The following is a 144,179-nucleotide window of genomic DNA, read 5'->3' on the forward strand; positions in this document are numbered from 1 at the left end:
GCCCTTTCGAGCACGAGTGTGAGGGCGGGGTGGGGCACATAGCGGAGATCCTCTCCCTCCGCCAGAAATGGCGTACTGGCTCCTGTCCGTTGCAACATATTCATCCACTAGATGATACTGGACGAAGGTTTGTCCATGTTTGGTTGCATGTAGCGCAACTAGCGCTACAAGAGAATCTTGTCTGCATTGAGTACTAAATGAAGTTTATTTGCAAAACTTTTCCACGGATGGGTGTAATTTTTCACGACGAATCTAATGACTGTAATTAAATGATGATTGACTACAGTAATGCTACAGTACCAATCTCTAATCATGCGGTCAAAGGCCTCATTAGATTCGTCTCGCGAAGTAGCGCAGGGGTTATGGAGTTAGTTTTATAAACTGTCTTTATAGTACTCTTAATTAATTGTCAAAGTTTGCTACAGTAGCTTACGCTACTACAACCAACCATCCCCCAATGCAGACAACCTAGTTGCATCCAACACAACCAACCATCCCCCAATGCAGACAACCTAGTTGCATCCAACACGTACTTCTAGTGCTCTTGTTCCACTTCTTTGGGAACAAATGTGTACCACTCTACCATAAAGAATCCAAGTGTGTAAATACCATTCTCCTATTATTATCACCATTTTTGAAAGGATCACATCATTCTTTTTTTATCCTTTCTTTTAAACGATACCATTCTTTTTTCCTACCACTTCAATAATTTCTCCTTGAGAGAGAGTTTGGAACCAGGTATACATAGGAAAATCTGGATAACCTCCTAATCTATTTCTTAGTTCACTTTACCCCTTAAATTATGTCAACTAGTCCAATTTACCCCTTAATAATATTTATCTTTGTTTATTTATCTACGCACAAGCAAAGTCTTGAGTAAAATTTCGCTGGATAATAGCACACATAATATGTTAAGAATTTTTCATCACTATTTTAATATGGTATGATATTTAATAATAAATTAACCTTTATGATACAAAACTATACAAAATATTGACAGAAAATTCATAATCTATTTTTTTGACATATATTGTGATCCACCACAACCCTGCAAAATCATAAATTAAGATTTCACTTACACATGGAGAAATAAAAAAGATAAATTATATTAGGGGATAAATTGAACTAAATGACATACTACAGGAGTGAAATTGAACAAGAGATAGTTAAGGGGGTTATCCGGACTTTGATCATACTTGAGGGAAGTAATTTGAACCTTTTTCGGTACATATACAATATTCTTATTTGTTCATGTTACCTGTCATATACTTTGCTCTATTTCATAGAGATAATGCTTCTCGTGTTTCTTTTCTATTATTTCAATCAAATAAATTTGTTTGGATTGGGAATTGTCCAATACAATTAATAAATTAATTGTTTTTAATAAAAAAATTATTGATTAATCAAATACAACTTGCAATATTACAGAAAAACAAGGTGCAACAAAGCTATAGCTGCCCAAAACAAGGAATAGTTACAAAGATGATACGTGCCGTACGCATACAGTATGTGTCATCTGTCTGGCATTGGCAATGTACACGCTACATGAGCGACAGGTACATTGCTTGCTTCATCACAAATATACCATTAATTACCTGAACTTACCTTACGTACTTACACGAGGTGACTATCACTATTCTTATCAACGGCGGCTGATGAGCCGGCGGCCTGCTTGCGCTCCTCCTCCTCCATGGTATCGGACAAGGTCCTCCCTCTCGTCTCCGGCAGGCAAGCAGCGAAGAGCCCGGAGCACCCTATGGCGAGGCCGAACACGCCGAACGACCAGAAGCTCCTCTCGCAGCCGAGCGCGACGAGCACGGGCGCCACCACGCCGCCCAGCACCATCGCCTGCCGCACCAGCCCCAGCGCGGAGTTGCGCAGGGACGTCGGGAACAGCTCGATGGCGTAGATCAGGATGACGTTGTACGCCGTGCTCGTCGCGGAGAAGGACAGCAGCTCGGTGGCCATCCCCGCCGTGCCCCGCGGGATGGCGACGCACGCGAGGCTGCACGCCCCCGCCGCCGCGGCGAGCGCCGCGACCGAGCCGCGCCGGTTCGCCCTGGCGATCACGAACCACGAGAGGACGGCCGACGGCAGCTCGGACACCGCGTTGTACGTGACGCTCAGGTACAGGTCGGGCCCCAGGCTGCCGACGCTGAGCGGCATGCCGAAGTAGACGATGCCCACGCCGAAGCCGGCCGCCATGACCGCGGCCAGCCGCCGGATCGCCCACCGGCGCCCCACCATCGCCTGCAGCGTGGCGAACACGCCGCCAGCTCTGGTCCCGGAGTCCTCGTACATGGCGGATGCGCATGCGTTCTGCAGCATGGACAAGCTGCTGCTGGCGGTCGCGCCGCCGCCGCCGTTGCGCGAGGCGATCTGCCGCAGCGTCTCGACGGCCTCCTGCGTCCGGCCGCGCACCAGCAGCCACCGCGGCGACTCCTGGGCGAGGAAGTAGAGCAGGACGGCGTAGACGAGACAGGGCAGGGACGTCCACAAGTACATGCTCCGCCACGAGGCCTCGCGAAGCGCGTAGGCCACCGCAGGGAGGGACAGGAAGCCGAGGGTGAAGCAGGAGAAGGCCGCAAAGCTCACCGCGTTGCGCCACCGCTTCCCGACGAGCTCCGTGGAGAGGACCAGCGCGCACGTGCCCACCATCGACCTGGCGAACCCGGAGGCGAACCGCAGCGCGGCGTACGCCCAGACGTTGGACGCGAAGGCGGTGAGCGCGCCGGCGATGGACATGGACGCCAGGGCCGCGACGAGCATCTTCTTGCGCCCGAGGAGCGAGTCCGCGAGCATCGTGAGCAGGAAGCCGCCGGCCAGGCAGCCGGCGAAGAACGACGACGCCGGCAGGGAGACGAACGCCGGGCCGGCGCAGTTGAGCGCCCACTCGGAGACCACCGACGCCTCGGCCGGCCGGTCCCACGCCCACGTGCCGGGCGGGAGCGGGCACGGCGGCGAGGCGGCAGCAGGGCGCGTGCAGGACGAGTCGCCGGCGACGCAGTGCCACCGCGGCTCGGCCTCCGTGAACACGGAGATGAAGAGCAGATGGCCGTCGAAGGCCCTGGCGAACACCACCAGGAAAGCCTTGAGCAGCTGCATGGCGCCGGTGCCGCCGGTGCACGTCTCGATGATGTCATCGATAGACGGCACCTCCGCCGCCGGCTTGGCCTTGTGGCCTGTCAGGAGGGGGGCGGCGGACGTGTCGTCGTTGGCCATGGACTGATGGACACACTGCTGCGTGTCGTGCTCTTATCTTTGATCTTGGCTCCTCTTCGGTTTTCAACTTGCAAGTCGAAGACCATGCCGGAAGCCGTATTTATGCTCTGCTACTGCGCTGAGTTCTGATGCTTTGCAGGTGTAAAACGCCTAGTATGAGCAGATTTCTACTATAAACAAAAAAACATATACCAACCCGCGATCCGGCCTCTTCTCTTAGTAAATTTTGTGAAAAAGCTTTCAACTTTTCTCAAAATCAACCCGCAGTCAAGTCCAACAGTCAAGTTTAGATAATTTGCAAAGAAAACCTTAAGTTTCTATAAAATCAACCCGCCATCATGATCCTCTCTTAGGATTTCTTTTAGAAATAACCCTCATATGTTAATTAAATCAAACCACACCCCCGTTCCATCAGTTACTTCTACACGAGCAACATTATACCTACAATCTGAACACCACATGTTGAAATGAAAATTTGCTCAACATAGAATTTGATCAAAAATTCAAAACTACAACTTTATTATAGAGTAAATACAAAATTCAAAATGCTTTCGCAATTAGTTTGCACAATCGCGTACATGCAACTCGTTGTACCTACAATTTGGACACCAAAACATCATCAAATCAAAATATGATCAACACAAAAGATGCCTGGAATGTCAAAATCTAAAAGTTTACTATATAACAAAGTTTTGTAAATTCAAATCATTTTTCGTAATTCGTTCAACACAACATCTTTATTTGCTAAAATATAATATCATACCACCGTTCTTCTATGACTTCTCGTGCTACCTCCACAATAACATGTCAAATTTTAATATAACCACTACTTCTTAAAAAAAATTAACACACCTATTAATTGCAACATGATTTCACGAAATACATTAAGTTTCCGATTAATTGTGCTTCACGCTCCCTAATAAATTATTTTATCCCTTTTTCCACCGCAATAAATACAGCAAAAATATCATAGCTCCATTTCGATACCTAAAATAATATACTACTTAAACAATAGCGTCACATAATAAAATGCCGAAAATATATACCAAGTACAATAGCAGACTGCAGACCATGACACCTATGCGAAAATAATGAAATGATGAATTAATCTTAACCACATTGCTTAAAAAAACTACTGCATGCATCAACTAAAGTTAGCGGGATACGGGCCCCACGCGGCAAAGCTGCGGGCTTTCTAGTTTATATCTAGATTTAATGGTTTACTTAAGGTAACAGTGAAGGTTTAACATAAGATGCAAATCGGGAGAGTTAATTAATTCAGATCTTTTTTATATATAATGGTATATATGGTGGGCAATAATCTCGACCAATATTAGGGGAGTCACCATATATTATATATTTAAATAATAGAAAAGATGGGTAATCTTGATATAGACTTGGGTTACTTTAGATTATCTTATAATGACAAAGGTAGGTAATTAAAATGGAATAGATTATTATTATCAGGGGCGGAGCTAGAGAAATGTGGAGGGGGGTGCGGCCATAAGCGTCGCCACACTTGGCCTCCGATCGCATTAGTATTTTTCTTCATGGTATGTTCACTGCTAGAAAAAAAAGTATAATAGTATGGGTTTGAAATGGGCTAGTCCCGGTTCTCCAACCGGTACTATACAACGTCGAGTGCACAACTCGGTACTAAAAGGATCCTTTGGTATGGGATAATGTTTCCACCTAGTACTAAAGGGTTCTATAAGCTTGGGTCCAGTCCAAACATACCATGGGCTGGACCAATAGCCCTTTTTCTACTAGTCGTTGCCACAAATGACTATACACATTTTTTTTCTAATGATGCATGATGTGAGTTTACTGAAAGCCTTTTTTTCTTTTCCATAGCAGTATGATAAAGGAGGTTCAAATATGCGGTCATGCCTGCTGTTTCTCTTCCATGTCCTGGGATGGTGCTCAAACTAATAGATGCATTACCTCTTACAGATTAAATCTACATCCTTTTCTAGCTCCATCAATTTCTCTACATTAAAATTGTGAAATGGATCTCTTGGATTGAAAGCAGCTGAGCAAACAAGCAATTGAAAGAAATCTATTTGCTTCATTACTTGCATATCAGTAATTAAATATCAGATGAAGAATTAAAAAGGCTAACCCTATCTAGACAAACTACCAAGAAGACAAGAACCACAAACTTGAAACCAATTTGGATGCTCGTATTGATGGAAATTGAAACAATAGAGAATCTTTTAAGTTGTTTACTTTGACTTTTGAAGGATGAACATAGAAGAGATGAGCACGGCCAGGCTATAATGTGCTCCTGTGCCCTTGGCCCTAAGACTGGCTGTTTGGCTAACGCAGATCAGTGCTATGCCTGGCTACGGTCGACAGCCAGCGGCCACCCTCCACCAAAATTCTCGTGTCGCCAAGGGGAGAGATCGCGTCAGGAGTTCGGCGTGAGTCAAAGTGACGGCTGACGATTCCGTGCGTAGGGGCGTGGCTGCTGTTGGGAAGTTGTGGGCTCTCTTTGTCGGCTCAGCTGGCGGTGTGGGTGCAGACGTTTGGATTTGGGAGGTGCAAATATGGTAAATACATACATGCTATAACGTATTTCGTATTTTGGTCTGGGTGCGGCCGCACCCGGTAGGTTCTATATGGATCCGCCCCTAATTATTATTATCAATGATGATTAGAGTCTACTGAATTAATGTCGGACATTTCTAATTTTGTATATCTATCTTTTTTTTTTGTTAGCACGACTCTATCGTAGAGACTAAAATATCTCCAATTAGTAATGGGGAGATGCTCTGCAAGTCTGCATTTGTTGCACATATTGGAGATCATGACTGCCCCCCATGCTCTACGGCCTGGAGATCCCAATCCCTCGTAACCTCATCATAATGACATCACCGCCGCCAGATTTCTCCTACACATCACCGCCGCTGCAGAGACTCCATCCCAGGCTCCAACTCCGATCCAGGCGTGCAAATTGACAGGCCAAAAGCTATGGAAATGAAACAAACGCACACATACCTTTCTTGCCTTTCCTCCATCTCCGCGCAGCGGTTGGAGCACGAGGTCGTACGCATGGCGTGATCGGTCGGTCGAGGACGCACGGATGATCCGATCGAGCGGGATGAGCAGGGCCGGGCCGGCCGCCGACAGTAGTGGGCGGCCCGATAGCGGCACGGCACGTTCCACGCGCGGTGGCCAAAGTTTCCAGGCGATGGGTGTGACGATCGACACTTTCTCATTCCGGACTAGGGTGGTCGGGGCCCACGATATATTTTTTTAGATTAAGGAAAATCCGGCCTCAGGTGTCCATGAGGTAGACCCTGTTCTGCTCCAGCAGCCTCCAGCTAGCCAGCAGTATTTTCCTCTCATACCACTCCAGCAGCAGCCTCCAGCCACCAGCCAGCCAATAGTATTTTCCTCTCACACCACTCCAGCAGCAGTCTCCAGCACCAGCACAGCGAACAGGGCCATAGGGTCTATTTATCGCTGTAACGAACATGGCCCCATTTAGACCATTTCGAGTGATTTTGGTGATCGTATGACAACGCAATTAATGGGACTAACGAGTTTGCAAAATCATATTTGTAGGATTCTTTAGGTCCCTTGGATAGAGTCCAATGCATCGTCGAGACGTGATGTCCAATGCACCGTCAAGACGAGGTGTCCAACCCACCGTAGAGATATCAAGTCGCACTGAAAACGGAGAGTTAGAATATATTTGAAGTGTCCAAATGACCGCTGCGACAAGTTGGACAAGTGCAACAAGGAAACATGAAGTTTTCAGTAGGGTCGGATAATACGAATACACTGGGTCGGATAAACACATCAAAGAACCCGGATTATCCGATGCAGTAAGTACAGGCTCGGATTTTGAGTACTAGTATTACTCAGAGAGCATGTTTTCAGGGGATAAAAATTTCCTATGGGGTCGGATTATCCGACGCTAGGAAAACTGAAGGTCGGACAAAGGCTCGGGTGATTCTACAGAGAGCCTATTTTCTCGAGATGGAAAATATCCTTCGGGATCGGATGATCCGACGTGGTAACTTTGGAGCGTCGAACTAATTGGCCGGGTCAATGATCGTTACCGTTGTTCTGGAATTCAAATTGACCGTTGCACCGGATGATCCGACGCCTCAGTCAAGAACGGGTCGGATGAACTGATCGGACAAATAACGTCAGCAGCAAGGTTTAAACTGTAACGGCTACAGGTCTGCTGGCAGTGGGATCGGATGATCCGACGCTTTGGTTTCAGTACCGTCGGATTATCCGACGCCTACGCAGAAAAAGGCATAACGGCTATCCAACGGCTAATCTGAGTTGGTGTCCTATATATATGGCTTTCCCGGATCATTTGAAGTTTGCTGGAGTTCAGAGAAGTTCCACACACATCCTCAACACCTCCAAGCCAACCAAAGTGCTTATTGATCACATCTTTATGTTTTGAACTAGTTTAGCTCTTGAGTGAGTGAGCAAGGTTGTGTGCCTTGTGCTTTGGTTCTAGGGGAGAGCCATCTCATGTACTCGGTGAGCCGGCCATTCTTGGAGTCTTGGTGACTCGCCGGCAACGTCAACGACCCTCCGGCTTGGTGTGGAGCGGCGTCAACAAGCTTTGTGCGGGGGACGTGGAGACTCCCTTCCGTGGTGGAGAAGCTCCTTAGTGGAACTGGGGCCAAGGTGACCGTGATTGTGTTCACGGAAGAGACTTGGTGGCCGAGAAGTAATACTCTTTGTGAGTGCTTCAACAATGTGGATGTAGGTGTGTCTTTGTGGCTAACCGAACCACGGGATAAATCCTCATGTCACAAGAGTTTGCTTTCTCTCATCCTTTTTTCAGCTTCCGCATTTACTTATTGCAATCTTATGTGCCTTTACTTTCATAGAGTAGAATCTTGATATGATTGGTCATAGGTTGCATAACTCTTTTGGGATGAGGATTTTCACACTAGAAGAACACTAGTTGCACATATAGATAGTATGGATTAGTTTATTTTATGTGCAAATAGTTGGAGCTTGAGATTAAGATTTTTAGTTTGCCTAATTCACCATCTCCCCCTCTTAGACTACGAGCACCGATTCCTTTCAATCGCTTTAAACAATTTTGCTCGATTCAATTGCACAAGCCAGCCTATCTATTGTTTACCTTCTCTGCTCCACTCCTCCCCGGCCCCTCATCCTCCACCCATGGTTTCAAATCCCGTTCGAAATCCGGCGGAAACCGGATTTTTTTCCCGTTACCGGAACTAGGCGAGATTGGAAACCGTCTGAAAATCCGACAGATTTCGTTAGGATTTTTGAAAATTCAAAAAAATTTATAAAAAATTGGGAGAAAATCTTATAAAAAACTAGAGTATGTACACACACCATTTCTGTAAGCCAAGTTCAAAAATAATGATGTTTGCGCATTCAAATTTTAATTTTCGTCAGAACACGCCAAACCATCCACCATGTACCTCTCTCTGTACTCATTTTCACCCTCAAGTAACTCTCTCTCTACTCATTTTCACCCTACACAGCTCTCGTGACTTACTTTCCCCACTCCTGCTCGCGTCCTGGGCTGAGGCCGACTGGGCAAGGGGCTCTGCCGGTGATGGAGAGGTGGGATCCAGCGTCCGCTCGCCGGTAGCCGTCCGGGAGTAGCGCATCCCGTCGGTGGACTGCCCGGCCGGCTGCTGTCCCGGCCAGGCGACGGGAGCCGCTGCAATCGCGCTGAGAAGCTCTGCTCCTGGTCGAGAACCGACGTTTTCCGGTGGTTTGTGCTGTGCAGTATATGAAAAGGTGATTTCCTGTCCGATCTCTTGTTTGATTGAAATCTTAATCCTGATCCAGCTACCAGCGGGCATCCTGCTGCTGCCACCTTCCGTTTCCTTGCAAATGCAAGGGTGGATTTGATTAGTAGTACCATCTACCATGTGCTAGTACTCAATTAGATTAGATTAATAGTACCATGAGTGCTTGAAATCCTAGAAGTGGGTGATGCTCGGACCAAGCTGAACTGAATATAATATTATCATTGTGCACGTCGATGTCTCAAAATCTCTAAGCCTTCTGTAGTTATTGCTTTACAATGCAGAGTTGCATATATATTGACTTTGTTTTTGTTTTGCACCCTTCTAGGTGAATGGCGGGGCGAGCGGACCCAGTGTGGGAGCATGGAGAGAAGATAGGCTCCGGCTGGAAGTGCAAGTATTGCCGTGAGCCAAAGGCTGGTGGAGGGGCAACAAGGCTAAAGGAGCATTTGGCCCACTGAGGTAACGATGTGAAGGACTGTCCTTCAGTCCCTAAAGAGGTGAAGGCTTTCTTTGCCCGTGAACTTGACAAGATAAAGGAGAGAAAGAGGGAAAGGGAGCGACAAAGGCATAGAAGCACAGCGGCAGCTAGAACTCAGTACGTTGACCTAGAAAATGAGGATGATGATCTTGAATTACAAGTTGCCATCCATCAATCAAGGGAGGAGTATGAGTTCAGAGAAAGAGCTGGTGCACGATACGAGAGGGGTGGTGGCTCTGGATCGGGCCAAGCGGGACCGCTCCCTAGGATGTTAAGAAGGAGTCAGACACAAGTGCCAGAGCGGGTAAAGGACTGCCATCTTGCTTCTAGCTCTGGACCGCGCCAACAAAGGATAGATATGGGTCCTTGGACCAGCAAGGGGAGGAATGCAAAGCAAATTCTTGGGAGGGCATGGGCGAAGGCATGCCATGCCATTGGTATACCTGGTAGGAAAGTAGATGACCCGTACTTTAGGGCGGCCATCATAGAGACGCAGAAACAAGGTATGTTGTGTGTGGATACGTGTGGATATACATGTCATATGATACAACAGTTGTGTTTCTATGGTACTTAGTTGTTGTCAATTTCTTGCTTTATAATAGGTACAGGGATCGCAATACCAATTGGAAGGGACATTGATGGAAAGTACTTGCAAGAAAATGTGAATGAGATTAAAAAAGAGATGGAGAAGTGGAGGCAATTTTGGCCTGAGTATGGTGTCACCATCATGTGCGATTCGTGGACGGGCCCTACTCGCAAGAGTGTCATCAACTTCTTGCTTTATTGCAATGGGACTATGTATTTTTGGAAGTCTATTGATGCAACTGGAGTATCACAGGACCATCAATTCATACTGAAGGTATGTGGTTGGTGTGGAGTATTCATTTTTCTTAGTTTTCTGAAGCCGCATGCTTATCGATTCTTTGAAAATGCAGGAGATCAAGAAAGTAGTGAGCCATGTGGGGCCAGAGAATATTGTTCAGATCATCACGGACAATGGCTCCAATTACATGAAGGCATGTAAGCTGCTGAGTAATGAGTTTCGGCATATCGCGTGGCAGCCATGCCTTGCACACACGATTAACCTCATGTTGAAGGACATTGGAAAGTGGCCTGAACATGAAGCAATGATTGAGAGTGCCCAAAAAATTTGCAGTTGGTTCTACAACTCAAACAGTTTGCACCACATGATGAAGACTGCCATTGGTGGCGAGTTAGTAAAATGGAATGCAACAAGATTCGGAACAAACTACATGTTTCTTGAGAGCTTTCTTAGGAAAAAGGATCAGTTTATGGCATGGATGGTCTCTGCAGAGTTTAGAGCAACACGCCATTTTGATTCTCCAGCCGGCAGGTATGCATTCAACAACTTAACAACACTTCAATGGTGGGACAGCATGCAGAGTGTTCTAGATGATGTCGAGCCTCTATATATGTTCTTGAGATTTGCTGATCAAGACAAGGTTCCAACTTTAGGTGAAGTGCTCATGGAGTACCAACACTGTAGGCAGACATATGCAAGCAAATTTTCAAATGATGGTGCCCGATTTGACAAGATCACGGATGTTATCACTTCAAGGCTAGCTACTGTAATGTTGGGCACATATGTGCAGACTGCTTGTGCCTTGCATCCATACGTCAATTATGCTGTCGGGACGACGGCAGATGTTTTGGAAGATCTTCGAAAGGGACTTGAAAGGATGTTTGACACTAGCACAGCGGCAGCTGCACTCCATGAGTATGAGTTATTTAGAAACAAGGCTGGTCAGTTCTCAGGGGACCTTGCTAGGAGAATGGCGGTTGATCGAAGCACATCACCATCTAGCTGGTGGTCCATGTTTGGCTCAGATACGCCAAACCTTCAAAGAGCGGCGACACGGCTTCTCTCCCAATGTGTATCATCCAGTGGTTGTGAACGAAATTGGAGTACGTTTGCATTCATCCACACAAAGCTTCGTAACAGACTCAGCTATAGCAAGCTACATGATTTAGTGTTTGTAAACTACAATCTCCGACTCCGTATCCAACGTGCATCAGCCACCGTAGAGCCAAGTGAATATGATCCTGCTAGCAGTTTCATGGACCTCTCATTGTATAGGCAACATAGCGCTATTCGGGAGTGGATGGAGAAAGGGAGATCCAATGGACCACCCACTCTGGATGAGGATTCTGATTATAGTGACTTTCCAATCCCTAGTCAGATGTTCACCTCCCTAGCACGTGATGGTGATGAATCACCATTGGATGTTACTGCTTGGGCAGAGAAGAATATAGGCGACACCCATCTTGGAAAGAGAAAGTCTAAAGTTGGCCCGGCTCAAAAACAAAGAAAAAAAGGTAGAAGAAATGACGAAGAGGAAGAGGAAGAAATTAGAAGTGAGGACACTACGCCTGAGCCTACGGGTGATGACTACAATGAAAATGACAACGATGACGACGATGACAACGACACCGATGATGGTGGCAGTGGTGGTGGTGAGACAGCCGGAGGGACTAGTGCGGTTGGAGGGAGCAGCGGTGGCCATTCAGGTGGAAGGCCTATTAGATTTACTGGAGAGAGCCATTTCACACATGCCACACAGGATGAAGACCATGGAGCACCCACTTCACAGAGACAGACTAGAAGCTACCGAAGACAATCCACACCCCATGAATATGATATCTCTAGCTCTCTTAGCTCCACCAGTAGCTACCCTGCCGTACCATCATACCCATATCCATACCCACAGCCATACCCATACCCACAGTTGTATCCATACCCTCCACCAGATCCATACGCACAACCATATGACCCTCGGCTGCAGTCATTGCATATCATGTATGACTATCTGTCTGGGGCACATCATGAGTACAAGGAGGCTGAATGAACTATTTCAATTTGTGTGATGTCATGGTATGAATCTTGTATGGACAAATAAATATTAGAACTTGTATGCCATATTTCTATCCATGGACTTGTATTGTAATATGTACTAAATATATTGTATGGAATGCACTTCGGACTTCTATTAATATGGTCGATTTGGTTTGACCAATTGCTTTAGGTACCATGCAATTTGGACTACGCATTTTATTGTTTTCTTAGGTGATATGCATGTGTTTTATATCTTTGATGCAATGATTTGCTTTTTATGTATGGAATATATTTATGTGTACATGTTACGTGGAGATACTGCCACAATTTATCGTCATCCACTGTGCAATCTAATTTTCCGGAGGTAAACACGGTTTCCCGTCCGGTTTTTCTCCGGTTTCCGACCGGGAAACTCTGGTAACCGTTTTTTGAATTTAAAGGAGCATCCCGTCCGGTATCCAGCGGTTTCCGACGGAAACCGGCTAATTTCCCGTTCCCGGATGCCTCCGGGATAGTGTCTCCCGGCGGTAAGTTAAACCCTGCCTCCACCTCAGTCGGCGGCTCTCGCCGCTCGCCCACCACCCACCACCGCGTTGCCTGCCCATCCACCACGCACCCCCCACGCCGACGCTCCTCACACCTCCACGGGCCACCATCCACCGGTTGTTCGGCCCCGTCCGGCCAGCGACGCTCCCACGCCGCCGCCGCTCCTGGCAATGTTTTAAAAAAATCTTTACATTGAATGGCAGCGGGTCCCACCACCATCGCATGTGTCTGGCCGCCAGCAGCAGGCGCAACTATTAGACCTGCTCGGAGAGCTAGGCTTATAGCCTCCGTCGGCTACCATAGTGCCAGATCACCATGCACAGTGGCAGATTCCACTAGCATTTATCGCGTAACAGTGAGAGCAGCGAGTGTTTCCACCGGCTTCGAGCGAGCGCTTCGCAAGCCACCCACTCCACTCTCTCTTCTGCTTTCTCTCTCCACGTAGGATCTTACCGCTTCTCACCGGCTTCTCACCCATCTACGATATACTTGCTCTGTGGCAGGCAGGGCCGGTCAGGTCTCACTCGAGGCGTCGCCATCCCGGGCCGGCCGGCCATGGACGTATCGAGCTGGCCGGGGAGACATGGCACACCCACCGTCGCGCGGTGAATGTGGATCTGATGAACGAAATTCTCCTGCATCGCATGATTGTACTATACTACTGCTACTAGCTACGAGTACAGTACACTATATGTATACATACAGTAATGCTATCTTAATTACTAGGACGTAGGATAGATCCATGCCGGCGAATAATGGATAGTGCACTGCAGACATTACTTGAAATTTCATGTCAAGTAACAGTATGAATGATATTGTGCTAATTGTATAGTACATTACTCCTCAGTGACAGTCAGCACGAATTGTCAAGCTGCTATATATACTGGGACAGTTATTCGCTTTGTTCGACTGCGAGCAGTGCTTTTCTCTCGCACCAAGCCATCCACCAGTAAATCAGCAATACTTTTCGCTCACAACGAATCAGTACCAGCCACCAGCCACAGTCAGTCAAAAGTAATAGACTTACTAATACTACGATATACTATCATATATATACTCCATCAGCTAGGCTGAGCCAAATTTTACTTAATTTTAAGCCAAATAATGCATTCACCTAACTCTGCCTTTTGCTTTATCTAATTCAGTCTGACGCAGCCTGCCTTTTTCCACTCAAGCTTCAATGGCCCTGTTTGGTTCATGCTTGGATCCATTCCACAGGACAAACCAAACGCATCTCGTGCTAAAATCCCAGTGGCTTGCAGACTGGGCCCGCCCGCAAGCCCTCGCGTACCCGAGCGGAGCACCCTAACTCGCGCCGCACCCCAACTTGCGTCTCCTACGGCTCCCCACCCCCACCCGCGCCCACCCCCGCACACGCGCCGCCAGCAGCCTGCTCGCTGCGCGCCGCCGGTAACTGCCTCCGCCAGCGCGCCCAGGCTCTAGCAAACTGCGTCGCGGCCGTCGATGTGGCCTCCATGAAAGCGCCGCGGGCGTACCAGCTGGTGGCGGCCCATTAGGGTTCCTTCCGCCCACCACCACCCCCACCAGAAGTCGCCGTCGGTGGCCTTCGTCTTCAAATCCCAGAGGTCCGCACTCAGAGCCGGCGAGGCAACGACCGGCTCGACCTTCCGCATCGACGAAATGGGCAGATCCGGCGACGCTCGGTTTGGGGATTTACTGTCCCTCGGCGACCCGACCCCCGGAGATGGCTCCTTCAACCTGTCGGCAACCCCCGGCGCCGGCGCAGAGCTCCTCACACCGGGTGCAGTGACCGACCCCGATGTGCATCGTCCGGCGGCCTAGGATCCGTTCGCCGGACTGCACCCGCCAGGCCCGGCGTCCGAACTGGCTGGGCCATCTGCGCAGTCGTTCGGCGGCCACCGGGGGGGGGGGGGTTCACGCCCTTCCCCCCACCCCCGTGGCAGCAGCCCTTTGTCGCCAACTCTCCTCATCCGGCGTCGTTCCCCGTCAACCATCCCCACATGGTGGGCTACGCAAGCTTCTATGCGCAGCCACCGGTGTTCGGCAGCAACTTTCCTCTGCCATCGCTGTACGCTGGGTTCCAAGGCCAAATGCCTGTGTTACCAGGACAGGATCCTCGGGCGGCTTTGTTCAGCGGCGCACCACCGCTAGACCCACGGTTCCTCCCCAACTACATGAACCCAGCTGCCTCGGCCGCAGCTCAGGATGCTCTAGGCCCTGCCGGACGTGGCCGTCGACGCCGCGTAGCCCGTGTCCCACCTTCACTAGGGGCGGGAACCTCATGCACCAGGTCAGCCGCTCGCGCCACCATCAACATTGACGAAGACACAAACTCCGCCCAAGCCGAGTTTGCCACAGACGATGACAACGCAGATGATGACAACGCCGACGACAGCGACGATGACAATGATTCCTCGGTGAGGCACTATTTTCTCTTCTGCTTCATATTATCACTTCTGTCCGTACAAGCTAAATATGCAATTTTCATTAGTTTCATTCAAACAATACACCAAATCTTCCACAATCTGCATGCCTACGAGTGTGTACCATCCATTGTTGTTTATTACCTTCATTCAAACAAACCACCACCTCTGATTAGTAGCCAACTTAACGCGGACGTTCCATTTGTGTTCCTTCATAGAGAGGAATCTCTACATCGGACACAAATTGGGACGATGAATACACAGACATATTCTGCGACTTGTGGATAAAACAATCAATGCTAGGCAATTGTCCTAGTGGTATAATGAACCAAGCAGGATACCGTAGTATTATTAGGGACTTCTATAAAAAGACTGGTCTGAAGCATACAGTCAGCTAGTTTCAGAACCGCACAAGTTATCTCAAAAAATTAGGTGATGCTTGTTCATACCTGGATAAGCATACAGAGGTTTCTGTCAGGGTAAACCATTACAACGCTCCCACATTTGTTTGGGACACGGTCAAACAGGTACAACATAGACTAAAGAGGCCTTACATTTACTGATTAAACCATTATGCACATTATTGTACCAGGATTACTCACCTACATGCGCATTTCTAATTGTACAGAAGTTTCCAGCTCAATTTGCCAAATTGAGGAGGCCCATTCCACCTTGGAAGGACAAACTGTTTGACATGTTCAAAGAGTGCATCATTGATTGGGCAAATTTGTTACCTAGATGATTCTGCACCCTCTTCTGGTGATCCATTAAGTCCCACTAACACTTCTGGCGGCCGCAAGAGGTCAAGCAGTGCGGCAACACAATCTACCGCTACTAGTCCTTCCAAAAAATCAAGAGCAACAAAGGCCACGGACTCAACAGCTACTAGTCCATCAAAGAAGGGGGTGTGGGTAAATCCTTCTGCATCAAGAAAGCAACAGTTAAAAGTAACCAACCTTTTGCAAAAGCTAGTTGTCACTTCGGAGAGCAAAGATGATGGAGCGCAAAAGATTGTGGACACAGCTGTGCAGATCAAGAAGGATGAGCAGGACGACATCAGGCATTGCTTGGATTTGGCAGTTGAATGTGGCATCCCCAGGAGCAGCCATGAATTTTTCTTCATTACCAATGTGTTCCAGCAAGAGAAGTGGAGAGTTGTATTCAAGTGGTTTGAAACTCCGGAGGAGCGTCTTGCATGGATCCATAATGCCTACTCCGATCCAAAATTTCTGGATAGATGAATTTTATCTCATTGTGTAATGTGCTGTAGTCCTTATATGTAGTTGAACCTTTGCATTTCCATTGTACTCGTGGAACTGAACTTCTCCATTTGCATTGTATTTGTGTCGTTGAATATTATGTCATTGTGTTATGTGATGTAGTCCTTGTTTGTAGTTGACCCTCTCATTTTACCATGAGCTTCACATAGTACATGCTGATGTATTCTTCTATGACTGCTGCATTCTTTGCATCCTAAATTGGACATATGACTGATTTTTTTTCTGTTGCACATTGTAGGCTTCAAGTACAGCAGACAATGCTGATTTTCCCGGTGTTGGTGGATCAGCAATAGCAGCACAAGGTGCTGCTCCCATGCCAAGTGATGCCGTTCAGCTAGATACAGCGGACTCAGGAGGGACAAATGCAGTGGAGAGAGCACTTGCTGAAGTATTCGGAAGGGATCATTGGGTCATTCCTGCTGTGAAGGCCGCACTTGAGCAAAGTAGGAGAAGAAGAGAACTGGTGAGGAAGGTTGTCCTACTTGGTCTCTATTACACAACATATCTATGCAAAAACCCACCTAGGCAACCCCCCGAAACAGGACATGAGTGGGTACTAAGGACTCTTCGCAATGAAAATTCTTGTTACAACATGTTTAGGATGAGCCCAACATGTTTTGAGATGCTGCATGAGGTTTTGATTAGGTCATATGGGTTGAAGTCAACAAGTAGGATGCCATCTAGAGAGGCTTTAGCCATGTTCTTGTGGATGGTTGGGTCCCCTAAACCTGTTTGGCAGGCTGAGGATAAGTTTACAAGGTCAATGGAGACAATAAGTAGAAAATTCAATCATGTCTTGCGCTGTGTGTGGAGCCTAGCCAATGACATAATAAGACCAAAGGACTCTGAGTTTGATTCAGTGCACCCAAAGTTAGGAAACCACAAGTACGCTCCATTGTTCAACAATGCAATTGGAGCCATTGATGGAACACATATCAGAGTCATTGTGCCTGGCGACAAGCAGGGGCCGTATTTCAATAGGCACAACAACAAAACTCAGAATGTGCTTGCCATCTGTGACTTCGACCGGAGGTTCACATTTGTTGCAGCTGGGATTCCAGGATCAGCACATGATTGGGCAGTCCTTAGGGAGGCGATGGATAGGTGTGGTGACAAGTTTCCACATCCTCCTCAAGGTATGTGGCGCTGTTGTAATAATTTTGTGACATTTGCTTTGCTACCTGGTTTGTAAAGTATGTGATTATTCATTATTGCAGGCAAGTATTACCTTGTGGATGCCGGGTACCCAAACCGACGTGGTTTTTTGGCACCGTACAAGGGGGTGAGGTATCATCAGGCATTATGGAAACGGGCGCCTCGGCCTAGAGGTATGAAACAAATCTTTAACCAAGCGCATTCATCCCTTAGGTCTGTGATAGAACAGTCATTTGGTATGGTGAAGATGAAGTGGCGCATTTTGTTGGGTCTCCCACATTACTCGGAGTGCAAACATGCTCAAATTATTTTGGCTTGTTGTGGACTGCATAACTTCATTTTGTAGAACGACAATGACGATTTACAATATCATATGGATGAGGACTATAATTCCTGGGACATAGATGATGTTGACGAGGACACAAGTCATGATGCCGTAGAGGGTGATGAGGATGACATGAATGCACTCCGTGATGACAAAGCAAGAGGGTGCTGGATGGCTGAACGTTCTAGAGCTGTGTGAGGTCTACATGTCATTTGTTTGTACCACTGTTTGAGTTGTTTTTTTTATCACAATAATGAACGTTTTATTTGTTTCGACCAATGTTGGAGTTGTATCTTGTTTGATGGAATAATGATCGCCGTCAGTTATGTGCAGTCACGCTTGACTGTTGGTAATTCAGATCAGTTTAAGTCTAGAGATGCAGCAGCTCAAGCAGAACATTGTGATTTCACTTGGGTACATGTAGCAAATATCTGAAGCTTGTGCTACAAGCTTTTCAATCAAACCTGCCCAGCGCGGCCAAAGAATTCACTAGCATGGCCTAGCATGCTAGGAATTTAGCACGTTCCAAACAAGGCCAATTCTTCCCTGCTCTTCTCAGCACTCGCACCATCAGGTGCTTGGCTGCTGCCCTGCCGTCACCTGCACGCTTGCACTTCCTCAGCGGCCACGGGCCAAACACGGAAACACCGTCCATTTCACCCAATTTTGCTAACCCCTAATCCCCTATTGCACCATGGATGAGGTGGTTGTTGCACAGCCCGTACGCTTGACCACTTGCTGTTGTCTTATGTTCCAAAAAAAAAGTTTAAAAACTCGGTAAGAACATTGCAGCTGACTGTCAAGCGTTTCTTATTTCAAATCTATATGCATTCAAACTGTAGCAGTCTAATTAAACAAAATTAGACTTCATTTGCAGCTATAGCCCTCGCTATCATCTTCCTGCCTTCTACTCTCAGGATCAATGCCACTAGCCCACTAGGCGATGAAATTGAACTCTTGATTCCAACGACAAAGTGGCCTATGTTAAGGTTAGAGTAAAATGCACGGCCTATGTTAAGGTTAGAGTAAAATGCACTGTAGGTACATGAATTTGTAGTGTTGTGTCAAATAGGTCTATAAACTTAGAAATAGGACATCTAGCCCCTCGAACTTGCGAACCCGTTCACTCCAGGTCCAGTCCGGTTTTGCATGGCTTGCATGGCACTGTGCACCCGCGATTTGCTACAGTAAACCCGGATTTGCTACAGTTACCGCGGTTTTGTTTTTTCTTTTCTAATTTATTTCGGCTGAATTTTTGAAAAATCATAACTCTTCGATACAACATCAGATGAAGATGATTTTTATATGAAAATTGTAGCCCTCGATGAGATCTACAACTTTCTAGTTTTGAGTTTTTTCATTTGATGAAGTTAAGTTGCCCAAAAAAATTATACAAAAATACAGCACCATAATAATCACGTACTTCTGCTTGTCGCACTAGAAAATTAATATATTTTTCTGTTTGTTGTCAAATGAAGACACTTTGTATACCAAAATTTTAACACTTTTAACGATCTAGATTCTTGTAGTTTTGAGTTTTTACATTTAAAGTTGTTAAGATGTTGATAAAATATATTAATTTTGATATACAAAGTGTCTTCATTTGACAACAAACAGAAAAATATATTAATTTTCTAGTGCGACAAGCAGAAGTACGTGATTATTATGGTGCTGTACTTTTGTATAATTTTTTTGGACAACTTAACTTCATCAAATGAAAAAACTCAAAACTAGAAAGTTGTAGATCTCGTCGAGGGCTACAATTTTCATATAAAAATCATCTTCATCTGATGTTGTATCGAAGAGTTATGATTTTTCAAAGATTCAGCCGAAATAAATTAGAAAAGAAAAAACAAAACTACGGTAACTGTAGCAAATCCGGGTTTATGTAGCAAATCGCGGGCGCACAGTGCCATGCAAGCCATGCAAAACCGGACTGGACCTAGGGTGAACGGGTTCGCAAGTTCGAGGGGTTAGATCTCCGGTTTCTAAATTTATGGACCTATTTGATACAGCACTACAAGTTCATGTACCCACAGTGCATTTTACTCTTAAGGTTATACAACAATACGACATCGCTGCAAGGAATTCAGCCATCAGTACACCACTGCAGCAACGAGATTTTTAAAAAGGAGTTTGCTCGTGTTATGCACAGAGCAAAGAAGGCATATCTCCATGGAATTGAATCATGACCAAATAACTTTTTGTAACGGTTATGATCTTTTTTTTTTGTTTCAATTTTCAAGTACTTGGTTACTCCTTTCTTTATATTATATATAAATATACAGAAGGGGGAGCCCGCTCCTGATTTCCTCAAAAAAAAACACTGCAGAAATGATTCTCTCCTGCCTTACTACTTTTTCCGAACACTCCCTACCTTACACATGCGACTCACCAGCAGGCTACCTGGTAGACTAGTGAATGCAACCACCCATCCCAGGCCTCTAGGCTAATGCATTTATAAGATATACTATATATTTAGCACCAAAGCGATGCAATGAAAAAAAGCCTGCAAAACAGATGAGAGGGGGTGTGAATTTGATAATTTGAATATCCAAAACACAGCTCATCTCGCTTTACAAACAACGCACACGGAATACAGCAACAGAATCAATCTCTAATATGACTTCGAGTAAACAGATTGTATTCCTATTCCTCATCCGAAGAGTCACCTAAGGGAATCTCTGCCTGTGTCTCCGCAGCAGAATCCTACTCATGATATAAAAAAGAAATCGGTTAGATCAACAAGGCAAGTCAGTGGACATACTTGAACTATTAGTGTTGCACTAATGCAAAATGAAAGAATGTGTGCAAACAAATCACGAGATGCATATAAATAATGAGGGCGTCACCTTCATTTTATCCCAGTCCTTTAATTTAGAACCAAGCATGTATGTGTCTCGCAGGGGTGCCCATGCCGGCTCATCTTCGTCTTTGCCAGTACGCTAGAAAAGGCAGATCAATTATGAGAAATTCCAAGCCACATTGAAGTCCAGGCATTAAGATTCACTTAAAACCAACCACTGCAATAGCTAGGTTTTATTCTGATGTTGACTAGACATCTATAAGGCTACGAGTAACTGAAGATCATGCGAGTCTTCAATTTGTGAAGGCAAAATTTTGCCTGATGTCTATAATTCTTGTTTAGATTAAGAAAAGCCTAGGGTGCTACTTTTCCAATTCTTGTCTTGCCATGTGGCATGTCAACAACAAATCTTTAGATTATGATTTTGAATAGCAAACCATTTAAAAAAAACTAACCTACCTATGGTTTCTTAGAACCATAATAATCTGCTCGCTGAAAGTTAGTGAAATATGAGGCTAAACAGTCATTAGTGAAATATGAGGTGGAACCATATGTGCTTGACCATCTGAGCTTTGGTAAAGTGCAGTCATCTGAAAAGCCCTAGACTGGCTGTGGCCACTGTCTGCCTACAGTGAACATTAGGCATATTAACTTTGTTAGATAGAGAGAGGGGATCACATAAAGGAGGTGCTTGTCATGGTGCTCATGGTTACTGCTGCTAAAGTGGTTCCTCCTACAATGTGATCATGGTTGATACATCTAGTCAGCCATACTATCCAGTTTGCCGGTTTAGGCAAAAGCACAACAGGTGAGCCACACCCAGCATAAGTCAAGCTTTTTCAAAAATTGATCAAGTGTGGTTACCCTTATTGCAATGAACTTGCCCAAACAATGGACTAGCAAGTTAGCTAGCTAGAAAAAAAAAATCCAGCTTAATAACTATGGGTTAAATGGCTCATATACCTTAAAGAGAGGTTGTAGTTGGTAGGTACAAATCATGCTACTCAAACTCTCCTGATCTCCATATGCCACATGGCTAAACCCCTCATCTTGACAACCCAATCTTCAACAGAAAAGGGAGTGTACAATGTGTTTGGGGCTTCACAATACCAAGGGCATTGAAACTCAAGTGAATAATGGATAGTGCACCACAGGCATTACTTGAAATTTCATGTCAAGTAACAGTATGAAATATTTTCCCACGCATCAACCCATATATGTAACTACAGAAAGCAGTGGTGGGTTCCCAGTAATAAACGCCATGTGAACTTTACTTCTGCAGTCATTCTGTTTGGTAAATTTCAGATAATGTATCAAATTGAGCATGTAATACTATGTAAACAAAAGTGCAGCAGATATCCCCACGAGTTGCACTAACTTGACTTTAAGATATGAGTTTATCATCAAAAACATTTAAAGTTTTAAACTAGGAAAGTGATTTTTTTAAGTAAAGAAAACTTCGCAAAATGCTCACTTTCAAGGGATAGATGCATGTCCAACAGTTACAATACTCGCTAAGGATGGCATGTGGGTCGTCCGACAAGGCATCAGAACATCAGTAGCATATTGTGAGAATAAAAGAAGCCACCCAAAAAATAATTAGCAGTTGGTACCCAGAAATTTGAAGGTGCCTGGCTCTTTTTATCTTGATGTGATGGCATCTTCAGTTCCGCGAGGAAGGTGTTTTTCCTTTCTTTTGCTAAAACTGCCAAGATTATCAGGATTTTTTTCAGAATATTTGGAAATCATAGTAGAGTGGCTGGTGTATCTCAAAATGAAATGTAGAGTGCCTGGTGTATCTCAAAATGAAGTGTATAAAGATAACCATAATACACACATTGTAAATTTAATATAATATGATTTTGCTCTGCAATGGAAGGCAAGCAAATGCTGATATTCCTTGTGCCTCTTAATTTGTACGTTCTTGGGCAAAATATCAAACAAGTGTGCATCTGCTTACAAAAATAAAATCATAAATCAAGAGGTCATATTCAGTGGACCCTCAATTGTTGTGATTTTTATATGCTTAGTTAACAGAATCCTACACTGCTCAAGATTGTGACCTCCACATGAGACCTAATCAGATAAGGGCTTACACAAATGTGCACCAGTTCACTCTTTAATAACTCAAAACCATGAAAGACGTGACCCATATGTAATTTGGGTACATAGAGCAAAATAACTTGACTAGTCTAGTGATTGCACCATCAATTAATATGGCTTGACATGCTCCTGGTTATCAGTTTGGTATGATGTCTAACCAGAATGTAGAGAGAGAGAAATGCAGCAGTCCAGGCACCATTATTCTACTAGTCATCAATGTTTTACAGTCGTCCGACTAATCGCGATTAGTCGCGATTAGTCAGGCTTATCGTTCCCTTGGCACCGATAAGGAGCAATGACTAGGTATGAGCGACTAGAATTCTAGTCGTCCGATTAGTCGTCGATTAGTCGCGATTAGTCGTTCGACTAGGTAGGAAAACGATCAGATTTGCAGTAATGGGCTGCGTCAACTGTGTGGTTGGGCTGCTGGGCTGGCATGAGGCCCATTAGGTTTTAGGTATATATGCACAAATGCATGTGCCTCAGACTCGCTGTCACCCAAATCTCACAAGTGAGTGACCAACTGACCATCATTGCGGTGTTCATGTTTGATATACACTATGTAATGTATAGTATACATATCATATCGGTCCTAGCATGATAGGACGACTATACAGACGAAAAGGCTCGACTAATCGGCCTGATCGACGACTAATCTCGACTAATCACCTTATCGGTGCCATGGCGACTAGGTCCGACTAGACGACTGTAAAACATTGCTAGTCATACATGATGATCAAGTAAACAAATTCACCCTCAAGTAAGTGTTTGAGCAGGAACTTTGCACATTGGACATTAGTATTAAATAATTAAAATCAAAACAAATAAATTAGAATATCCATAATATACCAAAATAACTAAAAACCTATAAGGTAAGAAATATGCTAGCTAATGCATAATTCTGTACATGGTCCACAAAAAAATAGTTTTAGCAGATGTAGAATACAAAAATGAACAAAATAATTCACGAACAGCAGAGGAAGAGCTGCAGCATGCTAGCCTGAAGGTGAAAATATACCTTTGGCATCTTTAGTTCTTGATGGGTTCAAATCTTTCCGAGGTTTCTGTGCCTTGCTCACCTGGAAAGAAAAGGCATGCCAACAACCCAATCAGTGCAGAAGAAATATTGTCATAAATATAAATTGTTTTCCACTATCATTTATAGTACTAAGTGAAGCCACTTTTGGACATTAGACAAAACAACTGTATCTGTTGAACAAACACGGAGTGGCCGTAAAACGTTGTGCTTCAGAAAGAAAGAGTGTTATCTGTCATAAGACTTAAAATATTACCTAAACCCCCAAATCAATTAAGGAAGCAAGAATGCAAATTGAGGTGGAGTAAATGGTTTAGAAAGAAATAGAGGATTCTCTGTCCTAAGACCTGGAATATTACCCACTTTCATATAATTGACTGATGAACACCCGAAACAATTGAGGAAGCAAAGAGTGGACTTGAGGTGGAGTAATTGGCAGCTCAACTCGTTTCAATTTAAAAAGTAACTTGCCAAGCTACATGTACTTTGAGATTGAGATAAGATTTGTGTGCTTAACATGTACTTTGAGATTGAGATAAGGTTGGTGTGCTTACCGCATTGAACAGCCTAACAACTGAGTCACCAGCAGCCGGAAAATTCATGGGGAGAAAGGACAAGTGAGCAACAGAGTGATTTTTGGTGAAATTTATAGCCATAGATAGGCAAAACAACATGGTATTGAAAACAGTGCATTACCCCCCTTTGTAGCAACCTTGATGAGTTCCTTCTCTTTGCTGTCCAAGTGGTCTTTAGGTATGACATGGCCCTTCTCTGCTGCCTTTTTTTCCCACCAAACCAGAGCAAATTAAATGGCTTAAAGTAAATACATTTCAATGAGAGTGCACAGCCAATGAGCAAGGGAGGTAAGAGCCATACCACTCGCTTCTCCTTTCTAGCCTCCCCTTTGGGCTTGTGCTCCCCTGCTTCTTCGGCCAACTTGGCCGCGACCAATTTCTTGTGCGCTGACAGAATTGGACCCTAGGCAGAGAGGGAGACGCGTCAGTCACTAAAGGAAGAAATGCAATAATATATGTTTAAGGAAGGAAGGAATGGTGGGAATTACCAGGGGGTCGTCAGGGAGCTTCTTGTTCATTATCTTGAGGAAGGCGACGCGGAACGCCCTGCAGCCTTGCTCGAACCTGGTGACGGCAGAGGTGGAGACCCCCTCTTCCTCATCGTCCTCCTCCTGGTCGGAGTGGGATAGGGCCTCCTCGTCGTCGTCGTCGTCACCGCCGTCGTCGTCGTCACGGCGGCGGCGGCGTGGACTCGGCGGGTGCTCCTGCTCCTCCTCTTCCTCGTCATCGTCGGAGTTGTAGTCGCGGGCGCGCTTCCGGAGCAGCTTGAGGAACTTGGCGCTGGGCTTGTTGCGGTGGCGGCGGACGGAGTCGTCCTGCTCGGAGCGCGCGAGCTTCTTCTTCTTCGCCTTGTTCTTGCTGCCCTTGCCCTTGGGCCGCGTCTTGCGCTTGCCGGGGTTCGGGGCGGCGGCGGAGGACGGGGGTGCCGACACGGCCTGTGGAGCGGCAGCCATGGATGGAGCCACTAGGGTTTTAGAGCTTGGGGTGCGCGGTAGCGGAGCGGCGGCGGCGGCGCTGCCTCCTTCCTCTCCGTGTTTTCTCCCCTCCAGCGGGTGATGGCCACCAGGCCCGTCGCGGCTGGGCCTGACGGGCATGCCAGAGCCCAGAGGGGAGGAGGGATAAGAGGCCCAGCCCAATAACTCGCAAACGGATGCATGTGACGGGCCAGGTGAACAGGGCATGCACAAAAGAGACGAATTTCCTTACGAGAAAGAAAAAAACAATTTTCTAGTAATAAAACAATTTTAATTAAAGGATAATAAAAAGAGTTATTCTTCAGCTAAGGTTTAACCTACGCTCACAGAATTAAAAAAACCACGTCACAATAAAAGCCCACCTACCATGCCGTGTATCCTTTTCTTTGTTCCAAGATGTAATTCTGACTGGAAATCCCATGTATCTTTTTTTCTCTATACCAACGTAACCAAGCATCAGGTCCGGTTTTGGCCCAGCGCAAGTGGACCGACCGCACCGGGCCTCTAAAATTTTGGGGCCCCATCTATATATTTCCTTTTAGAGCTTAAGCCAGCAACAGAGTTTAAGCCCAGCAACGCTACGCTCCAACTTCCGGCCGGCCGTCCGTCCGTCCGTCTACCGAATCTGCCGTGTGCCTTGACGCCCTAGCCCCCAGGACGGCAGGACCGTGAGTCCATCAGTTGAGAAGTTGAAGTGCCGAGACGCCGCCTGCCGCCGTAACGCGAGGCGCCGAGGCCGTCGCTCGTCGAGCGAACGAGGCATCGAGCGAGAGTGCGAGACGCTAACGCTTCGTCTCCTCTCCTGCACGATCTCGCCACGCCATCTGCCCCCAAAATCAACAGCCCAAGTGGTAAGTGCCCATCTCACATCTCAATTAGTCAGACAATCCAAGGCGAATGATTCTTTTTAATTGAAGTCAAGAAGATATGGGTAAAGCAAGTTCACCCTTTCCTTTAGCATTAATAATTATATTAGTTCTTAATAATACAAAATAAATGTTATTGTACCATGGAATCCAAATATATTTTGGTTATTTAGCTTTCGTTGAACCTAAATATATGGGGCCCAATTTTTTATTCTGCACCAGGGCCTCAAAAATATTGGAACGGCCCTGCCAAGCATGCCACGTTTGGGTGGGGAAGGCAACCAAACAAACATGCCACCTTTAAAAAAAACATATCACATTAGGCTTGAAGATCCGGTAAACTTGCTGCGCCGCGATCTCTTTGGCCAAAATATGTACTACATATAGTACCATGTTATTGTTATTACATTATAATAAAATAGAAAAAGCCACCTACGCACGTCACCATATCACGTTTCTTTTTTTTTATTCTAACTAATGTTACTCGACCAGGGCAAGCAAGCTGTCATGCTAGAAAATGGAATAAACAACCCATTTCTTTGTTCCAGTGGATCTGATTCCAGTTGGAGGATTCTAGCAAAATCCAGGCCATTGATTGCACCATGATCTCTTGCTAGTTTAATTTTAAGAATTGGTAGTGTTCTTTCCACTACTTTGAAGTACAATTGTGATAATCATCTCGTTTTCCCTATATTGATGGTTTTGCCCATTCTACTCACATATCACTAACTTAGGAATTGTAAAGGGTAAAATCACAAAGTTAAGAAAAATAAGGGTAAAATTACAAGTGCACTGTAAAGTAGGGGCAATAACACACATGCTCCTTTAATTTCCTAAGACCAGCTCCAGGTGTCGTGAGCATAAGCAATTTCACGGATTTGGCAAACTTATTACGATGAAGAAGAAGGAGAGACGAGTTTCATCCCTACGAAACCTAGTGGACTTGCACCAACGATGTTAATTATGATTCATTCACAATTTTGATCACAATAATACATAAAAATAAATGATGCAACTTGTCTATGAAATAATGTCATGTAATTGTGCACTGAGAAAGACTTTCATTTCGTTGCAAAGCTGACCTGGCAGCCTTGATAACAGTGTAACGAAAATCACGCGCCAAGATTGGCACGGTATATGGAAGAAAATAATTATAGATAAGTCACCTATTACGTTTCCTATTATTTTAGCCATTGAGATCAAATTAACGAAATGAAAATGGTTCACATTCATTTCAACATATACAGTAGAGGGTTTCTATTTTAAAATTCAAAATGGGCTTGGGAGAATACAGGACTAGTAGGTACCTAATTAATAGGGAAAACAAACGCAAACAGCGACGACACTCAACATGCAAATGGTGCTGTTAGGAGCGCTCCTGGACATGACCCGTCGCTCCTACTGTGCCAGAAAAGGTTCGTGGATTGAACCGCTCCTATGGCGGGGATTGCTAATTTACGGTTGACCGTACGGAAGGAGTTCGTACGGTCGATTTTTCGACAGTTATTTTTTTTATTTATAGTAAATTTTTTGTCGTTTTGTGATAAAAAAATTTCTGAAAAATTTTTCAAAGGGAAAAATGAGGATGCGAAACAAATTTGACGAGAAAAAGTTTGGAAAAAAATTTCAAAGAACAAACAAAAAAATTTAAGGAGAAAACTTTTACATTAAAAATGAAAAAAACTTTGAAATTTTTTTTGCATCCAAACGAAAAGAAAAAAGGCTCTGAAAAAAAATCATCCGAAATCAGAAAAAAAATTGCATAAAAAAAATTGAAAAAAAAACCTCGCGCGGGGCTTGCCGCTGACCTTGGCGCCGCCATGGTGGAGCTCCCGCGGCCGGATCTCGCGGCGCCGCCGCCCCAGAGATCCCGCGCCCGGGTCTCGCACGCTGCCTCCCCGAAGCTCCGCGGCAGCCTCGGTCACCGCCGTGGCGGAGCAAGCGCGACCGGGCCTCGCGCGCACTGATCCTCCGACCCTGCGCACGCGTGCTGCCGCTCCGCTGCGCCCTGCCTCCCCGTGAGCGCTCAGCCCGCGAGCCGCCGTGAAGGAAGCTGCGCACCGCCGCCAGGATAGGGGAGGCCCGTGCGTTGCCAGGGAACGCCGCCGTTGCGGAGCTCGCCTAGGAGAGGGTCGCCGCCGCTCCTCCGTGGGAGCGCGCCGCCACCGCTCCTCCCGGGGAGCGCGCCACCGCTGTAGGGGTTCTCCGCCCGTAGCATCTTGGCGCCCCAGCATGCTCTAGAAAAGAGGAAGCGAAGGAAAAGGACGATGGTTTTGGATCTGAGAAGACCGAGAACGAAAGGACTAGCAATAAAAAAAAGATGTGTAGTGGGCCCCGCTATGTGAGAGCGTTGGACGAATCGACCTGTGGGAAGAAAAGTTACGGGCGATTGTAAATTCAGCATCGGGTCCTATGGCGCCGCTGCCCGCCAGACCCGCAGGTATCCGAGGGCCAACCCTCTCACGCCGCTGTTGTGTGCCAGTGCTAGTGCCATACTTGCATAGTTGCCTCGCTGGTGATAGGCTATATATTGATCTGATATAAGAGTGTCTACTGCAAGTAGGGCTGTGTTTAGTTCCAAAATTTCTTTCTCCAAACTTTACTATTCACCTATCACATTAAATCTTTTGCCTCATGCATGAAGCATTAAATGTAGGTAAATAAAAAACTAATTGCATAATTTTGATGTACACGACGAGACGAATCTTTTGAGTCTAGTTAGGTCATGGTAGGACAACAATTATCATAAACAAACAAAAAATACTACAGTATACTATAGTGTCCAATATGACTCTTTTTACCACTAAGTTTGCAGGCTGCCTGCTGCCCACGACACACGTACCTGCAAAGTCAGCTGGGAGCTGAATCTGTTAGGCAGTGTCGAGTTGGATTTGCAGGTGGGCAGCGACGATGGGAAAAGAGGATCGGGTTGAACCTCAGGTCGATGGTGTCCTGATCCGTATCGCACCTATTTTATTCCGGGTTGGTCCGCTGCGATCCATCGCTCAAATTGAGGGGCGGGGCGAATTCACAAAGGGGGCGACTCGAACCCCTTGCAGGCCGAGACGACACATACGGGTTGTTGGACTTGGACGTCAGACGATCATGTCCATAGGCACCGAAACCCAAGCCAGCATCGTCTCCGACCTGCAGGCAGAGATCGATTCGCACGAGCCCACACAACCATGTCGATGGCCAACGCGTCCACTGCCCCACTCCTAACAGCGAGCCAGGAGGCCGCGCCGGCGAAGGAGGCATCCATCGACGACGTCATCGAGATGTACTTCGGCACCACCGGCGTCCTGCAGCTGCTCAAAGCCGTCTTCGTCGCATTCGACCTGGGCCTTCGACGCGCAGCTGGTGTTCATCTCCGCGTTCACCGACGCCGAGCCGCGGTGGCATTGCCTCACCGCCGCCTCTGCTGGCAACGCTTCGTGCTCCCCGGCCGCGGCCTCGCCGTGTGATCTCGCGCCGGGCTCATGGGCGTCGGGAAGGGGTGCCGCAACACGGTGAACGTGGCGGGGTTCTTCTGCTTCGCGGCCGGGTTCTTGTCCCTCCGGGCGCTCGCCTACGCGTTCCGCGACGCGTCCTGGCGGAACTTGTACGTCTGGACGTCCGTGCCTTGTCTCGGCTACGCCGTCCTGGTCTACTTCCTTGTCCAGGAATCGCCGCGGTGGCTCCTGGTGCGCGGCCGGAAGCTGGACGCCATGGAGGCGCTGCGGCAGATCATGTCGCTCAACGGGGGCTGCACGGCGGGCCTCAGCTTCTCCATGCTGGACGCGTGCGTGGTGCACGAGGACAACGCCGCGGTGAACGGCGGAGGCGTTTTCGCCACGCTGCAGGCCATGTCGGGGCGGCGGTGGGCGCTCCGGAGGCTGGCGGCGGTCATGGCCGCCAGTTTCGGCGTGGGGATGGTCTACCTAGGCATGCCGCTCAACGTCGGCAGCCTTGGCTCCAACCTCTACCTGAGCGTCACGTACAACGCGCTGGCCGAGCTGCCGTCGGCCGTCCTGGCGTGGCTCCTTATCCGCACGGCCAACAGGCGGGGCTCGGTGATCGCGCTCACCGCGGCGGCGGGGCGTGCAGCCTCGCGTGCGCCGCCATCCCGCGGGGCGCCGCGGCGGCGAGGATGGCCGCCGAGGTGCTGTCCTTCTTCGCGGCGTGCACGGCGTTCGACGTCATGCTGGTCTACTCCACCGAGCTGTTCCCGACGTCCGTGCGCAACTCAGCGGTGGGGTGGTGCGGCAGGCGCTGGTGTTGGGCGGCGTAGCGGCGCCCGTGCTCGCCGCGCTGGGCCGCCAGAGGAGCTTCTGGTCGTTCGGCGTGTTCGGGATCGCCATCGGGTGCTCCTGCCTGTTCGTCGCCTGCCTACCGGAGACGAGGGGGAAGAGCTGTTAGATTGATCATGTGAATGTACTAAGTGTGAAAGCTTTAAGAGAATTGTGTGCTTAAGATATCAAAGCCAATTTGGCATTGATCATGTGAACACTTAGGTGTGAAAACACCTTAAAGCATCTCTAGCAATTTGTCATATTTTACTTGGCATATCTTGTATTTTGCCAACTTCTAAAAAGATATGCCAAGTAAAAAAAGAGCTTATCTCCACAGTTTGGCATAATTCACTTGCCAAATCCATATCTAACTTACATCAAGAACCCTGAGAGAGAAACAAAATTTTATTTATGCATTTCCACCTTTTGAAAACTTAAATCAGGAACCCTTCTCTGTTATTTATTTCTTTTTTCACTCTCCCACCTGACTAGAAACCACGATGCCAACTGCGCGCCGCGCGCGTATATTTGCGCGCTGGAGGTTGGTTTTTCTCAAGTTGCCAAAAATTGCCAAATCTTTTGCCAAACTGTTGGAGGAGTATTTTTAACGTTTTTGCCAAAAATCAAAGATGACAACTCGATTTGCCAAACTGCTGGGATGCTCTTAGTGATTGTGGGCTTAAGTTGACAAAGCCAAGTTGTTTTTATGCCTTGATTGGAGGCACTAGAAGCACCTCAATTCATCCAAGGGTTGTCCCCCATATGTGCAATGCCATCTATATAAGGAGAGGCATTCTAAAGGACCTCTCATTCCATCCTAGAGAAAGCTACCAATCAGCTGGGCATTGAAGCACTAGGGAAGGGCATCTCCAACACCTAAAGCTACTACATCAAGCCTGCATCAAGCAGGCACGTGGACATCAGCGAGCCTAGATGGCTAACTCGTCTAATGACGGTATGTGTGCATGAATTTGTTTCAGTTCATGGTGTTCTAGCTAGAGTTAGTGATCCTGAGATTCCTAACAATGGCACCAGAGCCTTGCTACCTCTAGTTAGGACCCTCTGCTCCTAGGGTTTTCTTGTTGTTCTTGAAGTTCATGTAATATCTTGTGCTCCTCTCCAAGTTCATACCCTAGGTCATGTTCTATTGATGTTATTTCCAATGATCATGATGTTGTTCAAGTTCATGCCTCTGTTCTACGTTCTAGTGCACAAATATTTGCCTCTTTTTTCGTGCCTGGTATACGTAGTTCACCATGTTTATGCACTAGAATATGTCATGTTCTTCATGTTCATGCAAAATTGATGGAATCTAGGAGTTTTTAGTGGCGCTGAGCATCAAAATGGAGGGGAATTGCACTCAATCCCCAAACACGAAACCCTAAGTCATCGATTCCTCCAGAAAATCCCCAAAATTGGGCATACCCTAACCCTACAACGGAAGGCGGTGGATGTGTACCTGCAGCTCGCCGTCGTCGTCCTCGTGCGCCGGCGCTGGAGCTCGCCGGACCACCGCACCAGCACGGGCACGCCGCCTCCATGCGTGCGCCGGGCTGCCGTCGAGGCCGACCACCTCGCGGCGCCTTGGCTGCCGCCTTGGGGAGCCGCCGTGCAAAGGAGGTAGGTGCGCCGCCATCGCCACCGGTGGGACGCCGCTCGTGCGCGCGGGCGTGGCCACCATGCCTAGGGCACCGTCGAGGTGCCGCTCGACGGAGCCGCGCGCAAGCCAACGTCGCGCGCGTGCTCCGCCGAGGGAACCCTCGACGGCGCCACTGTTTTCCTCCGCGCGTGCGCGCGTGCAGCCGCCGCCGCCGCCGCCCCTCCGCCCCGCGCGCGTGTGCTCGGTCGCCGCCGCCGCTATCGGGTGAAAGGTGAGAACGGGAGAAGAAAGGAGCTAGGGTTTGAGGGGAGGGGGCCGGCCGCGCCTTTAGCAGGCCGGCACCACGCGCGGCCCAAGCCGTCCCTGGGCTTGCGGCCCAAGCGGGGGAGCGAGGAGGGAAAATGAACTGGGCCACAATTGGCCCAGCTAGGGAGGTTGCGGCCCAATTAAGGAAAGCAAAGTTTTTTTCTTTTATTTTAAGACAATGGGCTACACAGTGTTGGGCTATTGGGCCAAGATAAATGAAGTTTGGGCTTTAATAATTCTAGTGCATTTATTTATATCTTCCAAAATTGGGAGGCACTAGTACTTTGATAATTTTATGCCCAAATTAATGCATCTTTCCGCTGCAAATTAAGATGTAATTTTCTAATTGAGTTCAAACCAACTGGGAGATCTTGATTAGAAAATTACAATTTACTAAAAATTCTTTTGATTAAATCCGAACCAATGGAAGGATTTAATTATGAGAATTTTTGAAAGGAGAATTTTATGAAATGGAGTGTGGCTTATATTTATTAATCTAACCAACGCGTTTAATAAATATTTGTCGCAAAATTTTATTATTCTTATCCATTTTCTGACCAACGCGTTTATGGATTTGAATAATAAAATAAAGTTTATGTATATGAATAAATTCCACTAATGATATTTATTTCCTTATGCAGCTTCTAATGCCTCGAATATTGCTGGATTAATTAATGGCATTGAGCAGCTTAGCAGGAGCAATTATCTTTCATGGAAGGAAAAGCTCGAAATCATGCTGGCTTTACTGGACCTCGATTATGCTCTAAATAATGAGGCTCCCAAAGAACCTCAACAAGGTTGTGAAAATTATGATGTCCTCATGAGGGGCTATGAAATTGAGAAGGCAAAATGGGACATTTCAAATCGGAAGTGTCTCATGATAATTAAAAGCTCCATCATTGAGGGCATAAGGGGAGCAATGCCAGACTCTGAAGTGGCTAAGGATTACCTTAGCAAGATTGAGGATCAATTCAAGGGATCCTCAAAGGTCTATGCAAGCACTCTTATTAAGAGGCTTGTTAATGACAAATATGATGGGACTGGCAGTATAAGAGAGCATATTATGAAAATGAGCAACATGGCTGCCAAACTTAAGAAAATGGAGATGGAAATATCTGACGGATTCCTCGTCCATTTCATCATGACCTCTTTACCAGCAGAGTTTTCTCCATTTACGATCAATTACAATGCTATGAAGGTAAAGTGGTCGATTGATGAATTGATGGCCATGTGTGTTCAGGAGGAGGAAAGGCTTAAGGCATCAAGGATTGATCATGCCAATCAAGTTATGCAATCTGAAAAGAAGAGATATCAGAAATTTCAAAAGCAATATTTTAAGCCAAAATCTTTTCAATTTAAAAAGAAAGGCCAATCCTCTAAAGAGATCCGGCAAAACAAAGGTGAAAGCAGCTCTTGTGCTGAAGATAAGGCCAATGCAAATCAAGATGGGTGCCACTGGTGTGGAAAAGGTGGCCATTTTAAAAGGGATTGAATAAGAAAGGTACTGATATCGTAACCTTTGTAGATGAATCCTTATATGCTGATTATACCACCAATACATGGTGGGTTGACTCGGGTGCGACTATTCATGTTGCAAATATTGTGCAGGGATTCACTACGAGGAGGACCCTAAGAAGAGGGGAAAGAAGGATTAGAGTCGCCAATGGCGTCGAGGCAGAAGTTGAAGCAATTGGAGTATTGCACCTTACGCTCCACACTAGCTTTACATTTCGATTAAAGGATGTTCTTTATGTACCCTCTATGAGAAGAAACTTAGTTTCTGTCTCATGTTTAGATGACGATGGGCTTCACTGCCATTTTGGGGATAAGAGATGTATAATTAAATGTAATGATAATGATGTTGGTCTTGCCTTTCGACAAGACAAACTTTATCTTATTTCCCTATGTGATGCGGTGAATAATGTTGATCCCTCTTCATCTGTGAACATCGGTACCAAGCGAAAGAGAAATGAGACTTCATCGAAATTATGGCATTGTCGTTTGGGCCATATTTCGAGGGGGAGGATTGAACATCTCATTAAAGAACAAATACTCCATCCTCTACATTTCTCTGATGCTGATACATGTATTGATTGCATTAAAGGAAAATATGCTAAGCAAATTAAGAAAGGGGCCATAAGAAGCACAGGAGTCTTAGAACTTATACACACGGATATTTGTGGTCCGTTTTCGGTAAAATCAGTAGATGGTTTTGATTCATTCATTACATTTACTGATGATTACTCTCGTTATGGATATATTTATCCAATAAAAGAAAGGTCTGAGGCATTAGACAAATTCAAGGTTTTTAAGGCTGAAGTTGAGAATCAGCATAATCAAAAGATAAAGACAGTGGGATCAGATCGTGGTGGGGAGTATTATGGAAGACATACTCCTTATGGCCATGTTCCTGGACCCTTTGCAAGGTTCTTACAGGAAAATGGTATAGTAACCTAGTATTCTATGCCGGGTGACCCTCAGCAAAATGGAGTGGCTGAAAGGCGTAATCGTACACTGATGGACATGGTCCGTAGTATGTTAAATTACTCCACTTTGTCGGTTAATCTTTGGATGGAAGCACTTAAAACTGCCACACATATTCTCAATCGGGTTCCCAGTAAAGCAATAGCTAAAACACCATTTGAGCTATGGACTGGGAGAAGACCGAATTTGAATTATATGCATGTGTGGGGTTGTCCAGCTGAAACTAAGATTTTCAGTCCAAATGCTAGAAAATTAGATGCAAGGACTGTCAGCTGCCACTTCATTGGGTATCCTGACAAGTCAAAAGGCTTCCGATTTTATTACCCAAATCAGCTCACAAAATTTGTAGAAACAAGACATGCTGTGTTCTTGGAAGATGAGATGTTGAGGGGGAGCATGACACCTAGGGAAATAAATCTTGAAGAGAAGCGGGTTTATGTCCCGACTCCAATGATTCAAGAACCTGTCCTTCCGGTGCATGATAATGTTGTACCTCCAGTTGAAAATACTGCTGATACAACACCTGCTGATATCATACCTAATGAAATAAATGATGAGGATCTTCAGCAAGCTCCAGCTGAGAAAAATGAACATGATGGTGAACCTTTAAGAAGGTCACATCGAGTGAGAAAGTCAGCTATTTCTAGCGACTATGTCACTTACATGAGTGAAGATATGGATAAGTTGGTATTGGATGATGATCCTACCTCTTTTAAGGAAGCCATGAAAAGCGAGCATTCATCTGAATGCTATAATGCCATGAAAGATGAAATGAAATCTATGAGTACAAATGATGTATAAGACTTAGTAGAGATTCCCGACGGAGCCAAAACTGTGGGCTGTAAATGGGTCTACAAAACCAAACGTGACTCCAAAGGGAATGTTGAAAGGTTCAAAGCAAGACTCGTAGCTAAGGGCTTCACACAGAGAGAAGGCATTGATTATAATGAAACTTTCTCGCCTGTCTCTACTAAAGACTCATTCAGGATTATTATGGCGCTTGTTGCTCATTATGACATGGAATTACATCAGATGGATGTAAAAACAGCATTCCTAAATGGAGATTTGCATGAAACAGTTTACATGGCTCAACCGGAAGGTTTTGCTATGGAAGGAAAAGAGCACTTAGGATGTCGACTTAAGAAATCCATTTATGGATTGAAACAAGCGTCAAGGCAATGGTATCTCAAGTTTGATGAAATTATAAGAAAATTTGATTTCAAAGAGAATGAGAGAGACAATTGCATATATGTCAAGTTCAGGGGGAGTAAGTTTATATTCTTGGTCCTTTATGTCGATGATATTCTGCTAGCCAGTAGTGATATGAATTTACTACTGGAGACCAAAAGGTTTCTCTCCTCTAAATTTGACATGAAGGATCTCGGTGAAGCGGCCTATGTTTTAGGCATTGAGATACACTGAGATAGAGCCAAAGGCGCATTAGGGCTATCGCAAAAGGCATATATTGAAAAGGTACTGAAGAAGTACAATATGCATAAATGCTCTGCGTCGCCTGCTCCGATAGTGAAGGGCGATAAGTTTGGAAAGTGGCAATGCCCAAGAAATGAGTATGAAACTGTGCAGATGAAAGCAATTATGTATGCTTCAGCTGTCGGAAGCATTATGTATGCTCAAGTATGCACTCGCCCTGACCTGGCATTTGTGACCGGGATGCTTGGCAAATTTCAGTCAAATCCAGGTCCAGGACATTGGAAACTTGTTAAGAAGGTCTTGCGTTATATGCAAGGCAGTAAAGATTACATGATCACATATAGAAGATCCGATAACCTCGAGGTTGTAGGTTATTCAGATGCAGATTTTGCAGGGTGTAAAGATAGTATGAAATCAACTTCAGGATACATCTTCACTTTTGCTTGCGGAGCTATTTCATGGAAAAGTTCAAAACAAAGTGTTACTGCATCGTCGACAATGCAGGCAGAATTTGTGGCATGTTATGAGGCTACAGGGTAGGCAGTATGGCTCAAGAATTTTATCTCGGGCTTAAGAGTGGTCGACAGCATATCTAAGCCACTCACTTTATACTGAGATAATCAACCCGCAGTGATCTATGCGAGTAACAACAAGTCATGTGGAGCTGCCAAACATATTGAAATTAAGTATCATGTTGTGAAAGATAGAATCCAGGATCGGACAATTGATGTCAAGTACTTGAATACAAGGTTGATATTGGCGGATCCGCTCACTAAAAGCCTTCCACCCAGTGTATTTAAAGAGCATGTTGCCGGCATGGGTTTGGTAGAGAGCCTGTGATCCTGGAAGAAAAAGGGACCGATATGTATATATCTTCATGAATGTACAGTGAGCCTCATTTCGATATGAAATGATGTACTATAGTCACTAGGGTTCAATGGTATTTGTATAACCATTGTAATTCTGTGGTCTTGGTATATTGTTTTGTTGAGAGATGAGTTTTATGTAATAAGGCACATGATCAAGGGGGAGAATGTTAGATTGATCTTGTGAATGTACTAAGTGTGAAAGCTTTAAGAGAATTGTGTGTTTAAGATATCAAAGCCAATTTGGCATTGATCATGGGAACACTTAGGTGTGAAAACACCTTAGTGATTGTGGGCTTAAGTTGACAAAGCCAAGTTGTTTTTATGCCTTGATTGGAGGCACTAGAAGCACCTCAATTCATCCAAGGGTTGCCCCCCTATGTGCAATGCCATCTATATAAGGAGAGGCATTCTAAAGAACCTCTCATTCCATCCTAGAGAAAGCTACCAATAAGCTGGGCATTGAAGCACTAGGGAAGGGCATCTCCAACACCTAAAGCTACTACATCAAGCCTGCATCAAGCAGGCACGTGGACATCAGCGAGCCTAGATAGCTAACTTGTCTAACGACGGTATGTGTGCATGAATTTGTTTCAGTTCATGGTGTTCTAGCTAGAGTTAGTGATCTTGAGATTCCTAACAAGAGCATGTCAGACACCATGGCGGAGGAGGAGGAGCGCGACGTCGCGTCGTGCACCGGTGCGACCGCCGGTAGCACCGATGGCGATAGGTACACCGTGTAATTGCGCGAGTCCATGTTGGTTTCATGGTACAGTAGTTTCTACTTCAGGTCAACCACGTGGCTGTCAGCCTCTCACTCGTGTGATGTGTTAACATTTTAGTTTAAAAATGTTACGTTGTACTCCCTCTGTCCCTTTTTAACTATCGTCGTTGGGGTACGTGCCACAAGTTTGACTCGATTTGTAGAAAAAACGTACAATATTTGTATCTTCAAATAAATTTGTTAAAAAACTAGATTAAAAAATCTATCTAGTGATATTAATTATATATCATAAATATTAATATTATTTAATATAAAATTAATCAAAGTTATTTCTCGGAAAGCAAAAGCGACATTTATTTAGGGACGGAAGGAGTACGCGCTATGCAATTGTGTCAATCATAGTGTCAAGTAGACAAGCAGTAGATCCATACGAACGACAGCAAGAGCTTTGCTAAGAAAAACTAATTTAATTGATGTATTGATTCCATCATCATCTCAATTTTTTCAACACAGCAGAAGCAGGTACACTATGGGCATATTTGACAGAGCTCCACTCTAGCAACTCTACCAATGTATCATGCCAAACGTGTCCAGCTTCAGCAACTCCAACTCCAGAAAAAATCTGGAGTTAGAGGCAAACTCAAGGTTTTTGTTGGAACTCCTCAAGGGGTGCTCCAAAAACATCAGTTTCACACCTACTCATCGAGTTGAGGGTTATTTACCCACTATTACTATTGATTACACAACATACCCCTTCATTTCTATTTTTGCTAGCCCATCCCAACCTTCTTCCTCACTGCGCAAACCTCCTGCCACCGCCTCCGGCCACCACACGCCTCCAGTGCTCCTGCTTGCCGCCACCGCGCGTGCCTTCGACCGCCGCTGCGCACACCTCCGCCCGCTGCCTCCAGCTGCCCCTGCCTGCCATCACCGCGTGTGTCTTTGGCCGCCGCCTCTAGCCCGCACGCCTTCGGCCACTGCCGGGCGCGCCTTCGCTCGCCACCTCCGGCCGCCACGTGTCTCCGGCTGCCCTGCCTGCCACCGCCGCGCGTGCCTCCGACCGCCGCCTCTAGCCCGCCCGCGCCTTCGGCTACCACCGCGTGCGCCTCCTCCTACCGCCTCCGACCGTCGCGTGCCTCCGGCGGCCCCTGCCTGTCGCCGCCTCGTACCCCCGCTCGCTGCCTTTGGCCACCCCTGCCTGCCGCTGCCTATGGAGATAGGGTTGAGGAAGAAGAGGGGAGAATTAGAGAGTGACATGTGGGCCTATTCAAAAGGGCTAAAATAGACTATTCATTACAAGTCAGCTTATTTCTGAAGCTGGACTGCTGGAGAACTATAATAAACCGAATACGTACAATAGCTCTATATTTTTGTGGAGTGGAGTTGCAAAAACATGGAGTTACTACTCCAAACCTATTTTTCTTAAATTTGAGTGCTCTCAAACAGACCCTATATATATGACTAGGCGAATCTAAAGTTTTGAGGAAAAAAGACGACTCATTTTCTCCTTCTTCCTTCTTTTCTTTCTTCTTCTTTTCTTCGTCCTCTATTGGTGGCTAGAAGGTGTAGTCTATAGGGGCAGCTGCCCGAGTTCCTCCAGAGGAGTCCGTGTGAAAGGTGGCGCCCAGCTAGGTCAGGATCTGAGCCCTCGAGCCTGTTCCTTGAGAGATCAAGCTACGTTGAGGCGTGCTACATCAGTTGCTCCACTCCTGCTGGCGAACGGGGGCCGCGCGACCTCCGCTGCCGCGCGGGGAGCGCGGCCAGGCAGGGGACCTCCGTGCACTGCAGGGGGAGGGTTGCTGGCTCTGCGAGGGGGACCGCCGTTGGCCGCACTAGGGAGCTCCGCCACTGCACACAAGGGCCATCACCGGCTGCGACCAAGGAGTGGAGATGGAGGGCAGAGGCCGGCGGCAAGGTTGAATGGATGCATCACGCAGAAGAGGTGAGAGGAAAAAGAAAAACTAACCAAGGTGAGAGGATTTAGTCGCCGAAACATCAGACGCATAGCCAAACCTCAGATTTCTTATAGGGTGCGCGTGCGCCGCTACCTGTAGGGGCGCGCGGGTAGCGGCGCACGCGTGCGGCGCTCCCACCGCCGAGCTAGATCTAGGGTTTGGGGGGAGGGGGCGGCCATGGAGGGTGGGAGGTGGGCGGAGCGGCCACCGGCGAGGTCGCCGGCGGCCGGGGTGGCGGCGGGAGGCGGCGGCCTTCATGATTCGGGTTGCTGGGGTGGGGGCGGCTCCCCGGCTCCCATGGCCACCGCCCATAGAGGAAGGGGCCGGGGGTGGCGGCGGCCCGGCGGTGGAGGCGGGTTGTCCGGCGGAGGGCGCGGCGGCGCGGGAGCGGTGCCGGACAACCGGTGGGCGGTGGCCGGCGGCGGGGGTGACGGGACGGCGCGACGGCGGCGCGGTGGCGTGTTCGGTTAGTGCGGCGGCGGTGGAGGGCGGCCGCGGAGGCGGCGGAGGCCGCTGGAGCCGGGGGAGGTGGTCGCCAGCGGGGGCGACGGGAGGAACAGAGAAGGAAGAAGAAAGAAGAAGGGAGGAGGGAGGAGGAAGAAAAACCGTAGAAGGAGGAAGAAGACATACCCGTTCGCCGCGACGCGGTTGCGGCGCGCGAGTGCTGTCCAGCGCCCCCCTCCCCCCGCGCCAAACCTTGCTCCACTAGTACGTGGATTTTGCTCGTTCAGCCCGAGCCAGGTCAATGATCCAAATTGGCTTCTTGAGGCCTGGCTAAGGAGGCCAGCCACCCAACGAAACACGGCCTAGGTGGCTCATCTCCAAAAAAATTACTCGTCTCTCTTCAATACATAAAACTATTCTTTTAATATGTGTAACTGCAGATTATCAATTCCATCCTAATATCAAAATATTTTTCATGATTATCAAAGCACTTCCTCGTACTCAAATATATGAGATTTCTCCCTAAGAATTGAGTAATTTTCTATAACACTAACTATATAAAATATAAAATATTATTGGTAGTGAAGAGAAAAAAATAAAATATGAGTAATCTAATGGAGATATTGTAGTTGTTTATATGTACATCTTAAAAATAATGACTTTATTACAGCTAGATGTACATTTGTGCTACGTCACCCTATATTGACCCTCCAACCCATGAACTGTGGCATATGGAAGCAATTCCAAAACTTAAAAGTTGTAGTTTTTAAATCATCCATTAAATTTAAATTCCAATTGCACAGTTATATCTTTTTCGAAGAGACCTTCAAAATAAGATCTCACTGGAATATGTTTCCACAATATTTTTTAAAACACATAAACTGTTTTTGTACAATAGAAAAATACCAAAATAAATTAGTTAAAATGCTCAACCGATATGCTAAAGTTGCATATTATTAATCATGCAATCAACGTTCCCTATCTAACAAAATTGTTTACCCTTGTCCACTAATGACACCAAACAATCTACTTTCACAACATGAACACAAATATCTACTTAACTGTACTCAAGCACACGAAGCAATATTATTGAAATCCGTAAGCAATTTTTGCAAACATCATAAGTAAATTAGAATACACGAGTATGTCATTAAAACATAGTGGTATGAGATCTTGTTTTGAAGCTTTTATTGCAATAAACATAACTATGCAATCAGACTTTAATTTCGATGCTCAATTTTGAAATTGTAATATTTTTTATTTTGAAATTATGTACATGTATGTGTTTTTTTCCTTCTCTCTCAAGCCTCACATGCATGCACGACGAAACAACCGCACATACATCTAATTTATGGCTGGCCTTTAAGTTAGCTGTGTTATTAAAGGTCTTGTTGAGCAACGACCCTTAGCATATGGGTCAAAGTCAAAGAGCATCTCCAAAAGCTCTTGTATCTTGACTTGGCTAGCTAAAAAAATAGAAACTCGACCAAAAACTAGATCCAACAGTATAGGTATCATGCTCGCTATTGTATCCCGTCATGTAAACTATCGTCCACGCCGGGCAAATTTGCCTCGCCCCATCCGCCCGCTATCCTGTGACCCCACGCCCCGCGCTCCCTCCCTCCCGCTGTCCTCTCTCCCCACGTGCTCGCTCACCGACGACGGGAAGGCTGCGCCTCCGCCGGCCTTGTGCCCCCGCTGACACCGGCCCGCACCCCCGCCGGCCTCGCGCCCCTGCTCCGACGGCCTCACACCCCCGCGTTGTCCCCGGCCAAGGCCGAGAGGCGGCTCTGCCGCCCAAGCCCAAGCCGCGCCCGCCGTCAATGCCTCCGCCGTCGAGCGCCGCCCTCGTCCCTGCCTTCTCGAGCCGCCGGCGAGTGACGCCCCCACCCCCAAAGCCCCTGGCCGATGCTCTCCCCCTCCAGCGCAACCTCCCTCTCCAGCGGCTTCCTGCCGGTGCAATCCGCTAGCGCGGCCTCCCATCCGGCGCGGACTGCCACCGCAGCTCCTCCCATTCGGTGCGGCCTCCCACTCCCGCGGCTCCCCTGCCGGTGCAGTCCGCCACCGCGGCTTCTCTACTCTGGCACGGCCTCCCATCAGGCACGACCCGCCACCGCAGCTCCTCCCCTCCGATGTGGCCTCCCCTCGGCGCGGCCCGCCGCCGCAACTCCCTCCCCCCCTCCGGTGTGTTGGCGCGCCTCCTCCCCTGCCGGCGCGGCGCGGCCGGCGGCCCTTGCTCCTCCTTGCTAGCGCGGAATGGGTTCCCCTCATGCCAAGGATGCTCGCCGGCCTCTTCTCCCTTGCCGGAACATCGCCGCCGCGCGAGGAATTGGCCGGTCAAACTAGCGGTCGGCCAATTTTGACCTTGGCGGTGGGAAGCAGAGGAGGAAGAGAGTTGTGCTCGTGCTTAAGTTGTTGGATTTCATAACTTTTTTTACTAGTTATTTCGTTTTACATAATAACTAAATTAGAATTTTAGTTACTTATAGATACATGAGCTCTTAGAGATGCTCTAAGGAGCTCCACAATTCTTGAATGTTGCGGAGATTTGTTTGCTTGGCTTGTCAGTCAACCAGCCAGCAGTACTGTTCTCTCAAATTAAATTAGCACCAGCCACCAGCTACCAGCCAGTCAGCAGTACTGTTCTCTCATAACAAATCAGCACCAGCCATTAGCCACAGCCAAGTGAACACAGCGTCTATTAGCCACAAATCCAGCTAGAAACATTCGAAAATTATAGTCAATCATTTTTTGCCTGAGGCGATGGATTCTCAGTTAATCTCTCCCATTATGAACAGAGATTTCTTTTTATGTGACGGACCTAGCTGACCTGGATTGATTATCCGTCACTGTAGTATCGCACTACCAACGGTCTGGATACAGGAGGAAAGTGAAAAAAACGCGCTCCCCAAGAAATGGTGAGTAATTAATTCGAATAACTCTCGGCAATCCTCCCGCACCATAAAGTGCAGCCTCCCTCCTCCGCAGACCAAAAATTACTAGCAGCAGCCTCCGCTCTCTACCCAATTTTCCCCCAATCGCCATGAACTTCTCCGTCGGCGGCAGCGGCGGCGGCGGCGGCGGCGGGGAAGGCCCCAGCGGCGGCGGCGGAGGGGGAGGCCCCGCCGACGGCCGCGAGCAGGCGGAGCGCTGGCTGGAGATCGCGGAGAAGCTCCTCGCCGCGCGCGACCTCGTCGGCTGCAAGCGCTTCGCGGAGCGGGCCGTGGAGTCCGACCCGCTCCTCCCGGGCGCCGACGAGCTCCTCGCCGTCACCGACGTCCTCCTCGCCTCCCAGTCGGCCTTCCCCTCGGGCCAGCCCGACCCGCTCGCCGTCCTGCAGCTCCCGCCCGGGGCCGCCCCCGACCAGGCCTCCGTCTCCCGCGCCTTCCGCCGCCTCGCGCTCCTCCTCGGCCCGCGCAACCCGCACCCGGGCGCCGACGTAGCGCTCCGCCTCGTCAACGACGCCTACGCCGTCCTCTCCGACCCGTCCCGCCGCCCCCCGCCTTCCGCCAATCAAGCGATGGGTACCCCCTCCTCCCAGCCTGCCTCCGCGGCCGCTGCCGCCCCTCCGGCCTCGGAGTTCTGGACGGCGTGCCCGTTCTGCTGCTACGTGCACCAGTACCCGCGCGATCTGGTCGGGCGCGCCCTCAAGTGCCCCAACGAGGGGTGCCGCCGCGGGTTCGTGGCCGCTGAGATCCCGATCGCGCCGACTATCGTGCCGGGCACTGAAATGTACCACTGCGCCTGGGGGTTCTTCCCCCTCGGATTTCCCAATGCCACTGACCTGGGTGGCAACTGGAAGCCATTCTACAAGATGTTCCCGTGGAACACGGCTCCCAGTGGCCAAGGGCACCGCGGTGGGAGCAATATCAGGCAGTCTCATGTTGGCAGTGCTCGTGGTGGCTCCTCTAGAGGTAGGATAAAGAAGACAACCGCTCGCAAGAAGGTTGGAGCAGGGCTCAAGAGACGTTCTTTTGGTGGCGTGGAGAGTGGTATTGATTCGTCCATGCTTGGACAGGAAGGGTGGGCTGGGGATGAGGACGGTGGAGATGGACGGGCTGAGGAGGTGAGGGGAATTAACATAAATGAGGCGGCGCAGGCAACAGATGGCAGTGGTAGGGTGAATGTTAGTGGTGCTGGTGGGGTTGAAGACATGGGCAACTTCCATATTGATGTTGATGCAACGGAGGATATATTGGGGAATTTGCACAACTTGCCCTTCTTGAGGGTGGACAATCTTGGGCGAATGCTTTAACTGTTAAGATTTGCTAGCGCTGGAGGAGTATTGTATAATTAACCAGGTCGAAGCAGATGTTTCAGGGGCTGACCCTTGTTGTTCAAGTGATCATTTTGCTGTAATCATTCCACCCCTGTTATGTCATTTAGTAGCTGTAGACTTGTAGGCTATGTTGTACCTGTAGTTACTTAGCTGGAGGTTGTGTTGGACAGGGCATCTTTGTCGTATCTTCATTAGTTGGAGATACATGCCCTTTGCCTTTGAAAACAAACTTGCGGAGTTTTCCGCTGATGCGTGAGGGGAATAATGCTTCATAGAGGTGTGGCTGGACTGGTTATGGTTCTCATCCTACTTTTGGTTTCATCCTGGCAGTGATAGGAAAGGTTGCTGAGAGCAAGTAAGTGAATTATGTTCTTCTTCTGAGTACATAAAACTTTTTTGGCTACAAATGCATAGTTCTTTCTGAGTACAGAATTTTTTTTGGGCTACAAATGCATAAGTCTTAGTAGTTATGATAAGTTATTATTGATTTTGTAGTGATCATTACATGATTCCACTGTGTCAAGGTGATTCCTGATACTGTTATCATTTTGTTATAGATTGCTTGGGAGTTCATGTGTTAACTAATGAGCTCTATTCCATTTTTCATAGGTTTCTGTTAAACAACATTTGTAGTGCTGTTGTTAGGATTCATTCATTTAATTTCCATTTAGAGTTCATTTATGTCTACATGTAAAGTAAATGATCCATTATCTGTTAAATATGAGTTCTTGAACTATTGCTTGATATGTCACACTTTAAGTGTGCACCTACATAAGATGCATGGGTTCTTAGGCGACAGGGGATAAAAGACAAGTCGTGGTTGAGTCTATTAGTTAGATGAAAAATTGTATTGAAGCAAAAAGGGCCTCGAGAACAATTCAACCAGCTGCACTTTATCTTAGTACCATTTTACCAGTATTCAACCATGAGAAATGGGTTAATCTTATAGCAGCCTGGGTGCTAAATTCAAATGCTGAGCTTTCCTGGATCACCCAAAATTGGAAACACACATGATGAACTTATTCTAGAGAATCTTAGTGGTAGCGGGGCAGAGAATGGACTAGGGAGGGGTTAGCATAGCAAGAGCTTGAAGATTTCTGCTGTACCCATGTTCTCATGGTAGTGTATCTTATTAATGCAGAAGGCCATAGCTCATTTCCTTGTTACTATATCTCATAGTTCATTTCCTTATCACTATTTTCCACTGAGAAGAGAAGAACAAACAATGACTTCCTTGGGTGGTAGACTTATTTACCAATGTGAGCATCCTGTTATGTAGTTTAAATTGCCATGAACCTGTTCTTGAAAAGTGTGTTGCAGAATTGAACTAGAGGCTGTTTTTCATGTGCTTGTTCTTTTCCTGCATTTTGATTATTGCTCCCAAATAAGTTCTGTGGAATTACACTAAGTCATATGTGGTTTCTTTCAGGTAGAGAAATTGTTTTCTTTCGCAACCAGCGGCAAGTTGTCCATGCCATGCCTTGAAGGAAGCAAAGCGTCTTTGGCCCAGCTTAGGGGTAACCTGAAGACAAATTCCTTTTGCTGTTTTTATCTGTTAGGCTTGTTAGCCCCATGTCTAGGAGAGAAACCCATGCAAAACTCCGCCATAAGTTTGCCCAGAAATGTAAACTGTAGTTGTTGTCTAGTCAGCGATTTCAGACCCGTGACGTGTTTGATTGCTCTTTGCTTATGTTAAATGTTCAGGTCGAAAGAAACTCGCAGGGTAGCATCGCGGACCCATATCAGTGACTCTTTAGTTCACTCTCACTCACGTGCTGAATGGCAGCCATTGGATTGCATGATCTGAGAATGTGAGATCCCCTCGTTACGGAATGTGATGTAAGCTTCAGAGTGTGGTTTCCAAAAAACTAGGAGCTTCTCGACTGGAAGTAGAAGCCCATTTTTTGTGTGAGCATTTGTAAATTGTTGACATCAAGCATAAACCATCAATTTTTTTGTTGTTAAGCCTTGCATTTGGAAACAATAGCCCATTTTATATCATCCATCAAAGTTTCTGCAATTACCTGTTACAATCTCTGGGCATGAAGTCCGATATCCAACTCCACAGTTCATGAGGCAGTAATTCAAAATCTTAGCACAAAGGAAACTGAATTTACTGTAAATCCGAACTTCAAAGCTATGCACTGAAATTATTTCCACAAGCATGACATGGAATTCCTTCGTTGCTCTTTCCAGTTTTCTCATTTACAATGAACATGAAGTTCATGGCTCATTTGATCCTCTATACTGATGCTAGCCTAATACGAAAAGCATCACAGAAACATGTATGCTCACGATCTTTAGGTACAGAAGAATGTGAAGAATGCCAACTCATTAAAGACCAAACGAAATCACCCTCGCCATCAACATCATAAGGAGTTGAGCACCAAATATTTCTTTCAGCACTCTTGGGCAGCTTCGAACGATGATCCTTGTAATTCAAACAGCTGCTTATGCGGTACAATAGAAGCCTTCACCTGAAATGCTTTGTTCTTTAACAAAACATGACAGCTGCATACGAATATTCTAAATTTGTCCAGCTACACCAGCACGAGCCCGTAGTGTCTCTGTACGTTTACATTTTTCCATTTGTTCCACCAGCCAGTCTATTCCAGATTTGATCCCCCTCCTGAAAAAAAAAACATTACTATCACATTGTAACGATATAACAGACCTTTAAAAACATTATGCACCCAGTAATCAATGGGTCATGTCAAGGCTTCTCAGTTCAAGACTTTGAGTTGTAATTAGCAATTACTTTCAACCCTAAGTATGAGAATACAGGCCTGTTTAGGAGGGCTTATTCCAGCTTCGGGTTCACTTTTTTTTGTGCAAATCGAGGTACTTGTTTTGTAAGCTCAGGCTAGAATAAGCTTGAAGCTGGGTGAAGCTAGTTTTTTTTTTCTTCCACCAGCTTTGACTTCATAAGTGAAGCCATTTTGAAGCCCTCCAAAACGGCCCCTAAGCTTGAGCATTAGCATCAAAGTAGTTATTCCATGAGAGAAATGTGTAAATTTTCTAATATTCATGAACAAATATAACAGTTCTTTAAATTTCAAGTATTGAGTTGAACTTCCACAGGAATCAATGTGGTTTCTGTGCTCACCCATCATAGGCGGATACAGCCTGAAACATATATGGCCTCTCATCCAACTCTTTAAGATTCAGAAACAGAGCCAATTCTTCATCATTGATGACCCCGGGTAAATCCTGAACAAAAAAAATCCAGAAGCACCTCAAAACATAAGAACAAAGGCATATAATAAGTAAACAATTTGATTGAAATATGTGGATCCAGATTTACAAAAGGTGACCATATAATTACTGATTGCCATGTGATGTTTTCGGGCATTTTTTAATTGAATAGTATTCATTGTTATATTTGTTTGATTCTAGAAACTCCAGCATGCTTTGAGAATCCTTAACATTACCTTCACCCCAGAGTAAAGGAATACATATATTCATTTAACATGGTTGCTAAAAAAATGTCACAGATTTCTTTATGAAACTCCAAACCTCGCATGCATTTTTTCAGGACATGTTTATGAAATAAGTGGTCAAAGTTATAAATTGGACCATGGAAAAACAAGAGGGAGTAAAGTTTCTTTCTTCTTGTTTTGATGAATATGGAAATTTATAGACTGCTCTACAACGTAATCAGTCTCATCGTTGACGTGTAGTCTCTTTGCAATATAAAAATTTACACTCGTGTATCTCACAGAATGTATACTTGACAGTGATGATACTTTGACTGCAGTGCCAACTTTATTGTAAGCACTGCATATTTTAATCTTAACAATACATGTCTTGTTGCACAAAATATAGCATAAAGAAAGTTATGCTTCAGGACATTACAGGAAAATGGAAGTAAACACATCACCTGTTTGTTTGCAACAATCAAGAGCGGTGCTCCTCTCAGATGCTCATGGCGAATAACCTTATCTGGAGTAAGAAATTTAGGTTAGGTTAGGTTTTTTACAATGGGTTCTCTTCACCCTTACAAGAATAGGTACTGCATCAGAAATAAACCAGCAGTTCATAAGTAAAAGAAAAAAGAATTAACTTACCCAGAGCAGATTTGGCATCTTCAAATGACGATGCAGTAGCAGCATCAATAACATACATAATGGCATGAGCCTCTTCATAGTATTTCTCCCAGATTGCACGTAGGCCAACCTGCCAAGCAGGTAAGTGTGTCAGAAATCTGATCTTGTATAATCTTATAGTACAGCATCAAATTTAACTAATTTTCTATTTTGCCGAGAATAACAAACATGCTAGGTTACTTATTAAAGTTAACACATCCTAGTTTATTAATAAAAATACATTCCCCAGATATTAAAAAACTTGAGATAAAATGTAAAATGTATATTTGTGATGCCACCTTGATTAGCTTGACAACATTCAACCATCAACAATAATAGAGGGCAGTGTGGCAACAGAGATCTTAATAAGAAATAGAATCCGTGTGATGCCCCGGTAACCTTACCTGACCACCCAGATCCCAGAAAACAAGTTTTGCATTTGCATCTTCCATGCGGCCAATGTTAAGTCCAACAGTGGGAACGACCCGATCAGGTGGAAGTCCTTCCCCCTTGAGATATATTGATTTCAGCTTCTCCAGCAAAGTCTAGATCACCAGTTCTAGAAACATGTCAATATAGGTAAAGGAATCTAGCAATCGCATTTTCAATCAAAGGTAAAGTGTTTGCAATGCAATGTGGCCACATAGAGCACCAATATAAGCAGAATAGGAGCTGAAAGCATGGTCATGGTATGGAGTGACCAATAACTTTTTCATGACTCAATTGTATATATTTTTTTTAGTAAAATTGACATCGGGAACCATGTTTGCATAAAGAAGTGTCAACTTTTTGTTATAGGAAATGAAAGATACGGAGCAATTACCGTCTTGCCAGCCTTATCGACACCAAGAATAAGAACACGGAACTCGTCCTTGGTAAACACATACTTCCATAGGCCATAGAACAGGGAGAACATCCCTCTAGCCTGGTGTTCCTCTCACGATGAACTGCCCGCTTATACGGTGGTACCCAACCAACAAGCCACGTCCTGAAAAACAATCGCACCGTTAACAAATATTATCTTCAAACAGTATAAGCAAGAACGCCCAAATTACCAGACATAAAACTAAGCCATCCAAATAGTACAGGGCCGAAGCATCATCCACATTCGCACTACGCTCAGAATAATGCATCGTGGACACTTCCTTCCCCGATTCTGAAGTCCCAAATCCCCACGAACCCTCGAATTCCCACATCGCGACACCATTCTAGCCCGAAGAGGAACAAGCAATTCATCCTACGGAGGATGGAACGCGTCGGAGTCCGATCAGAATAGCGGAACCCAATCCTCAACCCACCAATCGATAAAGAGAAAAAGCATTCGAGGTAGTTTCTCTAAAAAAAACATTCGAGGTAGCTGAACGTCTGAACCATTGGGGGGGGGGACCAGAGAGGAGGAGCACGGTGGAGATCTGGACCGCTCACCGGAGAGGAGTCCCCGCGTCGTCTCGACTGGAGTGGCAGGAGGCGGAGGCGGGCGGGTTTTGAGCCGCCGCCGCGGTGGGAGCGCGCCCACCGGAGTTAGGAGTCGCGGCACTCGCTGGCCTAGGTCCGTCAGGAAGGCTGGTCGTTCCGCGTCACAGACAGGTGGGCCCCGGTGGGAAAGTGCTTGTTCGCCTGCACAGCCAGTGGCCGTGGGCCCGGGCGGGCGTGGTCGCCCACGTACCGACTACCGAGAGGTGCCGCTCGGACTTTGGAGGCGTCGCGGCGGGCGAGCGGCACCCACGGCTGGGGACCCGCAGGACATGATCGGTGGCCCCAGAAGAGCGGCGAGACAGAGAGGGCCCGCCGGTCGGGGAAGGGGTCGTGTCGGTCCGTTGCGGCGGCTCCCGCGTTACGGTCTTACGGACCTTACGGACCGTGGAGGAAGAACGGGGCCACCGTTTGAGTACTCTGTTCGTAGTATGGTTGACCCGCTAGCGCCGGGAAGGCAAAGACTTTGCCTGCGCGCACGCGCACCGAAATACGATTCCATGTAATGGAATCTATACATGCGCTGGTCAAAGGCAAAAACGAAGCGTGGTGGACATGGGTAGAGTGGAGAAGATGCTGTGCTAAAGAAAAGTCAACCTGATCGAGATAGACAGAGATTAGATGGGTTGGACTTTGGAAGCGAGCATATTTTGCTACTGCCCCTCCACAAGGAACAAAAGTAAAGGAGGAATGCTATGACACGGTAGTGTGCGGAAACGGGATGCCTAACAACATGTGTTTTAGTTGTAAGAAAAATAACCCTTGAACCATTGTTTTGTGATTTTGATGATTGAATAACAATATAACTATTGAGAATTAACATTTTGTCAAGCTTTATCTTTGAAGGAGTTTTGTTAGATTCCAATGATGAAATACAAAGCTCTAGCTAAACAAGAAATGAAGAACTCAATGAAATGTTGAATTGGATGAGTTCATCAGTAGGAAGTAGGGCGTCGGTTAAACCAACGTCATGAAAATTGCATACGTCGGTGCATCAGACAATGCAATGCTGAGGCAAGAGAAGAGATGGCCCAGTGCGACCGGTTAAACCGATGATGGGAATCAGAGCTATCCCTGCAATAGTCAGAAGACCAAGCAGAAATCTTAAAAGGACTGGTTGAACCGATGCTATGATTAGAAGCATCAATGCAATGGTAGTTGCATTGTCCAGAGAGCATGTCGAGCAGCAAGGAATCAAGTCTTCACGACCGGTTCAACCAACAGGACGTCGGTAGAGCACGTCAGTGCAATAATGTACAGAAGGAAAGCCAACAATGTAGCTGAGGACCGGTTGAACCGACACGCCTAAGGCAAAGTGTCGGTTATTCTGTTTTTGCTAGCTGTTGGAGGAATGGCTATGTTCTTGACTGTGACTCCGTCAGGTGTGGTCTAAGATGTGTAAACTCAAAGTTTGCGGAATATATTGATAAATGATAGGAATTCCGTCAAACGGAGCTCAAATGCTCAATGGCCCCCGTTAGTACCCAATGGAAAAGTCATGAAAAGCCCAAGTGAAGCGCCCTGATTATTTGGGGAGAAAAATACTCGAGGGATTTCTCTACACATGGGAAAAATAAATGGTGGACGTGCCAGTATAAATAAATATACAAAATAAATAGACAAAGGATAGAGCTGGGAACACATATTTCATTCGTTCAATATATATATGTGCACACTCCATTGCCTGCCGTGGGGCAGATCAAACATGGGCAATATGGTCTTTTGGTTCTCAGGCTTTGGAAGGCTCCTAGTTAAATACATCTACGAGACTAGCTCACAGAATGTCTCTGTTTAAGTAAGTTGCAATGGTCGTCTTTCTCGGTCTTCACTTTGCATTCTCCATGTATGATGATGATTATACAAGAATACGTGAATCAACATTATCATGGCCTTATTGGTCCATGGACCGATGATAACGCAGTCGAAATGTCGACGACGTCCGCTTGTGTCGTTCGACCTCTCGTCAGTCACGAACAGCAGGTGTTGTAGTTGAGTTATTGATGTAGTGCATGGCGGCGCTTAGTTCGATCAATTAGACGTCGCAATCACATATATAATCAAGTAGAGGTGTGTTGAGTAGCCATCTTAGAGATGCTGAATGGCGCAAATCCGACAGGAGTACGTCCCACGACGCAAACGCGAGATGGTCTTGGCGGTTGTGGCCCGGTGAGGATAGAACACATCGATCAACGTCAATCCTCCCTCCGTGAACGTCGAGGACAAGGAGGCAGCCGTGTTCGTGTTGTGGCTTCTAGGCTAGTACAAGCAGGGGCGGATCTAGGGGGAGGGGTTGGTTGGGGGGGGGGGATCATGGGAGGGCCCCTCCCACCTTCCCAAAATCTATGGATACCTCTCTAAATCTCATAAAAAATTTTTGATGAAAGAATGAAGAGAAAGAGGAGAGGAAGAAGAAGAGAAGGGGAGGAAGAAGAATAGAGTGGACATGAGTCCCCTCTATATTTATGGGCTAGATTTGCCACTGTATGTATAGGGACCGTAGCACTTCAGTTGACTTACTGCAAGGTACACCGGCCTTCTCAAACATATGCATCTTTGGCAGCACGGGTTGTTCATCAGCAATGTTATCCTAAACGTTAAACGGTAATCAGTCGGTCATCCTTTTGTTTAGTGTTTAGGCTGTTTAAACGGTGTTCAAACGGAGTTAAACGGTCTAAACGGTTTGTCATATAGTAACATTAAATATACATATTTATGTATGTAAATGTCAGATATGCTAGAAAGTCTACATATTTGCACATGTAAAATGTAACTATTCTGCCAAATAATCTTTTTGGAAGAAATCTAAATCCCACAATATTTCATAAACTTACGATGCTACTTGGTTCGGTATCATTGTGGTAGTTGTAATCCTCCTACTGACAAAATTATGAATTAAATGATCATTTAGCTTATTTAATCATGTTTAACTCGACTCTATTTAGACAATTTAGATGGATTTTAACGATTTAAATGGGTTTAAACGGTCCAACCATTTAATTTACCATTTAATATCTAAACGACATGGGTGAGCTCTGTTTACCATTTAACACTACTAGAAAACATGCCAAAGGTCCACCCCAAAAGTACTAGTAGCATAGGTATCAGTTCATCTTCATACCGGTATTTTTGGTGTGGATGGAACCTATGGATGAGCCTTAGGTACCGGTTGGTAGGCTCTTCATAGGTACCGGGTGGTAACTTTTACATTAGTACCGGGTGATACCACCAACCGGTGTTTAAGGACCAACGGGTACCTAAGGCTCATTCACGGGTTACCTCAAAAGAAAAATATCTATTTTTCAATCAGAAGTGATGTGTAGGTGAGATGGTAAGAAAGATACACGTGAGGTAAGAGATCCTGAGTTCGAATCCCAGCCAGCTATTTTTATCAAAAATATAGCCTTAGGCACCGGTACCTAAAGCCCCTACTAACCGGTGCCTATGGGCTTTTTTCTAGTAGTATAAACACTGTTTAAATGAACTAAACGACCGTTTAGGCGAACAAAATTCAGACGAGCTCCGATGGCCAACCGCATGCCGGCGAGCTGTATGGCAGTGAGACGCGGCGACGATGCGGCGATGGTCCTGGCGGCTGGCGACACGGCGAAGGAGTTCAGTGCAGCTGGCGACTATCTTTTCCATGACGTGCGGATTGGAACTCCATGCATGCGTGTCGAAAGAAAAAACCATGCAATGCAAAGAAACTATCTTCTTAACCTGTGTTACCGGCGGGAAGAATGGGAGCCATGGAGTCGACCCGAAGTGCTTGACGGCGACGATGTTTAGCTCTGCCCTCTGCGATGCCGCGGGGGCTGAGACCGGTCGTCGGCGGCCGTGAACTTGCTCGCCGGCGCCGTACGTGTGAGTGATGGAGCTGGCCGTGCGGCGGACACGTTCGTCGCTGGCCACGAGCTCCGGTGGACTGGTGCGCGGTGAGTACGGCGTGGTGATTTGAGGACGGCGATAGGGTGTGTACGCGGTGGATCGTGGATGCCTCCGGGAGAGATTGAGAGGTCTTTTTTTTTGGAACATATTTGGTGGAAACCGCAATTTTCGTAAAAACTCATGCAAATCATAATAAAAAAGTCATCTAAATTCACAAAAAAAATCACACATGTAGATGATATGATGATACACAACCTTGTAAAATATCTTATCCAAACTCGAATTCGTTTGTGAGATATAAAAATAATTTATATCTAACAAATGAAGTCGAGTTTGAACAAGATAATTTACAAGGTTGTGTATCATCATATTGTCTACATGTGTGATTTTTTTGGTCAATTTAGATGACTTTTTTTACCATAGTTTGCACGGCTTTTCACGAAGATTGTGGTTTCCACCAGATATGTTCTCTTTTTTTATAGGCAAGAGTCAGGTGAGGTGCCAACTGGCAAGAGAGGAGCGTGGAGACGTGCGCAACCTCTGATCCTTTGGCGAGCAAGCCGACGCCCGAGGGAAGCGCCGGAAAGCCCATATTTTTTCTCTCTTTTTTTTGTATTTTGGGTACCCGTTGGGCACCCGCGGGTAAAAACTTTTACTCACGCTCTACCTACGGGTGAAATTCTATATCCATACCTATATCTGCCGGTAAAATTTCATGTCCATAACTTCACCCGTCGGGTCGGGTACCTGTGGGTACCCGCACCTGCGGGTAAAATTGTCATCACTAACTGCAACCAGCTGCCGCCGGAGCTTGCCGTAAAATCAGCATGCACTTCTCTTTGTTGGTTGTTTATCAACAGAAAATATTTGTTAAGATCTTGTGGACCTGTAGCTCTATAAATACCTGCCATGTCGGTAGACGAGTTCACCACCCAACGCCAACTCCGTTCATTCCGTCTCTGCTTGCGGCCTCTAGGAGATCTTTAATTAGCTCCCAGGTAACCAGCATTCTTTTTGCTCCCAGGTAACCAGCATTCGCTTGCAGTTTCCTGCACTTACGAACTTACTTCTTGTACTGTACGTGATATAACATGTGTCGATCTTGTTGCAGCTTCCATGGCACCAGTCAATTCTAGATCTTCACACCGCGAAAGCAAGGACGCCCCGGAGTACCGCGACAACAAGGATGTTTTCGAGTGCCACGAGAAGAAATGCAGTGCCCGCCAAGATGACCATGAGGACAGCCGAGGCCGCTTAAATTGGTGATCTCCACGTCTCGTACAAGTGTAGCAGGGCAATCTGTTCTGATCGCTTGGGATGGGCACTAGGCCAAGCGTGCCAAGCACCATGAAGGTATGTCGAAGGGAGAAATTAAGAATGGTGGTTCATCTAATGGTGCTTTGCGCTCCTCTCGGAATTCTGTGCCTAGTGCCTAACAACTGTCCAGCCAGCCTGCACGTCCCCGCCATGACTTGGGATGAGGCGTATCCTTCACCCTGTCTCCGAGCCCTCCGAGAGTTACGGGCGATGCTCATCGTACTCCATCAGCTGTGGAAGCACCTGAGGCATGATGCGCTGCCGAAAAAGATTGGATTTGGTTACATCCATAGACGTGATGTAACCCGTGTTGATCTTGGGCAGTTTCCATGGCACCTGTCAAGTCTGGATCTTCATGCCGCGAAAGCAAGGACGGCCCGGAGTACTGCGACAACAAGGATGTTTTTTAGCACCATTAGAAGAAATGCAGTGCCCGTCAAGACAACCATGAGGACAGCCGAGGCCGCTTAGATTGGTGATCTCCATGTCTCGTACAAGTGTAGCAAGGCAATCTGTTCTGATCACTTGGGATGGGCACTAGGCCAAGCGAGCCAAGCATCATGAAGGTATGTCCAAGGGAGAAATTAATAAAGATGGTTCATCTGACGGTGCTTTGCGTTCCTCTCGGAATTCACTGCCTAGAGCCTTACGGCTGTCCCGTCAGCCTGCATGTCCCCGCGATGACTTGGGACGAGGGATTTCCTTCACCCTGTCTCTGAACCCTCCGGGAGTTACGGGCAATGCCCGTCGCACTCCATCGGCTGCAGTAGCACCTGAGGCATGACGCGCTGCGAAATACACTGAGAGAAAGATTGGATTCTGTTACATCCAGAGATGTGATTTAACCTATGTCAATCTTGTTGGAATTGATCTCTTTGCCCGATCCCCGATCCAACGATCGGGCCAGACCCTTGACGCGCCCTGATCAGGGGCGCCTAGCCCGATTGGCTGGTGGACCCCGTCACCTGCGCTATATAGAAGAGGAGGGGGGCCGGGGCACACAGTACGGGATTCACCGCCACTCACCCCTCCTACAACCCTACTGATCGAGAGAAGCGCGAGGCCGACGGGAAGTCCGCCACCACGTCACTCCCCTTTCTCCACTCCCGTCACCGGCAAGTGCAGGTGGCGACCCGAGGGTGACCGCTACCCTCGCCGACCGTCTCCGCCGCCGGACCTGCTCCTCTCCGACCCCGAGTTCCTCAACGCCATCAGCGCCATGGTCAACCCGAGCTCCAGCACCTCCGCTCCGCCTCCGGCCCATGGTCTGTGTCTACTACTCACTCCCTCTCTCTCTCAACGTATCCTAGATGAACCACTTGTAAATCTACTCTGAACTTGTACCCCTACCCGATTTGTATGCCTAGATGTGATCTTGTTCAGAAATCAAGAACCTCTATGTTTATCAATGATATCAGATGCCGATCTAGTGCATAGATCAGGTGTTTGGGTAGAAGAGAAAGCATTTTAGAAGGAGGGGAAAACCCGACTCGAAATCTCAGATCGAGAAATCCCAGAACACTAACCCTAGCAAAGAGGAAAGAGACGGCGGGGCATACCAGGGCCTCACCGCCGTTGCGTACACCGGCCATCGCAGCGTGCAAAGCTCAACAGAGAGCCCGGTTCGCCAGCGCACAAAGACAGACCGGACCGCCGCTCGCCGGGATCCGGCGCGCGGGCTCGGGCACCGCTGTCAGGTCGCTAGATGGCGGCGCGCTCTCACTCGGGTGAGAGCGCGCGCCGGCCGAGGGGGCCGGCGGCGGATTCGCCGCTCTTCCTCCGGCCAGCCATGGCCGCCACCGCTCTGTGATATGTGGGAAAGAGACAGAAAGGGAGGGAGAGAAATGGCCCTAGGGTTCTGGGGTAACCGGTCGGAGGCCGGTTTTGCCCCGCTGGATGCGACGCCCAGCCGTCGGATCTGATCCGATGGACAGGGGAGGCTGGCCACCGAGCAGGCTGCAATCGGCCCAGGAGGGAGCCGCAGGGCGGCTGAATTCCCAGCCCAGGCCCAGGTTGCGGCCTGGGCGCGGGGGAGCGCCTGTGCGGCGGTGGGCCGCGGGCCGAAAGTGGCCACGGGCAGCAAGAAAGCTTGAGATTTTCTCTGTTTTTCTTTTATATTTAGAAGCTTTTTAAATCTAATTTTGATCAATTTTTGCATAGAATTTGAATTTGCACCAACGTGTAAATTATTTTAGAAACAAGAACACATAAATATGCTTCTAAATATTTAGAATATTTACTTTTTTCCGGTGCGAAGAATTATACTTGTCCCTCTATGTTAATTTGAACCAACGAGATAATTAATATAGATGCATATAGAATTTGTTTGAGTTCAGAATTTTTTGTGTACTATGATATTGTAATTTCTGACCAAAGTTCGATATTGCAATATTATAATCTTGTCCAGAAATTTTTTATACATTATTTCTTTAACTGCCCGACGGTGATTTAGATTTAATGTACAAGTTGTTGCTTGTTTTAATTTTGACCAACGTTAAATTGACACATGCAATTATTGTTGTCCCGAATATGTCCTCACAATTCTAAATTTTAATTTCAGGCTCTAATGCTATGTCCTATGTCAATACCATCCCAGACTTGGATGGAAACAATTATGGGAAATGGTACCAGAAACTTGAGATTGCTCTGGCGATAGCCATATAGATTTGGCCGTCATAGCGCCATCACCGAAAGAACCAGAAAAGCCCGTGAGGGCTCAAAATGAAGCAGCCGATGCATGGGCTATTCGTGAGAAAGACAATGATACTGCTTGAACCAAATTTGACATTGAGAGGGCACAGTGGAATTCATCAAATCGTAAGTGCCTCATGATCATCAAAAGTTCAATTACAGGTGCTATTAGAACGGCAATCCCAGATTGCTCCACCGCTGCAGAATACTTAGCCAAAGTGAAGAGTCAGTTTACTGGTTCTTCCAAGGTTTATGCTGCCACCCTTCCTGAGCAGCTTATGAGTAAGAAATACACTGGCGGTGGCATCAGAGAACACATCTTAGAAATAAGCCAAATGGCAAACAAGCTCAAAACAATGGACATGCGTTTGCCAGATCCGTTCATTGTTCAGCTGGCCTTCAAGTCCCTACCAAAGGAGTTTGCGACTTTTCATGTCAATTATAACACCTTTCCAAAAAAAATTGGGACATCGAGAAGCTGATTGCCATGTGCGTTCAAGAAGAAGATCGACTTAGGGTCGCCAATGGTGGTGAGCTTGTCTTTCAAGTACAACAAAAGAAAAAGAACTACCAGAACAACAAGAGACCTTTCCCACCAAGCAAGAATCAGAAGGAGAGTGGCCCTTCCAAACCACCTCAGCAAAACTTCCAGAGAAATTGGGACAATTTCTCAGTTGAAAAAGACCAATGCCTTGAGTGCAAAGGAAGAGGACACTACAAGAGGGACTGCCCCAAGTTTCTGAAGGACCTATTAATAAAGGGTGAGGACACCATTATTTTTGTAGATGAATTCCTGTATTTAAGTTATGACAAATTCTCTTGGTGGATTGACTATGGTGCAACTATTCATATTGCTAATTCTTTACAGGGATCAAGTATGAGGAGGACCCTACCAAGAGGCGCAAGAAGAATTAAACTTGCAAATGGAGTAGAAGCCCAAGTCGGAGCCATTGCAGAATTTAATTTAGAATTACATAGTGGCTTTGTACTTTATCTTAGAGATGTTCTCTATGGCCTTGTTTAGATCCAAACTTCAAAGTTTCAATTTTTTTTGTAAATCGCATGCATGATGTATTAAATGTAGTCGAAAAAAGTTACATTACACAAATGGACAGTAAATCGCAAGACGAATCTAATGAATCTAATTAGATCGTGATTAGACACTAACTTACTACAGTAAACATATGCTAATGATAGATTAATTAGGCTTATTAGATTCATCTCGTAGTTTACAAACAAGTTCTGTAATTAGTTTTATGATTAGTATGTGTTTAATACTTCAAATGTAAAAAGATTCCCTTTCAAAATTCCAGAACGGGAGAACTAAACACACCCTATGTACCGTCTTTGCAAAGAAACTTAATAAGTGTATCGAGATTAGATGATGACTCTATTGATTGTCATTTTAGTGATGGCAAGTGTGAGATACAAATTAATGAAGAATGTGTTGGTCTTTTCTTCCGACAAGACAGGTTATACTTGCTTTCATTGCCTGAGAATGTGAATGTTGTATGTTCTGAGAATAAGAATGCCTCCTCATCTGAGAATGTTACAAAGAAACAAAACGAATTGATGCAATCTAGTCGAAATTGTGGCACTATCATTTAGCCCATATTTCGAGGGAGAGAATAGAGCGCTTAGAAAGCATCAATTCTTCCACCATTAGAGTTTTAAGATTTAGAACAATGTATCAATTGTATTAAAGAAAAACATGTTAAGAAAATAAAGAAATGTGTCAAACGAAGTGCGGGAATTCTAGAAATAATTCACATAGATATATATGGATCATTCCCTGTCACTACTGTAGATGGTTATAATTCATTCATAACATTTACAGATCCGACTGTTGGGGGGGGAGTACTACGGTGGACACACCCTGTATGGCCAAATTCCTGGACATTTTGCGAGGTTCTTACATGAAAATGACATAGTTGTCCAGTATTCTAAACCGGGCGAGCCTCAGCAGAATGGAGTGGCTGAAAGAAGGACCGTACCCTGATGGATATGGTAAGAAGTATGATGAGCTACTCCACGCTACCGATTAATTTGTGGATGGAAGCGTTAAAAACTGCCATTCATATTCTTAATCGCGTGCCAAGTAAGTCAGTGCCGAAAACACCGTATTAATTATGGACAGGAAGAGAACCCTTGCTTAATCATTTTCGTGTATGGGGCTATCCGGCTGAGGCCAAAGTGTTTAATCCAAACATTGGGATGCTAGATCCCAAAATAGTCAGTTGCCATTTTATTGGCTATACAGAAAGATCGAAAGGATATCGTTTCTACTACCCAGACAAATATACAAAAATTTTAGAAACCAGACACGCTCCCTTGTTAGAAGACCAGATGATCAAGGGGAGCATGGGAACCAGAAAAATTGATCTTGAAGAGAAGCGGGTATTCGTCCCCTCTCCGATGACTCGAGAGCCTTACTTCTCGTTGCCTATGGTTGCGGTACCAACAGAGCAGGAAACTGCAGTGCCGATACCTGTTATTAGTTCTCCTGATGTGGCAAGAAATGCAAATGAGGGACCTATCCCTCAGAATCCAATAGAACCCGTTGCCACAAATGAGGGGGAGCAACAGCAGCCTCCTGAAGAAGAAGTACCAATTGAAGTGGCCCAAAGTAGACCACAAAGAATCAGAAAGCCAGCTATTTCTAATGACTACATAGTCTATAATAGCGAAAAAATACAAATTGAGGATGATCCCACCTCCTTTGAAGAAGCCATGAAAAGCGCCAATTCATCCAAATGGCTTGCAGCCATGGAAGATGAAATGAGATCTATGAGTACCAATAAGGTTTGGGACTTAGAAGAAATTCCTAAATGAGCCAAAACAGTAGGCTGCAAGTGGGTCTACAAGACGAAATGTGACTTCAAAGGGAACATAGAAAGATATAAAGCACGACTTGTGGCAAAAGGCTTCACGCAAAGAGAAGGAATAGATTACAATGAGACCTTTTCTCCGGTTTCATGTAAAGATTCTTTTATAATAATAATGGCCCTGGTGGCACATCATGATTTAGAATTGCGCCAGATGGATATAAAGACAACATTCCTAAATGGGAATCTATAAAAAGATGTCTACATGGCACAACCGAAAGGTTTTGTCGAGGAAGGCAAAGAAAATTTAGGGTGCCGCTTGAAGAAATCCATTTATGGCTTAAAGCAAGCCTCAAAGAAGTGGTATTTGAAATTTGATGAAACAATTAGAAAGTTTGGATTTAAAGAAAATAAAGAGGACAATTGCATTTATGCAAAGTTTAAGAATAGAAAAAATATTTTCCTCATCCTATATGTAGATGACATTCTGCTAGCTATCAGTGATGTTAATCTACTACTGGAGACGAAGAAATTCTTGTTCTCAAATTTTGACATAAAGGATTTTGGTGAATCTTTGTTCGTTTTAGGAATTGAGATTCACTGAGATAGAAGAATTATCGCAGAAGGCATACTTGGAAAATGTATTAAAGAAATACGGTGTGCATGCGAGCAAGCCCACACCTGCTCCAATAGTCAAGGGTGACAGTTTCGGGAAACATCAGTGTCCCAAGAACCAGTATGAGTTCAAACAAATGAAGACAGTGCATTGTGTTTCAGCTGTCGGAAGCTTACAGTATGCATAAGTATGCACACACCCTGACTTAAGTTTTGTTACCGGGGTACTTGACAGATACCAGAATAATCCAGGCATAGAGCACTGGAAAATGTTAAAGAAAGCTTTGCACTATGTGAGGGGCACAACTGGCCTCATGCTAACATATAGAAAATCAGACACTTTAGATATAGAAGGTTATTCAGATTCAGATTTTGCAGGAGATGCAGATGATAGAAAATCCACATCTAGATATATCTTCACTCTTGCAAAAGGAGCAATATCGTGGAAAAGCTCCAAGCACTCAGTTACAACATCCTCCATGATGTATGCTAAATTTGTGGCATGTTATGAGACCTCTAGGTTGGTCACATGACTAAAGAAATTTGTACCCAAATTGAAGTGGTCGACAGCATAGAAAGACCACTGAAACTATACTGCGACAACGAGCCAGCAATTTTTTTATGCTCATAACAACAAGTCGAGTGGTGCTGCCAAACACATCGATATTAAGTTTTATGTTGTTAACAAGCAAGTCCAGGATCAAACAGTTTGTCTAGAATACATTAGTACTAAGAAGATGTTAGCAGATCCGCTTACAAAAGGCCTACCACCCAATGTGTTCAGAGAACACTTAGCCGGCATGGGTTTAAGGGAAACCTATGATTCCTGGAGAAAGAGGGCCCAAGAATAAGACTCCATTTCAGACCGAAAAGGTGATCTTGGCTATTATCTAACGGTAGTAACTGTCATGACAAGGCACGCCCTATACACTGATCTACGATGGGATGGACCAAGCTTAGATAAAGAAGAAGAGTAAGAAACAATAAGAGATCAAGGGGGAGAATGTTGGCATTGATCTCTTGGCCTGATCCAACGATCAGGCCAGACCATTGACGCGCACTAATCGATGGCGCCTAGCCCGTTTGGTTGGTGGGCCCCAGTCGCCTGCACTATATAGAAGAGGAGGGGGGCCGGGGCACATGGTACAAAATTCACAACCGCCGCCACTCACCCCTCCAACAACCCTACCGATCGAGGGAAGTGTGAGGCCGACGGGAAGTTTGCCACCACGTCGCTCCCCTTCACCACTCCCGTCACCGCAAGTGCAGGTGGTGACCTGAGGGTGACCGCTACCCTCGCCGACCGTCTCCGCCGCCGGACCCGCTCCTCTCTGACCCCGAGTTCCTCAACGTCATCGGCGCCATGGTGAACCCGATCTCCGGCGCCTCCGCTCCACCTCCGGCTGATGGTCTGTATCTACTACTCACTCCCTGTCTCTCTCAATGGACCCTAGATGAACCACTTGTAAATCTACTCAGAACTTGTACCCCTACCTGATTTGTATGCCTAGATGTGATCTTGTTCAGAACCTCTAGGTTTATCAGATCTTGTTGCAGCTTTCATGGTACCTGTTAAGTCTGGATCTTAACACCGCGAAAGCAAGGAAGCCCCAAAGTACCGTGACAACAAGGATATTTTCGAGCACCACAAGAAAAAATGCGGTGCCGATCAAGACGACCATGAGGATAGCCGAGGCCGCTCAGATTGGGGACTCCAGGTCTCGTACAAGTGTAGCAGGGCAATCTATTCTGATCACTCGAGATGGTCACTTGGGCAAGCGTGCCAAGCACCAAGGTATGTCCAAGGAGAAATTAAGAATGGTGGTTCATCAAACGGTGCTTTGCGTTTCTCTCAGAATTTTCTGCCTAGTGCCTTACGGCATAGTTTTTAGGACCAGACCGATCATCGAACCGGTAAGCATGTCGGTTCAATGGTTCATTGGTTCAACCATTATGAACCGGTTGAACTGCCGGTTCAAAAATTTTGGACCGTAGAACTGAACCGGCCACAGACACTATGAACTGGTACCATGTACAAGTAATTAGTAAATACTACATAGTTGATCATAAGAAAATAAGCTCATAGATAACATATAATTATATAGCATCTATGTTCAACATATGGAGCACGAGTATAAATTGAATTCTTGCAGAAGCAAGCAACATGCTCAAGCCAATAGTAGAATCTATGATGAAAAATTCAGTAGCCTAATAAGCTCTGATGTAGCGGCTGTAAATCTGCTCTTTCCAACAACAACTTGAGCTGCAACCTGCAATCAAGTTTCTATATTCAAATCAGTCAAATATGAACACTATACACCTATACAGATCCAATCCTTTCAGTTTGTATTCTAAGTTACTAGAGCAACTCCAACCCACCTCCTACTTTTGGCCTCCTATTTCATCTATATGAGGGTCTCTCATCCTATTTATCTCTCCTATTTGGCAATGGTCTCCAACAGCACTCTTAAAGGATGAGAGACTCTCATTTCATTCCTAAATGTAGGAGGGGAGGCCAGCAGGTTTGAGAGACTCTCAAAGTTAGGAATGAGAAAGGAGTTTGGTTGGAGATGTTTTTTTTCTCTTCTCTCTCCTAAATACAGAGTAGGAGATCAAATAGGATGTGGGTTGGAGTTGCTCTAACCATTAGGCGTTAGCCATGTCTGCTCTCTGCATTCAAGACTCTTCCTATGTGGTGTGTGGCTGTGTGATCGTCTGCTCGATGTAGGAGACAGGCACGCACCAGGCAGGTTGCAGGGGTAGGCCGGGCGGCCACCAATCGCCACTCACCAGGGTCCAGGGGCGCACTTGCACAGCCGCAGGCCCGCAGCCGTGCACGCTAGCGGCACAGGTCGCTGCGGCGCCGCACGCAGGGGACGACCAGCCGACGAGGCGGAGAGACGGAGGGGCCGCTCAGTCGGGGAGCTGGTGAAGAGCAGTAGGGAGCCAGGGAGAGCCGACTAGGTGGAGCGGCAGGCCAGCTGCTCGGCCGCGCCGGGCAGCGTGCAGCAGCCGCCGTGGTTCGATGCGCCGCCGGCTCGCGCGCTCGATGCCCCAATGCGCCGCGCCGCCGCCCTCCCGCAGGCCGCCGCAGCCGCCCACCGGGCGCAGCAGCAGCAGCCCGCCCCGGCCCTGCAGATGGATGCGTCACCGGCCGCTGCGCCGAGCTCGATGCGCTGCCAAAGCGGGAAGCCCCGTCCGCCATCGCCATCACGCGCGCAGAATGAAAAGGTGAAAAATTCCCACACTCACGCGCCCATCAACCAGCACAGGGAGGTTATTTTTGGATAAGCTAAAAAACTGCCCCGGTTCGTATGGAACCGACCGGTTTACCAGTTCTGTTAAAAACTGGGCGGTTCAATTTCACAGACAATCTTTTAAGCGAACAGGACCGGTGGAGGCTCTAGTTCGGTGTTTTAGCAGTCCGCCGGTCCAGTCCGGTCCTAATAACTAGGCCTTACGGCCGTCTGGCCAGCCTGCACATCCCCGCAATGACTTGGGACGAGGGGTATCCTTCACCCTGTCTCCGAGCCCTTCGAGAGTTACGGGCAATGCTCGTCGCACTCCATCGGCTGTGGCAGCACCTGAGGCATGATGGTTTGCCGAATACACCGAGAGAAAGATTGGATCTGGTTACATCCGTAGACCTGATGTAACCTATGTTGATCTGGTTGCAGCTCTCGTGGTACCTGTCAAGTCTAGTCTGGATCTTCACACCTCGAAAGCAAGGAAGCCCCGGAGTACCGCGACAACAAGGGTGTTTTCAAGCTCCATGACAAGAAATGTAGTGCCCATCAAGACGACCATGAGGACAACTGAAGCCGCTCAGATTGGGGCTCCAGGGTCTCGTACAAGTGTAGCAGGGCAATATGGTCTGGTCGCTCGGGATGGGCACTAGGACAAGCGTGCCAAGCACCATGAAGGTATGTCCAAGGGAGAAATTAAGAATGGTGGTTCATCTAACGGTGCATTGTGTTCGCCTCGAAATTCTCTGGCTAGTGCCTTACGGCTGTCCGGCCAGTCTGCACGTCCCCGCCATGACTTGGGATGAAGGGTATCCTTCACCCTTTCTCCGAGCCCTCCATGCTGATCTTGCTCGTCTTTTACGTCTGCTGAAGAAGATGCCACTTGATGGTGCCAAGGTGATCCAGACACTCGTCCTCCTCATGTGCCAATGGGCCAGCATGATGATTACCTGCTTCCTGCTGATTTGGAGCTATTTACTACCCGCCTGGGGATACTAGCCCAACGCTTGGAGCATGGGGTCTCCCACTTGGAAAGCAAAGAAAGTTGTGCTCTCCCACTTGCAACATATTGAGGTAGCATGTTCTGAGGTGACGGCTGGGGTTGCGAGGTATCAGGATAGTGTTGACTGTAGGACATTAGCCTAGTTAGAACTGGTCGGAAATTAAAGTCTATATTAGAAGCCATGTTGTTACTCATTTCTTTTAAAAGGGGTTGTTCTTACTTTCTTAATTGAAAAATTATTTAATTACTTTTGGTGTGTTGTTTATTTGTTTCAATGCTTTTAAATAAGTTTTCAATCAATTGCAATACTCTGTTATTAAAATAAAATTTTCTGTTTCGATGTTGTTCTGTTGCGCTGCTACAGATGGCCAAAGTTCGCCAGACTGCCCGGAAGAGAACCAGTGGACCGCCCCGTCAGATCCAGCATCCTCAGGAGCCACAACAGGAGGAGGCACCCGTTACAGTGTCATTACATGACGATGCGATAGAATTCGGTACAAAAGGACCCGTAGGCCTAAAACAAAGTACAAATAAAGACATCCGCGACGCAGCACTTCAGGCGCTCGGTGTGGTCCGTGGACAGCACCAGGGCGTGCTTGGGCGTTCAGAGTACGAGTTCTACGCGCAGCAATTCGGCGGCAGTATGGTGCACACCTTCCCTACGACCAACAGGGTGGCCGACGCGAGACTGATTTATTACTGTTCTTTTCCTTAAAATTTATTACTGTTCTTTTTCTACCTTGTAGTTGTTCCTCCGTTTCTTTTTAAATAAATATGGTTGCTGACCTCTCCTTTTATTCAAATTTTTTTATTTAGATGGCCCGCACCAAGCTCACCGCCAGGAAGTCTGACACCGGCTATATCCCTCCACGTGCACGTGCACCTGCAGCTACCTGGGTGCATCAGCCAGAGACCAAGTCCTACTCTGACGGACTTCGCGCAGGAGGGCCCGCTCGTGAGCTCCAGACGCTACTTCAGGGGCTCGTGTATGAGAAGATGCCAGTCTACATGGGGAGGTATGCCCCAATGGAGGGCCATGGCTACAGCTGGTCGGTCAAGGTCACCATCTTCAAGAGGACTGCAGATGATGGGGATCACTAGGTGGAGAGAGTTCACGAGGCCATCGCACCGCATGACTCCTTCGATGCAGGTATCCGCGACGCAGTACTTCAGGCACTCGGTGTGCTCTGTGGCAGCACCAGGGCGTGCTTGGGCGTTCAGAGTACGAGTTCTACCCGCAGCGAGTCGGCGGCAGTCTGGTGCACACCTTCCCTGCGACCAACAGGGTGGCCTATGCGAGACTGATTTATTACTGTTCTTTTCCTTAAAATTTATTTCTGTTCTTCTTCTACCCTACAATTGTTCCTCCATTTCTTTTTAAATAAATATGGTTGCTGACCTCTCCTTTTATTCAAAATTTTTTTATTTACATGGTCCGCACCAAGCTCACCGCCAGGAAGTCTGACGCCGGCTACATCCCTCCACATGCACCTGCAACAGCTACCTGCGTGCATCAGCCAGAGACGAAGTCCTACTCTGACGGACCTCGCGTAGGAGGACCCGCCCGTGAGCTCCGAACGCTACTTCAGGGGCTCGGGTACGAGAAGATGCCAGTCTAGGTGGGGAGGTGCGCCCCAATGGAGGGCCATGGCTACAGCTGGTCGGTCAAGGTCACCATCTTCAAGAGGACTGCAGATGATGGGGATTACCAGGTGGAGAGAGTTCACGAGGCCATCGCACTGCATGACTCCTTCGACGCAGGCATCAGCGACGCAGCACTTCAGGCGCTCGGTGTGGTCCGTGGACAGCACCAGGGCGTGCATGGGCATTTGTAACACCCGTGTTTTCAATTTAGGAACCTAATTAAAATTAATTAGAATTTGTATAGGTTCGATAAGAGTTTGCTTAATTTATTTTGAATTTAGAGCATTTATTGCAAATTAAATAAATTATTTAGCCATAAAATAAATATAAGAAAAATAGGTGTGTGCATTTCATGCTGGTTTGCATCCTTATTTGCTTGTTGTTCAATTTAAATTCGAATCCTCGGGTTTGAATTTAAATTGAAGGTGTTTGGTCCGTTTCAGAAAAATAGAGAGCTTTTCCTTTTTCCCTGTCCCGTTTTCAGCCCGGCCCATCTCCTTTTTGTTTCCTTTTCTTCCTTTCTTCTCCCCTCGTGGCCCAGCCCGCTCCAGCCTTCCTTTCCTCTTCTCTCTCTGATGCGGGGGACCCGCCCGTCATACCCGAGCTCGGGACGGGCCGGGACTCTCCCCGAGTCCGAGCGCCGCTCCCCCCCCCCCCGCGGCTTCGTGGCCCGCACTCCAAGGCCCCGGCCCCGGCCTATAAAAGCAATGCCCCCGCGTCCCCTTGAACTCTAACCCGAAGCCACCGCCTCCTGCCTCGCAAAACCCTAGTTTCCACACCGCCGCCATTGTTCGAGCTCGGAGTTCTCCGCGACGCCGCCGTTCCGACACGTCCCCGTCGACTTCAAGCCCTCCAGGAGCTCCGCGCCGAGGTAGTGAAGCACGCGGGCTTGTTTTTCCCCTCTCCCTCGCTCTGTTTCGCCCGGGAGAGCTCTCCGTCGCCGCCGATCCGCCTTGCGCCGCAGCGAGCTCCGCTCGGTCCGTACTAGCCCGCGCCGCTGCCCTAGATGAGTTGCCCGCGCCGCGCGCTTGCTCCTAGTGCAAACGGCCAAGTTCGGTGAACCACCGCCGCGCACCGCCGCTTTGCTCGATGCCGGTCGCCCGGCGTCGCCGCCGGTCGCCCCAATCCACCTCAGCCGTCCGATCTAGATCGGGTGGCCCAGATCCAATCCAACCCCAAGTCAAACCTAGTCAAGATCGGTCAACCGAGGAATTTTTGCTAAAGAGCCCTCCAATTTTTCCAAAATAAACCCGCCATCCTCTGCTGTTGAAAGTATTTACGACAAAGCCCTTTTCTTTTATGTTTTAGCCCCTGAGTATAAGGTTTAATTAAGTTTTAGCCATTCGAACTTGTTTTAGCCATAACTTTCTCGTTTTAGATCCGTTTTTGATGAATCTTGCGCTCACGCGATCGTTGCAATGAGTAGAATAGTTTAGTAATCTTGTTTTGTTCTGTTTATATTGTTTGGTGTACTGTTTCTTATCTTTTTGCACTTGTTTGCTTGTATGTGCGTGTGCGATGCGATAGACGATCCGCAGTTCGAGGATCAGCAGCAAGATCAAGACTTCGGAGGACCGGACCAGCAGCAGTTTGAGGAAGTCAAGTGGACCCTTGATCATGTTTATGACCCATGAAATCACCAAGTCTATCACATTTACTTTTATGTACATGCATGTGTCTATAATATGATGGGAACCGAGTTAAGGACATGCCTAGTATTGTTTACCTTATTCCTTGATCAACTTGGGTTTATTTTCATGTTGGGTAGCTATGCTAGTTGCTTGTGACTCTAGCTTGTGACAGTCTTACCGAAAGGGCAAGAGGGGATGCATCGATGGGGTATAGCTCGGTCCTCTTGGGGCAATTGGTATTGTTTAATGATCCTTTGGTAAGGTACCACCTCATTAGGACAGTGTTATGATCACTTTGACTAGAAACCTTAGCGGATTGTTATGGGTTAGGGAATTTTTGTAAAGGCCTCGTAGCGTCCCTATGCAGTCATACCTAAGGAAGGAAGTGTGATACGGTGCTTGGACCGCACTTGCATGGTTGGGTTTAAAGTTCTTCGGAGCTTTTACGCGAATTGTGGTGAAAGTGTACAACCTCTGCAGAGTGTAAAACTGATATATCAGCCGTGCTCACGGTCACGAGCGGCTTGGACCCTCACATGATAATTGAACTTGAAGTTGATCTAAATCGACGCTTTTACTTATGTTTATGTTTCTTATCTTCATATATGCTTATCTTATGGGTTTAATGGTATATAATTATATCTAGTTAATGCTTGCTCCTAGTGCAAACCGCGCTCGAATCCGAGCCTCGGACGGCCGTCTACGGCCAAGTTCGGTGAACCGCCGCCGCGCACCGCCGCTTTGCTCGACGCCGGTCACCCAGCGTCGCCGCCGGTTCGCCCCAATCCACCTCAGCCGTCCCCGTCCGATCTAGATCGGGTGGCCCAGATCCAATCCAACCCCAAGTCAAACCTAGTCAAGATCGGTCAACCGAGGAATTTTTGCTAAAGAGCCCTCCAGATTTTCCAAAATAAACCCGCCGTCCTCTGCTGTTGAAAGTATTTACGACAAAGCCCTTTTCTTTTATGTTTTAGCCCCTGAGTATAAGGTTTAATTAAGTTTTAGCCCTTCGAACTTGTTTTAGCCATAACTTTCTCGTTTTAGATCCGTTTTTGATGAATCTTGCGCTCACGCGATCGTTGCAATGAGTAGAATAGTTTAGTAATCTTGTTTTGTTCTGTTTATATTGTTTGGTGTACTGTTTCTTATCTTTTTGCACTTGTTTGCTTGTATGTGCGTGTGTGATGCGATAGACGATCCGCAGTTCGAGGATTAGCAGCAAGATCAAGACTTCGGAGGACCGGACCAGCAGTAGTTTGAGGAAGTCAAGTGGACCCTTGATCATGTTTATGACCCATGAAATCACCAAGTCTATCACATTTACTTTTATGTACATGCATGTGTCTATAATATGATGGGAACCGAGTTAAGGACATGCCTAGTATTGTTTACCTTATTCCTTGATCAACTTGGGTTTATTTTCATGTTGGGTAGCTATGCTAGTTGCTTGTGACTCTAGCTTGTGACAGTCTTACCGAAAGGGCAAGAGGGGATGCATCGATGGGGTATAGCTCGGTCCTCTTGGGGCAATTGGTATTGTTTAATGGTCCTTTGGTAAGGTACCACCTCATTAGGACAGTGTTATGACCACTTTGACTGGAAACCTTAGCGGATTGTCATGGGTTAGGGAATCTTTGTAAAGGCCTCGTAGCGTCCCTATGCAGTCATACCTAAGGAAGTGTGATATGGTGCTTGGCCCGCACTTGCATGGTTGGGTTTAAAGTTCTTCGGAGCTTTTACGCGAATTGTGGTGAAAGTGTACAACCTCTGCAGAGTGTAAAACTGATATATCAGCCGTGCTCACGGTCACGAGCGGCCTGGACCCTCACATAATAATTGAACTTGAAGTTGATCTAAATCGACGCTTTTACTTATGGTTATGTTTCTTATCTTCATATATGCTTATCTTATGGGTTTAATGGTATATAATTATATCTAGTTAATGCTTGCTAATAAAATTTGATCAACTAAAAGTGCTGAGTGCAGTTAGCCGTGTCAGCTATTCCTTGAATTAGCCTTGTATGTATTATAGTTGTTTCCCTACCACTTGTTGAGTACCAACCATAAGTGTACTCACCCTTGCATACTTGCTCCTCGGACCATAATAACAACTATCTGGAGTATCCAGAAGGCTTCGAGGATTTCTAGGCGTATGTCTCCCAATCATCTGCCTGTGCTGAAGAAGATTCCGCTGCTACTCTATAGACGTTTACTTGTTCGCTTAAGACATTTGGTTTTGTAATAAAATCTTTAATACTCTCTTTACGTTTGCACTTGTTGTGATATTCACTTTATGATCAATCATATGTGTGTAAACTGATCCTGGCGCACATATGAGATGCATTCGGTTTGTCCTCATCAACCGGGTGTGACAGAAGTGGTATCAGAGCAGTGTTGACTGTAGGATGTTAGCCTAGATAGAAATGGTCGAAAATTAAGGTCTAACTTGCTTAGCAACCATGCTCTTTCATGCTTATTTGCTTAATCCTTATTGATAGCTTTTGTCTCATCCTTGACTACATACTTGTTTCTCCTTCAAGTATGTTCTAAAACCTTTCTTCCATGTTCTTCAGATGGCCAGAACCAAGCAGACTGCACGCAAGAGCACTGGAGGTCGTGTCTTCGCCCGTCGTACCGTTCCTGCACCCGCTGAGCCAGTGCCTGCTCCAGCTTCTATTCCAGTGCCAGCTCAGCCGGAGGAAGAGGTTGAGGAAGTGCCCGGGAGGGATTACTTCTTCGACGAAGACCAAGAAGGCAACATCCGGGAAGTCGATGCGGACGGAAACATACAGCCATCTCTACTGTCGCCGACGCCAGCACACGATCTAGGCCCACCACTGGCCTATTTCGAAGCTCAGGTTCCAGCGGCCACCGTCGCTAGAGGAGGACAACGGTGACATCCAGTATGAGGGCTACTATGGAGGAGGCATGTGGGAAGGCTCTGATGCAGAGGAGGAGCCCCTGGAGATGTTAGAGGATGAAGCCCCAGCACCATCACCTGCACCTCCTGCTCCAGCAGCTTCAGCACCTGCACCAGCTGGAGGAGACCCGGAAGACCCAGAGGATCCAGAGGACCCAGGCGACGAGGATGATGATGAAGATGATCAGGATGACGACCCGCCAGAAGAAAGGGCACCGTACTGCGTCTACACCTCATTCCACGAGGAGGGTTACTTCCCCCTGCTGCTTCGGGACGTGCTGAACGAGCTTCACAACCCTGTGGCTCCCATGTACGAGATGTGGCACTATGAAGACCCTGCGCTCGGTGACTACTACTTCACTCGGGTCCACATAAGGGTGGATAATGGGCCCCAAGGCATGATGACCGTCTCCGCACATGACTCCTCCACACCCATGGCGACCTATCGTGCCGCAGTCAGCCATGCCGCCAGGAGGGCTCTCTGGTCCCTCAACCACACCAACCGCCGAGACTTGGAGGACACAGACTATCAGCACCTTCCTCGCCGTGCTCGTGGGACGGAGGATACGGAGTTGACACTTGGAGGGGACGAGGAGACCCGCGTCAATGTCACAGTGCGGGCTCTCGCCGGAGTCGACTCGGACCTAAGGAGCACCGTCAACCAGCTGGACGACACCCAAGACCGACTGAGAGAAGCTCACCACAGGATTTGCCAGCTAGAGGCTCAGCTTGCAGGAGAGGCGCCTCCACCTGTTCCAGAGGAGCCTCCGCTTCCCGCCTTGTCACCCCGCGCAAGAGGCTTCGTTTCGGCGACCGTGGTTACCAAAACTATTTCTATTAGATGATAGGCTTAAGAGTTTAGATTGAGTCTTGTAAAGAGTCTTTTTGTAATCGCTAGTTCGTGAACATTGATTAAGTGTGTTAGTTAATCAGTGTATTTCAATGCTTGGTTTTGTGAACATTTGTGAGTTGGCTTTTTGTAATGATTGCAGTGTAATTATGGAGTGATGACCATGATTGCATCAAGTTTTTAATAATGTTAGCTAGTTAGTAAAGCTTGGGGTTATCTATTTTATTTTATATTGTCTCTATCTCATCCTTGCACCTATAATTTACCATGATTATTTCATGAGTCTTACTTGTCTAACCGGTCAGATGGTGAACACTAGGTCCGGATCAGGAGTAGATCAGCCACCAGTGCAGCGTCAGAGAAGAGGCAACAACCAGCAACCCAACAACATGAGTGGAGGCAACAACCAGAACAACGGGCCACCGCCACCACCACCAGCAGGGATGGAGCAGTTCCTTGCTGCGCAGACATAGCTGTTGACTCAAATGGCCAACGCCATGACCAATCTACAAGCTCAAGCGAACCAAGCTCCAGTACCACAGCCGCCACAGAGGGATCGCCACCATGACTTCATGAGTCACAGACCTCCTACTTTCTCTCACTCACCAGATCCTCTTCACGCCGATGACTGGCTCAAGACCATTGAGAAGATGCTGAACATAGTTCAGTGTACAGACAGGGAGAAAGTATTGTATGCCTTAGGTAGATTGTAAGGAACTGCAGCAGACTGGTGGGATGCTTATATCGCCGCCCATGCTGATCAAGACACCATCACCTGGGAAGAGTTCAGGACTCAATTCAGGGAGCACCACATACCTGAGGGTTTGATGAAGCTGAAGAGGCAGGAATTCCTAGCTCTGAAGCAAGGGGGAATGTCCGTAAGTGAGTATCGGGACAAGTTCATCCAGCTGTCCCGCTATGCCCCCGCAGACGTGGCCACAGATGGGCAGAAGCAGGACTACTTCAGGCTAGGGTTGGTTGCACCCATCAGATATCAGTTGTTGGTGCACAGGTTTGATAGCTTCCAGAAACTGGTGGACAATGCCATCGCCGTGGAGAATGCTCGCAAGGAGATGGGCGAGCAAAAGCGGAAGTTTGAGTCACAAGGCCAGTCTAGCAATTCGCGCCCGCGCTTTGGACCCCAGCAAGGAAACCAGTACCGCACAGGAGGACAGAATGTCAACTTTGGGCAGAATCAGTATCAGTACCAGCGCCCAGCTCAGCAGTACCAGCAGAATCAGCAGTCAGTTCAACGCGCCACTCCCCAGCAGAATCGACAGAACACTCCAGTCGGTACCCCTGCGAGAAACAACAACCCCGCATCTTTCGGAGGCAATGCTTGCTTCAAGTGTGGGGAACAAGGGCATTTTGCGCACGCTTGTCCCAAGAGGAATGTCCAGGGCACTCCGGGTCAGAACAATAATAGTGGGCAGAGACAGACCCCTCAACAGCCGCAGCAGCAGCAGCAGCCGAGGAACAACAACCAGACTCCCCAGGGCAACCGAGGACAGCAGAATTATGTTCAAGGGAGGGTGAACCATGTTGCTGCGGAGACCGCTCAGGAGGCCCAGGAAGTTGTATTCGATATGTTTTTAGTCAACTCCGCCCCTGCATCGGTTTTATTTGATTCAGGAGCATCACATTCTTTCATTTCTGCTCAGTTCGTAGCAAAATATGGTATTCCCGTGCATTCTATGTCAAAACAAATGCTAGTTAGTTCGCCCGGGGGAAACATGAAGGCCATGTACCAGTGTCTTGGTGTCGGATTCCAGATCATGGGTAGAGAATTCCGTGCCAACTTCGTAGTACTGGATTCTAGAGGAATCGATATCATTCTTGGAATGGGATGGTTGAGCAAGGTTGATGCAGTGATTCAGTGTGCCAAGAGATCAGTGCTCCTCACTAGCCCAGAAGGTGAGAGGTTTGAGTTTGTTACAACCCCTCCAACATCAGCAGACTGTACGGTGAACTGGATGAAGGCTGCTCTGATAGAGGACATCAGGGTGGTGTGCGAGTACTCATATGTGTTCCCCGATGACTTGCCAGGTATGCCAGCTGAACGTGACATTGAGTTCATCATAGACCTTTTACCTAGCACTGCACCTACTGCTAAGAGACCATATAGGATGTTCACTGGTGAACTAAAAGAACTTAAGAAACAATTAAAGGAATTGTTAGATAATAAATTTATTCGTGCTAGTTCATCACCATGGGGAGCACCAGTGATCTTTGTTGACAAGAAGGATGGTACACAGAGGATGTGTGTGGACTGCAGTTTGATCCTGGTAGAGATGATCCTCGAGATGTCCCACCCACTAATCGGGACACAACCGTGAGGGCACAAGCTGACTGGGCACCTGGACGATGCTCCGCTTGTCTTCAAGTACTTGTACAGGTCCTTGCTTTCCATGGTGGCACACATATATCTTATTCATGCATGGCACTTTAGCTTGCTATCTTCTCATGAGCAACATGTGTGCACTCGCACATATGGCAACGCATGCATGAGCTTGCATATGCCTGGTTGCAGACTCCCCAGCTCCCTGCGGCTCCAAACCTCCTCGGATCATCAGTGCAGCGACATCTTGCGATAGCCTGATGTCACAACATTGCCTGCCATTTCGTCGCTTCCTGTCTCGCGTCTTCGCGGTGGCACCATCATCTTCGGCATCATCACAACGGTGCTGTCATCATCGGTCGGATTGGACGTGCAGCACTAGCCTCGTCAGGCCGTGTTTCGACGTCTTCGCGGTGGCGCCATCACGTTTGGTTTGGTGTGGAGCTCGGACATGCGTCGCGGGTCTTGTCGCTGGCCATGCCTTCATCACCAGATTGGCCTCTCCATCATTAACGTTCTCCATGGCAACACGGACTGATAATGGAGGCTGTGGACAATGGCATGATGTCGGGCTATAGCGGTCAGCGTCGTCGCCTTGATGGCAATGGAGGCGTCGTCGTATTGATGGCAATGGAGGCTGTGGACACGTAGTTGATGATGGCCTTTCGCAATCGCTTTTGGCATTGGTGAGTAGGAAAGGGGGCGTATGAGGTCCTTGATTCTTGACGTGTTCCTCGGCTCCCGAGCGATATAGGGGCCTGGGACGTACTAAGAACCCGGGGCCCTTTTAATAATACTATGATTATAATATTGCTTAGGAGCACTTGATGAGTTAATGTAGATAAATGTTTATATCAAATAATTTTTTATTATGGATATGCTTTGTAAAAATAGATTTATCATCCATAACTGATGTTTTTTTGCAAGAGATAAATTAAATGGGTGCTCATGATGTTTTTTTGCAAGAGATAAATTAAATGGGTGCTCACGATCAGTTGATCACTCACATTGTTATTCTTACTTTTGGTTCTATAAACTCCTCTTCATGCTAAAAATTAAAGAAAAACATGATTGGACAATTACTAGTCGAGTATGCACTAGAGTCAAACCTCAATGAACAAATAATCCTGACCAGAAGATTGGTTCGCCGAAACAGACGCTCAGATCTCCTCTTCTCCTCGTTGTGTTCTATCGTGTTGAAAATAAGGTAATAAATAACATAAGAGGATAGCCAGTATTGAATCTATCACTTGATCAATAATAAATAAAGAGAGGGTTAGAGAAGGGTTATGGACACACACTAATCGTTGGTGATCGCTTGATCGGTGATCCAAAGAGCAAAGAAGCAAAGACGAAGAAACCAATGGAGTCAGTCTAATAGACTGAAGGAGGCACCTTGTGAATTGACTCGTGGACGTCCGACGGCCAGACGCCATCACACCGGCGGCCGCATGTCGCGAAGACGCAACTCGCGATGCATGCGCGGCGGCGGCAGGACCAACCAATGAAAATATTTTTTTAATAAAGGATTACCAATCCGGAACCAATGAAAAGATGGAAAGGGACACACCAACGAAGCAACGAGGCGTCTCTGGACGGGGGATTTAGTAAAACGTAAGCCAAGATTAATAACTTATGAACGGTGTATACCCGATACCTGTGCAGCTGTACCATCTAAACTACCCTGTACGTACCTGACCGGGCCTCCAATACAGCGGCGGCCCTCGGCAGCAACGATGAACAGCAGAGATTGTCGAGGATGACCGAGGAGGGCGCCCGGTGTGGAACCATGCAGCTCGTGCGGACGGGTGCCGCAGCTCTGGCTCTCCTTGGTGGTGACGGTGCTGGCGAGATCGACGGTGACAGAGGTGGAGGCGGGCGCCGGCAGCCTGAGCGACGACGAATGAGAACGTCTCCTGGCTTCTTCGCGCGTGAGCTCTGATGGAAGGAAGCCCCTCTCCGCTCGTCAAGGAGATGGAGATCGGCGTGGCCTTATATAGGCGAGGAGTAAGGCGAGCGGTGGGAGTCCAGGATCCACGGGATCTGTTAAGAGGATAATCTTGTTCTGTTGGATCGGAGAGTGCGGCGGCAACGAACGAACGTGTCTCCTAGCCGCACGTGTCGACCCTAAGCTCTCTGAGCGGTGGGCCTAATCATGCGCCGGCCCACCTCTTTGTTAACACATACCTACACAAGATAAGAGAACTCCAACAGTTTGATTTTTCTCTTTTTACTTTCTTATCATATAGGGAAATCCCCTTTTCTATTTTCAACTTATAGGGGAGAAGTGCTCCAGTAGCTAGATTTTTCCCTTTCCCCTTCCCTCCTCCTGTCACGTGGGGTCAACATGTCATTGTCACATCTTCTCTTTCTTTCCCCTCCCCTCCCGTCGTGTTCCTCCATCGTGCGCCCGAGCCTGGGGTTGGCCCTCCTCCCGCCCCATTGCCCGCCTGCGGGCGCCGCCGCCCGGCAGGAACTCCCCGGCCTCGGCGTCCGAGAACGATGAGGAGCCCCCTGGCGCGAGCCGCCGATGGGGCCGCCGCCTCCAGCGCCCGCAGCACTGCCTCGCGACACAGAGCACGGCCACAGGCCACGAGCAGGCACGCCGCACGGGCACGCATGGGCAGCACCGCCTCGCGACGCAGAGCACAGCCACTGGCAGGCATGCGCAGAGCACGCAGCACGCCGCCGCGCCGCTCCCGGTGGGGTCCGCGGACGGCGCCGCCGGGGACGCGCCTGGCCCGGGCCCGCGCACGCCGCCTCCTGGCCGCTTCTTCACGGCCTCGGCGGGCGCCTTCTTCCTCCGCGCCGCCGCCGGCGTGGCGTCCATGCTGCCCCCCTCCTCCGCCGCCACCTCATTTGCTCGCTTCTCCCTTCCCGACTCCCCGCGGCTTTGCTTTGGCTTCCGGCGCGGGCGATTCGGCGACGACGGGCGGCTGGTAGGGAGCGTGCTTGTCGGCGTCCATGGCGGGGGCGGCCGTCGGCGATGGCGAGAGGCAACGGCGGGACGAAGAAGCAACGAGGAAAGGTTGACGCGGCTGTCTCCCCTTTCTATTGGGGATTGGGGAGATGTTATTGGGGATTGAGAAAAAATAAAGGGGAAAAGGAGATGAAAAATCAATCTGTTGGAGGAGGTTTTTTCACCATCAATCCCATATATTGAGAAAAGATGGAAAGGGAAAAGGGGAAAATCAAACTGTTGGAGTTGCTCTAAGAAAGCTAACAACCGCTGGACTAGAATCTCCCATGTTTAACTCCGATAATATCTGGAATTTTGGTATGCGCAAGACGCCATGCACAATGGCTGTCTGGTGAGCTAACGTTCAAAATCTCTAATCCACCAGCTGTGTTTCTTCTTAAAAGATAGTATATACGGGCATGGATGTCCATGCATTTGGTAGCTTGCTCCTTTTTTTCTTTGCTTCAGCAGCAGTAGCGGAGTCAGGATTAAAATCTACCTATGGTGGAGGCAGCCGACGACACCTTCATACGTCAATTTTTGTCAATTTTTTATGGTTCAGCTTCAAGGAAATAAGCTGGTTGGGCTGACGGCTCAAAAGTCTAAAGTCTAAGAGCATCTGCAGCAGATTACTTATCTCTCATATCATATATATTTTTTCTCTCCACTACTAATAATATTATTTACATTTTCGGTAGCTAGTGTTGTAGTAGATTACTCAAAGAATAGGGTGGAGGAAGTAATCCCCCTATATTGAGCAAGAGAGAGGTGTGTTTTGGCGATCACCAAAAAATTTAGATATTAGTGATAGAATTGGTAATCTGCTGGAGCACCTTACATTACCAAAAGAATGTATTTTTATTATTGGGGAGACGGATGAGTAATTTGATGGAGATGTTCTAAACGTTTTATTTTCTTCTTCCTCAAGTTGCTAGCCGAACATATCTCTGTTTCCATGGTGGCTGAACCTCGTAGGAACTGGCGTTGGGTTGTTTGTCGATCACTAGGTACGGCGGCCGCCATAGCTCCCCATACTGGTCCACTGTGCTTGAACACAAAATCTCATCAAACAGAGACCCGAACCCCTGGTGTTTTCATTCATGTTTTCATGCACGAGATCACCCCTGTCCATCCGCCGGGGAGGCAGGACCGACGTGGCGAGAGTAGGCAGGCGGCATCAGTGGGGCGTACAAAGGGTGAATCTAATAAAGGTCGGGAAATCCTCCCTTGATCCATTCCCTTTCGTAATCTCGAATTTCTAACCTTCCATACAAGGGCGGAGCTTCATTGGGGCAAGGCCCCCTGGCCAATGAAAATCTCCACTGCGTGAATAGTAAAATGGCACTGTTCATTACTGTAGCAAAAGAGTGGCCCCCTCATTTGTCTAAAATTCAAGGTCAAGCTCCGCCATTGCTTCCATATAGTGTTTGGAACTCGTTGTTTTGCCCGGCTTGTTATTGCGGTTCGATCTCGCCCAACCCGATGGATTTCTTCACAATCTCTTGGTTGATTGCACCTGCGCTCCAAATCAGTAGAGTTAGCTTACGTACTATATATGGCTTGTGGGTTCAATTAAGCATGTGATTCGAGTGGCACTGTGCGTGAAGTTGCATGAACTGTACTATTTGAAGATGTGATGCCCCGATGAGTGATGCGTGCTCTATATTGGTAGAATTTTACATGGTAGTATGAAAAAAAATATATGTTGCAAGTACGGACCTAAACTTTAAAAATTGGGTGTACATGATCCGTTTGAAATATAAATTATTTCACAAACTAAATAATTATTTTTCTTGTGACCTTGCATTGATTCCATCTAAAAAGTTTGGTATGGTTCACTACATTACATCTCTCTTTAGGCAATAACTTCCCAATATCATATAACAAAGATATAACATGTCTCTGTGAACTTTGGCAATTCCCGGTTGAAGCACAATTCAGATACACAGGCCCTGACTGGGTGCTCCTTCTCCTTGACCAATGCACAGAGGACGAACGGGACCTCGTTAAACTGATTTTATGGAAAACCTGGTCAAGACACAACAATATCACGCATCAAGAGGGGCCAATCAGTATTTCAGAGGGCGTGCATGCCTTGTGCTCCATGCAGCCTACTCTGCTGGCGCTAGGCACGGAGGAAATTGATAGGAAAGGGAAAGCTTCCAGTTCACCATCCGGCAATGGGAAACAACACAGGTCGGTAACCCGAGGTCAGGAGAGGAACTCCAAATGCGAACCTCCTCCCGTGGGTCAAAATAAATGTCGATGGTTCCCGGATTCGGGTGATGCAGGCATTGGTGTCATCGCACGTCATAGCAGTGGGCAGGTAATTTTCACAGCTTGGCGTGTGCTTTTCAGGAGCCAGGACGCGGTGGAATCAAAAGCTCGAGCCTGCCTGGAGGGTCTCCATTTGGCGTCCCAATGGGTGCAAGCTCCAGTCATCATCGAGTCTGACTGTGCCAGGATTGTTCAAGCCTTGCGTGAGAGGGAGGAACGGTCGGCAATCAGCTTCATCCTGTCAGAAGCTAGAGATCATGCAACGATGCTAGAGGACTGGTCTGCAGTGAAGGTTAAAAGAGAGTGTAATCGTGTTGCTAATGAATTAGCTCATCTAGTGTTGACGACCAAAATTGGCAGTAACCTGAAGTTCAGACCGGTCTGACCGGTAGGGTCAACCGGTCTGACCGGTCCAAGTGGAATCCGAGTACAACTAGTGATTTTAATAGATTTAGATCTTGTAATAGGATTTCTTGCGGGATAAGTCCACCCCACCCTATAAATATAAAGGGTCACGGCCGATTAGGTATCCAATCGATCAAATCAATACAATTTTTATCTTTTTACTTTTCTCTTGCCCTAACTTTTCCAATCTACTATTTGATGTTCCTCCGTCGTCTCTACGTCGATTGAGCGCGTTCTAGGTGGCCTGCCGATCCTAGAACAATCCTACGTGCGCCTGCCCCGACGGGTCCTTCCCGGGCGACGTTCGTTGGTCTCACCGCCGGCCTGCTCGGCGACAACCGGTCTGACCGGTATACCCGACCGGTCTGACCGGTCTGAGCATCGGCGCTGCATTGTGCCGTCGCTCGCTGCGCGTTCAAGCGTTTTCGTGTGTTGGCCCTAGTTCTGCACCAACATATTTTGGCGGTCTGACCGGTCTAGGCGTTTGTAGACGGTCTGGCATGACCAACCGGTCTGACCGGTAGGTCCGACCGGTCTGACCGGTCTAAGAGGAGTCCGAGTACAATTAGAGTTTTTAATAGATTTAGATCTGTAAACAGGATTTCTTGCGGGGTAAGTCTTCCCCACCCTATAAATATAAAGGGTCACGGCCGATTGAAGGAACAACCCAATCGAATCTATCAAAAACACATCTTTTATCTTTTTATCTTTACCCTACTTTTCCAACCTCGACATGCTGTTCTTCTCTCGTCTCCATAGCGTTTGAGGACGCCCTAGCTGGCCTGCCGAGTCTAGGACAACCCTACACGCACTTGCCCCGACGGGGTCCCTTCCGGGCGAGCGTTCGTAGGATCGTCGCCGTTCTGCACGGCGACCGGTCTGACCGGTCCCTCTGACCGGTCTGACCGCTCCACGCAGGAGGTGCTGCAAGGAGCTCCTCCTCGTGTCGCGCGACCTAGCGCGATCGTGTGTTGGCCCGTAAAAGATGTCAACATCTAGCTAGAAGGTCTATGCACACCACGGTGTGGCTTGGCCGAGCGCCTGCGTGCGTCGAAGCCATAGTTGTAAGCGACTGCACCCCTTCTACCTAGTAATAAAGCACTCTTTGACCTGCAAAAAAAAAAAGATATAACATGTCTTATGTATGGTTGTAGCTTATGTTAGTTATTACATAGCTAGCACACAAAAATATCTATCAGTATGGAATACGATTTTTTGCTCCACTATATGATTTGAAAGGTAGTAGGGCATGTTTTCTAACACTAATAAGGTAGAATAAGATTTTTTAACTAGAATAATTTGTTATATTACTAGTAAATATGCCATACATTGTTACATGTGAATAGGTGATATTGTGAAGCATTTTATAACCTTATCTGTTTAAATATCTTCACGGCATAATTAAATTCCACATAATATCATCACGTTCAAAATCCTTTATTTAGTTTTGACACCTAGCACTTCTTAACACTTTCATACATGCCGCATGTAGGGTTTTAATTTGTTATATTACTAGCCAAAATATTTAATCGAAACCCAAAAAACCCGACCTAACCCAAAAATTATACATGAAAAATCGGATTTTACCTGACCTGATCCGACCACGTGTAGGGTTCGGATCGGGTCAAAAGAAATTATCAGGGCTATACTAGGAATCAAGATCGAGCTATTCAATAAAGCTCAAGTATTTCTATTCGAATATCATGTGCATGCACCCTGCTACCTCTATTAAATTTTCAACCATCTAAAGTTAAAATAATGTAGCTAGAAACTAGAGACTTCTGTTAGCTAACAAGTTCCTGTGTCACAGAAGATAAAAACATGTATAAAATAGAGTAAAATACACTGATAGTCTCTAAATTGGTGAGGGTCCATCACTTAGGGCCATCAAGTACGAAAGTGTATTTATGGGTTTACAATTTTTAAGTAGTTCATGTAGATCGATACAGATTCTCGTATGCAAGACATGGCAATGCTGATTAAACGAGGGAAGACCAAGCGTCGTGTTCGGCAATGGGCCCGTGGCGGGGCACCACAAGATGTGCGATGCAGCCGCGTAGCGGAGGAGGAGCAGGACGACGCGCCACGACGGAGCTTGGACCCCGTTGGCGGAGCTCGCGTCCGCCGGCGGTGACTTGCGTTTGCGTGCAGGGGCCACGGCGTCGGAGCTCGCACCGGCCAGTGATGGCTCGCGCACGGTGGATTGGTGGAGGACGAAAAAAGGAACAAGGGGTACGTTCATAGCATAGTTAATGGCAGGTGGGCACTTACGTATAAACGTTATCTCTCACATCTAAAAAAAGCAGGGGATCTGCTATGAAGATTGCATAAAAATCTGATTTTTAGGCAAAAACATCTATAGATTTTGGATTTTTTTGGTTGGCTTTTAACTTTTAAAGATGCAAAAGCAGATTGAAAAATCCAACAAAACACACGAATGTCTCAGGCTCAGATTGAGCTCGGCTCGGGATGGCTCGCTCGACCTCGGCTCCGCTCATCTCCTCCCTCTCAGGTCTCACAGTCACAGGCGGTTAGGAATCAGCCCCCTCAGGTTCATCTCCTCCCTCGTCTTGACCAAAAAAAAAAGTCTCCTCCCTCCTCTCGGACTCTCCTTGATCCTCCTTCCCTGGCGGCAGAAGACTGAGCGAGCGGCGGCGCCATTTGTCACGTCTTCACCCAGCCCATTGCCGGCGCCGTGCGTCCACCAGGTATGCGTTGCCCGCCCCTTCTCTTTCCTTCTGCTGTGCGAGACAGAGCACCCCCAAACCCTAACAAAACTATTTGTATTCGGATCTGAATCTAGTTACAATGTATTACCTACTAACTTCGATTTCGTTTGCAAAACTTATCGGGTGTGCATGTGTACACCCATGTCCTACGTTGGGTCCGCCCCTGCTCTGTTGGATACAGCAGGCGATAGATGGTAAACGATATCTATTCGTTGGCCCAGTTTATACAGTCCAGTTGGGGGATGATATGTGCTAATTTTGGGTTAAAACTGCGAATCTCATGCCCACCTGCACCTGAACTAAGCACTACCGAATAATGCCTAGGGTGTGTTTAGATGCCCCAACCCCCCCCCCCTCTCCAAAATCCAAACTTTCCATCACATCTCCATCACATCGAAACATTAAATATAGCAAATGACCCATGCATGGAGTACTAAATGTAGGTAAATAAAACGTTGCGAGACGAATCTTTTGAGCCTAGTTAGGTCATAGTAGGACAATATTTACCACAAACAAACGAAAAGTGCTACAGTGTGCTACAGTGTCCGATGTGACTTTCGCATCCCCTTTTCCCTCCATCTAAACACAGCCCTAGTGACTAAATTTGAGTATTTGACACTGGAGAACTTGGTAAGGGGCGAAGGGGAATGATTAGGACTATCTCTTTCTGGGTTCTGGGAAAACCATAGTATGAAACTAACGCTTGCCCCCCATGAAATTGTACTTATCATCTCTCGTATAGTCGTATGAGCTATATGTCTCATTTTGTGGTTTGCTGTGTGCGAAACGCCCAAGTTTTTCTTTCATAAATTGTTGTTCGCTCAATCTCCATTCACTTAACTCTTTCCCTTGAAACAACTTGGCTTTGTTTTATGGTAGTCCTGTTTCGTGATGCTAGTGCAATTTGCTACAACTAACATGGCATTGCTAATGAAACTAGATTAAACTGGAGCGCCAAGGCCTCAAGTAATTGCTTACTCATAATTGACATTCAATGCATGATGGGTGCCACTGCAGCATTTAAAATGCCCTACACTGTTTATAGAAATGTCAGGACATGTCTATTTTAAACAAACAAAACATCTTTTGCACACCTCATTATGTTTATATGACACATTTCTGCTATGAGGATTCAAGCCAGTCATGATACTCATGAATAGCTCATGAAACTCTAGTCTCTAGCTTGTGGCTGTTGAGTTTTTCCCTCATGTCCAATGCCTCTGTTGATCTCAAGGTAGAGTGACTCCCTCTTGAATTTCCCATACCCCTCCCACTATTCTTCATTCTTGCCCTTCTATCTTGCTCATTAGTCAATACTCACCTTCCCTCTCAGTTGACTTAACGCTTTCTGACAATATGCACATGTCATCTCCCTCTCCATTTAATACATTCTTTTACATTATCATGGAGGAACTGGTATTTCTATCATGTCTTGGCAACATGCTGTTAACTGTATTATCAACTGGAAAAGGGGCATAAATGATTTTTTGTCTTGCTTTTTTTTCCAATTGTGACTGAGATGATGAATCGTGATCACCCTGTACCATGCTGCCTTCAAATTGAGTCATGCTGGTTTCACAGCGCTTATGGCGCATTAATCTAGTGACAAGAAAGCATTGAAGCAAGATTCATTGCAGCAGGTCACTTGAATTTATGAATAAAGCAAACCATAAATTACTTGTTCTGAAATATGATTAATTGTGTACAACTTTGATGACGTAATTTTCATCATTTGTGTTACTTTGGTATTATTCGGCATTTACGGTAGAAAACATTGGACTTAACTCTGTCTTCCAAAGATTTCTTTTACTACTTCATATGTTTCAAGAAAAATATCAATGCCAGACTGATTTTCTATTTATTTTACTTCATGACAACAGTTAACAGCAGAGCAATCTTAAAATGGTTTTAGATTTGTATTATTCCTGTCACCTTCTCCAATGTATTACAACTTTGAGATGCTTGCAAGCATTATTACTTCTCGCCAAGGTGTTATCTTTTCATCATTGCTACCTTTTGTATTAAGGACCTTTTTTAGTTGGTTTCCTTTTATATACATCTTCATTCATGGCTAATGAAATCCCTCATCAACCAAGTGAATTTTTTGTGCTGAACATGTTAAAAGGTCATTGGAAAAAGTCTATGTTTGCTTTTATTTTTGAACAGAAACTGTTGTTAATGTTACCGTTGTAATATGATGTGTTTTGGTGTTTTATAATTTCCTATCCACCTAGTTGTTCGAATATTTTTGGTTTCAGTTGTTTGTCTTTTTGCTCTTCGTCACTAAAACTGGGGGCGTTTAGGTAGACTTGTGCACATCCATTCCCTTCACATATCAAAGATATGAGCTTTCGCGAGCAGAAACCATTTGGGTTTGCTTCATTCTTGCCTTTCTTTCTTTCTTCATAAGAAGTGCCTTAATGCAGTTCAATTTCACCTTTTCTGGTAAATTCCTTCACATTTTCTTTGTCTGCGTCCATCTGTGTTCCAAATCACTACTCTTGAGTCAGATACTCAGATCACATGTATGTTGTCTTTATGCAATACATTATGCAACTCGAGTAGCCTTGTGTGGGTGCTGTTCCTTATAGTGCTTTTTGTAGGGTATGATGGTCCTGCCTCTTGCAAATTACACTGAGGTGGTAAATTTGAAACCAGAAAACTTCCTAAGTATAATGGAAAACCATTAGGGCTATCTTGTGAACCATAGTTGAAAAATACTAGTGCTTACCGTAGGTATTTGTGCATATTATTGTTTCTTGTAAAAGTTATATCTTGTTTCGTGTTCCTCTGTGCAAAGCAAGTTTCTCGTTCATACTTTCTGTTTTGTAAAGTTTAGTTCCATTAATTCTTTCCCAGAAATATTGTGTCAACATCAGAGTTGTGAGACTTTAAGCCATAAAAACCTCAAATAGTTGATGAAAACCATGTATGCAGCTGCGGAGGTTTACGTTCTCATTCCTCGTCGTTATTAGTCTATAATTGCTCTCGTGTCTTACTCAGTTAATACCCGTCGCTGTCCCTGGGCAGTTACTTCCTTCAGTTAACTCGTTTATTTTAGAAAACCATGAAGCGCCATGGTGTTACTAGTATGTCTTAGCTGCATCTTATCAGGTGTCTTTTCATCAATTAGAAGAGGGCTTAAATTAGAAAAGGTTTCTACATGAAGGAAATGTGATAGTTTGAAGTTGTTGGATATGGTGTTCAACCAATCAGAATAAGTCATAAACCAAGATCTGGAATGTAAACTGGACAAAATGATTTTTTTTTACAACTTGTGGTATGAAAATGTAACCTTGCTGCCTTGGAATTAAACCTTACTGTGTGCTGCTACAATCCAGAATCAATGAAACAAACAGGGTCTTTTACTGTTAAGTTGCAAATGGCAAGAATTATGACATGAGCCTGTGAAAATAATTACAAGTGATTACTTAGACATATTTTTTTAATGCAGTCTTAAAGAGAAGAGACGAACTTATCCTAACTTGTCTTTTGTATATGATAGAATGGAACTTTTGGGAGCCTTTTGGTACCTGAAATCCACTCCAAAATCCATCATGGACTGATGTTTAGCTTGGATTAACAAGATTGACTTATAATCTCACAGGGATTCTTGGCAGCATTTTGCTGCAATTACCCATATCATATATTCTTCCCAGTTTTTGGGAGGCTGTTTGCTTTTATTCTTGTTTGCTCACTTTAGTCACTTTTAAGCCACTTTTCCCCTTCAGGCTATTTGTGAAGTAGTTTTATAACCTCTATTCTTACTGTAACTTGTTTTTATTTTACACTATTTCCAGCCAACTACGTCAGTTAATTTGCTGTGACAAAGGATTTATTTGGCCGACTCTCTTGAGATCTGAAACATAATCCGCCTGTTGTCTTTCCTGCAGATGTTTGACGATCAAGACTTGGGCTTCTTCACCAACTTCGTGGGAGTCTTCATATTTGTTTTGGTCACAGCATATCACTACGTGATGGCAGATCCAAAGTTCGAAGGGAACTAATGTGCTTGAGGAGAATAAGGCATGCCATAACTGTATCCTAGTAGCAGGCAGAAAACACATCAGATTATGCCGATCGGAAGTTGGAAGAAATCTGATCGGAAGTTGGAAGAAATCTGGGTAGATGATGATGTGAACTGGTTGTACTGCGAGTCCATGACGGACAATGCTACTTGCTTGTACCGTTTTTGACTGCCATAATATGTACTGTAGCTGAGGGTAAAATAATTCCATGACATTCAGAAGTGATTCTGGAATAATAGTCGTTTTGACGGATGCTCAATAGCGTCGTAGCTATGCGCAACTCAACTAGCACATGGAATTATGTCATCCTTAACTGTCATCTATGTGCAAGGTTAATAATATACTAGATGTCTGCTACAGTAGTTAACTCTTCAAATACATGGCCTATTTGTCTGGCTTATAAAAAATTTTTGTTCTTGTGTCAAAGCTGGTTGCAGCCCATTTTTCTTCTCTCTCCAACTTGGTATTCGGACGACTAATAATTTATTATAATACTTGCTCCAAAAAAGTTCAAGTTTTTTCTTTTTTTCAAAAAGTACCAAGAGCACTGCCGATTCATTCAAGAAGGGAAGGATTGCATGCTGGGAGTTCAAACTTATAATGCCGTTGTGAGCATGATTCATCTTCTCATAGCATAACGTAAAACGCGCAGCACTACGCGGTTTAACAGCCTGCCACTCATGGACTGCAGTGAGGCTGACGTGGTCCTTTGCAGCCGCGGCGCGGCCGGCCATGCACAGATCGGACAAGCTTTTGGGCATGGCCATTTTGGAGCCAAGGAAGTGAATGAGCCTAGTCAACGCGCAAGGAAACGTCCCTGGAGCCAACTTTCAAAAGTACGTAGGATAGGACAGGCTCGCTGCATGCGGATGCAAGAGTGCAAAAGAAATATATTTATAATAATATAAACAGCACGAGAATTTGTTAGTATTGTAAATGCAAAAAAAGTAGTAGGGTTGTCAAAGAGACCAGGAAAATCGTTGGATGGAACACAATAATTTCAAGAAGGATGGATTTGCCTTTGAGTTGGGTTTGATGTGGAACCCCTCTAAAATCCTAGAAATTTCCTTGGGGTTAGATGGACCAAAATGAGATTTTTTATTATTATAAGAGACAAAATGAGATTGAGGTGCTTAGATGTAAGTTGCTTTGAAATGAAAATAAATGAATCTGATATTTCATTTCAAGAAGATAGCTAGTAATAGCGATAAGTATGGCATGATCCAGCAGAAGAGAGAAATCCAGAGATACGAGTTTCTCACAAGCTGGAGCCAAAGATGGTGCGAAATTATTATGAGTTTAAACAGATTTAGCATGGCATTTTAGGTGAATGCAAGCTGCAAGGGTTGTAATCCAGCAAGGAAAAAATGGCTAGCGCCCAGCCATCTCGAAAAGAACTACTACACGTCAAGAAACAAAAAAAGAAACAAGTGGCTGGAGTAGGCTGTTAATCCGAGTCATATTTTATTGCAGCATTTCTTCAACTTTCTCACATAGTTCTTTCTTTCAACGAGATACTCTATCTCTTGACATTAATGCCGCTCTATCTCTTGTGTTTAGTAAGCTTGTAGTATAATGAGCTGGGACCACCATGAAGACGCGAGCCTTTTTTGGAAGGAAGTCCATGAGTGACGAGTCTGATAATTTTTCAACATGTTAATAAAGAAAAAAATCTTTAGGATATGGTTGGCAAGCACTCCGATGGTCAAATACAAGCACATGCCAGCAGGTACATGCATATAGTATGTATTGTAATACAGATACCCGGAGGATCGAAAACACAATAAACTATGAGCTAACCATACAAATAATGATCCAGAGGATAACAAGATCACCACAAAAACCATCCAAAAGATGCGCTACTTGGTGAAGAAAAAGATTATTGATCGAACAGGGATGCATTATACTTGTAGTACCACTTTGATGATCAATTGCTAAATTAATCTCATATCAAAGTACACATACAAAGCATAGACCTGCAAAACTAGCAGCAGCCGGTAGCCAAGAGCAATGGCAGCACATCAAGAAAGAATTCAATTCAATTCCAGGATATACATACAGGATTTTATGGGCTGCCTTATCTTCAACATTATTAATTTTCCGTCTCACGACTAACAAGCAGGCGAAGCAGCACATAAAAATTTCCCAAAAAAATCTCCTACAACCAGAAACCTTAATTGCCTTAAATGCTCAGCACCCTATAAAATGGCCAGAGGAGCCCCGGCCCCCTCTGTCTCATCCTCACACCTCCAAGCATCGAAACCATCTCCTCACCTGGCTAGAGAGAGAGACTTTTTTTTTTGAGAGAGAGAGAGAGAGAGAGAGAGAGAGAGAGAGAGAGAGAGAGAGAGAGAGAGAGACTTGAGGGAGGGGGAGAAGAGAAGAGAGAAGGAGAGATAGATTAGCGTCGCCATCACACTCATCTCATCGCAGTTGAGATTTGGTGATCACTCCATCTTCCCAACAATGCCATAGCCAACAAGTTGAAATCTTCGCCGGCCCCTAGCTAGCTACCTGTTCCCAGACCAAGAATTGCCAAGAAGCCACCATTTCCTTGGAGCAACCTCGCCATGGGGTTCCTCTCCGCCGGTGGTGCCTCCCCGTCGTCGTCCCTGCTGTGTGAAGAGACCTCCCTGCTGTGTAAAGAGACCATGGACGACGTTTTTGGGTGCATTGACGGCGAGGGGGAGCTGCCGGAGCTGGGGGCGGCGGGCCTTGATTTCCTGGCCTTCCCATTGGAGAGCGAGGAGGTTGTAGCGTCTCTGATGGAGAAGGAGAAGGAGCAGCTGGTTCATGTTACAGCGGGGAATTACCTGCAGAGGTTGAACAGCGGAGGAGTGGTGTCCTCTTGGAGGATTGCTTCCATTGATTGGATCAACAAGGTTAGGATTGATTAATCGGTTGAAGAGGTTACTTGTTTGACATTCTAAGATTTCTAAGATGCCTTCATGATTCATTTAACCTGTTCCGTCCCAGTACTTATGTTTTTGTTCTATTAGCTCTAAGTTTGTTTTCTTGCCCTTAACTTGACTATATTTTTTGTCTTGCATAGCAACTGATGATGAACTGCACTACTTGTCTTGTCTCTTCCATGTGTACTGCAGGCCCAGGCTCATCATAATTTTGGACCGCTATGCTTTTACCTTTCTGTTAATTATCTTGATAGGATCCTCTCCATAAAGGAACCCCGGGTAAGTTCTACAAATGTACGCTAGCCATTCCTTTGTCTATTAAGTTAATGGCCAATCAGCAGGCGATTTTCTGACATCCTTGTCTCTTCGACCCCCCGACCTTAGATTTTGACGCGACCCAAATCTTATGTAAAGTTTCTTGTTGGTGTAGCCTGAGAAGCCCTGGGTGCAGCAGCTACTCTCAGTTGGCTGCCTATCCATTGCAGCCAAGATGGAGGAGACTCTAGTTCCTCGGTGTCTAGACTTCCAGGTGGGCCAAACATGCATACGACTGTGTTACATACGTAAAATTGCTTCCATGTTTGAGGAATATAATGGAGTTTCTAAAAGTTCATTATTTATTGTTGTCTCAGTTTTGCAGTGAGAAGTACAAGTTCGGCACAGAATCTATTAAGAATATGGAGATTTTTGTTATGAGCTCTCTGAATTGGAGGATGCAAGCTGTGACCCCATTCTCATACATCAACTATTTCATGGACAAGTTCACCCAGGGGAAGCCATTGAGTTGTGGATTTGCTTCACGGTGCACTGAGCTCATCCTTGGCACTCTGGAAGGTAGATAATACTGCTTCATGAAAAAATTAATGAACTTTTGTCACTTTGTCGTAACTCCATAAATGAAGAATGCTAGTATATGATTACAACATCTGTGTGCGTTTGAAATTTTGCAGCAACTAAGTTCCTCCAATTCAGACCTTCTGAGATTGCAGCAGCCGCAGTTCTCTCAGCAGCTACTGAAAGTCACGCTGTTGACTTCAGCAGCGCTCTTATAGCTTCTAACATCCCTGTCAATAAGGTGTGCTAGCTGCCACTCTCTTTGAAGGTCTAGCTACTTTTGAATGTTCAATGGTGTATTGCTTTTACATTGTGTATTCTAAAATACACGAATTTACATCTGCAGCAAACTGTGAGGAGATGCTATGAAGCAATGCAAGAGGTCCGATTAGTGAAGAAGAGCGAAGAAGGCAATGCGAGTCCTTCAGTTCCAAAGAGCCCATATGGTGTGCTGGATGCCTCATGCTTCAACTTCAAGGCTGATGATAGCCAGACACCAGGGTCATCGCAAACGGACAGCGACAACAACAACCATGTTTACACTGCAGCTAACAAGAGGACAAAGCTAGACGCCTAGACCCAGAACAATAATAATGGGCATAAGATCATAGACATATAGAGACATACATACAAATAAAAGAGTTCAAGAAAGAACAGCTAGCAGACATGCATGGTAACAGCGTGTGGAGAAAAAACGAAAACATTATAGCAAGCCTAGCTATTTCGTCATCTATTCCCTGATTTCCATTTTTTATTTTTCCTTCCGTTTTATTTCTTCTTCTTCTTCTGATCCTGGACTGCACAGATACATATATCCGTATATGAGATCGGTGATGTGAAGACATGCATGAATGAGGACCAGAAAAAAGTGTATTAGTTTCTTTGATCTTAAGACAAGGAGAAACTTTCTTGTGGAAATATCTGTAGCTTGATTTATATGCGTTCCTCAATTTCGTGTTTGAGTACCCGTGATGCATATCACACCTTTTCGTTTTATTTAGTTGACCATATCAGGCTTTATACACTACTAGAAACGACGCCTTAGGCACCGGTTGAAGAGGTGCTTAGGCACCGGTTTTACAACCGGTACCCCAAACCGAGACTATTGGCCTCAGTCTACGACACCGGGTTTTTCACCCGGTGACTTAGATATCCATTGGTACCGGTTGGAATGACCAACCGGTACCATAGCATTTTTGGCAAACAAAAAAAATAAAAACAGGCATCTTGCTGCCGGCGCTCGGGCCCGGAGCTTCGCCTCGTCACCGTCGCCGCTCCTGCTGTCGCGCTCCGAGCCGCTCGTGGCCGCCGCTCCTGCTGCCGCGCTCGGGCCCAGAGCTCCGCCGCCGAGATCCGCCCTCCTCCCTTGGCCGCCGAGATCCGCCCTCCTCCCTTGGCCGTCGCCGCTCCTGCTGCCGCGCTCGGGTCCGCTCTTCCCTTGGCTGCCGCGGCGGCCACGCGCACGCTCCTCACGCCCCATGGCAGCAGTGGCGGCCTCGCGCCCCATGGTGGCGGCGGCGGACGGCTCCTGAGCGCCGCTCCCACGCCTCCCACGCCTTGAGGTGCAACACGACCCGGAGGAGGACCCGGTCGGGGAGGCCCTGCGCTTCTGCGCCGAACGGGCTACCTGCACCACGGCGGCGGGAGGATGCAGCCGTGCGCGAAGAGGTCGTCAGCCGTGCGCGGAGGGAGCAGGGGAGGCCCGCTGCTCCGCCATCGAGGGTAGGCCGCTCCTCGGCCCTGCCCCTCCGCCGCCGGCCCGTGCGCGGCGGCAAACTCCAGGAGGCGGCGCGGGTGCTCGCCGGTGAAGGGAGGAGGGGAGGGGGCAGAGCAGGGGAGGGGCCGGAGCAAGGAGGGGCGGCGTGCGTGGGGGTGAGAGGGAGGAAGGAGAGAGAGTGACCGGGGAGAGAGATGAGAGCTCATCAGGTGCCGACAGTGAGAGACTTTAAAATTTCGCGAGTTGGGAGCACAGGTACCTAATGCATGTATTGGCACCGGGTCATGGCTTTATCCGGTGCTAATGTCTGCTCTAAAGGCACCGGGTCGTGCCATTACCCGGTGCCATTCATGCATAGTCTAATCGGAACTGGCTCATGGTATTAACCGATACCTTTGATATTCAATTGGTATCGGTTTCTGACGCGGCGCAACTTTCCGACGCTTGGCGCAGGCCAAAAGTATTGGCTATTGTTACAACCGGTACCAATGTCTAGTATCAGTACCGGTTGCAACATGAGCTGGTACTTTTGGTCTGGACCTTTGGCTTGTTTTCCAGTAGTGATAGTGGGTATCATAAGTCATTATAGTAAAAGAGAAGAGTCAAATAGTTAATCATAGGTAAATTAGAGCCCTTAAAATTGGTCATATCATTCCTATCCTATTTACTAATGGCATCTCAACTTTGGTGTGGTGCTTGCTATACTAGCGAACATTCCACTCCTAAGCCATATCGTAAACTGTACCCTAACATGTTGTTCTCAGTACAAATGTCCTTTCTCCCAAAACATACATAGCAAATTAAAATTGATTCACAAGGGATATAGTTTTAGACCCACATATATTTTTCTTAAAAAGAAAACCCCCATAGTAGACGAATCTAGTCAGATTAGCACAACACTTGTACTAATTGTTAAACTGACTTTTTGGTCTATTATTGTTGCTTTTTGTAGGGATCCACATGTTAATGGTTCTTGGCTCTTCTATTTTTTTGCTCTAAGCCATTATTGTAGGTGATCATGTGGGATCCATCTGCCAAGAATATTTAGCAATAGTAGAAACAACTGTGTTATTAGTTGGTTCCGCGGGGCCTACTTCTTGTCAGCGCGTGGGTCTCCCGAATAGTTGAGCATGTGGGTCGTCCCATAGACAGTACTAGGACTCCGGCTTAGAATTGCTCCAAAACTTGATGCTTTAGTATATAGGTATTGATATAAATATAATTGATAAAAAGCTAATCGCAAAATTTTTTACCACGCAGTAGAAATATATATACGGAAGAAAACATCCAATCTTGTACTGAAATTTTATTGGGCTGTCAGTTACAAGCACACATGCAGTGCAGTGATAAGTTTGCTGGCTGCTTTGTGCCATTGACAATTTCCGTTGCCGTCGATATATTGCAAATCAAAGTCCATGCGGTCTTGAATCTGCATGCACTGCCAGATCTCTTGGGTGCAACCATGAGCGATATGACCAAATGCATCCGATTCTTGGGACAGGTTAAATAGTGCTGAACTGTGTGTGTATATATTAGCACACAAGTACAAAGATATATGACTCCTAGCTAATTTGTACTTGAGTATATATGTACCGTACCTGTGCCCTGGACGTGTGATTAGCTAGCTAGTAGTCTGCATCTATGAGCGAGTGTCCAAACAAATGCGATTCTCTTGATTTCCTTGGTGTACAGCTAGTGTTTAAAGAAGGACCCGCGTCCTTAGCTATGGAGGAGCACATATCTATGTCAGCATATTGTAGTACCTAAACTGCATGTTGATGTTGGCAGAAGCTGATATAACTATCATGATTCCTTTGATCATATTGATGTGCCGGCCTGGGCTTCGTTGACCATATATATTGTTTCTGAAATGGTCAAAAAAACGCAAGATTGGAAAAAATTTAAAAGGTGAGAGTTGGATTATGGAATCAGAGAATCTATTAATTTAGCTCTACTTCACATGTTGCTATACCGTATTTGCAAATTTTGATGTATGTTTCGTTCAATATTTTCAGTTCTAAGTATAAAGAGATTTTTTAGCCCTTTCTGTATAAATAAGCAGCAGTAGGTTTGCCATAGGCAGATTTTAATCCTAGCTCCGCCACTGATCACTGTATGGTGGTATATCTGCATTAAGGGCTGAAATATGGTGGTATATCTGCATTAAGGGCTGAAATAAATTAAAGCTATGTCATGAATGATCTACTCAGTCTTTGGATCGTCATAGCTAGTAATAATGCCCGGGTTGCCGTCATGCTGTCTCTTGGAAACATATGTAGATTCTTCACTTAGCAATCAATGTTACAAAAAGATCCTCTCCTAATTAGAAAAAAAGTACAGTTTTGGGACCTGTTTTATTTCTTCTCATACAAATATAAAATCTTCTGATACCCCTCTATCTCTCGGTCACTGATGATTGAGATCTACGAGCCTAGTATAACTATACTATTACTATTCAAACATACAAGTGAAGAAACCTACTAAACTATATATACTAGTACTATTAAAACATACAAGGGTTATAAACAAAAGCTTATTACAATTGAGGCTGTCTATACTACTATGAAGTGTAAGTGTTACAAAACAAAAGCTTACTACGATTGAGGCTGTTCTAACCAAGCATGAGAAATATAATTACCATGGAAAATGCTCTCTCAGTGAATAAACAATAAACAAATGAGAGTATATATGAATCACGCGGTGCATATATAGTCGACAAACGGAATCCCCATATTCCTATTATTAATAACTCAGATCGATTGACAACGTCCATAAACTAGCATAGGCGCGGCGTAGGCGAGATTCATGCCCACGGTTTACACGACGACCAAGCAAGTATATGCATAATCAGGCAAATCATTTCAGCGAGCATGCAGTATAGGAGTGTAAATGGGCACTACTACAGAATAGGCCTTTGTTCCAGGCCATTTGTTCCGGCAGTCTTTGGGCCCGGGACAATAGATGGCTTTTGTCCCGGGACAATAGGTGGCTTTTGTCCCGGGTACAACGGCTAGCCGGGTTAGCGGGGGGCCAAGGCCTTTTGTCCCGGTTGGAGACACCAACCGGGACAAAATGGGGGCCTTTTGTCCCGGTTGGTGGATCCAACCGGGACAAAAGGCCCGCGTACCCTTTTGTCCCGGTTGGAGACACCAACCGGGACAAAAGGCCCCCATTTTGTCCCGGTTGGTGTCTCCAACCGGGACAAAAGGCCTTGGCCCCCCTTATCCCCTTCCCTCTCCCCCCGCCCGAGCCATTCAGCTCACTTGTTTCTTGCTGTTCTCGGCTCGGGAGGGAGGAGTTCTTGCTCATTTCTTCACCACATTTGTGAAGATCTTTGATTCCCCATCCATCCATCGGCGCTAAAGGTTTGGGGCTTGTTTTTCTCTTCTTCCTTGGCTTGTATAGCTCATTTCATGCTTTAGAAATAGAGAAAATGTGTAGCTAGCTCATTTCTTGGACATTTAGCTAGATTGAATATGTAGGTGTGATTTTCTTTTAGATTTAGATGAGTATGTGGATAGTAGAAATTTTTAGAATGAGTGTAGACACTTCATGAATGAATTAATGAAATGAGTATATTAGAATTTTTTGTAATATGAATGGATTATTCTGATACTCTAGTGATGTATTTATTCAGGCTCACATTGAAACCATCTAGAAGCTAAAAAAATCTTTATTTCGAAACAAGTATACGTCGTTAATCTCCATCCAACGGTGATGGCACTACCTTTCGGGAATACATGATGCGCTATAAGCACGTCGCGAATCGGTTGGTCGCATCACCAGCACTTCCGATTGATAAGAAGACAGCATTTGACGCAGTCAGCATGACCGTTGTTGTACTGAGAGCATATCAACGAGCATGCTGCCTGTGCCAAGTGCTGTGCCTATTAATCGTAAATGTTGGTGCTGCGACTGGCCGATTGGTGACATCCTTGTACCGCACCGTGTCCCCCCGAAAGGCAGTGTCATCACCGCAGGGTTGAGGTTACTGACATATACATTTTCAGAAATAAAGGTTTATTTTTCTTCTAGAGGGTTTCTGGATATTGAAAAGAGTGTACTCCTGGAACTGAAGGGTGTCAAAGTAATTAGAAGTTATAGAGAATTCTTTCAATTAATTAGAGATTTCTTGAGGATTAATGATACATTTCATCTTTTTTATATGATTTCATTGTTATTTGCAAGAGTTATTAATCTGATCATTGTAATTGTAATAGTAAATAATTTTTGCATTGTAATGGTAAGAATTTATAATTTTGTGGAAAATGAAGCTATTTTTCAGTAAAATATGGCTTCAGCAGCTGGAGAGAGTGGCGCCGGTGGGGGTGATCGTTGTCCTTCTGGAGAGAAGGGCACAACTCGAGTAGGTCGTCGGTCCAAAAAACCTAGTGCTTTTCATAGGGCAGCGCTCCGTTATTTGGAAAAAGAATATAGAGAATGCATGGCAAGGGGCGAGGAACCTCCGTTTGATCTTGAGGATTTATTGCGGCGTTACGGTTCGTCACCACCAAACTCGGAGGTTTCAGCTCCGCCATCTTCTTCTGCGCCAGCAAGAAATCCGTTAGAGCATTATTATGCGTTCCAACGCAAGGACGGTTGAAAACCTATGTGTTGTTAACCGAATTTTTAAATTTCATGTATAGTACTCCTTTGTTAAGTTCTGTAATGGATTAAGTACTCCTTTTAATTAATCAAGATGTATGATGGATATTGCATATCTTTTAATTATTCATGTTATGTTACATTTAGTTTAATTTAGGTTTGATATATTTTATTTATTCGATACGTGTAAAGAATTCAAATCGATTTATTTAAAATGCAGATGGACCGGCAATGGATGTACAATGCTGACCGACGTTCGAAAGAATTCATTGATGGCCTGCATTATTTTTTGTCTGTGGCTGAGGCAAACAAGCAGAATGATTTTATGTGCTGCCCGTGTGTTCATTGCAACAATAACAAGGATTACTCATCTTCAAGAATCCTACACAGCCACATTTTCGCAAATGGTTTCATGAAGAAGTATGTTTGTTGGACGAAGCACGGAGAATAGGGGGTTACCATGGAAGACAATGAAGAAGAAGATTTTGACGACCACTTTCCCGGGAATGCTGGAATCGGTGCATTCGATGACGATATTCCCATGGAAGAGCCCGAAGTAGATGTAGCAGAAAATGATCCCAGCGACGATCTGGGGCAGGCATTGCACAATATGCAGGCAGACTGTGAGAGTGAAACGGAGAGGTTGAAGTTCCAGAAGTTGTTAGAGGACCACCATAAGTTGTTGTACCCAGATTGTCAAAATGGATTTAAGAAACTTGGCACCACCTTGGAGTTGCTGCAATGGAAGGCGACAAATGGTGTATCCGACAAGGGATTTGGTGAATTACTCAAACTTGTTAAAAAAATCCTTCCTAAGGACAATGAATTGCCTGCCACAACGTATGAAGCCAAACAACTTGTTTGCCCTTTAGGACTGGAAGTGCAAAAGATACATGCATGCCCCAATGACTGCATCCTCTATCGAGGCGAGTACGAGAATTTGGATGCATGTCCCATATGCAGTGCATTGCGTTACAAGATTAGAAAAGATGATTCTGGAGATGTCGAGGGGGAGCCTCCCCGGAAGAGAGTTCCTGCGAAGGTCATGTGGTATTCGCTATAATACCACGTTTGAAGCGTCTGTTTAGAAATAAAGATAATGCTAAGTTGATGCGATGGCACAAAGAGGAACGCAAGAAAGACTCGATGTTGAGACACCCCGCTGATGGGTCGCAGTGGAGAAAAATAGATAGAACGTACCCTGAATTTGATTTGGATGCGAGAAACATAAGGTTCGGTTTGAGTACGGATGGCATGAATCCATTTGGTGAGATGAGCAGTGGTCATAGCACTTGGCCTGTGACTCTTTGTCTGTACAATCTTCCACCATGGCTCTGCATCAAACGAAAGTTCATCATGATGCCAGTGCTTATCCCGGGTCCAAAGCAGCCCGGAAATGACATTGATGTGTACCTAAGACCATTGGTCGAAGAACTCTTATTGCTCTGGGGTGATGAAGGTGTACGGATGTGGGATGAATACAAACAGGAAAACTTCAACCTACGAGCATTGCTGTTCGTAACGATCAATGACTGGCCTACTCTTAGTAACTTGTCAGGACATTCGAACAAGGGATACAAAGCATGCACACACTGTTTAGATGATACCGATAATATATGGTTGACTCACTGTAAGAAGGTTGTATACATGGGTCATCGTCGGTTTCTTCCCATCAGGCATGCGGTATGAAAGAAGGGCAAGCATTTCAAAGGCCAAGCGGACCACCGAACAAAACCGATGCACCGTAGTGGTAAAGACGTCTTCAACATGGTAAAAGATCTAGAAGTTATTTTTGGAAAGAGATCTGGTAGCCAACCTGTTCCGAACGAAAACGGAATGGCGCCCATGTGGAAGAAGAAATCTATATTTTGGGAGCTACCATATTGGGAAGTCTTAGATGTTCGTCATGCAATTGATGTGATGCACCTCACGAAGAATTTTTGCGTCAACCTGATAGCATTCTTGGGAGTGTACGGAAAGACAAAAGATACAATAGAAGCACGTCAAGAATTGCAACGTATGGAAGAACGAGATGTCTTACATCCACAACAGCGAGATAATGGACGACAATACTTAAGTCCTGCCAGCTATACTCTTAGCAAGGAAGAGAAAGAAACCATGTTTGACTACTTGAGCAGTATAAAAGTTCCATCTGGATACTCATCCAATATAAAAGGAATCTTAAATTTGGCAGAGAAGAAATTTACAAATCTCAAGTCCCATGACTGCCATGTGCTTATGACCGAACTTCTTCCGGTTGTGCTGCGGGGGATTCTGCCTGATAACGTCCGGTTAACCATCGTGAAGATATGTGCCTTCCTCAACGCAGTTTCTCAGAAGATAATTGACCCGGAGAATTTGATAAAGCTGCAAAACGATGTGGTGCAATGTCTTGTTGGCTTTGAGCTGATATTTCCACTATCTTTCTTCAACATCATGACACATCTTCTAGTGCACCTTGTCAAAGAGATTGATATCCTCGGACCAGTATTTCTACACAACATGTTCCCATTCGAAAGGTTCATGGGGGTACTCAAGAAATGTGTTTGTAATAGAGCTCGTCCAGAAGGAAGCATCGCCAGTGCCTACGGAACTGAGGAGGTCATTGACTTTTGTGTTGACTTTATTGATGACCTTAAACCGATTGGAGTCCCTGAATCGCGATATGAGGGGAGACTAACTGGAAAGGGTACATTAGGAAAGAAATCTTATGTCTGCAAAGATGATTTCTCATTCAAGAAAGCGCATTATACGGTTCTTCAACAATCATCCTTGGTTGACCCATATATCGAGGAACACAAGAAAATTCTACTCTCCAATTTCCTGGAAAAGTCTGAGGCATGGATTACACGTGAGCACATGAACACTTTCTGCAGCTGGTTGCGGAAGCATCTAATGCATAACATGGATATAAGTGAACAACTGTTCTTATTGGCTAGGGGGGCATCTTGGAATATCTTAACATACCAAGGGTACGAGATAAATGGAAACACATTTTATATGATAGCCCAAGATAAAAAGAGTACAAACCAAAACAGCGGTGTTCGTATGGATGCCACAGACAATAATGGAAAAAAAGACACATATTACGGCTACATTGAAGAGATATGGGAGCTGGATTACGGTCCCAATTTCAAGGTGCCTCTATTTCGTTGCCAATGGGTTAAGCTATCTGGAGGAGGGGTAACAAAAGATGAGTATGGGATGACAATAGTTGATCTCAACAATCTTGGGTATAGAGACGAGCCATTTGTCCTAGCCCAGGATGTCGCTAAGGTTTTCTACATTAAGGACATGTCCAGCAAGCCAAAGAAGGGGATAAACAAGCAAAAGGATGAGCCTAAGCGACACATAGTTCTATCAGGAAAGAGAAACATCGTTGGAGTGGAGGACAAGACAGACTTGTAAGAAGAATATAATAATTTTGTTGCCATTCCACCTTTCGAAGTAAATGCTGATCCATGTATCCTGCTAGCCAATGATGATGCTCCATACTTGCGCCGTGATCATAATCAAGGGACATTTGTGAAGAGAAAGTCTGTTACCGCTAATCCTTCATGTACTTGAATCATTTTATATTATTGTATAAAAACATAATCGCAATTCGAATACTTTTATTATATATGTACTGTACAATTATACTTTATGTGTTATATATATTATTTTATATATTTTTCACTTAATTACCAGACTCAATTATAATTTTCATTCAATAATGGATTACTCAACTAATTTTATTTATTTCATGAAATTACATTCACATTAACACACTATACTCTCTCACTAACACATACTATCTCTCAAACTCACATGTACACTACTCATTAATATCATGAAATTGCTTAATTTTATCTAAAATTCACTTTTTAAACGTTAATATCATGATAGAATCCACTTTCTGTCGAAAAGCAACAGTTTGAAGAAAAAAAATCACCAAATATATTTTTTGCATTGGCAAAATAACAAATATGATTTCAAAAAAGTTAGATATTTCATTGACCCAATCACTTGAATGAAAATTAATTATTTTTGTTGCGTGTATCAAGTTTATATAGAGATAAGAAATTTTGTTCCAATAATTTTTGGAATCATAATTTTATTAACTGAATTAACAAATGAAAGCCGGTTTTAAAAGAGAAGTAAAAAGAAACAAAAACAAACATAAAATTAGGCGGGAACGAGGGAAAACGGGCCCCTTTTGTCCCGGGTGGTAGATCCACCCGGGACTAAAGGTGGGCCGCGGGCTGGGAATTTTCCCGGCCCGCCCAAAAACACCTTTTGTCCCAGGTGAAGCCACCACCCGGGACAAAAGGTCCTTTTGTCCCGGGTGGTGGATTCACCCGGGACAAAAGGGGGGTCCTTTTGTCCCGGGTGAAGCCACCACCCGGGACAAAAGGACCTTTTGTCCCGGGTGGTGGCTTCACCCGGGACAAAAGCCCCCCCTCATATATTTCCTTCCTCCCTTCCCCCAAACACTTGTTTCTTTTGGTGCCGCCGCCGTCCCCTGCTCCCCCCACCGCGCGAGCCCACGTCCCCGAGCACCGCCGCCGTCGACGTCGCCGCCCAGAGCCCCGCCGCGCGAGCCCAACGCCACCGAGCGCCGTCGTCCCTGCGAGCGCCGCCGCCGTTGACGTCCGCCATCCCGGCCCCGGCCCCGTGCCACCTCGGCTTCGCTGCCCCGGCCTCCACTCCGCGCGCACGCCCTCGTCTTCGCCGCCCCCGGCGGCCTCCACTGCACGCCGCCGTGCCGCCACCCTCTCCGCTGCGCGCCACCGCGCCGCCAGCTCACCGCATCGTCGTCCAGGGCCGTGCCGCGCCCCTAGGTTTCCCCGGCCCGCCGCCCTGTGTGAGTAGTGTGGCCGGCCGCATTTTCTTTTTTCTTTTCAAATTTTATGTTTATGTAGCATTCAATTATTAGAATTCAATTATCATGTATGAGTAGTGTTAATTTAATTTATTATATATTAAGTAGAATTCAATTATTAGAATTAGGTGAAAATTTTGTGCAAATGTTATTAGAATTCAATTTTGGATATATTATTAGAATTCAATTATAGATATATTAGTAGAATTCAATTATGGAAATATTATTAGAATTCAGTTTTGGAAATATTATTAGAATTTAATTAAGGAAATATTATTAGAATTCAATTTTGGATATATTATTAGAATTCAATTTTGGATATATTATTAGCAACAAATTATGGATATATTATTAGAGAGAATTTCGAGAGAAATAGAGAAGGAAATATAGAATTAGAGAGAATTTCTATTATGATGTATTCATTATTTAATTATGTCATTCAAAGACTTTAATTCATCATGTATTTATTATTTTTTATGTCATTCAAAGAGTTCAATTTATCATGTATTTATTCTTTAATTATGTCTCGAGCTCGCAAACTCGCGCTAACACACAAACATTTCCGATAGTTTCCAATAGTTTCCGATCGTTACCGATCCCGACCGAATCGTTTCCGATAGTTTCCGATCGTTACCGATACCGACCGAATCGTTTCCGATCGTTACCGATACCGATCGAATCGTTTCTGATAGTTTCCGATCGTTACCGATCTAAATATGTGGATTATTTAGATAATATTTTAAGGGTTTTATTTGTATTCATATTTTAGTTACGATGGACCCGCGACACACAGATGCGGAAGACGAACAGTTCCTGTTGAATATGATTGGCGAAGGTCAAGGAGATGTCGCTGAACAAACTGATGATGGCAGCAATACCGACATATATTTGAATATGTCCGGTGATGGAATTGAGGCACCATCTATTCAGGATGAAGCTACTGCTGAACAAAGTGCTAATGTACATATCACAACTATACTTATTTGTAGTGACAATCATATTTTCATCTGAATCTATATGAATACTATGAATGTTTTTTTATAGCCGTCTGGATCATCGTCGCAGCAGAAAAAGACGAAGTGAGGCCCAACAAAAAAACTGGAAGGGCGGTTCATTATAACGGAAGTTGGTCCAGATGGCGAACCAATCGCTCCAGAAGTTACCGCCAAAAAATTCATAAGACAATCCGGATGTATTGTCAGGGACCACATCCCGATCAGCTTCAGGCTCTGGAAAGCTTCCAATCCAAGCGAGGAACGGGATGCGGTACCCGAAAGAGAAAAAGAATGGTGCTGGCGGGAGCTTAAGAAAAACTTCACGGTTCCAGCTGAATCCGAAGAGATATGCAAGCGCTGGACCCTGAGTAAGATGGCCGAACAGCTGCGATCATTCAAGAAAATTTTGACGAAGAAATATATCAAGACCGGGACCACACCCGTATTTACCGGCGAGCTCGAAAAGCTCAGGGGTCACTGGGATGTATTTGTGGAATACAAGTCTTCAGAGCTTGGGCTTCAGAAGGTGCAGAAGGCCAAAGACAACGCCTCGAAGAAAGTGTACCATCACACTCTAGGCCAAGGGGGCTACAAGCTTGCAGTACCCAAATGGGAGAAGATGGAGCAGGATCTGCTTGACAGAGGCATCCAACCTGCGACCATGAACTGGCCTGAAAGGTCAAGGACCTGGTTTTATGGTCATGGGGGAAGCTTGGACCCATTGACTGGTGACTGCATCTATGGGCCAAACATCCAGCGAGCAGCACAGAGAGTACAGGAGGCCATACAAGCAGCGGCCGAGGGAACATTCCAGCCGGATAGAGAGAGGGACGAGCTGACTTACGCCCTTGGGAATCCAGAGCATCCGGGCCGCACAAGAGGCAAAGGCGTGGTTCCATGGAAGTATGGGTTCAGAGATTACATTGATTCATATAGAAGCCGGCAAAGAAGAAAGAATGATGAGCGGGAGCACTTGCGAAGGCTAGAGGAACGGCTCATGTCACACGATCAAAGACTGGAGGAAGAGGTTCAACGCCAAGTGGCCGTAGCAATGAGCCAACAACAGCAAGCGCAAAGGTGCCTCCAGAGCCTAGTGTCGCAGCCGATCACCTGTCTCAGCGGAAAAGCAGTTGCGCTTCCACAAACGTCGCCGTCACCGAGCCAACGGGGATCCAGGCCGCAGTTGAAGCGTTGGCCCCGCAGCAATTTCCAGTGGATGAGATCACCCACCGGACACCTTGTGACCTGCAGACTGCCGTTAAGAACTTAATGTTCACTGTTGCATACGGTACTGTTATCGCCATAAATTAACAGGGTTAATTAACAGGGTTAATTTATGGGCCGAAAGCAAGATGGGCTTAAAGCAGAAGATTGAGGAAGGCTTGTAAATCGGCTCCTGCGTGAGCGTATGGGCCACATTGGCCGTGTATCCTTAGATTTAGTTCAAGATTAGAGATAGAGTCCAATCGGGACAAGATTAGTTTAGATTGTTTCCCAAGTCTCCGGACTATAAATATGTATCCTTTGTTATTCGTAAAGGAGCGTCATCACGACTCGCAAACAACAACTCTCGGCGCATCGCCACCCCTAATCCTAGGGTTTCAACCAAGTAAGTGCCATGCTGCCCTGATCGCTTCTTGCGATCAGGGCAGTATTGTTCTTGCTTTTACCTTGGTATTACTCGTTCTGAAGCGTTTTTGATGGCGAGTAGTACTAGTTATCATGATGTTCGTAGCATGGCTTTTAGTAGATCTTTTATGCTTTGTTGCTTATCATCTGCGAACACCACATTGTCTCTGTGTAGTCACGTTTCGATCTCTCGCTAGTTCTTATCGCGTAGAACTAGTCGCACAGGGACAACACCCTGCTTCTTTCATGTTTAGTAGATCCGATCTGTTATGGTTTGCTCTTATCTTAAGAGTTGGCATAATATCTGCTGGGTTAGGCCTTGCAAACGGATTGGATGATCCGGTGGCGTAGTAGATGCTTTATCTTAGCCTTGATGGGGATTGTTCCGGGAATCGGCTCTTGCTAGTTCTTAGGCCTATGTTTTAGGTTGTGGTTTAGTTGTCTGTTACGTTCGCTAGGCCCAGTCACGTGTAGGATGTTCCGATCTAGCAGTGAGGCTATTACCATCGTGGGTTAAGATTAATTGGACTCGATTGAAGCAGTTTTATAGTGACTTGCTTTATTTATCATATCCGGATACAATCAGATCCCGTCTGACACCGGGACTCGATCGGCTCTTTAAAGCCGATGCAAGAGTCTTCCCGGGGAGCCGACCACGGCTCGGACTTACGTTTACACGTGTCTTTGTATGCAGGAAACTGTTTCGGAGCACGTCTACACCCTCTTGATCGGGTATAGGTCAGGTGGCACGCCCGGTTTTCACACATCTTCCGAGCGCGTGACGGAATTTGCGGGCCGTCGACGAGGGAGCAGTGCTTGCCAGCGCACCAGCAACCTCCCGGCTCTTCGTGTTGCCCGTCGTTGCTCGCCGGTGGGTTTCGATCGACAACACATTCTGGCACGCCTGGTGGGACGATCTCAGTATCGGATCCATTGAGGGTCCGGTTCTTTGGCCAATCCCTGACAGGCCCGGCTTTTGGATGGTATGCATCACTGGCTCCGGATTCGATCCGGACTTGGAGGCAGCTTGAAGATCAATTCCATACCCAGTACCACTCGGAAGCTGCAGAAGCCGGAATTGCCGACCTCGCCCAAGTCAGGCAGAAGCGAGGAGAGACCGTGTCAGAGTACATACAGTGCTTCAGGGAGGTCAAGAACCGATGCTACTCGTTACGCATCACAGAGAAGGAGGCAGTCGATCTGGCTGCCCTGGGACTCGCTAAGCCGATCAAGGATGCGGCTTTCCAGTTGGAGTTCACATCTTTGGCTCACCTGGTGCAGAAGCTTACAGCGTACGAGCATTACCATCCTGAGTTGTACCAGGACAAGTTCAAGCGCCATGTAAACATGGCACAAGCTGAGGAATCTGACGACTCTGGCGAAGAGCAGGAAGTAGCCGTGGCAGAGTGGACCCGGGGGGCAAATCCTGTCCCATGCAAGTGGATCAAGCAGCAGGGGCTTGTGAAGGGCTTCGACTTCGATGTAACCAACACAGAGCAGATATTTGACCTGCACCTAAAAGAAAAACAGCTAAAGCTCCCAGAGAACCACAAGCTAACGACGCCACAAGAGCTGCAGGGGAGGCTGTACTGCAAATGGCACCACTCGTTCACTCATGCCACGGGTGAATGCAAGGAGCTGCGTCGACAGATCCAATCGGCTATCGAACAAGGCCGATTGATCCTGGCTCAGCACACCATGAAGGTTGACACGAAGCCCTTCCCACCGGTTAACATTGTGGAGCTGTCAGACGTCAGATCCGAAGACCAGGATCTAGCATTTCAGATCAACATGGTGGGACCTGTGCGCCGCCATGACAAGCAGAGGAGAGAGGTCGCTTCTGGCAAGCGGCCGCAGAAGGAACACGAGTTGGAACAGCAGCATGTGACCGAAGAGCAAGTGCGTCACATCCGCAATCAGCTTCCAGCTTCTAATCGGCTTCTGGAGAAATACCAGTATCAGTACAACCTGCGCCGCCGACGCGAATCGGAAGAAGACGAGTATGAGCACTGCACGGGAAGGACGTTGGGAAAGCGCCAGGCTGTACGAGACCACTGGCACTGCCCGTTCTTCAGGTACTGTTGGAACTCCGGCATGAGCCGATTACCTACTATAGATGATTGCTTGGAGTGCAGGCCGCGAGGGCACCAACAGGACAAGACATCGGTGTTCCGGCGTTTGGGGCCCAGGACACGTCAGGACAATCATGTGAGGCGACCATCCAGAGGAGATCCGAGCCAGAGGAAGAAGACAGGTACCATCGCCCACGGTGGTGTCCTGACGGGCTCAATTGGTCGCAGAAGCACAGAATACAGCGCTTGCGCAACCTCGAAGACGCAGAAGCGAAGTACCTCGATGTGCTGAGGAAGGCGCGTCCGGATCTCGCGGAGCAAGTCAGGCGACCGCAGAGGGAAGAGAGGCGCCCAGAGGATGGAGTGGCGCCCCAAGCAGACAAAAGCCGATGAAAAGTCATCGGCTGACGTGAACATGGTGTTCGTGCTCCCGTCAGAGTTTCGAGCACCCCGACAGGAGGAATTGGCCGTCGCGCAGCTGGATCTCGGCCCACGGCCAATCGTTTTTTAGGAGCCCAAGGAGAAGAGCTACAAACATTTGAAGGGGTTATATCTCAAGGGTTTCATCAACGGCAAGCCTGTGAACAGGATGTTGGTCGACACTGGCGCTGCAGTCAACTTGATGCCGTACTCTGTGCTGCGCCCACTGGGTCGTTCTTCGGCTGATCTGATCAAGACCAACGTGATGCTCAATGACTTCAACGGACAACCATCAGAAGCAATGGGGGTTCTCAATGTGGAACTGACAGTGGGCCGCAAGACTGTACCGACATCGTTCTTCATCGTTAACAGCAAGAGTACATACACGGTGCTGCTTGGAAGGGACTGGATTCATGCCAACTGTTGTATCCCCTCCACAATGCATCATTACCTCGTCCAATGGGACGGCGACGAAGTAGAAGTGGTCCCTGCAGACGATTCCAGTGAAGTCTCCGTCGCGGATATGCATGCTTGGGATGCAGAAGGACAAGAGCCGATCTCAGGGATCGCCCTCGAAGACTGTGATCGGATCGAGGCGACAAAAAACGGATTGAGGCTGGTCTTATCCACTGGCCTCACAGAGTAAATGCATCCTGGCATGCCACGGGATGTAATAGAAATAGACAGGCCGATCCCGGCGATCGGCCCCAAAAAATAGGAAAATCCTGTTTGGGTTTGGAATTGTTACATCATGTACACACGATGGCCTGCTCTGGCAGTTGGCCACTCATTCACTATTTGATTTCGAATTATAATGGAAGTATAGAGGCGGCCAGCCCATGCGGTTGGCCAAATAATTTTTCTTGTCATTTCCCTGTGTTTGCCGCTGATCTTGCAGACAATGAAGACTCGCCTGCGTTCGCAGCTGGTTTCTCAGACGACGGCAAACTAGGATACGGGTTCACGTCAGCTGACGTTTTGGAAGAAGTTGACATCGGTTCTGGGGATAAGCCACGGCCGACATTTATCAGCAAAAAGTTGGATCCGGTTTTGCGTGAGGAGATGATTGCATTACTGAAAGAGTATCGGGACTGTTTTGCATGGGACTACACTAAAATGCCCGGTCTGGATAGAAGCATCGTCGAGCATCGGCTCCCGCTCAAGAAGGGGTTTCGGCCGTTTCAGCAACCAGCACGTCAGATGAAGGCCGAAGTCCTAGAAGAAGTTAAGAAAGAGGTGGAGAAAATGCTGGATGCTGGGTTCATCAGGCCGTGCCGGTATGCAGAATGGATCTCCAGTGTGATGCCGGTACAAAAGAAAGATGGCCGATGGCGCGTCTGCGTCGATTTTAGAGATCTCAACAGAGCAACTCCGAAGGATGAATACCCAATGCCTGTTGCAGAGACGTTGATCAATGCCGCTGCTGGCCACAAAATGATGAGTTTTATGGATGGCAACGCCGGTTACAACCAGATCTTCATGGCCCAAGAGGACGTGAACAAGACTGCGTTCAGAGTACCAGGTGCAGTTGGCTTGTTTGAGTACTTGGTTATGACCTTCGGACTGAAAAATGCCGGTGCAACGTACCAACGTGCTATGAATTACATTTTTCATGATCTCATCGGCAAGCTGGTAGAGATTTATATTGATGATGTTGTGGTCAAGTCCAAGTCAACTGCGGAGCATTTAGAAGATCTGCGTCAAGTTATGGAGCGGACTCGAAGGTTCGGGCTCAAAATGAACCCAAAGAAGTGTGCCTTCGGTGTATCGGCCGGTCAATTTCTGGGATTCCTGGTGCATGAACGGGGAATCGAGATCGGCCTAAAGAGTCAAGAAGCTGTGAAGACGATGAAGCCACCTACTACGAAGAAAGAATTGCAGAAGCTCATCGGTAAAATTAACTTTGTTAGACGGTTTATCTCTAATCTGTCTGGGCGCATTGAGCCGTTCATGGGTCTAGTGAAGATCAAATCTGATGATGAGTTTCGCTGGGGGGCAGAACAACAGCAAGCTTTCGATGAAATCAAAGAATATTTGTCAAAGCCTCCAGTGTTGGTTCCTCCTCAGCATGATAGGCCGTTCTATGTGTACCTATCCGTGGGTGACACTTCTATTGCTTCAGTGTTGGTTCAGAAGCATGACGGCCAGGAGAGGGTGGTTTTCTACCTCAGCAGACGCATGTTAGATGCCGAGACCAGGTACCCTGAAATCGAGAAGCTTTGCCTTTGCTTATACTTTACATGTACAAAGCTTCATCATATTTTGTTCTCGGCGGAAACAATTGTTATATGCAAATCAGATGTCATAAAGCACATGCTGTCGGCTCCTGTCCTGAAAGGCCGGCTTGGAAAATGGATGTTTGCATTGTCAGAGTTTGATATCCGATATCAGCCTGCAAAAGCAGTCAAGGGACAAGCACTGGCGGATCTTGTTGCGGACAGGATCAGCACTGATATTGTTGCAGTATTTGTTCGTGCTTGGGCTATGTTCTTTGATGGATCGGCTTGTGATGATGGGTGCGGTGTGGGAATTCTGTTGGTCTCGCCTCGTGGGGCAACATATTCGTTTTCCATCAGAATGACTGCCTCATGCACCAATAATTTGGTGGAATATGAAGCCGTTTGCAAAGGGATGGAACTACTCCTTGAAGCTGGAGCAGAGGCGGTGGAAATTTTTGGGGACTCAAAATTAGTGATTTCTCAGCTCACGGAGGAATATACATGTGAGAGTGAGGCTCTTTTCCCGATATGGATGCAGTGCCATGAGTTGATGTCACAATTTAGATACATCAATTTCCACTGGATACGCAGGACTCTGAACAATGAAGCCAATGATTTGGCACAGATGGCTTCCGGGTACAGGGAAGCAGCCGATGGAGTCGATGTGGAGGTTCAGTTTCTAGAACCCGGAGACTCGAGAGCCGACATCTTCAATTACTTGAAGGATTCGGCTCGGGGGGCACCCAGAAGGATAAGACTCAAGGCCATGAAGTATGTTCTGATAGGGGATGACATGTTCTACAGGACCTTGGAAGGACTACTAATCAAATGTCTGGGACCTTCAGAGTCGAATCGGCTCTTGCATGAGGTGCATGAAGGAGCCTGCGGTACTCACCAATCGGCTCATAAAATGAAATGGCTGATTAGGCGATCGGGTTATTACTGGCCCACTATGCTTGAGGATTGTTTCAAATATTACAAGGGATGTCAAGCATGTCAGAAGTTTGGCAAAATTCAGATAGGGCCAGCATCAGTGATGAATCCTATCATCAAACCTTGGCCATTCAGAGGATGGGGCATGGATATGATTGGACAGATCAACCCGTCGTCTAGCAAGGGTCACCAATGGGTCTTAGCTGCCACAGATTATTTCACAAAGTGGGTAGAGGCAGTGCCCATGAGGTCAGTAGCATCGAGAGATGTGATCAGCTTTGTCAAAGAACACATCATTCACAGGTTTGGGATCCCTCAGACCATTACGACCGATGGAGGATCGGTCTTTATATCAGAGGAGTTCAGAAAGTTTGCCGATGACATGGGGATTAAGCTGATCAGATCATCTCCGTATTATGCCCAAGCTAATGGACAAGCTGAGGCATCCAACCAGAGCCTTATCAAGCTCATAAAGAGAAAGATCGATGAATATCCTAGGCGCTGGTATGAGGTGTTATCAGAAGCTTTGTGGGCATATCGTATTTCATGTCATGGGTCTACCAAGACGTCGCCGTACCATCTAGTATACGGCCAGGACGCTGTGCTACCATGGGAAATCACGGCTGGATCAAGGCGTGTTGAGTTTCAGAATGATCTATCTGCTGAACAGTATGCAACCTTGATGAACGATAACGTGGAGGACCTGACAGAGCTAAGGCTTTGGTCGCTGGAAAAAATCAAAGAGAACAAAGCTAAAGTTGCCCGTGCATACAACAAGAAGGTCAAGCCTAAGGATTTCCAAGTTGGAGATTTGGTTTGGGAGGCGGTATTGCCATTGGGAACTAAAGACAAAAAGTTTGGTAAATGGTCTCCAACTTGGCATGGGCCGTACAAGGTTGATCAGGTTTTGCCTGGGAATGCATACATGCTCGAGGAATTGGACGGTGTCAAGTTTCCTGTTGCTGTCAATGGTCAGCATCTCAAGAGGTATTTCCCGAGCATGTGGGAAGGCGAGTAATCAAAGCCGATGACGTCCATCTGGCTATATCACGACGGGCCAACACGTTGAGTTGGCTAGTAAAAAAAAGAGAAGGAAAAAGAAAAATCATGACAGGCCAACACTTTGAGTTGGCTAGTGAAAAAATATGAAAAGCGAACAACCGATGTGTGACCATCGACTTAAGATGTTTTAAAAGAACAGTTACAAGTCTCAAATTAACAGGTGGTACTAATTCTCTCTTGAGCATATCTACTGGTTCAGGAACTCCACTATGGCATGGATGGCTTCAGTACGGACGGCGTCTGCTCGTGCTACAATCGCTTCGTCATCCTTGTCATCGCTTGTGACTATCTACCGACTCAAGGTGCTGATGTCTGCAAACTCTGCTTGTATCTGCTTGGCTATTTCCTGGGTTTTTTGCTTAGAGTTTGCGATGGAGATTTCTTCGGCCTGGATGAGTTCTTTGGTGGTGCGGACCTTTGCTTCGAGTTCCACCAGTTCTTTCTTCAGGAGGTCGAGTCGGTTCACGTTGGCAGACACGTCAGCTTTAATATCTAGAGTTGCCTTCTTCTGGTTGAGGGCCTTGCACTTTTGGGTAATGTCAGCTTTCAGAGAAGTTTGAGAGTGACGTGCTTCTATCCTTTGTTGTGCTTTACTGACTTCTATCCGAAAGAATGGGAGGTTGCTGGCCGACCAGAGTTTGATTTGCAATGGCTCTGGAAGTTGGGATTCTATTTGCTCGAAAATGTTCTTTATTTTGCTGGAATTGTCAACCAGAGCGGTGATTGGAGCGGATAGAAGATCCTTGATGAGTTGAAGTTGATGTGTCAAGTTAGCCGATTGCTGCAGAGATAATACTTTTGCTCCAGGGACAATTAGACCCATTGATGCCGGGTCGAAGGAAAGCAAACCTGAAATATCAAAACTCTATGGACATCTTTGGAGTTAGAACAAGGTGCATTTATGAAGTTATCGGCTGGTTCAGAATTGGTTTTGTGATGTTACCTGTTCTGGAGAAGAAGTGTTGGTCGGTTCAGGAGCAATCGTCCCATCAGAGCTAATATTAGCGTCAAGAGCATCGACTGTGTCAGCTTGTTCTTCGTTTGTATCCATCAGTGCATCAGGAGTCGCAGCCGTCTCATGTTGATTCAGGCCTTCTGCATTGAAGGTTTCTTCAGCTGCATCCTGAAAATAGAATTACAGTCAGCCAGAGTATATATGTCTGAAATAAAGAAGAAGTTCTTGAATGATGAGTTACCTGGTTGGTGTTGGACTCTGATGGGCTCGGAGAAGTTGGTACCGGTTTCTTGTTCACTCGCCTGGTGATCATCTTCCTTTTCTTGGTCAAGACTCGGGGGGCAACTACTGCAGAAGTTTGTCTTCATTTGAAAGCTGACTGAAGTAAGTCTGGCTGGACAGTCATTATCACTTTCTCCATTGGTGGTAATCCTTTGCAGAAAAGTACATCAGGAGCAGTTGGAAGAAGGTGAAACGGATCCCCAGTACTGGTTATGGGTTCTGGGCCATCTTGTTGCTGCTAACAGGATGAGCAGGATTAGCCAAGAAAAAAGGATAGGGGACTTAGGAGGAATTAAATGCACAAATTTAGTACCTCTTCCTCGAGGATTAAATATTCAGGATCGATTTGCTGCAGTCGAGGACCTAGAGCTTTTCTGAAAACATGAGTTCTCCACATGTTCCACCAAGTATCAAAACCGATTGATGAAGAGATAAAGAACAGATCGGCTGGTATTGGGATGAGGAGGTCATCAAACATGCTGTAGCATCTTGAACTGGTGATACCATCGGGCAGATCGGCTCTGCTCTCCACCAAGTGGTGAATATGGAAGTGGGGAGGGACCTGTCCTAGACCAAGTTGCCGAGCTGCTACGACTGGCTGGTAAGATTCATAGCCCGGCTTGATAATTCTATTAGAGGTGCTGATGCCAACAGGAAGGAAGCTAGGTCGAATCATCAAAGAATACAGATGACGAGTGCTGTCGTCATCGGCAAAGTTATCTAATCTAAAGGCAGTTGGGTTTTCGAATGATTCAGATTCAGTAAATGGGAAATATAGGGGATTATCTAGTCCTTTGTAGAAGACTCTGAACCAGTTTGCTGCATATGCTGAATTTAGTTTACTGCCAGGAAGACTGAATAAAGCTTGGCCATAGCTTGTGCATCTAATTGGTTTGCCACTCTCATCAGGGAAAGAGTTCTTGGTCAGGCCTTGGAAGTTGGGAATATGATGCTGGAAGTATAGTTGTGCCCATAACTGAATGAACCACCAAGGGCCTCCAGTTCTCAGTTTCTTGTGGTTGAGCAGATTGGATGTCATTAGGTGGAGATATCTATATGTTTCTCCAAGAAAAAGTTTGCCTAGGCCAGTGTGATTACCATGGGCCAGGTGATAGGCCAAGGGGAGATAGTTCTTAGTTGGAGCTAAAGAAGGGCCACAGAAGATGAAGTGCTCTAGCCAAAGATTTAAAAATGCTGTGTGTTCCTTCTCAGTCACTGGACCTTTTGTTTTCATGTGCTGACTAATGTAAGTACCCCAGTTTGTGCAGTTGACTTTGGAAGAAAGTTTAAAGGGGACTTCTGCCATTTTGTGAGCAGTAGGATTAGGAGAGCTAATGTCTAGTCCGGTGATCATGACAACATCTAGCAGAGTAGGGGTCATGGGTCCATGACCAAAAAGGAAACAATTCATAGCATCAGACCAGAAATAGCCGATGGTTTTCAGAAGATTTTCATCTTTGTCAAGGGGTGACAGTGATAAACTAAGTGCATCGGCTATGTTCAAATCTTGCCACAAGGGCATGTGGGCTTTTGCTACTCTGTTATACCATGTTATCCAGCTTTCAGGTGGATTAGGCCAGGCTCTTAAGCAGTCGGCCCAGAGGTTCAAATCAATGTTTTGACTCACGAAAGGGATCCTATTTGCTTCACAAGAGATCAAATCTGTGGGGGTTTCATGGGTTTGTGGGCCAAGACAGAAAGATTTTGGATTGGTGGGATGCGGCAGAAGGATGTCTGACACCTGAAGTTCAGAAGTTCAGAAATATGCATTTGGTGTCATGTTTCAGAGTTTCAGTTTCAGAAGCTTAGTAAGCTGAAGAAAACTAAAAGATTAGGCCGAATATTACCTTCAGGCCATGGATTGCCGCATCGTTAGAACTTGTTGTCTGAACTGCAGAATCCGCCATGGTCACAGATCTGTGGACTTAGGGTTTGGTTGTTGGAGATTCTGGTTCGAATTCCGGCTGCCTGGAGAGTTTTTTGCTCGGATTTGTAGAGTTTGGTTTTCGAATTACACTCGAATTTGAGAGTTCGTCGAGTTCAGTTCAAGCTGGAAGCGATTTTCTACTCTTGTGCGGGTTGCTCCTAGTTTGAATTTCGTCGGCTCTTGGATATTTATGGAAGCCTGATGCGTTGCCATCGGTTTTTTGGGAAATAAATGAAGACACACGAAATTGGGGAAACTCGATTTCATTGAAAAGGAAAGATCATTACAAGGAAAGCCGATTCTACAAAGGAATCAATCCTTCGGCTTTGAGGTCCTATTCTTATGATGCTACCTATATCTACCAGTCGTAGGTGTCTGAGCACCTGCGGCGCTTCGGGCTTCGCGACAGTGCGTCTCCACCATCGTCGTCGTCATCATCGCCGTCGTCGCCGCTGCTGCTGCCATCGTCCTCGGCGCTGCTGCTGCTGCTTCCTTCTTCGTTCCCCTCCAAGGGGGCCTTGAGGAATTGGTGGGGGTTTCCCCCTGCCACTGTGTCGTCACTGGTTGAAGAGACGATCTCTTCGGAGGAGTCGGCTCCTTCCCAGGAGAAGGTATCGTCCTCGCTGCTTTCCAGTTCCTCATGGAGCAGGAACTGGAGGTCTTCCTCCCCCCTCAGTTGTGGGTTCGTCCTCCTCGGAGGCGACCCCGAAGTCGAACTCCTCTGCATCCCAGTGCAGAGGAGCCAGCGCCTCGTAGGCCGCTGTTGGGTCCCACTCAGGGGTCGGCTCTCGGCTCTCTGGGATGGAGTCGATGGAGGAGGCCGAGAGGGAGGAAGAAGAAGAAGGGGAAGAGGAAGAAGAAGAAGAGTCTCCGAACGAGTTGGAGCCGGAGGAGGAAGAGATGGCCATGGCTGTTGGAGGATTGGGGTGGTTTCTGTGCTACTGGCTTGGGGAAGAAGATGGAGTTTTGCTGTGAAGAGGAGCCGATGCAGAGGGAGGTTAAATAGTAAAAGGATAGAAGATGGATCGGCAGTTTCACGTTCTACGAGGAGCCAGTTGCAGAGATGTTGCGTCTTCCTTGGTGGTTGCAGTATGATTAATGAGCATTAACGGGAAGGTGAAGCGACGGATTGGTTTTGGAACTATCGTTGCCAAAACCAGGGGGCATGTGTTATCGCCATAAATTAACAGGGTTAATTTATGGGCCGAAAGCAAGATGGGCTTAAAGCAGAAGATTGAGGAAGGCTTGTAAATCGGCTCCTGCGTGAGCGTATGGGCCACATTGGCCGTGTATCCTTAGATTTAGTTCAAGATTAGAGATAGAGTCCAATCGGGACAAGATTAGTTTAGATTGTTTCCCAAGTCTCCGGACTATAAATATGTATCCTTTGTTATTCGTAAAGGAGCGTCATCACGACTCGCAAACAACAACTCTCGGCGCATCGCCACCCCTAATCCTAGGGTTTCAACCAAGTAAGTGCCATGCTGCCCTGATCGCTTCTTGCGATCAGGGCAGTATTGTTCTTGCTTTTACCTTGGTATTACTCGTTCTGAAGCATTTTTTATGGCGAGTAGTACTAGTTATCATGATGTTCGTAGCACGGCTTTTAGTAGATCTTTTATGCTTTGTTGCTTATCATCTGCGAACACCACGTTGTCTCTGTGTAGTCACGTTTCGATCTCTCGCTAGTTCTTATCGCGTAGAACTAGTCGCACAGGGACAACACCCTGCTTCTTTCATGTTTAGTAGATCCGATCTGTTATGGTTTGCTCTTATCTTAAGAGTTGGCATAATATCTGCTGGGTTAGGCCTTGCAAACGGATTGGATGATCCGGTGGCGTAGTAGATGCTTTATCTTAGCCTTGATGGGGATTGTTCTGGGAATCGGCTCTTGCTAGTTCTTAGGCCTCTGTTTTAGGTTGTGGTTTAGTTGTCTGTTACGTTCGCTAGGCCCAGTCACGTGTAGGATGTTCCGATCTAGCAGTGAGGCTGTTACCATTGTGGGTTAAGATTAATTGGACTCGATTGAAGCAGTTTTATAGTGACTTGCTTTATTTATCATATCCGGATACAATCAGATCCCGTCTGACACCGGGACTCGATCGGCTCTTTAAAGCCGATGCAAGAGTCGTCCCGGGGAGCCGACCACGGCTCGGACTTACGTTTACACGTGTCTTTGTATGCAGGAAACTGTTTCGGAGCACGTCTACACCCTCCTGATCGGGTATAGGTCAGGTGGCACGCCCGGTTTTTGCACATCCTCCGGGCGCGTGACGGAATTTGCGGGCCGTCGACGAGGGAGCAGTGCTTGCCAGCGCTCCAGCAACCTCCCGGCTCTTCGTGTTGCCCGTCGTTGCTCGCCGGTGGGTTTCGACCGACAACAGGTACCGCCATGCCAACCGAACCAGGCGACGTGTACCACGGGCAGCAAATTCCGCCTAGATACACAAGAGTTGGCGTGGAGCAGGTGTGCCAGGGTTGGGAGACGCTCGAGCTTGATATATCTGGCGGCGATGGGGAGAGGACACTAGCAGAAGCCATTCATGGCTACATCCAATGGGATAAGCGCTACATTGTCCTAAAGTCGGATGATCAAACACCAAGACTGGCATCTCAGCATGCCTCTCCAAGACCGGCACCTCCGCAAAACTCCCCAAGGGCAGCACTGTCTCGGCAAGGTTCACCGGCACATTCTCCATCACCATCCTCTCTTGCGCCGATGAACACTCAAGCGTCACCGTCGCCTCCATGGTCACCCCCTCCGCCGCCGGCAAAGAAGCAGAAACGGCCGCCGGCAAAGAAGGTAGCTGCACCGGCTAAGGAGCCTCCAAAGAAGAAGGAAAAGGAGAAGAAAACCAAGGAGGCTCCTATTAAACCCTGGGACATGAGCCTTGAAGAATGCGATCGGATAACTCAAGAAAGAGTTAAAGAGCACTTCAAGCCGAAGCCGAAGCCAGTGCCCGAGAAAGTGATAAATCCGATAGATTTGAAATTTTTTAAGGGAATGTGCGAAGCAAATAAGAGAAAATTCATTCCGAGAGACCCCCCTTCAGACTACGAACGCACAATTATCAAAACTACTGAGAAAAAGAAGAGACAATCAAAGTCGTCGTCGTCCAACGTTCCACAGCTCGGAGCCCAAAAGAAACAATCAATAGGGCCTCTCGTAATGGGACAGACGACGCAAGAACAAGACTTTGTTACATTTTTGAAAGAATCAAACCTGACGGCCGCTCAGATTGCAGGGGGAGAAAATATTCCAAAGGCCGATGTGGTCGTCAAATGGACGTTTGAGATCGGCAAAACTCTTGTACCCCCCGAAGTAGTGTTTGTGCTTCCAACGCAAATGTATAAGCTTCACCAGCACTACATGCGTGCGATGGCCGATTGCATCTTCATGCAGGGCGCAAAGATTAAAGATGACAATTTCTTACGGGGGGAGGCCATTATATGGATAAACTGGGAAGAAATTTACCAACTATTCCATCAGGAGGCCCTCGACATCTCTATGGTTGGCTTGTGGGTTCTGTAAGTATTTTACTCTCCTTACGTATTGTTTTGCATGATCTCAACATACTGATCTCTTGATTTATTCGGTATCATGTAGAATGGAGATACATACTTGCAGAAGAAAGGGATACTCTCACCTCGGCTTCATCGACCCAATTACTTGTAATTGGAGGCTTCTACGTGACAATACCGATGAGATATTCCAAAACTTGTTCAAGTACATAAGCGTTCATCACAACAAGCAAATGATATTGTTTCCTTACAACTTTGCGTGAGTGATTCCTTCCGTCTAACTCTTTCTATTCTGTAATCGAATTGTTTAAACCTTAACTACCAAGAACTGTCTCCGTATAATCTTGTAGTGAACACTTTGTCCTAATTGTCATAATTCCCGAGAAGAGCCTACTCGTGGTTATGGACTCATTGAGGAGACCTCCAGAACAATACGAAAATCTTCTTAACATGATGAAAAAGTAATTCTACCACTACTCCGTCGATGACCGATAATTTGAATCACTTTGTTACTTGACTATAATTGTTCTAATCATGCACAGGGTTTGGAAAGAATTCGCTAAAAATCATCCAGGCAAATTTGACAAGGAATTGAAGATCAAGACAGATTTTCCAGTACGCACTTGGATGATTCGTTGCACGATTCATTAGTTTTATTATATATTCATGTAAATACCTGATAATTTCTTCTCTCTTAAAGTGTATGAGGCAGAAACCAGGCACTGTATTGTGCACATACTATGTATGCGAGAACATCCATGGTCTGGTAGGTCCTCCAAAGGGTTGGACAGATTGGGAGGAGGAAGTAAGTAAAAAACTTGTTAATATTTGAACTCGTATTTTAATTAGTCGAAATTAATTATCCCCTTTTTCCATAGGTCGGGGAGATGCGCGATAAACTCATACCGGAGGAAAAGATTATGGCGATTCAAGAACAATTCTCCGGATTTATTGTTGAGCAAGTCCTCGATCCAAAAGGCGAATTCTACTATGATGGAATATCTAATATTGACAATCACAGCAAATATGACAATATACGCGTATATATATAATTAAAAACAAATATACCTATGTAAATATATATGTGTGTCTATGTATTGAATTTATATTTATGAGTATGTATGTATTAAATTTTCAAAAGGCGAATTCTACTATGTAATTAAGAACGAATATACCTATGCAAATATGATGGAGTATGTATGTATTATATATATAAGCACTCCAATAATATATATATATATGTATATATATTTATATAATATTGGTCCTAGACATTTTCATATGTAAAGGAATTCACATGTATAGATATGTGTATACATATATATATATATAAGTGAATTAATTTATATATGAAAACTATCTAGGACAAATATTATATAAGTAACTATATATATATATGTATATATTAGTGGAGATCATACACACTGGATTCCAATACATAAGTTTAATTGAAATGCAAAAGTATAATTGAAATAGAAAAAGAATTGAGAAAAGAAAAACATGTAAAAAAAAGACCTTTTGTCCCGGTTGGTAACACCAACCGGGACAAAAGGGTGCGCCAGCCACGTGGGCGCTGGCTGCACCTTTTGTCCCGGTTGGTGTTACCAACCGGGACAAAAGCTCCTCTTTTGTCCCGGTTGCCAGACCCGCGACAAAAGGGCACCCCCTTTTGTCCCGGACTGGCGTTCCCGGTTCCCGGTTGGGAAATCGGGACAAATCAATATTTTTGTAGTAGTGGGGTGACCCTTAGGTGCACCTTCAACCCTCTTTAGTTTAAAATTTTGTACTAATTTTCCAAATTTTCTAAATTGAGATATTATTTTGGAAAATTAGTATAAAATTTTGAACCAAGGAGAGTCAGATGGGCACATAAATGTTACCAAATGGCACCCCTAATGCAGTACTTTTGCATGGAGCCAGCAGGCATGCGACAGTACATCTGCAGGCTGCGGTCGAGCTGTTATAACATGGGATCCGAGTGTGGAGGCTGCTGATCGAGATGAACTTTGCTGTGGTGCTAGAGGCCGAGACATTTTCTTTTCTTAAAAACAAATATTGTGTTAACTAGATTATTGTTAGAGAGAAACGTTATTTATAGCTGTCAAAACAGTGGTTTCAGACCGTGGGGCCAACAGGTAACTAGCTCGCATTATATATTCAGGCCGTGCGTGCAGTACGTGATCAACGTATATATATAATGCTTGGAAGAGAACTATATATTGACATTGCGGACCGTGATGCAAATAAAATAATGCATCAAACTACTGGTCGTCATTGGTTAATTATTACGGTGGGTGTGACGTAGTTGACGTGACGCAATCAACAGCCTGGTTACTATGGATGCGCGCCATGACTTGGGATTTGGGATCGAATCTTACTCTTAGACTTTAGTTGCAGGTTGTAAAATTTTTGAAAAGATATTTTTTTATATTTGAAATATTAAATATAAACTAATCACAAAATAAATTACAGAACTCGTCTGTAAATCGCGAGACGAATCTAATGAGCCTAATTAATCCGTCATTAGATGTTGTTACTGTAGCATTACTGTAGCAATTTAGCATCTAATTATGGCCTAATTAGGTTCACTAGATTCGTCTCGCGATTTACAGGCAAACTGTGCAATGTGTTTTTTATTTCATATAGATTTAAGTCTCCATGCAGGTGTCGGAATTTTTTTTTGAAATTTTGAATTTTGCAACTAAACAAGGAGTTAATCTCTTACACGGATTCAATTATTGGTACTCTGACCTGCACAGGCCTGTCTGTTCTATTTCACTTAACCTGGCATGGTTCATCATATTGTGGCAATTACGATAGAGTAAAGCTCATAAGCAGTATCAGGCTGGATTTTGTCTATAATCAAATAATGTATTGTTCTTGCCTGACTAGATTATGTATACTTCGCATGCGCACAAGCAGAAAATACTGTTGTTAGCTTCACTAAAGCAGCATTTCATCTCCCATTCCTTCCTTTATATATTTGTAGTTCTAAACTTAATGATACAGTTTCAAAATTATTATTGAATCACTGGTAGAAAATATTGTAATTTATCATATTTCAGTGTTGTTATATATATCGTTTGGTAAAGAATTTTTTACTAAATTTTTTAGTAGAAAAATGCAATAATCAAGTATGTTTATTGCAGACCGAACATGGAGCACTATAATGTCATAGGTCTATGCATTGTTAAGATTTCTCATCATTGCACAAAAACACAAAGGATGACAAAAAAGACTGGAAGGAGACCGCATGTCGATAATGAACTCGAGGTTCAGGAGAACTAATAAATGAACTAGTTTTCTTATAGGGTAAGCAATGAACTAATTGAACCAGCAAAAGATGTAATTAGCTAATTAACATTATATCTGTATAATGATTCTACTCTTGGGCAATATCAGCCTGTTTGTTATCTCATCAAATATCCCAAAAAAGGAAATTACAACCAGTATTATGATTTTGTCTACATAGGCCGCAGCTACATAAATCACCCAACACTAGAAACATGCATTACTAAGTTTTTAGCATTTTTATTTATTATTACTTCTACTCATTTTCATGGCAAAAGGCGACGGATGATTGACGACCCCTCGCATTTTGTAGCCTGCTCGGTCCTAGGGCGCCTGGATCGGAGTAGTTAGCAAAACCCAGACCATTGCATGCATGTTGCAGCGTGTCTTTTCTTAATTACCTTTGGGGACAAAGGGTGTATAAGGGATAGTTGCTGGGCTGGAGGGATTGCACTGATATTCATACAAAGGTAGTAGCAAATGGTAAATAGTAGTGCACCTCTAAATCCAAAGTTATAGCAAAGATCACAATGAGTTTCTTATGGTCTAATCACAGCACACAACAGTATTATTATCTTTCATAGTAAATGTAAACACACACAAAGATAAGTTGCTTGCAACTTCATCCTACTTTTATAGGCCCATATTGAAATGTTGCAGAATCAACCATGTAATTGCAGCAAAACAGTTACACAACACCATATTTTATCCCCAACATTTGAAAATTTGTACAAAAAGATTAGACAAAATTTTGAGTCTTGTATGAATGTTTTGGACCCGTAAATTCAAAAAATGTCTACACTGATCATCGAAATATTAGAATCATAAATTCAAATCTTGTGTGTTAAAAACTTTGTTCTGCCAGAATTTAAAAATATTCAACCAAGAAGTGCAAACTTCCTTTTCATATAACAAAAGCCATTATGTAAAACTTTAATGCACATGTCCAAACCTTTTGACACCGCTATTGAAAACTATATTAAAAAACTAGACACTTAAAAACCATGTCCAAAAAAATTTAAATTTAAATTTCAACTTATGATTAGGAAAAATTGACTTATATGGAAAATAAATTTGAACTCATCAATTGGAAAACTCTAAACTAGAAATTGAGAATGTGAAATTAGATCGTATATTTGTTGTCGAGGTGGGAGTAAAAAATAGTTGAGAATACAAGTTAATGTTGGTATTGTTATAAAAAAACGAATGGACAAACTAACACCACATGACGTGTTTACTTTTCTTGATGCCACGTTGTATGTTGGATCGACCGAAACAAAGCACAATTCCTCAAGGAAAAACCAAAACAAAGGGGTGCTGTTCTGGGCACGCGTGAATGGCAGCGCAATCATCGCAGAAAGAGTACTATGGGCCGCCCCGCGTGCACACTTCTTGAGAAGATGTACAAAAGAAAGATTTGAGGTAAATAAATTTGTAATTTCAATTGAAATATCCAAATCAAATTAGGATTGCCATTGAATTTCTTAAGATGAAATCTTCAAAATAAGATATCACTTGAGTATATTCAACTAAATTTTAAGGTGGCAAATTTTTTCTGAAGGGGAATAATTTTGTTATAACGCCGGAAGAAATTTATTGTGAAGTTTCACACACAATAAAATTGTTCCATCTTAAATTTCGTTGAAATGTAGTCAAGTGTAATCTTATTTGAAGATCTTATCATCAGAGACATAATAATGATGTAATCGGAATTTAATTTGGATATCTGATTCGAAAACTATAGATTTTTTCACTTGGATGTTGTTTTACACAGAACCTCATGGTCGAGGGATCATGAGAAGTAGGATAGAGATGCTTCTGCGATGTTTGGTATCGCGACCTCGATTATTTACGAAACAAAGCACGTAAACCACGAAATAGAACATGGGTCAAAATTGAGAGCTCAGCACAGCAGGAGCTTTGGGCCCAATAACATGAAATGGAGGAGGGGAACAAGCTGAATAACTAGAAGGAAGCTGGTTTTGGCCCAATGACACGGAACCGGGAACACTACCGAGTACTATACTAATACTAACTAAAGAAATGAAACTTTAATACTGGCAAAGCACGTCGTGAGGACATAAAGGAAAGAGTGAAGGCGCTAAAAAGGTTATTTTTTCGTCAGGAAGGTGACATTTACAATGCTTTTTCCCTCCTCCGAGAGGACGTGTGTGGTGTGGAGCTTCGAAAGTATAGCACTTGGCAGAAAACAGAAAGCGTGCAAGACCGTACTTGTAGTGATGGGCCGGCCGTGTGGAATCCAACCCATCAACCAACTTGTTCGATGGCATTTTGGCCTTGCACCTAACAGCCGCTCCGTGTCCGTGGCTAGAGTAGTAATTAGCATGCATGCGGTGTTATTAGACTAGACGTACGCGTAAACAAATCATGAGAGGCTACGCGCACGCACGAGGTCGTCGTGAGTGGATGGGCTACGGATCGAGGTAGGTAGCCACAATAATCGACGTCGTTCCTTCCAAGCTAGCTAGGCTTCTTTGCGAAAGGAGGCCCGGCCGGCGAGCACCGTCCGATCGATCCGCCGGCGAGCCCGCTCCCACCGGCCGGCCACCAGGCCAGGCCTGGTCGCCTAGAACGCGCACTGATCGACCGATCTACCAGGAATCCAGGGCAGCGCGCGACGAGCTGAGCGAGCCACGAGAGGTACGGTGATCGATGATGTGGTGGCTGGGATCGGAAGCAGACGCTGCGCTGCAGGCAATAATCGAGGGGCGGTTGACACGAGCGCGCGCGGGCGCTCGCCGGCGGCACGGGCTATCGATGGACATGGACGCGCACGTGTGCGGCCGCCTCCGCCGTGCTCCCATCCCATCATGGATCTTCTGCTCTCTCGCCTTAATCCTCTCGCTTGACACGCCACGGCAAAGGGAAGGCATGCACCCCGGTTAGCTATAGCTAAAGATGTAAATGATGAATATTTTCCGATCGTATTCGAATTCGATCTGATTTGGAAGAGTTTTTTTATCTGTCTGTATCTGATTCCAGATATTTAATATTCGTAACCGATTCATATCCAGATACTAAAAATTATATTTTTATGATGTTAATATCCATTACGATTTTATCCAGTAAAAACTAATACTATTTTTATTCGATCTGTATTTGAAAAAATATAGAAACAAATATGATATCAGTAATATCCGTTCGTATTCGAATCGTTTATATTCCTAGCTATAGCTATAGTTATCTGTCCGTATTTGAATCGTTTATATCCCTACTCGCGGCCCGGCCGGGCAGACGCGCACTGCCACATGGCCACGCGAACAAGCTAGCGGCGACTTGACAGCCGCCGCATCGCGCGCCCTCCTCGCCAAAAATCGCCATTGGCCAGCAGGCAAAGCGAGCGGCGGCCGGCAACAGGGCCGTATGATGGGAACCGGGCCGGCCGGCCGCCCGCAAAAGGTGCCCGCCGCGCGCGCATTTTTCATCCACCCATCCCGATGCTACGCTAATGATGACTAGCATCTACTAGCAAGCAAGCAAAGCTTAGCGCCTGCTTTGTTTGCTTTGGAGCTTGCTGCTGGTGGGGTTGCCGCACTGCGCAATACATTGCGCGTGCACGGGGGGAGCTAGCTAGCGACCACGGATTCCCCCCGGCCCGTCCCCGGCGGCCTCCGCCTTTTGTCACCTATCAAAATAATCCTCCGCGCCTTTTCTTCGCCCTTTTCCGGAGTGATGTTCGGGACGGATGGATGGATTGCTAAGCTAGCCATGGCCGCCGCACCGCATGCATGCACGCACGCAGATAAATCTCTAGCACATCCCCGTCCATTACTCACTACTAAAAAGCAGACCTTCAGCACCGACTGAGAAGGGCCAAAGGAACCGGTTTCTCAACCGGTGCCCCGCAACCGCGACCAATGGCCTCGTCTTAAGACACCGTGTTTTGGTACCGGTTGGAAAAGAGGCTGCCACGCTGACGCAAGTTGGCAACCCCTTTGATACCGGTTGGTCTTTCCAACCGGTACCAATGATCTTTTCCTTTTTTCCAAATTCAGTTTTGTTTGTTATATTTATTACTGTTTATTCTTTTATAATTGCTAAACGCACTCAAGCTCTACAGTACTATACGTTCATTGGTCGTTCATGTTCGTTTTCAGAGAATATTTGAAACTAACTAAAAATGAAATGCGAGCATATAATTAAGCTAATTAGATGAACTAATATATTTACAAATTTACAAACATCAAGACATAATGTTTAAAAATATTTACAAATGTACAAGTCATGTTTGTAGTCCAACTACTGGTCCCTCAGGAGGTCGATGGAAGTCCTCTATGGATGTGACCGTCGTGGTAGAACTCGCCTCTAGGATCCAAGATCTCGTTCAAAATGAATCCGGCGAGCTGCTCGCACACGGCGTTGATCCGATCAGTAGAGTAACATTCATCCCCCATTTGAGACATCTATCATTTAGAAAAAAAGGATTAACATCATGTGCGTTAGTACAATTATGAAAATATACTAGTGAACGGTTTGGACGTACTCTCGTGTCTTCATCAGTAGCCTTCCCGCATGGAGTCATGATGTGCAAGTAGTCGCATACGTAGTACCCGCACCAATCAGTTCCTTGTTGTTGTCTCGCACACTTAAGCAGAAACAAATAAATTACTCAATTTAGAATAATTTGGGATTATATACTTAACTAGACAAATCTTTATGAATCAACATACCGGATAATCCATGTTAACGTTCAGTTCGGGCCTCCATTGACCACGTCCTTTGTTATTTTTCACAATTTTTTTCCAAACCCTGCGCTCAAAGTTAAGTTTGATATTCAGAAATTGTTATTAACAGAAAAAAGATTTGATTGTGCAAACTGAACTTACCTGTTCAAGGGGTCTAGGATATGTTGGATTGCGGACTTTGAATTTCTCATTGAGTCAAAGACTATAAGATTGCCGGTCTCTACGGAAAGTATGAGTAAAATCCAATGATAACTGCGGATATAGATAGGATATATACATACATGCATTAGACGACTTAGTATTTATTTAGTAATATAACAGAGGATTGAGTCGACCAAGGCTTACCCAAAGTTGTATGGTATGAATATATAGGATTTGTAATTTTGCCTAGTCAACGAATCGTACATGTTTTAGCACGTTTCCTTTTAATTTTCGTTGAGCACTTTCTGGTTGACTAGCAAAGGAGACATGAAGCCGATCTGATGGTGCCATCCATGTTTTCGGCTTCTTTGGGCCTCCTGTCTAAACGATACAATAGAAATTTTATAATGCACACATATAATTATGTTCTTGTTATCAAAAACTATTAATGTACAGGTAAGTGATACTTACAAAACCCAAATGGTGATGATAGAGGCGTAGAGGGCTTGTCGATGGTAAATGTGATATAAATTTTCGAAGTACACCCAGAAGTCCTCCTCCCCGCGGAAGAAATCATGGTCACGATACTTGACTCCAAACATTTTCCCTTAGTCATTCGACATTCGCAGGTACCATCTATGCAAATTGAACATCTGCGTGCCTAGACTTTTCTCATCTTCCTCAGTGACAAAAGGTTTTCCATGCTGGAATGGAGTAAGAACGGGAGCGATAGGGATTTCCGCCTCCACTTGCCCCGTTGCCTCTTCTAGCGTTAATCCAGTTTGCTGCATTCACCTTGGCCTGTTCGGATTTTTCTTGGGCTTCCTCTGATAGTTTGTATTGTTTGAACTCCTCCCAGTATAGTTTAACCTGAGGAAGATCGTCCCAGTTCGGCTCCTTATCCTTCTTGATGTAATTGATGTACAACTTCTTCTTGAAAGTTGCAAAGGCAAGGGCCATCTTTTTTAAGGCACATTTCTTCACAAGTTCTTGGTCAACTCCTTCAGGAAGAGTGAACATATCCTTGAGTTCTGCCCATAGCATTTCCTTCTGATGTGTAGGCACGGCGTGTTGCTGTTCTTCGGGTTTGCTCGTTTTCCATAGTCTTGTGGTGATCGGAATTCTTGCCCGAACAATAACCCCACATTGGTTAACAAATTTTGTGCTAGAAGCCTCTGGAGCACTTGGACAGCCCTTTGCGTCCACTTCTGTGACGACCTGTTTTCCCTCCATTTTCTTGGTTGGCCGGCGTCTCCCTTTTGACTGGCTCAACGAAGTCGATGCGGAGGTCGACTAAATTACAGAAAAGATATGTTAATCGCAAAACTAATCTAACGAAGTCACCATGCATATAGTTTTAAGTTTCGTACTGGAATATGTTGCTGTTGATTGGGCGGTGGCACAAAGCCATCATCTTCTTCATCGGCATCTCCAGACATATTCAGGAACGAATCAGCTATCCGAGCATCTTCTTCAGCGATTGGCTGGGTGGTATTGGCCTTCGTATCTTCGTTTATTGCGTCCAACATGTATTGTTTGGCGACCTCGTCATCACCGAAGGGGTCCATCCTTAACAGAAACCGTAAAAAAGTGTTAGAGTATGTGTCCATTCTTAAATGAAGCAGGAGAATTCAATTCTTTGAACGAATATGCGTGTTTGAGAGAGAGAGAGTGTGTGTGTATGTTAGAGGGATAGAGAAAGAGAGAGAGAGAGTTAGTGAGTGTGTGTATCTGTGTGTGTGTTAGTGAGAGTGTGTGTTAGGGTGTGTTTGTGTGTGTGTTAGAGTGTGTGTGTGTGTGTGTTAGTGAGAGTGTGTGTTAGAGAGAGTGTGTGTGTGTCTGTGTGTGTGTTAGTGAGTGTGTGTGTGTGTGTTAGAGTGTATTAGACAGTGTGTGTGTGTGTGTGTGTCTGTGTGTGTTAGTGGGAGTGTGTGTGTGTCGTGGAACGGGGTCGAGGAACCGGGGTTGAGGGTCGAGGTCGAGGTCGAGAGTCGAGGGACGGGATTGAGAGTCGGGGTCAAGGGTCGAGGGACGGCGAATGCGTGAGTGAGTTAGAGAGCGAATACGAACGGGTTCGAGCTCGAGAATTAATTTAAATCAATCTAAATTACAAATGCAATACTTGTAAACAAAAATTGTACATAAAATAATTACTCGTCGTCGTTACTCGTCATTACTCATCGTCGTCATTACTCTTTATCGTCGTCATTACTCGTCGTCGTCATTACATTATACAGTGCAATACATGTAATACTCGTCGTCGTCATTACTCGTTGTCGTCGTCATTACTCGTCGTCTTCATTACATTATACAGTGTAATAAAATTCTATCTAATTATACAAACTAATTATACTATAATTATACAAACTAGTAATACATAAAATAATTATACTATATACATATATAATACAAACTAAAATCTATCTAATTATATAAACTAATTAAAAACTAAATTCTATCTAATTATACAAAGTAATTATACAGAATATATAAATAAATAAAATAATTAAGAAAAAAATTCCTTACGCAGGAGGGGGGCGGCGCGTGCTGCAGGTGAAGGAGCGCCGCGCGTGGCGTCGAGGTTGAGGAGTGCGCGGAGATGGAGGGCGGTGGCGGCCGGGGGCGCTGGCATCGGCGTGGGGCGGTGGCGTCGGCATGGGACGATGGCGTGGCGTGGCGACGGAGGCCGGAGTCGAGGACGACGACGGAGGCGCCGGCGCGGGCACAGAGGACGAGGCGCGGCCACGGAGGACGGCGCGGGCCGAGCCAATGGGAGGCGGCGGCGCGCAGAGAGGCTTGCTGGGGCGGCGGCGCGCAAGGAGGCGGGACGGGGCGGCGGCGGTGAGGCGGACGATCGGAGAGGGTGGCCGACGGCAATCGCGATGAGAGCAGGGGAGGAAGAAAAACAACCAGGGCGTCCCGCGATTATAGGGAGAGCCTAAGGTACCGGGTGAAAAGAACAACCGGTACCTAAGGAAGCCCTAAGGTACCGGTTGAAGATCCACCCGGTACCATTGGAAAGCCTAAGGTACCGGTTCTCCGTGTACCCGGTGCCTTAGGACTCCAACGAGCAGGAAATGAAAAGCTCTAAGGTAATTTGGGCTCCGCGGACACGGTTCGACTCCCGCGCGACGTCCCACTTTTTTTTTTACACAAATCCCAAATAGGACCCTAAGGTACCGGTTGGAATTTCCAACCGGTACCAAAGGTTCTTTTTTTTCCCATTTCTTTTTCTCTTGTAAATCTACTAATTGCCTCATAATTCATAATAAATCTGATATTTGCAAAATAAATAAGATAATTGACTAGAAAATCTGTTAATTATCTAATAATTTAAATAATTGTCTAATAAATTTGTTAATTGCTCAATAAATTTATTAACTACTTAATAAATTATTTAATTGCCTAATTAATTTGATATATGCCTAGTAAATCATTTAATTACCCAATAATTATATTAATTGTATAATTAATCATTTAATCGTCTAAAAAATTAGTTAATTGAATAATAAATCTGATATATGCCTAGTAAATCATTTAATTGCCTAATAAATTTGATAATGTTCACGAAAAATATTACAAGACATAATCATTCAAATAAGGGAATATTAACTATGGTTTTAGGTGCACAATAATAAATCATTTAAATGCACAATAATTTTAATTACTACATAATAAATCATTTAAATGCACAATAATTTTAATTACTACATAATAAATCATTTAGGGGCATAACTAATTATTTTAATTGCATAATAAATCAAATAATTGCATAATAAATCATTTAAATGCACAATATTTCTAATTACTACATGATAAATCATTTAGGTGCATAACTAATCATTTTAATTGCATAATAAATCATAATAAATCAAATAATTGCATAATAAATCATTTAATTATCCAATAAATCAATTCATTGCATAAGAAATCTAATAATGTTCACAGAAAATATTACAAGACATAATCATTCAACTAAGGGAATATTAATGACGGTTCGCTTTACAATCGTCCCTTCATTATGATTATGACGTGCGTACAGAGCCTCCTCTTCGGCTAAAAGAATACTTGTGTCAACCTCCACTGCGAACGGAGTCATATCTTCAACCTTATTGTATTCTTCTTCATTTGTGACATTGTCAACTCCCACAATTTTCCTTTTTCCTGCCAGAACAATATGGCGCTTTGGCTCATCTCCAGCACCTACAAATCTTGATTTATTCATGGACTTGTCCTTTCTTGATTTGCTAGACATGTCCTGCGCATAGAAAACTTGAGTGACATCTTTAGCTAGGACGAATGGTTCGTCTCGATAGCCAAGCTCTTTGAGGTCTACCGTTGTCATTCCGTACTCGTCGATATCGACACCTTTTCCTGTGAGTTTAACCCATTGACAACGAAATAGAGGTATTTTCAATGGCCCATAGTCGAGTTCCCAGATCTCTTCAATGTAACCAAAATATGAGTTCGTTTGGCCACTAGAGTCGGTGGCATCTATACGGACACCACTATTTTGATTGGTGCTCTTGTTATCTTGGGCTCTTGTATAAAATATGTAACCATTAATTTCATATCCTTGGTACATCAAGATTGAATTTGCCGGACGCCTGGCCAGCCAAGCTAGCTGCTCATGAATTTGATCGTTAGCCATGACTTCCTTCTGCAACCAGGTGGCGAATGTATCGTTATGATGTTTTGTAATCCATGTCTCAGACTTCAAAGGGTATATGTTTCGCACAATTTGCATGTGCTCCTCCATGTATGGAGCCACCAAGGCTGATTGTTGCAAAACTGTGAGATGTGCTTTGCTCAACGTGGTATGATCTGTGGCATTTACTGATTTTCTTCCAAGTGTGCCCTTTCCAATCAGCCGCCCCTCATGACGTGATACTGGAATCCCAATTGGGCAGAGTTCTTCCACATAGTCAACACAAAACTCAATGACCTCCTCTGTGATGTAACCCTTCGCAATGCTTCCTTCTAGACGAGCCCGATTACGAACGTATTTCTTTAGGACTGCAAAGTATCGTTCAAAAGGGAACATATTATGAAGGAAAACAGGACCGAGAATACCAATCTCTTTGACCAGGTGAACTAGAAGATGCGTCATAATATTGAAGAATGATGGAGGAAATATCATTTCAAGACTGACTAAACTTTGGACAACATCCTCTTGTAGCCTGCTTAAACTCGATGGATTGATTGCCTTCTGAGAAATTATGTTGAGAAAGGCGCATAGCTGGTAGAATACCTCTAAGTGCAACTGGAATCAATTGCGTCATCAACATGTGACAGTCATGGGACTTTATGTGTGCGAATTTCTTCTCTTTCAAGTTCAGTAGCCTCTTTATATTCGAAGAGTAGCTTGATGGGACCTTGATACTGTTCAAACAGTCGAACATACTTTGCTTCTTTTTCTTACTAAGAGTGTAGCACGCAGGACCTAGATAATGACATCCTTTATCTCTTTTTTCTGGATGTAGGGCGGCCCGTTGTTTCATATGTAGGGCTTGGTACGATGATCTGCCTTTCCATCGTAGTGAGCATGCCTCCTCCTTAATGGGTGCTTGATCGGAAGAAATCGACGATGACCCATATACACGATCTTCCTACAGTGCTTGAGGTACATGTTGTCAGTTTCTTCTAAACAATGGGTGCATGCCCTATAACCCTTATTGGATTGTCCAGAGAGGTTACTTAGTGCTGGCCAATCGTTGGTGGTTACGAAAAGCAATGCACGAAGGTTAAAATGATCCTCTGCGTGCGCATCCCACATACGAACACCCTCCTCTTTCCACAACAATAGAAGATCCTCAATCAGTGGTTTCAGATACACATCTATATCGTTACCGGGTTGCTTCGGGCCGGGGATAAGCACCGGCATCATAATGAATTTCCGCTTCATACACAACCAGGGAGGAAGGTTGTATATACAGAGTGTCACAGGATAGGTACTATGGCCACTGCTCTGCTCACCGAAAGGATTCATGCCATCCGTACTTTAGCCGAATCTTATATTCCTCGCATCATTTGCAAATGTTGGGAATGTTCTGTACACTTTTCTCCACTGCGACCCATCAGCGGGGTGTCTCAACATATTGTCTTCCTTACGTTCTTCTTTGTGCCATCGCATCAATTTAGCATTTGTTTTGTTCATGAACAAATGTTTCAGACATGGTATTAGAGGAAAATACCACATCACCTTGGCAGGCACCCTCTTCTTGACACGCATCCCCTCAACGTCGCCTGGATCATCTCGAGGGATCTTATACCGGCATGCGTTGCATATAGGGCATGAATCCAAATTTTCATACTCACCTCAGTATAGGATGCAGTCATTAGGACAAGCATGTATCTTCTGTGCCTCTAATCCTAAAGGACAAACAACTTTTTTTGCCTCGTATGTTGTCTCCGGCAAGGTGTTACCCTCAGGGAGTAAGTTTTTTATAAGTTTCAGCAACTCCTCGAATTCCTTGTCAGACAAACCATTTGATGCCTTCCATTGCAATAATTCCAATGTGGTACCCAACTTCTTTTGGTCTTGTTTGCAATCAGGGTACAACAATGTTCTGTAGTCCTTCAACATACGCTTCAGATCTTTCGATTCCTTTTCTGTTTCGCAACCTTCCTCAGCTTCGCGCAGCATCTAACCAAGATCATCTTCTACAACGTATCCTTCAGTATCTTCTTCAGGCTCACCCATTACAGTGTCATTGAAAAAGGAATTATAATTGGCTGCAAAGTCAGGAATCCTGTCATCTTCTTCTACATTATTATCCAGCACATTTCCTCTTTCGCCATACTTGGTCCAAACATAGTAGTTCGGCATGAAACCACTATTGAACAAGTGACTATGGATGGTTCTTGATGATGAGTAATCCTTCTCATTCTTACAGAATTTGCATGGATAACGAACGAAAGCGCCATACTTTTGTTTCTCGGTCGCTTCTATGAATTCATGCACGCCATCTATGAACTCCTTTGAACGCCGGTCGGCTATGTACATCCATTGCCGACTCATCTGGGTCCACAATACATTTATATACATCATTGTACTGTACAAATAGTTCATTCATACTACCAATTTATAACAATATATTTATATAATTGATAATGCATATAACTATAATAAATAGATATTATTCACTTATCAAATAAATTGATAAAACATATAAATACAATAATTTGATAGTATTCAAATATCAAATAAATTGATAATGCATATAACTACAATAAGATGCTACAAATAAAAATAATTATCACATGTATAAACTAAATCAAGTAATAACTGTTTCTAAAAATTAATTGCTAAGTTATAAAGAAAAATAACTAACCTTTTTTTCAAAAAAAGCAAAAATTCGCCTCCCCTCACCTCACTCAGCTGCCATTAACAGTGAGTTCACGGCAGCTTGAGGGGGGAGGGGCTGGGGTATTTATAGGCTCGGGCCAAAGGCACCGGTTGGTTTCAATGACCCGGTGCTAAATTTTGTTCAATAGCACCGGGTCAAGGCACCAACCGGTGCCTTAGGCCCGAGCTCCTGACAGCTGCCACGTTTCATCACCATAGGAACCGGTTATTACCATCAACCGGTGCCTATAGCGCCGCCTTCATTTGGTACCGGGTGGTGGTTCAAACCGGTTCCTATGCTGACGCATTGGAACCGGTTGGAACCACCATCCGGTGCCAATTGTCCTCCACTAGGTCGGTCGAAGGCTAAAGGTACCAGCTGTTGTTGCAGCCGGTACTGATGGTACCTATCGGTACCGGCTGCAACAGCAGGTTGTACCTTTGGCCTAGACTGATGGCCCGTTTTCTAGTAGTGACTGTCCCCCTCCTTTCTTTTTTCATCTTTTTTTCAGATGTTCACCTGTCGCGTCCGACCTTTTTTTTCTTATTGGATCGGATTAAGTTTGGTAGTAGCTAGGATGTTTTCTTTTATGATTTTTCAGAATGTGCCATGTGTGGGGTGAGCGATTGCTCCGGGGGCCAAAAACAACGCCTCAAAATTTTAATATAGAGGTTAGTAATATCCTTAATCTCTTTAACAATGATACTTGATATACTTCTAAATAGTGTGTGAAATGGGATATGATGAAGTAAGTATGTGAAATTATACCTTAATTTGTAAATATATAATTTCCAAAAATATTTTAGGGTCTCATTTTTGCATTTCGCATTGCTCTGAATTCCTGGAGACGGCCTTGTCAAAAAACAGTTGTGTACATGTTCATGGAGCGACTTACATTGGAACAGATTGTTTTATGGTTTTGATAAAGTAAGTTCCAAACCTGGATGAAATAATAATAACCAAAACATAAAATTTTCTTCTGTTGGCTACATTGAAATCTTGGTCTTCCTTACTAGCTTTAGTCGCGATTACATCAGGATCAGGACCATTTATCACCACTACGGTTTTATTAACATTTCGTGAAATTTTTTTGCTAGATGATTGAGGGTTGTTGTTGTTCTTTCATAAGTAGCTTAGGCTTTTTAGTTTATTTTTGGACAATCCCCGAACGCGAAAACAAATTAATAGCCAATAATTACCAGTCAACATTTTTCAACTAAAAACCCATCGTCCACTTACTAAACAACCCTGATAAAAGTAAAGAAAAATCTTGGCGCCACCCAAGTCTATATATAGATGCTACACTCTTCAACTAATAAGTTCATATGAAATTGATTTGAGATAGCGTTATAAATAATAGTTTTGAAAAGTAAATGTTTTGAAGGAGGAACCAAGTTCTCGATGATATTAACTAACAAAAATTAGCACACTAAAAGATTTCCATAATTATTCCAAAGTTCTTTTTGAATGACCGATGGTTATCATTTCTTTATAATTTCCTCAACTAGCCAAGGCTTTCTTTCATCATAATTGAGGCAAGCCCCAAGCTTTATAGGTTATTTCTCAATTAACCCTTAGTTTTTTTTTGGTTGAAAATTGTTGGATAGTCATTATTGATGGCTATTACTTTGATTGAAAATAAACATCAGATTTTCCCCAAGGAAACTGAAATGTGTACTAATTGATTTCCGTGTATGTGCAGAAAAACCTAAGGCGGCAGTTAAATAAGTATCTTTTGGACCGTACTTCAGTATACGTAAAAAAAAACATACTGGGTTGAACAGAAGTATTGCCCTGGTGGTTCTATGTATTGGCTGAACGGTCGGTGTGAAGGCAGGAGTACGTGTTAAGCCGCGTCAAAAGGCCTGTGACACAGTATGTATTTTGTGTCAAATGTCAAACAAAGATCACATCCATGACCCACCCATACACACTGGAAACCCGGCGTAAAGCATGCCATGCGTTTGCAGGTCGAGCTAGCCGTGTATCGTGTGAAAAAGTGGGAGGGTGGAATGGAACGTCGTGGGGCCGGGCACGAATCACGACGCGCCTTTTCCCAGCCCCGACAAGTGCAGCGGAGCAAGCGCCGTGTTTGGTATATGCAAAGAGAATCTTCTATGCATGATGTACGAAACGAAGTCTGTTTGCAAAATTTTTTCACAGATAGATGCAACTTTGCGCGTCGAATCTAATGAGCCTAATTAATCTATGATTAGATACAGTAATATTACAGTAACCAAAGTCAAATTTTTCTCTAATCGCACGGTCAAAGCCCTCATAAGGTACAACTTTGCTACAGTACCCAAGGTTTTGGAGATGATTTTATAATTAGACTTTATTTAATACTACTAATTAGTGATCAAAGGTGCAAAAAGATTCACCAAAATTTTTCCCCATCACAACCAAACACGCCCAAGTAGTGGTTCTTTATTTTCTTCTACCGCCCTAACTCGCGAGCGCCCAAGAAAGTGGTGAGCAGGTAGTCCTAGCTGAGTGCGATCCAACCACCCTCAGACTCGAGTGCCTCCAGCTTCTTCATCCAAAGTGTGTGGTAGCCCAAAATTATCAAAAAAAAAAAAGGTAAGGTTGCCCGGCCACGCTGAATCGTTGATCGTACGCGTGAATACGGTGCGCTGCTGCTGATTCTGATGCACTACTCCGAAGCACGATCAAACAAGACGGCTGATGAAATGATCAAGCTTAGGATGATTAATTAGCTCGTTTGGCTTAGTCACAACAATACTCCCTCCGATTCATTCCAAACTATTAGTCGTTTTAGTTTTGCTAAGTGCAAAATTTCTACTATACATCTAGATATATATCAGTTATAAAATATATAGTAAAATAGAAAAATTCAGATGACTAATAATTTGGAACAGGTACGTCTTTGAAGAAAAAAAAAAGAATACTATTGTCTTCGGAAGAATGAACCACGCCACTTTCATTTATATATTTTTTTTGTTTGGGGGTAGGGGGATTAAGGCATGCAATAAAATGGCCAGCGTGCACAATTATTAAGTCCGGGTAAAAAAGATGAGCTTTAGCTAGTTTGGTGGATTGGCCGAGCAAATTAAAAGCTACTCCCTCTATCCTGAAATTTAAAATATTTTGGTTTATTCTAAGTCAAACTGTTTCAAATTTGACCAAATTTATAGAAAAAAGTAATAACATTTTGAATGTCAAATGAGAATAATTAGATCCATTATGAAATATACTTTCTTAATTTACTTATTTGATGTGTTAGATGTTAGTATTCTTCTCTATAAATTTGATCAAATTTAGACTACTTTAATTGAGGATAAATGACTTACATTTCAGGATGGAAAGGAGTATTGCGAGTAGATACCAGCACCGCGCATAGGCGCGTACGTGGTTCGCGTCAACACTTAACAACTTAAGATTCATGAGTGCCCAACCCTGCATAGTTTGGTTTATTGGAATACACAGAAGCAGAAACGAACTGCGCCACATCCTTGTGTCCACAACCAAAAAAAGCCCAAAAGATCGGGGGCAAAGCTAAGGCTTGCTGGATCCTCCTCCGCACGCGCGCTTCGCGTGCGACACGTCGCGTCAACACCTAGTACATGCGCTAGCAAGCATTAGTCGGCTAAAGACAGAGGTTAGTAGCATTAATCCACAGGCCCCAGCTGCCTGGGCGAGGAGACTATACATAGCTTGAGGGCAGGGAAACCCCACGCACTCACAGGCGCTGGCTAGCTGCGGGTGCGTGCAATGCAATTGCAATCACAGCGCTCGCTGGCCGGCCGGCCGGGCTTTAATAAAGCTACTAGCTGCTGACCAGGCCCGGCCCGGCCCTTTCACGCGCTCATGCTTTGCGCTGCAGGTTAACAGCCTGTTTGGTTTCCATAAGTCTCTAACCCCTCTAAAACACCCTGGGTCTAAACAAAAGTCATATCCTGTTTGTTTTCAATGATTAAAGGGATTAAACCTCATTAAATGGTGTGTTCAAAAGACATTTTTAACCCTTCTCCCTACATGCATGCGGATAGGGTAGGGGACAGTAGGTGGAATTATAGCCCAAAAGTCCCTAAAAGCTCCTCATGAGGGTCTTCTTCAAAAAAGTCTCTACCCTGAAAAAAGTCCCTAAAAGTCCCATCTGTTTGGTTTAAAAGTCTCATAAGTCTTAGGGACTTCAACAAAAATCCCTCAAACCAAACAAGGCCTAAGCAAGCTAAGCTAAGCTAACCTCCACATGCTAGCTTCTGCAGAGTAATCAACGCGCGTTTAGTTCCAAAAAATTTTCGCCTCGAAATTTGTGACTTTCTCTTTGGACACATACATGGAGCACTAAATGTAATTAAATAACAAAACTAATTACACAATTCGGATGTACACGACGAGACGAATCTTTTGAGCCTAATTATTGTATGATTAGCCATAAGTGCTACAGTAACCCACATGTGCTAATGATGCGGTCAAAGGCCTCAAAAAATTCGTCTCGCGGTTTCCAAGTGAGTTCTGAAATTATTTTTTTAATTAGTGTCCAAAAAAACCTCCCGACATCTGGTCAAACCGTTGACGTGACACCTAAAAATTTTTTGTTTGGAAACTAAACGGCCTCTAAAGCAGATTAGCTGAGGAGGAGTAGACCAGAACCAAATTAAAGATAATGAAGTAGACCCCGCGCTGCGCCGCACGGCCGGATTGACTCGCTCGATCGCGCGCGGCTGCCTGCCTTTTAATTTGTTGCCATCCATGCATGGCATCCGTTTGTTTGTGATCAATCTGCCCATTACTTAAAGTGGCCAACCACACGCTCGCTTTAGCCTGCGGGTACCTTTAATCCTTCCTGCTAATCATCTCTCTCTCTCTCTCTCTAAAGTGGAAAAAGGTGCAAATAAAGGGGTCAGCAGGCAAGGAGGAGTGCCGATGTAATGACGGTACGGTGTGTGGGGGTGGGGGGGAGGGGGGGATGATAAACTATTAGGGCCCCAAATCTTCTGCTCTAGAGGTTCTTAAGATTTTGCCGGGCGGCCGGCGTGCGTGGCCGCCCTTTCGTGCGTGCGTATTTAAAATACTCGGAAACTATATATATATATGGCCTCTCCATAAATAAAATAAATTGATATGGGGCCACGCTTGTCTTTACTATATGTATGTGTGCCACACTCCAGATTTTGGATATATCTTTCTTCTCCATCAATTGAGTTTTTTTCCGATTAAATTTTTTTTGTTTTTTTATTGAATTGACGTATAGTACCGCGTTCATCAGAGATCTCCACTTGATTGTATCTTAACGCTGCATTTCATTTTGTCTTTCTATTGACTTAAAACTTCCATCAAATTCGTGTTTGGATAAGATGATCTATCAAAAGTGACACAGAAAACAGATTTAGTGTGGTACTCAGGGTGTGTTTAGTTGGTGAAAAGTTTTGAATTTTGGTACTGTAGCACATTTTGTTGTTACTTGACAAATAATATCTAATCATTACTAATTAGTCTTAAAAGATTCATCTCGTGCTAACCAGTTAAACTGTGTAATTAGTTATTTTTTTAACTGCATTTAGTGCTTCATGCATGTGTCCGAAGATTTGATGTGACGGGTACTGTAGGATTTTTTTTTTGAAAACTAAACATGACCTCATTCACATTACTAAGCCCCCGTTTAGTTTCCAAAATAGTTTGCACGGTACCTGTCACATCAAATTTTCGGACACATGCATGAAACATTAAATGCAGTTGAAAAAATAACTAATTACATAGTCTAACTGATTAGCACGAGATGAATCTTTTAAGCATAATTAGTTCATGATTGGATATTATTTGTCAAATAACAATGAAATGTGCTACCGTGCCAAAACCCAAACTTTTTCACCAACTAAACACACCCTAATGGGGTGTGTGTGTGAACGTAGTGTTTTGGAGGAAGCATCATAGACGCACATGGACTCGGTCCATGGTGAGTAGGCTGGACGACAGGCAAGGCTTGATTGGAGAGGAATTGAAACGGCCCCACTGACACTATACGCTTGGGATACGCGTGCAAGTACCGCGCGAATCACGATGCATGGGGGAGCGTGGCGGCAACGCCGTAGCAGGTAAAGCTAGCAAGCGGCTGGCCGGACGACGACGTACGGTGGCGCGCGTGCCGTGGCGTGGCGCACTAGTCCTCGTACTACCGCCTGGGAAAAACTTTCCGACAGTATACCGCTGGAAAACGGGAAAAAATTCTGTTTCCCCTAGTAGCCGGGAAATAGAATTTTGGAAATTTTCAGTATTTTTCGTTTTGAATTTGGAAAATTCAAAAAAAATTGTAAAAAATTGGGGGAAAATATGATAAAAAACTAGGTGTTTTTCTAAGCAAATAGGACTAGAACACACTCAAATCTAAGATCATTTGCTAGGCTAAAATTGAATTTTAGTTGAAAACAAGGTTATTTGTAGTCTAATGAGGTAGGATTTATAGCTTTTTAATATCCGTACTATCAATGGGTTAAAAGAATATATGTTTTGAATGGAATGAGAGGTCTCCTTTATTTATCCTTGCACTTTCATCATATCTTCATTACTTATTAAGTACTACGTGATATACATAAACATTGTTTATTGGATTGAACTTGGTTTTTATATGGACTATGCAATTTATGTATTGTAAACTTATATTATGGTCTATGGATTGTAACTATGTACTTAAGTTATTGTGATAAATTTAGTTTTCATGCATTTTATTTGTGATTTCATGTGACAATATGTTTTTGTTATGAATAATTTGTGTGTAATATATTTAATATGCATTGTACATTGAATATACAATAGATACAAAAAATATTCTATCAAATTATTTAATTATTCATATGTTTGGAGCATTTGTAGTAAAAAAATGACATTTTCCAGCAGAAAGTCCGGAATTCTGCCGGAAAGTAGCGGAATTCCGCCCGGAATTTCCGGAATTTCGTTTTTTAAATTTGAATTCACCTTCCGTTCGAAAAATGCGGTTTTCGGTGGAATTTCGTCCGGACTTCCGTTTCTGGTGATCGTCGGGATTTATAAAAAAAATGAAAAGGTGAACCCTGTTGCGTGCCTGCCATCTCCCCATCCGGCATCCGCCACAGGAACAACTACTACATGCCATGCCACCCGGGTGGTAGCGCAGCGAAGGATGCAACGCAAGCGCGCACACCCAGTCCACACTCCACAGTACCACCCCACAGTACGCGCCGGCGCCGCACACCCCACAGTCCCCCCCAGTCGTAAAGTTGGCGGAGCCCCACGCGCTGGGTGGCGCACAGTGACGGCGACGGACGGGGGTCTGCTGCTCTGCAGGATAATTGATGCCACCACACCAGCCATCCATTGGGCAGGAGAAAGAGAAAGTGAGGACCTGCAAAAGGCAGCTACTGCTAGAGGAGGGGCGCGGCCACACGCTGACACGCATTACGCATACATCGGGGCCTACCATACAAAATGCGCGTGGCTTTACGGCCCGCCAGCGATGGCTACGCCCGCCCTACGGCTTGCTTCTTGCCATGGATAAAGCCCTTGTTTAGTTGCATGTGTAATTTTTTTGAAATGAAATATTTACACATTTCAAGTATTAAATATAAACTAATTACAAAACTCATCTACAGACAAGTTCTGTAATGTAAGATTTCCTTTTGTCTCGTAGTTTACAGAACTTGTTTACAGACGAGTTCTGTAATTATTTTTGTAATTAGTCTATATTTAATACTTAAAATGTGCAAATATTCCATTTTAAAAAAATTACGCACGCAACTAAGCGAGGCCTTGGTTGCTAAAAATCTCTAGACTAATTTTAGTTTATGGACTAAAAATTTTAGTCTCTACTTGTGTGGTTTCAAAGACTAAAAAAGACTAGAGATCATTATATGAGTGTACAAAGTACCATATTACCCCTAACATTCATGCATCCAAGAGGTGGGGAACAGAAATAGGAGTGGAATAATAGGCCTCCTGTAGTCTAAAAGTTCAAAAAACTTCTCAAGAGGGATTTCTCATCCTTTAGCCCCAAACAACAGCTTAGCCCCAGAAGTCCCTACTGTTTGTTTCTTTAGCTCCTAAAGTTCCAAGGACTTATACAAAAGTTGTAACATCCCGAAAATTGACTAAAATAAATCATGCGCTAATGTTGTGTTTCGTCGCTGAGCTCGAGATCCTTCCAAAACCCTAAACCCAAATCCCGAGATAATTTCTCCTTCCCGAACACCCGTTGTCCCATCCTCCTCTGCGCGCGACACGCGCGTGGCCGACCAGCCGTAGACCACGCCGCGAATCCCGCCTGCTCTCGTCGCACGCGACCGCCGCGCGTGGCCGGCCGGGGCCGCATCGCGTCAGCGCGATTCCCGCCCCTCCCTCTCTCCATTTTCCTTCCTTTCTTCTTTTCTCTTTATCTCCTTTTTCCCATTTTTTCTTTTTCTTTTTTTTCTTTTCCCTCTCCCTCTCTCTCCTTCCTCCCTTCTCCTCCCTCCTTCCCGATCGCGGCAGAGCACCGGCCCGGCCCCCCCTTCCCCTGCTCCGCGCGGCACGGACGCGCCACCACCCCTATGCGCTGGCCGCTCGCCGCACCGAGCCCCCCCCCTTCGCAGCTGCAGCAGCTCACCGCCGCCCGTGCACACGCATCACACCTCCCCACGCGTGCGTGGACGCGCTAGCCGCGCCGCGGCGCGTCGGGCCGTGCACGCCGCGACGCCAGCCGCGCGACCGTGCCACGCCGCCGCACGCAACGCGCGCCTTCCCCCGGGCACGCCACCCCTACCCCGCTCGGCCTGCCACCGGGCGCCCCGCGCGCGCGCCTTCCCCAAACCCCCAGCGCACGCGCCGCCCTGCAGCGGCTCGGCGCGCACCAGCCCGCGCCCCGGCCGTGCCCAGCCCGCGCCCGCCGCGCCGCGCACACCGCCGCCCGGACCCGCTCGCCTGCGCCCTACTGCACCCGAGCCACTCCCCGGCCGCGTGCCCGCGCCCGGGCCGGACGTGCGCGCGCGCGCGTGCACGCGCTCGCCGAGTCGCGACGCGTCGGGCCACGGCACCGGCCCGCCTGCCGCGCGCACACCGCCGCCGTTGACGCCGTACAGGCGGCGGCGACCTCGGCACAGTGACGCCTGCAGTGGTCGCCGCCTGCCTGAGGCGTCACGTCGCCTCGCCGAGCCCCGACCACCGTTGACGCCGGCCCCCACCGCCATTACTCCGGCCGCCGGCCTCCGCCGCATCCCGCCAAGCCGCCACCGCCTCTCCACGGCTATAAAAGCCTCCCCACCGGCGCCACACCCTCACACTCAAACCCCCCCTGGCCACCACTGCCTCCCCCTCCCAGCGCTAGCGCCGCCGCCCCGCTTCAGTAGCGCCGCCGCCGCCAGCCCGCGTCGCCCCGCCTCTGAGCGCCGCCCCGGCCCAAGGTGAGGCCGGGAATCGACCCCGCAGGGCCCCCACCTCCTTTCCCCTCTACCCCGGGCCGCCGTCGAGGCCCAGGACGGCCGAATCGGCCGCCGCCGGCGCCGCTCGGCCCTTCCCCTGTTCTGCCGCGAGGAGGGGGAAGAAGAAGGGCGTTTTTGCCCATACCCCCCTCCACTTTCCTTTAATCAGTAAAGAGACCCCGCCCTTTTAAACCCTTTTGCAATTAAACCCTTACCCTTGTTATGTTTCCAAAATAAACCCCCACCATATAAAGTTATTTACAACTAAGCCCCTGACTCTTTCAGATTAACCCAAGAAACTTCTAAAGTATAAACCAAGCCCCTGCCTGCTTAATCTTAATTACAATTAGGTCCCTGGACCCCTGTTTAGGGCCTAAACGCTCCCCTGACCTATCATTTTATGTGCCTAACGACCCCAGCTTAACCTAAAATTTTACCTCGCCTCTCCTAACTCAGTTCTGGCCATACTATTCAGAAACCGCCCAAAAATAATACTCTATGCTCTATATTTCATGTGTTCCCGTTTCAAGCTCGACGACAAATCCTTGTTCTGATTGTGTGTTTGTTTGTGTGCGCTGTAGACCACGGAGTGAACGAAGGAGAACCCGTTGACGAGCAGTACGGTGAGCAGGTGAACGAGGACCCGATCCGCGACCCCGAGCCCGAAGGACAGGAC

The 144,179-nt window shown here is 45.7% G+C and overlaps 7 protein-coding genes, 1 long non-coding RNA gene and 1 pseudogene across 10 annotated transcripts; 4 read left to right on the forward strand and 5 right to left on the reverse strand.

Moving 5' to 3' along the window:
- Positions 1-1,471: 1,471 nt before the first annotated feature.
- LOC120687902 (organic cation/carnitine transporter 2-like) lies at positions 1,472-3,328 on the reverse strand. Its single transcript, XM_039969991.1, has one exon. The coding sequence runs from the start codon at positions 3,220-3,222 to the stop codon at positions 1,615-1,617; it is 1,608 nt and encodes a 535-aa protein (XP_039825925.1). The 5' UTR covers positions 3,223-3,328; the 3' UTR covers positions 1,472-1,614.
- Positions 3,329-20,492: 17,164 nt separating this feature from the next.
- On the reverse strand, positions 20,493-25,596 carry LOC120691686 (RRP15-like protein). 3 transcript variants are annotated; one of them, XM_039974833.1, is made up of 8 exons: positions 25,048-25,596; positions 24,861-24,962; positions 24,681-24,762; positions 24,539-24,558; positions 23,967-24,027; positions 22,462-22,550; positions 20,892-20,989; positions 20,493-20,748 (listed from the first exon to the last, which is right to left on the reverse strand). In XM_039974833.1, exons 1-7 carry the CDS (start codon positions 25,510-25,512, stop codon positions 20,912-20,914), a joined length of 897 nt encoding a protein of 298 aa, XP_039830767.1. In that variant the 5' UTR covers positions 25,513-25,596; the 3' UTR covers positions 20,493-20,748; positions 20,892-20,911. The 3 variants fall into 3 exon arrangements, with proteins under 3 accessions (XP_039830767.1, XP_039830766.1, XP_039830768.1); XM_039974832.1 differs by having other exon boundaries at positions 20,497-20,748; positions 20,892-20,984; positions 22,459-22,550; XM_039974834.1 differs by lacking the exon at positions 20,493-20,748 and having other exon boundaries at positions 20,892-20,990.
- A 3,994-nt stretch (positions 25,597-29,590) lies between these two features.
- LOC120689208 lies at positions 29,591-34,068 on the forward strand (annotated as a pseudogene).
- A 9,390-nt stretch (positions 34,069-43,458) lies between these two features.
- On the forward strand, positions 43,459-46,592 carry LOC120688035 (SKI family transcriptional corepressor 1-like). The gene is made up of 2 exons (XM_039970158.1): positions 43,459-45,114; positions 46,189-46,592. Exon 1 carries the CDS (start codon positions 43,524-43,526, stop codon positions 44,733-44,735), a length of 1,212 nt encoding a protein of 403 aa, XP_039826092.1. The 5' UTR covers positions 43,459-43,523; the 3' UTR covers positions 44,736-45,114; positions 46,189-46,592.
- Positions 46,593-46,851: 259 nt separating this feature from the next.
- Positions 46,852-50,428, reverse strand: LOC120688036 (ADP-ribosylation factor-related protein 1-like). The gene is made up of 7 exons (XM_039970159.1): positions 50,270-50,428; positions 49,668-49,832; positions 49,249-49,389; positions 48,827-48,935; positions 48,640-48,701; positions 47,866-47,969; positions 46,852-47,388 (listed from the first exon to the last, which is right to left on the reverse strand). The coding sequence occupies exons 2-7, from the start codon at positions 49,758-49,760 to the stop codon at positions 47,286-47,288; spliced, it is 612 nt and encodes a 203-aa protein (XP_039826093.1). The 5' UTR covers positions 49,761-49,832; positions 50,270-50,428; the 3' UTR covers positions 46,852-47,285.
- Positions 50,429-63,725: 13,297 nt separating this feature from the next.
- Positions 63,726-77,278, reverse strand: LOC120687743. Its single transcript, XR_005680823.1, has 4 exons — positions 76,976-77,278; positions 76,677-76,872; positions 76,391-76,469; positions 63,726-63,920 (listed from the first exon to the last, which is right to left on the reverse strand). It is a non-coding gene; the product is annotated as an uncharacterized LOC120687743 (long non-coding RNA).
- A 359-nt stretch (positions 77,279-77,637) lies between these two features.
- LOC120689209 lies at positions 77,638-78,111 on the reverse strand. Its single transcript, XM_039971524.1, has one exon. It carries the CDS (start codon positions 78,109-78,111, stop codon positions 77,638-77,640), a length of 474 nt encoding a protein of 157 aa, XP_039827458.1.
- A 5,266-nt stretch (positions 78,112-83,377) lies between these two features.
- LOC120692516 (dolichyl-diphosphooligosaccharide--protein glycosyltransferase subunit 4C-like) lies at positions 83,378-87,998 on the forward strand. Its single transcript, XM_039975849.1, has 2 exons — positions 83,378-83,630; positions 87,545-87,998. The coding sequence occupies exon 2, from the start codon at positions 87,545-87,547 to the stop codon at positions 87,656-87,658; it is 114 nt and encodes a 37-aa protein (XP_039831783.1). The 5' UTR covers positions 83,378-83,630; the 3' UTR covers positions 87,659-87,998.
- A 2,251-nt stretch (positions 87,999-90,249) lies between these two features.
- LOC120689210 (cyclin-D2-2-like) lies at positions 90,250-92,002 on the forward strand. Its single transcript, XM_039971525.1, has 5 exons — positions 90,250-90,561; positions 91,022-91,120; positions 91,224-91,425; positions 91,542-91,666; positions 91,772-92,002. The coding sequence occupies exons 1-5, from the start codon at positions 90,250-90,252 to the stop codon at positions 92,000-92,002; spliced, it is 969 nt and encodes a 322-aa protein (XP_039827459.1).
- Positions 92,003-144,179: the final 52,177 nt, after the last annotated feature.

This window comes from Panicum virgatum, chromosome 9N (assembly GCF_016808335.1).
Source record: "Panicum virgatum strain AP13 chromosome 9N, P.virgatum_v5, whole genome shotgun sequence".
NCBI classification, from domain to species: Eukaryota; Viridiplantae; Streptophyta; class Magnoliopsida; order Poales; family Poaceae; genus Panicum; species Panicum virgatum.

Coding starts and splice junctions, on each gene's coding strand:
- LOC120687902 (XM_039969991.1), bottom strand. CDS start 3,222: ATGGCCAACGACGACACGTCCGCCGCCCCCCTCCTGACAGGCCACAAG.
- LOC120691686 (XM_039974832.1), bottom strand. CDS start 25,512: ATGGCTGCCGCTCCACAGGCCGTGTCGGCACCCCCGTCCTCCGCCGCC. Junction 24,763..24,860: donor CTAGAAAGGAGAAGCGAGTG/GTATGGCTCTTA, acceptor TGGGAAAAAAAG/GCAGCAGAGAAGGGCCATGT. Junction 24,559..24,680: donor CAAGGTTGCTACAAAGGGGG/GTAATGCACTGT, acceptor CTGGTGACTCAG/TTGTTAGGCTGTTCAATGCG.
- LOC120688035 (XM_039970158.1), top strand. CDS start 43,524: ATGAACTTCTCCGTCGGCGGCAGCGGCGGCGGCGGCGGCGGCGGGGAA.
- LOC120688036 (XM_039970159.1), bottom strand. CDS start 49,760: ATGTTCTCCCTGTTCTATGGCCTATGGAAGTATGTGTTTACCAAGGAC. Junction 49,390..49,667: donor TCGATAAGGCTGGCAAGACG/GTAATTGCTCCG, acceptor CTGGTGATCTAG/ACTTTGCTGGAGAAGCTGAA. Junction 48,936..49,248: donor TCTGGGATCTGGGTGGTCAG/GTAAGGTTACCG, acceptor CCTGCTTGGCAG/GTTGGCCTACGTGCAATCTG.
- LOC120689209 (XM_039971524.1), bottom strand. CDS start 78,111: ATGGACGCCACGCCGGCGGCGGCGCGGAGGAAGAAGGCGCCCGCCGAG.
- LOC120692516 (XM_039975849.1), top strand. CDS start 87,545: ATGTTTGACGATCAAGACTTGGGCTTCTTCACCAACTTCGTGGGAGTC.
- LOC120689210 (XM_039971525.1), top strand. CDS start 90,250: ATGGGGTTCCTCTCCGCCGGTGGTGCCTCCCCGTCGTCGTCCCTGCTG. Junction 91,426..91,541: donor CATCCTTGGCACTCTGGAAG/GTAGATAATACT, acceptor GAAATTTTGCAG/CAACTAAGTTCCTCCAATTC. Junction 91,667..91,771: donor CTAACATCCCTGTCAATAAG/GTGTGCTAGCTG, acceptor TTACATCTGCAG/CAAACTGTGAGGAGATGCTA.